Below are 144,179 nucleotides of genomic sequence, written 5' to 3'. Positions count from 1 at the left end.
GACAAGTTCATTTATATTGTTAAAATTTAAATGAGAGAGTTTCTTGTACCAATTCCAGCTTTCTTCAATTGATGCTCTGCTTAACAGACAGATTACAGAACCATCAGAACTTGTTGAAAGCTTGGCTTCATAAATGTTACCATGCCTGTATCCTTTCAGAATAACTTTGCCTGTAGATTTGCTTACAACTTCATAGTGTTCTTCAAAGAAATCCACATGATAACCTCTGTCACAGATTTGACTAACACTCAACAGATTGTGTTTAAATCCTGAGACTAGAGCTACTTTTTCAATGATGACATCCCCAAGATTGATATTGCCATATCCCTGAGTTTTTCCCATGTTGCCATCTCCATAAGAAACACCTGGGCCAGCTTTCTCCACAAAGTATGATAGCAGGGCTTTATTTCCAGTCATATGTCCTGAACATCCACTGTCCACAACTAGGATATTTTTCCTGTTGCCCTGCAATCACAAAAACCACTAATGATTAGTTTTAAGGACCCGGACTTGCTTGGATCCTTTGACCTTATTAAGTTTGTTAACATTTGCAGCGGATTTAACATCAGAGTTTAAGTTAACATTTTTCTTATCAGAATTTACAGTATCAGACTTTGCATCAGAACTTATACTAGAAGGAATAATGCTAACTTTCTTAAAGAAGGTTTTATTTGATAATAATCATAGTACAAACTATGATAGTCCTTACAAGTATAAATGGAATGCCATAAACTACAACAATGAAAACAAGGATTTTGTGGCCTATATCTAACAGACTGACTCTTAACTCCTGATTTTGAAGGTAAGGAGTTTATGTTTTTATTCTTCCCGCAAAAAGAAGCCAGATGGTTAGAATTTCCACAGTTATAACATTTCTTTCTAGGAGCATTAGGAACAGGCTTATAATCATTGTTTTTATTCACTCCTTCCTTTCCATTCCTATTTTTCCTAGGTGGCTTTACCTTGTTTACATTCTTTACATCTTTCAGCTTATGCTTAAGCTGCTTCTTTGTCATTAAGCCTATGTTAACTTCAGTTGGCTTATCCTGTTTTGGTTTGTCAGAAGTTAATTTCTCTTTAACTTCTGATTTATCAATATCAGACTTTACAGCTACAAACTTTACAGGATTTACCTTTGGCTTTTGTTTAACAACTATAGGCTCAATTTCTACAGTTCCTTTATTATTCTTATCATCTCCATAACCTAAGCCCTCTTTCCAGTTTCCACTACTTAACAAATTCTGAGTTGTTCTTCCTGAGTTAGTCCAAGTCCTGATAATCTCTCTTTCCTTTTCTAACTCAGTTTTTAGAGATTGATTCAATTTTAACACTTCATCTCTAACATAAAAAACACCATCTCTATCTTTCTGAGTTTGATGGAACATAACTAACTCTTTTTCTAAATAGTCATTCTTTTTCTTAAAAGCCAATTTTTCAGAAGTTAACCTTTCACATGTTAAAGTTTGATCTCTATAACTAATGAACATGGTTTTAAGATATCTTCTCAACTCAGTAATATCATCAGTATGAAGAGCATAAGTTTTTTGAGTTACCTTTAACTCAACAGCTTCAGAACTGCTATCAACATTTGCCATCAAAGCCTAGTTCACCTCACTTTCAGAATCTGGAGTGTCTGTCCAGCTTTTCTTCTTTGTGACAAGTGCCTTGCCTTTGTCACCTTTTCCTTTCTTGCAGTCAGGAGATATGTGACCTTTCTCACCACAATTGTAACATTTAACATTTGAGTGATCTCCTCTGTCAGACTTTCCAGCTTTGCCTTCAGATTTTCTGAATCCCTTCTTATCAGAACTTCCACTTTTCCTGGAAAACTTCATTCCCCTTCTAAATTTCCTGTAAGCTATCTTTGTGATACCCTTCACCATAAGAGCACATAATTTTATCATCTCTTCATCAACATCCATCTCAGATAGACTTTCAGTTTCTGAATCCTCATCACTATCAGAACTTGATGACTCAGTATCAGACTTTGTGATGAGAGCCTTTCCTTTGCCTTTCTTTGAGACAGCCACTTTAGGGGATTCTTCCTCAGCCTTAAGAGCAACTGTCCTTGACTTTCTCCCTTTCCTCTTATTTCTTTGTTTCATCTCAAGTTCATGAGTCTTGAGCATACCATAAATTTCATCAAGAGTAGTTTCATCAAGAGCATAGTTGTCTCTTATAGTAGTTGCCTTCAAGTCCCAACTTTCAGGAAGAGCTAAAAGGAATTTAAGATTAGTATCTTCAAGATCATATTCCTTATCCACCAGTGACAGATCATTCAAGAGTTTGAAAAATCTGTCATATAAACCAGTTAATGACTCATCAGGTTTTGAGTCAAAGTGCTCATACTCTTGAGTGAGTATAGTCTTCCTGTTCTTCTTAATTGAATCAGTTCCCTGACATCTTGTCTCCAAGGCATCCCATATCTCCTTTGCAGTCTTGCAGTTAATTACCCTGTTTGACATGACATTATCAATGGCACTATGCAGCAAATTTCTTACCTTTGCATCCTTTGCAATAGATGAGATATCTTCAGCTGTATATTCACTTTTCTCCTTTGGTACAGTCTGTGCTGGCTGATCTGTAACTACAACAGAGAGCTTGGTTGGCTTATGTGGTCCTTCATTAATTCTGTCAAGGTATTCTGGATCTGTAGCTTCCAGAAACGTAGACATCCTCACCTTCCATATGGGATACTCAGAAGGTTTCAGTATGGGAACCCTAATAGTCTCATATCAATTATGGATTTGAGTCTTTGGAGTTTCTTCAGTTTTGGTGGGCTTGGTTGGAGTTTGTGTTTCTTCAGACATGATTATTTTTGGATCTTTACTGTATGTATGTTAACAGATTGCTCTGATACCACTTGTTAGGTTACACACACACTGTAAAAGGGGGTTGAATACATTGTTTACTACAATCAAATCGAATATAAGAACTCAAGTAACAAAACACACATTTTATTCAACACAATAAATTCTGTTACAAAGAACTGTTCTCTCTCAGTGATGAACAAATTATCACGAGAGCTGCTAGGGTTACAAAGAATAATATTTTCGATTAAGATAACACATATAGTGTAAACCCTATGCTGTGTTTATATAGACACACAGTTACAAGACAATCTTCTAATTGATATCGAATATGATTCTGTATCCTAAAATATATCAATCAGTTATCTTTTCTTCCACGTATTCTATTCTTCATAGAATTCTTCTTCATGCATATTTATTTATGTTTTAGTCTCGATCTTCTTTCCTTTCAATCAGACGCCTTCCTTATCTGAAATTCTCCTTAAGTCCTGATATTATCTCCTGATAAATATCTTCTGATAACTTACGTTCTGACAACTTAAGTCCTGATATCTTAAGTCATGACTTCAGTATAAGAACTGATTTCCAGTTAAGTTCTGATTTGTCCTATTAGTTAAGATCTGAAAACTAAACACAAATCATCATTAGACATGACATTATAAATATATCTAACATTAATTGTAGTGTAAATTCTACTTTGTTGAATATTACGATTGCAGGTCTTGACCACTTTAATTATGCATTACTAATATTTTTAAATTAAGAAAGGTAATTTTAAATTAGTAATTACTTTAGTAATAAAATATCTCATTACTCCGGGTTTATTTGACATAAACTCAAAAAAATTACTCGACTCTGCAATGTACATATATGTTAATTTTTAGTTTCTTTTTATAAACATATTCACAATATTTGATGGATTAACTTCAATTTTTTCCTTTTATACGTACAATGACTACCTGCTCGTATTCATTTAGTAAATATAAATTACACGACACAAATAAGAAAATATGTATTATGAATAACGAGATCTATTAAAAACGTTATGAACGTTATTAATGTTTTATATGAAAATCATACACATTCATAGATACTCAACTTGTATCTGATATGTTGTAGACGTTATACAATTTTTATCAATAAGAAAATGATCAAGAATTTTACTAATATGATTATATAGTGTACAAAAAAATCTAGAAAATGACCCGTGTCTCGCACGGGTTATTATGCTAGTTATAATGAATGGACCGAGTTACTCGTTACTAACTTATTACTGGTACTTATGTAACTAGTTTTTGTTAGGTCACACAATACTGTAGAAGGGGGTTGAATACAGTGTTTAATACAATCAAATCGATTTAGAACACAAGTAACTGAAAACAGATGTATTCGATATAATAAACTCTGTTACAATGGAACTGTTCTCTCTCAGTGATGAACAAATATCACGAGAGCTGCTAGGTTATAATGTATGATCTTCTCGATAATGATAACACATATAGTGTAAACCTATGTCTGTGTTTATATAGTACATAGTTACAAGATAACTTCTAATTGATATGGAATATAATTCTATCTCCTAAAATATATCAATCAGATATCTTATATAATTCTTCTAGTCCTTTAACTCTTTCCTTGCATATCTTCTTCTGTATTAGTCTCGATCTTCTACTGTTAATCAGCTTCCTTCCTTAACTGTAAGTCCTCCCGTACTTAAGTTCTGATATGACCTTAAGTCCTGATATGACATTAAGTCCTGACTTCCAGTTAGTACTGATTCTAGTAAGAACTGATATTTCCTGTTTTTTAAGATCTGAAAATGAAACATTAAACACATTAGACATGACATCTCAAATATATCCAACAATCTCCCCCAACTTGTAAATTATGCAAGAATATACAATTTAATAGATTTGATGATGTCAAAAACATTTAAGTTCAAATGCAATAAGAGTTTAATAAGACTATCAATTACAACTTACAGAACATCCAGCTTTACCAACATCACTGGATCAATCTGAATCCATAATGATTCTTAACAAAATCTTTCACCAGCTTATCTTCAGCTTTCCTCAGAACTTCAACTAACTGTGCTTTGACCTGCATCAGTTTTTCTTCTTTACTATCACTAATCTGATAAATGGCTGTTCTGAGAGCTTGAATGGATGTTCTTTCAAGTCCATCACCAAGTCTGATAACTTTAGGATGTGAAGAGTTTTCATTATAACATAAGCATCTTCCTTTCAGAATAACTTCCACCTTAGCAGAATTCTTCAGCATAGGAATTTCTCTTCCATCATCTTCATTAATCATTGGACTGTAATAAGAAGTCTTTCTACCAGAGATTCTGAGTAGATCTCTTATAGCCTTCAAAATGTATTCTGACCATCTTCTTGTAACATCAAATTTTACTTCCAAAAGATAGTGAATATGTTGAAGCTCTCTGACAGACTTCTTTAGTACATCGGTATCAGCTAGTCTATAAGTCCTTCCATCATTGAGAAATAAGATCAATTTCACTTTTAGATTCTCCTTATCATGAGCATCTATCACAACTTGAGCAGACAACACTTTATCAAGGTGCTTTTGTTTGATTTGTTCATATGGTTTGTTTGTCAAAATGAAAGGATCTCTTAGAGTAAATTCTACTCCTATTTGAATCTTCTCTTCGTCAGAACCTAATCCAGCTCTATCTCTAGGTTGCTTGGCTCTCAACCCAAATGTAGCGAGTTGATTAATCATGAGATTGGATTTTGGTTCAACTGGAGTAGCTTTCTTCCATAACATCTTCTTCTTATCAGCAATTGTCATTTTATTCAAATCAACTTGAACATTGTCAGTAGTTGATGTCTTGATAGCTTGATCAGAATTTGCTGTTTCTTCTATAACTTGATGTCCTTCATTCTGAACAACTTGAGTAGTGTCAGAGGTTGTTTTAGATTCTTCAATTATCTTTCTTCTTTTCAGAATTTGAACAGTTTCATCTTCAACAAGATTATCATCAGTTACTTGAACCATTTTGCACACCGATTTCATCAGAACTTGAGGAATTTTCATCTCCAGTGACTTGGTTGGTTCATCAACTCTTTCTTTCCCTTTTTCTTTGGGATCACTCTCAGTCTGTGATCTAGTCTTGACCTTTGAAATTTCAGAATTTGACTTTTCCTTGATCACAATGCCTTTTTCCTTAGGCCTTGGAGGTTTCTTTGTATCAGAAGCTTTAGACTTAAGATTGGTCTTCTCAGTTGCAAATCTAGCTTCTTCCTCCTTGAGAGCTTCTAAATCCATTCCTGGATTGTATTTCAGAAATAATCTTTTTGCTATCTCCTCATCAAGTGTCTGGATTTTAGGATCTTTGTAATAAACAATAGTCTGCTTCCCTTTTAGCTTCAGAGTTTGCATAAACTTCTGAGAGTCTTTTGATCCTGACTGAATCAGAATATCAGAACTTGACATCAGACTTTATTTGTCAGCACTTGACTTCAGACTTTGAGCATTCACAGCATCAGAACTTGACTTGTTCTGTATAGAAGATTTTCCTTGAACTTTTCTTTGACCTCTGCTCTTTTCAGAGTTTTCCAGGTCATCACCTTTATCATCCTTCTTCTTCAGTACTTGTGTAGGTGAGCATTTGGACTTAACTACCTTCTCCCCCTTTTTAGCATCATCAGGAAGTAAGAGAGAGAGAGAGAGAGAGAGAATACGTTTAACTGAAGATTGGATTTCATCCAATTGAGCTTTCTGAGAAGCTTGATTTACCAGAACCTCAGCAATTTGGGCAGGTTGCTCCTCTTGAACCTTCTCAATGGATTCAATTTTCTCAAGAGTAGGTCTGACATACCTATTCTTGTCAAGCTTGAGCTGTAGATCTAGCTTATCAGCTTGTACCTTGAGTATATCAACCTTAGCATGAGTAATAGAATGTAGACCATGAAGACTTCTTGTACTCATAGTTGTAACCTTGAGTTGAGTCTTGAAATCAGAATTTGATAATAACTCATCAGCTTTTGATACATGCTCTGTCAGAATTTTGGTGCATAAAATAAAATCTGATTCATACCACTTCTTGGTCCACTCAACTCCCCTGTGAGTTTCTTCCCAAGGTACATGAGCATCCGGTCTAACAAATTTCTTCACCAAAGCTTCCTTTCCCACAATAGGAACTGGAGTTTCAACAAAAATACTGTCTCCTGAACTTGAGGAAGTTTCATCATTTTCTGACAGTACAAGAGTGTGTGATGCAACTGGAGATTCAAGAATAACATCATATAAATTCTGATCATCAGAATTGATCTCCAGAGCCGGTCTCTTTGATGTAGATGGTATCTCAGCATCTAAGATTGGAGATTTGACTGTAGATGGCTGAGCTTCAGTAGTTGGAGCTTCCAGATAAAGAACTTGAGGTATATTTAAATTATGAATATCTATCTCAGAGTTGTTAGTTTGTTCTTTAGCATCATCTGTAGCTTTTATTGGAGAGTCAGGAGGTGTTACCACTGTATCAGTAACAGTGTCTGTGGCTTGAGCTGGAGAAATCAGAGCTTCAATAATGATTGGTTCTTGTGAGATCAGAGATTCCTGATCCCCTTCCTCTGCTTCTTCATTATCTTCTGATGAAGATTTAGCAAAATACCTCATAGCCTTCATTTTCTTCAATATCCTTGCCAAAGAACGAGTTGTTGTTGCAACATCAGAATTTACAAATTTCCTTGTCAAAGTATCAGAACTTTGAGCTGTTGTTTCTTTATGAGAAGTAACATTCTCAGCTTCATTTGTTCTGATGCAGGAACCTGTGCTTCAATTATTTCATCCTCAAATCAACAAAATTTATTATTGACCATAATTGTAATCAAAACATTCATCACAGGATAAAGTTAAAAATAGATGAAGTAAAGATTAATAAATTGCAATTAAAACATGCACAGTCACATAATTTGAGAAACAGAGACTAAATCTTGCAATTAAAGGAAATTTCATTAATATATCAGATGAGTACATTTCATGAAATTTATCGATTACATGCAAATATTACAAGATAGTCCTATTCTAAGAATCTTAACATCAACAGCCTTAGTCCTAGTCTAAGAAGACCTAACGACTAGTTCCTTCTGCTGCTGACAAAGAGCACTGCAAGACGGATGATCCGTTCTTGCTGATGGAGAGCTTCTCTCCTTTCTTCTTCCAATCGATCAAGATGGAGATGGTAGTCCATCGAAAAGAAAAAGAGGTCTGTGTGAACCTCTTGTGGAATGGAGTTCCAGAGTTCTTCAGGAATGGCGGTGACATGCCACTCATGTTGCCAGTCATCACAACTCAACTCGATATTGAAAGTTTCATAGTTCATGAACAAGTTGAAACGAACCATTTTTGTTTATAAAAAAGAAAAATGATGAGAATTAAAAGAAAGAGTGAGTTTGTGAGAAAATGGAAGATGCTTTGGCGGGGATGAATAGTCGGTTTAAATAGCCAATAGAATACCAAGGGACGCGAGGACTGTTTAATAATTAAGAATAAAAATAATGATGTCTCGTCTCCCTAGACCGATGTGTAATAATAATAGTCAGTAAAAAGTTAAAGCATGAGTTAATGGGCACGGGAAATAATTAATAATTATTATGCACATGCAGTTTTTCAAAACCAACACGTTTACCACTAACCCATATTGATTATGACTATTTTTATTTTACCCAAATATATTCTGATTTAAATATGACTGTTGCAGATTTTACCACAAATAAGTCAAGTAAAGAAAAATGCCACATAAGCATCAAGGATTCCATCAGAATTTAATATCAGAACTTAACTCATATCAGATTTTAACAGTCATCAGAATCTGGCTTCTGTACTCAATAAGTGAATGTTTGTTCCTGTAATTCTCCGTACAAAGACTGAATTGTTTTCTTCAGAGTTTAATCATCAGAACTTCCATCAGAACTTGTCCTCATAAATTATGCAAATGACACTTGACTGTTTGTCAAAAATAACTTAATCACCACAGTAATTTTCATCATTCATATGGAGTGAAAGTGTGTGCATTTAGCAAAATATCATATAAAGAGTAAAGTCTGATAAACTTCAGTACATCTTATAAATAAGGCATAACTCGGAAAAGTGCTTAAAAACTGTCATCAATCATGAAGTCTACTATAGAACAAATTTATGCATGAGTCCACCTTAACTGTTTGTGCTCATTTTATGCATCTTTTGAAATTCCTTTTTATAATGGCTTCTCAGTGTAAGTGAGTCACGACTGCTGATCAGAATTTATGCTGTTGTCAGAGTATTTCTCCAGTAATCAGAGAATGTGAAAAGTCATCAAGAAAATTTATTTACTTTTCTAATGCATATTACTTAATACCAGCAATGCACTTGGGTCTTCCCTTCCACATATTTACTCTAGATCTCAAAGGAGTACCTGAATTCTTTTCTTTTCTTTTCTTTTCTTTTCTTTTGATAAGTGAGGCTTAACATCATGTAGTTCATCCTTAAGATTTACTGACATCAGAATTTGACAGATAAGAAACAAGATTCTAGTTTATGACTTAGTAATAAGATACACAAAGTAAACTTAACTAAGCTCAATATCAGAATTTGCTTGTGTTAATGAGTTTCCACATGAACAACTAATTCAGACATGGGATTTATAGTATGTTAAAGACTATTAGGTCAGCATCTAGCACAGTTATCCTCATTGGATTTCAGATTATATAGATCCACATCATATAACAATCATCATTTAACGAATTTACAAATTAAGCACAGATTACATAGAGATAATTCAATCTGTAAACACTGATCATAAAGTCTGATGCATGAGAAAAAAACTAAGCAGATGTAGAGAAAGAACCTGAAACCATTCCAAGTTCATTTACCAATCTTATAAAAGTAGCTTCACATAGTGGTTTTGTGAAGATATCTACTAGCTGTTGATCTGTTGGAACAAAATGCAATTCCACTGTACCTTCATCCAAATGTTCCCTTATGAAATGGTACATAATGCTGATGTGCTTTATCATTGAGTGTTGAACTGGATTACCTATCATAGCAATAGCACTTTGATTATCACAGTAAATAGGGATTTTAGAAAATTCTAACCCATAATTCAGTAACTGATTCTTCATCCAAAGAATCTGTGCACAACAGCTTCCTGCAGCAATATATTCTGCTTCTGCAGTTGATGTGGAAATTGACTTTCATTATATTTTCTTTCATTATTTATGATAACAATGATATTCAAATATATATAGTGTATTGATTATATTTTCTTTCATTATTTATGGAACGAAGTATATAAATAATATTAATAATCACAAATATGTAAATATATATGTACTTAAAGTATTATTTATATTTAAGTAAATATGAATTTATAAATATATAAGAAAATCTATTAGAATAATCAGATTATAACCGGGCTTTTTCGGGCTTTTAATCGGGCCGGGCCGGGCTTTGCCTAAAAATATAGGGCCCGTCGAGGCCCGAAGCCCGGGCCGGGACCGGGCCGGGCTTGACCGGGCTTTGACCGGATCGGGCCGGGCCAGATTTTCGGGCCCAGGCTTTTTGTGCATCTCTAAAATCAGCTGTACCCTTGAGGTACTTAAAAATTCTTTTCACGGCTTTTAAGTGAGGTTCTCTTGGATCAGCCTGAAATCTTGCACAAAGACATGTAGCATACGTGATATCAGGTCTACTTGCAGTTAAATAGAGTAAAGAGCCAATCATACCTCTGTAGTTAGTAGTATCTACTGATTTACCAGTATCCTTATATAACTTGGTTGCAGTGGCCATGGGAGTGGATGCAGTTGAACAATCTTGCATTCCAAATTTCTTCAGTAAATTTCTGGTGTACTTGGATTGACAGATAAAAGTTCCTTCTTAATTTTGCTTGACTTGAAGGCCCAGAATATAGCTGAGTTCTCCCATCATACTCATTTTATATCTTGACTGCATTAGTTTTGCAAACCTCTCACAAAGTTTGGCATTTGTAGAACCAAATATGATATCATCAACATATATTTGTACCAAAAGTAAGTCCTTTCCATGGTTGAGGTAGTATAAAGTCTTGTCAATTGTGCCTCCGTGAAATGCACTTTCCAGAAGGAATTGAGCTAAAGTCTCATACCATGCTCTTGGAGTTTTTTTAAGGCCATAAAGTGCTTTGTCAAGCCTGTAGACATGATTGGGAAATTTATTATCTACAAAGCCTGGAGGTTGTTCAACATATACCTCATCTTCCAATTTTCCATTGAGAAATGAACTTTTCACATCCATTTGAAAGACTTTGAACTTTTTGTGAGCAACATAAGCCAAAATAATCTTTATGGCTTCTAATCTAGCAACTGGTGCAAATGTTTCATCATAATCAATACCCTCCTGTTGAGAGTAGCCTTTAGCAACCATCCTTGCTTTATTCCTTGTAATTATGCCATCACTGTTAGTTTTATTTCTGAACACCCATTTTGTACCCACAACAGATCTGTTCTTTGGTCTTAGCACTAGGGTCCAGACTTTATTTCTTTCAAATTCATTTAACTCTTCCTGTATTGCTTGCACCCAATCAAAATCTTGAAGAGCTTCTTCCACTTTCTTTGGTTTAGTCTGAGATAGAAAGGAATGATAGAGACATTCATTTGAAGTTGCAGTTCTAGTTCTGACACCTGCTTCAGGATCTCCAATGATTAAATCAGGCGTGTGCTTTAGTCCACTTCCTTGCAGATGGAAGTTAATCTCTAGAACTGGATCCTCCACCATGACTGTCTCCTTCAGCATTTTCTGATGCTCCCCCTATAGTTATGCTCTCTGAGACTTCAGAATTTGAGTTTGATTTTTCAGGATTTGAAGAATTAGAGCTTCCAAAATTATCAGAACTTGGCTCATCAGAACTAGATGAATCAGAACTTGAAGAGCCAGTGACAGGTTCTAATGCTTCTCGAGAGTCTTGAGATGTGGTAGGTCTTCAGCTTGCCCCCCTGGACATGTGCATTTTCCTTTGGAGTTGTTACCACAGTTTCAATGTCATCAGAACTTAAACCGTCAGAACTTACATGATCAGGATTTAAGTCTTCATTCTCAAATCTCAGCTGATCATGATCATTGAAATCTTCAAGTCCGGTAATCTTCTTATCATCAAAAGAGACATTGATAGATTCCATGACAATCCTTGTTCTTAAATTGTAGACTCTGAAGGCTTTTGTGGAAAGTGGATATCCAACAAAAATTCCTTCATCAGCTTTTAGATCAAATTTTGACAGCTGCTCAGGATGATTCTTAAGAACAAAACACTTGCAACCAAATACATGAAAGTATTTCAGATTTGGCTTCTTTTTCTTCACCATCTCATATGGTGTTTTTCCATGCTTGTTTATGAGTGTAGCATTCTGTGTAAAACAAGCAGTCTGCACAGCTTCAGCCCGAAAATAGGTTGGCAGCTTTGCTTCATCAAGCATTGTTCGTGCAGCTTCAATGAGAGTCCTGTTCTTTCTTTCTACAACTCCATTTTGCTGTGCAGTTCCAGGTGCAGAAAATTTTTGTTTGATTCCATGCTCTTTGCAGAACTCTTCCATAATAAAATTCTTGAACTCAGTGCCATTATCACTCATTTTTATTTTAACAGAATCTTTGATCAATTTATCCAGCTGTCTGACATGATCAGTTAGAGTAAATGCAGTTTCATTCTTCTTGTGCAAGAAGTACACCCAAGTGTACCTTGTGAACTCATCCACTATAACCATAGCATATTACTTCTTTGCAATAAACATGACATTGACTAGACCAAATAGATCAACATGCAGTAGGTGATAAGGCTCAAAAATTGATGACACAGTTTTGCTCTGAAAAGAAGATTTTCTTTATTTTGCCTTTTGACATGAATCACAAAGGCCATCAGGAGCAAGAACTGACTTTGGCAGTCCTCTCACAAGATCTTTCTTTACAAGGTCATTTATATTATTGAAATTTAAATGAGAGAGTTTCTTGTGTCAATTCCAGCTTTCTTCAATTAATGCTCTACTTAATAGACAGATTGCAGAACCATCAGTACTTGTTGAAAGTCTGGCTTCATAAATGTTACCATGCCTGTTATCTTTCAGAACCACTTTGCATGTAGAATTGCTTATAACTTCACAGTATTCTTCAAAGAAATCCACATGATAACCTCTGTCACAGATTTGACTTATACTCAACAGATTGTGTTTAAGTCTTGAGAAAAGAGCTACTGTTTCAATGATGACATTCCCAAGATTGATATTTCCATATCCCGAAGTTTTTCCCATGTTGCCATCTCCATAAGATACTCCTGGGCCAGCTTTCTCCACAAAGTCTGATAGCAGAGCTTTATTTCCAGTCATATGTCCTGAACATCCACTGTCCAGAAATAGGATGTTCTTCCTGTTGCCCTGTAATCACAAAGACCACTAATGGTTAGTTTTAAGGACCCAGACTTGCTTGGATCATTTGGCCTTATTAAGTTTGTTAGCATTTGCAGCGGATTTAACATCAGAGTTAATGCTAACATTTTTCTTATCAGATTTTACAGTATCAGACTTTGCATCATACTTTATACTAGAAGGAATTAAAGTAACTTTCTTCAAAGAAGGTTTTATCTGATAATAATCATAGTACAAACTATGATATTCCTTACAAGTATAAATGGAATGCCATATACTACCACAATGAAAACAAGGATTTTGTGGCTTAAATCTTACAGACTGACTCTTAACTCCTGATTTAGGAGGTAAAAAAGTTTATATTCTTATTCTTCCTGCAAAAATAAGCAAGATGGTTAGAGTTTCCACAGTTATAATATTTCTTTCTAGGAGCATTAGGAACAGCCATATAATTATTACTTTTATTCACACCTTCCTTTCCATTCCTATTTTTCCTAGCTGCTTTTACCTTATTCACACTGCTAATCTCTTCCAGCTTATGTTTAAGCTGCTTCTTTGTCATTAAGCCTATGTTGACTTCAGCTGGTTTATCATGTTCTAATTTGTCAGAAGTTGAATTCTCCTTAACTTCTGTCACAGATTCTTTCATCTTTTCATAATCAGACTTTACAGTTTTAGCTACAAACTTAACATGATTTACCTTTGGCTTAACAGTTTGTTTAACAATAATTGGCTCAATTTGTTCAGTTCATTTTTCACTTTTGTCATCTCCATAACCTAAGCCCTCTTTCCAGTTTCCACTACTTAGCAAATTCTGAGTTGTTCTGCCAGAGTTAGTCCAAGTCCTGATAATCTCTCTTTCCTTTTCTAACTCAGTTTTTAGAGATTTATTCATTTTTAGCACTTCATCTCTAACATAAAAGGCATCATCTCTTTCTTTCTGAGTTTGATGGAACATGACTAACTCTTTTTCTAAATAATCATTCCTCTTTTTAAAAGCAAAATTTTCAGAAGTTAATCTTTCACATGTTAAAGTTTGATCTCTATAGCTAATAAACATGATTTTAAGATATAATCTCAACTCAGTAATATTATCAGTATGAAAAGCATAAGTTGTTTGAGGTACCTTTAATTCAGCAGCATCAGAATTGCTATCATCATTTTACATCAAGGCATAGTTCTCCTCATCTTCAGAATCTGAAGTGTCTGTCCAGCTTTTCTTCTTTGTGACAAGAGCCTTGCCTTTGTCACTCTTTCCTTTCTTGCATTCAGGAGATATGTGGCCTTTCTCACCACAGTTGTAGCATTTGACATTCGAGTAATCTCCTCTGTCAAACTTTCGTACTTTGCCTTCAGATTTTCTGAATCCCTTCTTATCAGAACTTCCACTTTTTCTGGAAAACTTCTTTCCCCTTCTAAATTCCGTGCAGGCTATCTTTGTGATACCCTTCACCATAAGAGCACACAATTTCATCATCTCTTCATCAGCATCTACTTCAGGTAGACTTTCAGTTTCTGAATCATCATCATCAGTACTTGATGATTCTGAATCAAACTTTATGATGAGAGCCTTTCCTTTGCCTTTCTTTAAGACAACCACTTTGGGAGATTCCTCCTTAGTCTTAAGAGCAACTGTCCTTGACTTTCTCCCATGTCTCTTGCTTCTTTGATCCATCTCAAGTTCATAAGTCTTGAGCATACCATAAATTTCATCAAGAGTAGTTTCATCAAGAGCATAGTTGTCTCTTATAGTAGTTGACTTCAAATCCCAACTTTCAGAAAGAGCTAAAAGGAATTTAAGATTTGAATCTTCAAGATCATATTCCTTATCCACCAGTGACAGATCATTCAAGAGTTTGACAAATCTGTCATATAAACCAGTTAATGACTCATCAGGTTTTGAGTCAAAGTGCTCATACTCTTGAGTGAGTATAGTCCTCCTGTTCTTTTTGATTGCATCAGTTCCCTGACATCTTGTCTCCAAGGCATCCCATATCTCCTTTGCAGTCTTGCAGTGAATTACCTTGTTTGACATGATGTAATATCCCTTAATTTTTAGAATTCGATTAATAATTGAATAATAGAATAAAAAGAATTAAAATTAGATAAGGACGAAGATTTAAAATTGAATTAGACTAATGTGCCTAAAATTTGGATCAGATACTAATATGGATAACTTGTAGGTTAAGATATAGGGTTTGGTATCGTTATAAATACACCATATTCGTCTTCGTCATTTTTAATATAAAAATTCGTAGGGCTCTTCTCAGCAAAAATCAGCAGTCTTGTAAAATTCGTAGAAAATTCATCGTAAGTCAGAATTCAGTGATTCTGGACTTTTCGGAGAGGTCTTTTCGTTATCTTCAACTTTCGTGTTTTTCAAGATAACGTCGTTTAGAGGGTCAAAAAAGCTATATTCAGATCTGGTCAGGCTTTGGGGTAAGTACTTTTTGACTTGCTTTTATTTTCGGAAAAGTTTTGATACTCTGATTTTCAAATTTCGTATAAGATATAAGAACTTTGTTTCGAACTATATTAGAATAAGATACGAGAATCTTTTGAAACCCAGTCTCTACGTTTTCGAACATGTTCGTAATTTACGCTATAGTTCCGGAACTAGCCTTAGATACCCTTGGTAGGCGCACCAGTGTGGAACTTTAGATACCTATTAAGGGTGCATAATTATTGAACTTTAGATGCCGACCACTGGCAAAGTGTGGTATAAAGAATAATAATAAGAATTAGATGCCGGCTACTGGCAAAGTGTGGCCGTAGATCAAGACTGTGGTATTTATAAGAATTATCGTTTCGTTCTGTTTTACTCTGGTCTGATCTGTTATAAAAATCTGAACTCTTCTGTTTTAAATTCTAAATTTTAAAATATAAAACTTTGGGTTGGATTTATTTTAGAAATTGTTTTTACAAAATTATTATTGTTTTGAGAAAAATTGTTTTATTAAAAACACCCATTGTTTTTCAGTTAAATAGTTAGTCAATTTGTACTTGCTGGGCTTTGTAGCTCACCCCTTTCAATTTCAGGTTTCGTCTAAGATTTCGAGTTGGATAGCATTGGTGTTCGAGGACTTAGAATGGGAGTAGATTGACCTTTGGGCTTCCGCTTTTAGCTGCGCTTTTGTAATCGTAATCTTTGTAATAGACTTTTGGATTAAAAGTGTATTTTGTATTAGTTTCAATTTAGAATTAATAGTCCGGAAGTGCGGGCTGTTACACATGACATTATCAATGGCACTATGCAGCAAATGCCTTACCTTTGCATCCTTGGCAATAGATGAGATATCTTCAGCTGTATACTCACTTTTCTCCTTTGGTACGGTCTTTGCTGGCTGATCTGCAACTGCAACAGAGAGCTTGGTTGACTTATGTGGTCCTTCATTAATTCTGTCAAGGTCAACTGTATTTGTAGCTTCCAGAAACATAGTCATCTTCACTTTCCATATGGGATACTCAGAAGGTCTCAGCATGGGAACCCTAATAGTCTTATATCGACTGTGGGTTTGAGTCTTTGGAGTTTCTTCAATTTTGGCGGGCTTGGTTGGATTTTCTGCTTCTTCAGACATGATTGTTTTGGATCATTACTGTATGTGTGTTAACAGATAGGCTCTGATAACACTTGTTAGGTCACACAACACTGTAGAAGGGGGTTGAATACAATGTTTAATACAATCAAATCGATTTAGAACACAAGTAACAAAAAACAGATGTATTCGATATAATAAACTCTGTTACAATGGAACTGTTCTCTCTCAGTGATGAACAAATATCACGAGAGGTGTTATGTTACAATGTATGATCTTCTCGATAATGATAACACATATAGTGTAAACCTATGTCTGTGTTTATATAGTACACAGTTACAAGATAACTTCTAATTGATATGAAATATAATTCTGTCTCATAAAATATATCAATCAGATATCTTATATAATTCATATTTCATGTTTGTTAAGATCTGAAAACTAAACATGAAACACATTAAACATGAAACACTAAATACTATTTGTCTTTTAATGTGATTGACTAATTAGTTATTGTTTTTTAATTTTAGCTAATATTTAAATGTAATTAAAGGTAATTATATTTATAAATTATATTAAATTTGACTATATTATTCATAATTTTGGATACCCGAAAAATAACAAATCCGATCCAGAACTCGACAAATATGAATTTGAATAACCCGAAAATATTTGGATTTGGATTTTACAATACCCAATCCGAACTCGATCCGTTGACATCCCTAATAGATAGTGAATAAATATAATAATAACCAGTTTGTTAAACTAGGAACTTTCTGTGATTCCCCCCTTACATTAATTAACAATCGTAACATCATATCATACTCAAACGGTCAATAAAATGCTATAAATAAAACATTTAGAATTATAGGTGCCAAAATTACAGAGCTCGTGTCATGTGATTCAAAGACTGATCTACAAGATACAAAGAATGCAAGGCACCAAGAAAAGAGATCCTAAATATTTATGTATAAAATTCACAAGTTTCATATGAAATGCTGATCTCATTCCAACTTCTTCTCTGACCTGGCCGCCACCCTTTTCTTTGACCCATGTGTGAGATTTCCAAGTGGACTAGTATTACTATTATTTTTATTATTTTTTATCAAATTAAAGGTTTCTCCAATTATTACTATCCAGATATTATATTATATTTATATGCATCCTCTTTGGTCATTTTTTTCTGTCCTTTTACTACTTTGCCCTTCTTGTTCTTTTCCTTTTGACTCACTTTCTATGGTCTTTTATTTCAATTCAAATCTCCTTTTCTCCGGTATTTAAGGAGCCAAGGCACCAGCCCACAAAATCAAATAAGTTCGTTACATACTTGAAAATACTTGAGCATTACTAAAACTTCATCAAACAGACCAAAATGGAGATGGATTTATCACTTTTCGAGAACCTTGATTCCGAATTCTCACCGCAATCATCTTCATTCGGATCAAATTCTTTCTCCTGGGATGACATGCGGTTCAACAATTCCCTTCCTTTCAATTTTAATGACTCCGAAGAAATGCTCCTTTTCGGTGTTCTGTCACAGGCACCACAAGAAGTATCCGAAAACAGCTCATCCGAGGAAACTAAGGATGATGAGGTGAACTCGAAAGAGCAAAAAAACAGCGAAGTTGTAGTTAAGGAACAAAAACCATACAGGGGCGTACGAAGACGCCCCTGGGGAAAATTTGCAGCAGAAATACGAGACTCGACACGAAATGGAGTAAGAGTATGGCTTGGTACATTTGATAGTGCAGAACAAGCTGCTTTAGCTTATGATCAAGCTGCGTTTTCGATGCGAGGTTCCTCTGCTATTCTAAATTTTCCAGTAGAACGAGTTCAAGAATCGTTAGTGGAGATGAAACATAGTTGTGAGGCAGGGTGTTCACCTGTGGTTGCACTAAAGAAACGACATTCTATGAGAAAAACAAGCGTGAATAAGAAAAGTAAAAGCATAAGCAAACAACACAAAGAGGTGAAAATCGAGAATGTTGTTGTGTTGGAGGACTTGGGTGCAGATTATTTGGAACAACTTTTAAGTTTAACGGACCATTCTTCTCTTTGGTGAAATTAGAAAATAAGAATTACTTTTCGGTTTCCTAATGTTTTTTAATCCACTACTTATAGTTTTGTTTTATTTGGTGTAGATATTAGATGTTTTCGGTATCAGGCATATTTGTATGTGAACAACTGAACAAGGATAAAGTTAATGAATAGATCATGAGATTATTTTATAGGTTAATCAAATAATCTCTTCATTATATTGTGATTTCTGGGTCCAATTAACTGTATAGTACATCGTCTTTTTCTTTCATGATGGTCCCACGGATCGGTGACTTTGTAGAGAGAATTCAGACAAGAACCGCAATTGTTAAGCAACATTTTTAACAATTTAAAACTCGTTAGATTTCTAAATGAATTTATTTTCAATTTCAAAAACAAAGTATAGCTCACTAAGATATAAAAGTTACAATACTTGCTCACAAACCTTGCATCATCCAACCGCTTGTCACGGATTAATCCTCACCATCTCTAAATCAATCATAGTTATTGTCACCAACTCAACTAAGACACGTGCACCTGAGTATCACAATTTATTGATATAATTATTGGAAAATGTTTGGCGTGCAAAATAGTGTACAAAATTTTGTATAATGACACATGGTCCATGGTGTGTTTTAATTGAAATGAATCTTTATATTTACATCAGCAAAAATAATTAAAATACTGTACATCAAATGTCATGTCATTATGTATAAATAATTTGTACAAAATTCTGTACACCTAGCACTACTCATAATTATCCTCAAGTTTATTTTAAAATGACAGACTCAGTCGATTTTAATTGGTTAACTAGTCTGCTGTTAAAAAACTGTTTTGTTGTTAGAAAAAGTGCCCTTAAAAATTGTTGTTGTAAAAATCAAATGAGTTTAGTATTTTTGATATATATATGTTTTGATGCAAAAAAATAAAAATAAAAATGTTTTTGGTAAAGTTTGATGATGAAATCAGCATATTCTTCCAACAAAAACTGAAAATCAGTTTTTTCTAAAAATATTGGGGGACTTACTTTCTCTAACAGCGATTTTTAGATCAAAATTATTTTTCCAAAAAGCAAATTTTGAATTTTAACAAATAGGTTTTTGTTGTTGTTGCTGTGTACCAAACACACCCTCTGTGGTGCAGAGAGCAATAATGCGAGGCGAAAGTCTGATAAGGAGAAGGAGAAATTGTTGGAAATTTTTTTAAGGTCAGCTTTAATTATCCTTCTAAAAAACTGATCTCCCATATTTTATTAAAGATTTGGTAATCGATGTTCACATGAAATAACTGTAGATTTCGCTAACAGACCTAAGGTGTTTTTCAACTTACAAATTATCAAAATTACTATTTTTAAATTTATTTACAATTTTATCATCTTTAATTTGCTATAAAAAATGCGCTCCTTTTATAACTTCTAGAAAATGATATAATTTTTTTATTACATTCGAGATACAACTGAGGTTGTATTTGATTGGAAAATGGTAATTTTATAAAAAAATTCAAAAAATATGTTTTGCGAATAAATTTTTTATAGAAACGTATTTTTGCAAAAATAACTTTAAAAATCATATTTTCAAAAAAACTCTATTTTTATCTCAAGATACATAGAGAAATGCATATGTTTTAAATTTTTATTTTCTAAACCTATTTAAATTATAGCTCAACAAATTTAGAGTAAACTGTAAATTGGTGATTGGATTTTATCTATCATAATATCCTAATGATCAGGATTTTAGGATCTATATATAATAAGAGAAATTATAAAAAATATTATTCCTTTTTTTTTGCAATTTTTTATCTTCTAAAATTATTTGCAAAAATACAGTGTAATTAAAATCATCCAAAATTAAGCAGACATACTACTAGTTGAATCAAATTTTGTTGGTTGCATGAAAATGCACAAACTCGTCGAAAATCTCTTTTAGTTGAATCAAATTGCAGAAAATCGTATTTTACAAAAAAAATAAAAAAAATAATATTTTTAGAAGTAAAAATGTCTTTTTACAATTTTTTTTAAAGTGATAGTGTTTTTGTAAAAATATTTTTGACATTGGATATTTTTCAGAAACACCCATATAATTATGGTACGTTATTTTAGTCTTTTAGTGAAGTCTTTAATTGCCGAAATTGATAGCTCATCTTAGTTTCTATTTTGTATAGTGGCTAAGAGGATCTCCGATGTAAATATAAAATGATGGATTATAATGATCGGCTTTGTTATATTTTGGCAAGGTTCACTAAAATGTCAACTACATGTAAATATATTATTCGGTTAAGGGTTTTAGCATTGGAAATGCTCTAACTAACTTTTTTAAAAAAAGACGAAAACAAAATTTGACCATCAACTTACAAATTTACAAAATTTGTTAAAAAAATTATATATACTGAACAATTTTCTGATATAACTTTCATAATTTTTTCTGGAATATATTTTGAAACTCCCTACACTCTTAAGCTAAATTTGTGACAAAGATCTATTAATATCCAATTTTTAAAGAAACTTGTAACACCTTTTACCTTTGTTCGAGAAAATGCGAGAATAATGTCAAAAATATACCATTTTTGGGTTTCAACTATTCAAAATATTGATCGATGTTATTGTCCACCAAAATATTCATGAAATTAGACCCGACAATACTTGTATACGACACGTGAACACGGTACGAAACGACACGAATAATTAGTGTTTGAGTTCGAAAATTTGGTACACGAACACGAAAATACACGAATATAATTAGTGTCAGGTTTGGGTTTCAAATATAGGTACACGACACGGAACGAAAGTACACGGAATAAATAAATAATTAAATTTTTAAAAAATATATATAATATACATATATATACTAAATACAAAATGTGAATTTTACCTATTCTAAATAACATATATATATAATTGTAAATACTAAAATATATTTTATTGTTTCTTAACTACGTGAGTGAGCACTTCACCATTTAATTATCTTTTGCATTTTTTAACAATTAATATTTTTCGTATATAATCCGTGTACTTTAGTGTACTAAAGCGGGTAAACACGAATATATTAGTTATGGGTTAGTGTTATCAAATTGGTACACAAATGCAAATCTGGGTCGGGTTCGATTTTAAGGTTTGGTACACAAAAACACGAAAGTATACGGAACGTTTGTAAACGGCACGAAACGTTGTCAGGTCTACATGAAATATGCATTACAAAAATATGTCTTTAACTTTTAATTTTTTAACAAAGTATACTCATGACTAGCATGCATATTTCCTTTATTTTTATAAGGGATGTGCATGATTAACATGTGTATACCCAAAAAATCAAAAGGAATACACATATTAGTGATGCATACTTTTTTTTAATATTTTATAACTCCTCCAAATACATATTTTATGGATATTTTGAACGAACATTCTCGTCAGTCGATATTTTGGACAGTTAGTCCCTAAAATATTTTGATTTTTTCATCCAAAATTTAACAACAAATTTTATTTCAGGAAGACAATTTACTCCTTTTTTTTCTTTTTTTTATCGTAGGTAACCCGCAGCCGCTATCCTTAGGGTGCGCATTGGGTAAAACCCTACGGGTTTACGTTATAGCCTGCAAATTTCGTGAACCGAGATAAACTGTATTTAAGCGACAGACTCTGACTCGGAAGACATAATCATAAATTATCTTCCCGGGAGATCGAACATGTAATGAAAAGAATAGTTATCCTCTTTTTAACCAACTGAGCCGATTCTTAACAATTTACTCTGGTTATTTTGATCCAAAGAACTTATTTCTTCTAAGGTTATTTTTGTTTTTTTGATTCGTGTGAAGTGTTTTAGTTTATAAAAGGTCTGGGGTATTTTTTTATAAGCTAATGATTTAGGCTTTATAAAATTCTATATTCAATTAAGATTTTAAAAGTAATTATTTTAAAAATTACTTTCAAAATTATTAGTAAACCAAATCAGTGCATGCAAATGTTTACCAACACATGTAATCGAAAACCAGCCAGCTGAATCGAGTCATGACAATTAACTAAGCCAATAGACTTTTAAAATAAAATAAAAATAATTCACATACAGTAGTTATTTAGAGTACAGAAGGCACGTAGCAATTAATCACTTGCGTGGTCTACTTTAAAACAATTAGAAGCTTCCTGTTTTGAAGAAGGAAAGGGTATTGGTGGTCAAACATATTCCGGGGAGCGCTCTAATATCATTCATTAATTTAATTAAAACAATTACACAAGGGGGATATTTACTTGTATGTATTATGATATGTATATACGTACTACTATTGCATTAATATACACCAATTGATCATTGGTTAAAGTAATTTAAATATATTATCTTATTGTTAAAATAATATTATTTCTGGTCAGCGAATCAATTCAAAAATTTGCAGACTGCAGTTGAAAAAGACATATTTATTCAAGAATTGTCCATGCTCAGGGTGATGGTCGATGTAACAATATTATTATATAAGAATATTAGAGGCGCTTGCATCATTGGATAAAATAAGTAACGGGATTTAAAATAAGGATATATATCTATCTATATTAAATTATTATAAACGAAATATGGTTTCATTTGGTCCGTCGGTTAACCCCTTCTTTCTCTTCCAAAATAAAGTTTAAATAAATATAATTTTAATAAAAAAATAAATAAAGTATCCAATATAACTACAAACTCTAAAAATTATTATCCAACTTAATATCTAATTGCATTCAACTTCTTTTTTACCTCTTTTGTAGGAAACCAAACACTTTAAAATTTATTTTAGTAATTCAAATTATAATATAACAATAATATAATTAATAAATCTAGAAAAAAATAAAAGAATATTTTAAATAAATAATATCAACCTATCTATCTATTTTACACTATTATAAGAAAAATATGGGTTTGTATAGTAGATTGGTTAACACTGTCCAAAAACACAGCCTAACGCTTTTTATTTTTCATTTAAAAATAAAATGCTACAGAGTAAATTGACTCAATTTATGACTCTCTCATTCAGAAAAATACTTTTTGTTCATGCTGCGGACTAAAGATATATATAATTAATTAAAAAAATGTCATATAGACAAGATTTCATTGGTCATTTATATTAAAAACATATTTGGATCGTATAATTAATAAATAAATTATATTAAAATTTATATCATAAATCAAAACTTATTTATTTTATTTCATAATTTATCTTTATAATAAAATGTAAATATAAGTATTGTTAAATTTAAAATAATTATATGAGAATCCTTATATTAATATGAAAAATATTCTAAATCTTAATATTTTAAATATCCAAATTTGAATTCGTCAAAAGTATGATATAAAATATATATATCATTAATTTTAATAATACATAATTATTATATTATATTTTATTTAATTATCTTTTATAATTTTTTTTATTTTTATAAAAAATATTATATAAATAATAATATTATATTATAATCAGCCTGTGCATCGCACAGGTTATAGGCTATTATATATACAGACAAATGATCAAATCGAAACTAAATTTAAGATAAAAACTACTCCCTCCATCTCATTTTAATAGTGCACTTTGTAAAAAAAATTATTTTCCAAAATATTTGTCATGTTCTATATATCTCATGCAAATTTTATAATTTCAATACTGACTAAATTAAGTCACAAGACCCTCCTAATAAATATCATTGACTAGAAATTTAAAATGCACATTACTTAATGACTTTTGTGTCTGTATATCTATACTATACTATTATAAGCGAAACATAATTTCGTTTGAGCGGTTGATTAACACTTTTCGAAAATATTTTTGTTACGATTTCCAAAACAAAATTTAAACAAATATAATTTATTTAATAAAATTAAATCATATATCTAATATAACTACAAACTCTATCAAAGATCATTTAACTTAATTTATTATTGTACTCAACTTCTTTCTTACCTGTTTCGTAAGAAATCTCCATTTTCCCATGGGCTATGTATGGTTTAAATATCTAAATTTTGAATTTTTTAATAATATAATATATAAAAAATAATACGTAAATATTTTAACTTCATTAATCTCGATAATATATTATTATTATTTTTATGATTTATTTTTTAAATATTAAAATAATAAAATTACAAGATATTATAATAGTTCGTGCATCGCACGGGTTATATGCTAGTATATTTGTATACACTTACAAAAATATAATGTATGAAAACTAAGTTATATTGTTGTGTGAAAATGAGAAAAATAAACATTAAATTATCTATTTCTTAATATATGTGAGATTTACAAAGTGGACTATTAAAATGGGATGAAGGGAGTAAAAATTAATATAAGTCATCAGATTAATTTAATCTAATGGCTCCCTTAAAAATACTACACTCAATTAATATGCACCCTCCCACACATATTCTCAGTTTTTTCCCTCCATTTTTAATTTAATTTTCCTCATTAAATGATAATCTTTTTTTTTAAATCCGACTTCATTGTATTTTTCTCCATCTCTCAACGATCGATTTGCATATCATATATGTTATATTTCGAAGTAATTTAAAAAAAATATTTGGTTTCTGGTTTTTAGTTTCTATACTAAAATTGGTTTCTATTAAAGTAGCACCCTATATATAATTTACGGCTTGTATGGGTAAGTAGAGAATAATTTACTCATCTACAATATCTTAATGCTTGGTGTTGCCCATTTAGCAATTTATCCAATGGGTAAATTTTTTTACCCATAAAACCCATTTTGTATTATAATCTTAGTCATTTGGCTTGACCCATGCACTATCCATGTCATCATACATATTAACCCAACTTAACATAATTATACCACGTTATATCAGGACAATTAAATCCCATAATTATAGCATCTAACCAAGTTTTTGAAAATTTTTGAATTACTGAACCAAACTGGATTTTCTCATGCTTTTACAAATGTAAATCTTCTTCCCCAATGCTTCTTCTCAGTCCTGTTTAAAGTTTCATGAAAATATACATCTACATCTAATTAATCAGGTGGTAAAACATGGAAGAAGGCTCTGCAAATAATCGGCCAAGATCTTCATTGATATGTTAGTGAAGTGCTTTGTCGGTTTATAATCATTATCGATATACTGTTCTACTATTTGTTCGTCATGCATAGGAATTACGTGTTTCATTCGTTGGAGAAATTCGAAAAATCAGCCTCCAAATATATCAGACCAGAATGAAGGAAGCTCAATGAACACAAGTAGTATGATACTTCCAATTAATAGCTGTAGGATCTATATATGTTTATCCATTGTATGAAATCCATTATGATTTGTTTGCTAACAGGGTCGTTGAAGCGTAGAAATTTTAGGCATTATAGTAGTACTTTAAAGAAACATGTACAGATGAGCCTATAATCCGAGGTACATGTTTTAGCCTTTAAAGTATTTTCTCAAGTTGCCATTGTTATTGCTTAGGTGTTTTATTGAATCTGGAAGGCTTTGGTACAACATTTACATCCATGCCCAATAACGTTTCCTCCATTGGTATTATTTCTTGAACGATATAATTAAATCACTAAATTTTTCCCTATAATGATTTATATTTTATGTAGTAGGAACACCTGAAAACACTTAACATGTTTAAATAAATACCTCAAGTGGCTTGCAGTATCGCACTACTCTAAGCCAATTCGCGTTGATAAAAATAGAAACACAAGTTTAACTGAAAGCACTACTTGGACTTCCTTAAAACATTATTAGCTCATTAACTGAACATGTTTTTTTGTATGTTAAATTCATTATTTTCGATTATGATGTTTATGTTTTAAATTTATTCTTTTGTAAATTGTAAGCGTATGAGTCGTTCGCAGAATGTTAGTACCATTTTTGGAATGAGTAGATCGCCTGAAAGCGGTATATATTCTACTAATAATTTTATTAAAAATGATATCGTAAAAACAGACTCACATATATATCAAGCGTCCAGAACTTCTACAGGTTTGATTAGTAAGAAAATGATTATATATTTTAAAATTTTTAAAAATATGTATACCGTAAAAGTATAACTCTCTCCTTATATTTTGATATTTGATTTGAAGTCATACCAAATTCTTCATCTCCGTCATTATACCAAATAAGTGGGAGGACAATACATCTCGATGAAGATCAAGAACCACATGATAACGTTGAACTAGAGTTGGAAAAAAATCATGATGTACATCAAAATATTGAAAGTAATATTTCTCATAAACACAAATCGTTCATAGATCTAGTAGGATTTACCAAGAGTCCGAGAGATATTATAGATTTATCTTAACTCAAGATGGTGATATGATGCTTATGAATAATGATGAGCCTCTCACCTAACAAGATGCTATGAACAATCCAGACTCCGAGAGATGGCTGGAGGACATAAAATTCGGGATGGAATTATGTATCAAAATAAAGTATTGACTTTAGTTGGTCCACCCGAAAGGGTAAAATCTATAGGGTGCAAGTGGGTTTTCAAGAAGAAAACCGACATAGATGGTAAAGCACAGACTTATAAAGCACGACTAGTGGAATTTTTTTTCAAGCAAATTCATGATATAGACTATGAAGAGACCTTTTTCACCAGTTGTTATGGTCAAGTCCATCAGGATTTTGCTAGCAATAGATGCTTACTATTGCTATAAAATCTGAAAAATGGATGGCAAAATTACTTTCTTAAATGGGAGCCTAAAAGAGGATGTATAGATTATACATGCTGAGGGTTTTGTCGATCCATAGTTTGTTAAGATGTTTTGTAAGTTGCTTCTATCTATTTATAGATTGAAGGAATTCTCGAGAATATGGAATATTCGTTTTGATGAAACAGTCAATGAGTTTGGATTTATGCAAAACGAAGATGAACCACGTGTTTAAAAGAAGGATAGTGGGATTCATGTAGCATTCCTTCTATTATATGTAGATTACATATTACTAATAGGGAATTACATACCTTCTCTACAGGCTGTTAAGACTTGGTTGAGAAATAGTTTCTCGATGAAAGACTTAGGTGATGCTATCTATTAGGGATCAAGATCTATAGAGATAGATCAAGGAGATTAATCATCCTAAGTTAGAGTTCATACATTGACAAAGTGTTGCATTATTTTGGAATGCAAGAGGCAAAGAGGGGGATACATCCCAATGTCATGGGATAGTGATCTCATAAGATAACTGCCCTAAATCATTATATGATAAGGGTCATCTTAGAAAAGTTCCATATGCTTCAGCAATTGGATCTATAATATATGCAATGATATGTACTTGTCCTGATGTTTCGTATGCATTGAGCATGGCGAGAAGATACCAGTCTAATCCAGAAGAGGAAACTGATTCAATTTATGACTATCTCATTCTAGAAAAACACTTTTTGTTCATGCTGCGGACTAAAAATATATATAATTAATTAAAAAAATGCCATATAGACAAGATTTCATTGGTCATTTATATCAAAAACATATTTGGATCGCATAATTAATAAATAAATTTGAAAAAATAAGATTAAATAAATTATATTAAAATTAATATCATAAATCAAAACTTATTTATTTTATTTCATAATTTATATTTATAATAAAATGTAAATATAAGTATTGTTAAATTTAAAATAAATATATGAGAATCAGTTTATTAATATGAAAAATATTTTAAATATCCAAACTTGAATTTGTCAAAAGTATGATATAAAAAAATATATATCATTAATTTCAATAATACATAATTATTATATTTTATTTTATTTTATTATCTTTTATAATTTTTTTTATTTTTATAAAAATTATTATATAAATAATAATATTATATTATAATCAGCTTGTGCATCGCACGGGTTATAGGCTAGTATATATACAGACAAATGATCAAATTGAAACTAAATTTAAGATAAAAACTACTCCCACCATCCCATTTTAATAGTCCACTTTGTAAAACAAATATTTCCCAAAATATTTGTCATGTTTTATATATCCCATGCAAATTTTATAATTTCAATACTGACTAAATTAAGTCACAAGACTATCCTAATAAATATCATTGACTAGAAATTTAAAATGCACATTACTTAATGACTCTTGTGTGTGTATATCTATACTATACTATTATAAGCGAAACATAGTTTCGTTTGGGCGGTTGATTAACACTTTCCAAAAATATTTTTGTTAACGATTTCCAAAAAAAAAATTAAACAAATATAATTTATTTAATAAAATTAAATCATATATCTAATATAACTACAAACTCTATCAAATATCATTTAACTTAATTTATTATTGTACTCAACTTCTTTCTTAGCTATTTTGTAAGAAATCTCCATTTCCCATGGGCTTCTTATGTTTTAAATATCTAAATTTTGAATTTTTTAATAATATAATATATAAAAAATAATACGTAAATATTTTAACTTCATTAATCTCGATAATATATTATTATTATTTTTTATGATTTATTTTTAAATATTAAAATAATAAAATTACAAGATATTATAATAGTTCGTGCATCGCACGTGTTATATGCTAGTATATTTGTATACACTTACTTACCTCTTGAAGAACATGTAATTAATATAATGTATAAAAACTAAGTTATATTGTTGTGTGAAAATGAGAAAAAAAACATTAAATTATCTATTTCTTAATATATGTGAGATTTGCAAAGTGGACTATTAAAATGGGATGGAGGGAATAAAAATTAATATAAGTCATCAGATTAATTTAATCTAATAGCTCCCTTAAAAATACCACACTCAATTAATATGCACCCTCCCACACATATTCTCAATTTTTTCCCTCCATTTTTAATTTAATTTTTCTCATTAAATGATAAGTTTTTTTTAAATCCGACTTAATTGTATTTTTCTGCATCTCTGAACGATCGATTTGCATATCATATATGTTATATTTTGAAGTAATTTTAAAAAAATATTTGGTTTCTGGTTTTTAGTTTCTATACTAAAATTGGTTTCTATTAAAGTAACACCCTATATATAATTTACGGCTTGTATGGGTAAGTAGAGAATAATTTACTCATCTACAATATCTTAATGCGTGTTGTTGCCCATTTAGCAATTTATCCAATGGGTAAATTTTTTTACCCATAAAACCCATTTTGTATTATAATCTTAGTCATTTGGCTTGACCCATGGACTATCCATGTCATCATACATATAAACCCAACTCAACATAATTATACCACGTTATATCAAGATAATTAAATCCCATAATTATAGCATCTAACCAAGTTTTTGAAAATTTTTGAATTACTGAACCAAACTAGATTTTCTCATGCTTTTACAAATGTAAATCTTCTTCCCCAATGCTTCTTCTCAGTCCTGTTTAAATTTTCATGAAAATCTACATCTACATCTAATTAACCAGGTGGTAAAACATGGAAGAAGGCTCTGCAAATAATCGGCCAAGATCTTCATTGATAGGTTAGTGAAGTGCTTTGTCGGTTTATAATCATTATCGATATATTGTTCTACTATTTGTTCGTCATGCATAGGAATTAAGTGTTTCATTCGTTGGAGAAATTCGGAAAATCAGCCTCCAAATATATCAGACCAGAATGAAGGAAGCTCTATGAACACAAGTAGTATGATACTTCCAAATAATAGCTGTAGGATCTATATATGTTTATCCATTGTATGAAATCCATTATGATTTATTTGCAGCAGGGTCGTTGAAGCGTAGAAATTTCAGGCATGATAGTAGTACTTTAAAGAAACATGTACATATGAGCCTATAATCCGAGGTACATGTTTTAGCCTTTAAAGTATTTTCTCAAGTTGCCATTGTTACTGCTTAGGTGTTTTATTGAATCTGGAAGGCTCCGGTACAACATTTATATCCATGCCCAATAACGTTTCCTCCATTAATATTATGTCTTGAATGATATAATTAAATCACTAAATTTTTTCCCTATAATGATCGATATTTTATGTAGTAGGAACACCTGAAAACACTCAACATGTTTAAATAAATACCTCAAGTGGCTTGCGGTATTGTACTACTCTAAGACAATTCGCGTTGATAAAAATAGAAACAAAAGTTTAACTGAAAGCACTACTTAGACTTCCTTAAAACGTTATTAGCTCATTAACTGAACATGTTTTTTTGTATGTTAAATTCATTATTTTTGATTATAATGTTTATGTTTTAAATTTTTTCTTTTGTAAATTGTAAGCGTATGAGTCGTTCGCAGAATGTTATTACCATTTTTGGAATGAGTAGATCGCCTGATAGCGGTATATATTCTACTAATAATTTTATTAAAAATGATATCGTGAAAACAGACTCACATATATATCAAGCGTCCAGAACTTCTACAGGTTTGATTAGTAAGAAAATGATTATATATTTCAAAATTTTTAAAAATATGTATACCGTAAAAGTATAACGCTTTCCTTATATTTTGATATTTGATTTGAAGTCATACCAAATTCTTCATCTCCGTCATTAATACCAAATCAGTGGGAGGAAAATACATCTCGATGAAGATCGAGAACCACATGATAACATTGAACCAGTGTTGGAAAAAGATCAGGATGTACATCAAAATATTGAAAGTAATATTTCTCATGAACACAAGTTGTGTGTAGGTCTAGTAGGATTTACCAAGAGTCCGAGAGATATTACGGATTTCTCTTAACTCAAGATGGTGATATGATGCTTATGAATAATGATGAGCCTCTCACCTAACAAGATGCTATGAACAGTCCTGACTCCGAGAGATGGCTAGAGGACATAAAATTCGGGATGGAATTCATGTATCAAAATAAAGTATTGACTTTAGTTGGTCCACCCGAAAAGGTAAAATCAATAGGGTGCAAGTGGGTTTTCAAGAAGGAAACCGACATGGATGGTAAAGCACAGACCTATAAAGCACGACTAGTGGAAAATGTTTTCAAGAAAATTCATGATATAGACTATGAAGAGACCTTTTTCACTAGTTGCTATGGTCAAGTCCATCAGGATTTTGCTAGCAATAGCTGCTTACTATTGCTATAAGATCTGGAAAATGAATGATAAAACTACTTTCTTAAATGGGAGCCTAAAAGAGGATGTATAGATGATACACGCTGAGGGTTTTGTCGATCCATAGTTTGCTAAGATATTTTGTAAGTTGCTTCTATCTATTTATAGATTGAAGGAATTCTCGAGAAGATGGAATATTCGTTTTGATGAAATAGTCAACGAGTTTGGATTTATGCAAAACGAAGATGAACCACGTGTTTAAAAGAAGGTTAGTGGGAGCCATGTGGCATTCCTAGTATTATATGTAGATTACATATTACTAATAAGGAATGACATACCTTCTCTACAGGCTGTTAAGACTTGGTCGGGCAATAGTTTCTCGATGAAAGACTTAGGTGATACTACCTATGAGGGACCAAGATCTATAAAAATAGATCAAGGAGATTAATCATCCTAAGTTAGTGTACATACATTGACAAAATGTTGCATTATTTTGGAATGCAAGAGGCAAAGAAGGGGATACATCCCAATGTCATGGGATAGTGATCTCATAAGATAACTGCCCTAAATCATTATATGATAAGGGTCATCTTAGAAAATTTCCATATGCTTCAGTAATTAAATTTATAATGTATGCAATGATATTTACTTGTCCTGATGTTTCGTATGCACTGAGCATGACGAGAAGATACCAGTCTAATCCGGGAGAGGGTAACTGGAAAGTTGTCAAGAATATTCTTAAGTACTAAAGAGGACTAAAGATTCATTCTTGGTGTATGGAAAAGATATGGAACTGGTTGTAAAGGGTTACACTGATGCTAGTTTCTCAACCTAATTTTTGACAAACAAGGATGACTCTGTGTCTAAGTCTGGTTTTGTGTTTTGTTTAAATATAAGTGATGTTATCTGGAATAGTTCACAACAAGAATATTGATGATTCTATAATGGAAGACGAATATATTGAAGTTTTCGGAACAACCAAAGAGACTGTTTGGGCACGTAATTAAGCGATATCACCTTATTAATTAGATTAATGATCATGAAGATATATATGTAAAAGTGCATAGTATTGATAATATTGCAGACCCACTGATTAAGGCTTTGTCGCAGTAGAAGCACGATCATCAAACTAGTTCCATTAGTATTAAATACATGGGTGATTGGCTCTACTGCAAGTCTGAGATTGTTCGTATAACGACTCGTATACTTTTATATTATTTAAAAGTGTAATTATTAAATAATTAATTAAATAAAATATGTATATGGGTATTGTCAGCAATGTATTGTGTGTTATCATTTTATGTGTGACTGTGGATGCATAGGGATTATTCGTGTAATAAATATTGAGTGGTATTGTTCTGTTCCACTTTAAAAAGTGGATTTAATTGTAGATTTATTTGCATAAATATTTGGAATGTCTCTAAAATTGTTTTTGTGGTTTTATAATTACGATAATTATTTTTGGGATTTTATAAAATTTAGAAATCAATATTTTACCAATTATTTAGCCTTGTATGATTTTCTGATTACAATTATTCGTAAAATCCATATTTAATTCCATAATTCTTCAAAAATTATGAAACTCACATTTATTTAAGTTTGGAATATTCCGAGAATTTTAAAATTATTTTAGGAATTTTCGGGATTAATCTCACTCGCGCGTTGTTTCATTTAATTGTTAAAAAGCGGTTATAAATTACATTTCAAAAATTGTTTAAAATTTTTGAAATTTATGTTTTTTATAAACTTCAGGATATTTGTAACATTTTAAGACTATTTTTGTGATTTTCTGAATTTGTTTTAATTACAACTCGGTTCGTTAATTGTGAAATGCGGGTACGAGTTGCGTTTCAAAAATGTTTTAAAAATCATGAAAATTTTATTTTATTATTTTCGGGATTTCTAGAAAAAATATAAAACTAGTTTGGTAGTTTTCTGGATTTTATTTAACCTCGTATTTATTCGTTACATAGCAAATTACGGATCAAAATCGGGTGCAGGGAATTCATACTCATCCAGTTTACCACGTGTCAGGATTTGAGCCATTCAACAGAACGTGGCGGAGTGTTATTTCTTATTGTGTTACTGTTGTGTATAAAAAAAAGAAGAAAAAGAAAACATCAGCCCCCCATTTCTTTTATTCCAGTTTCTTTTCCCCTTTCACCGCCGTTGTGCCGGTTTCCGGCGATTTTTCGCCGTGCCTTGGCATTCTCAGGTGTCGCTGTTCCTTTTGATTCCTGTTGTGCCTATTTCTGGTAATTGCAAGGTTATACCGCCCTGTTCTTCCTTTCTGGCCGTTTCGAACTCCGGCCATCATTGTTACTTTGGTTGCTGTTCTTGGTTGATTAGATTAGGTGTATATCTATATGTTTGTGCATGTGATTAGGTGCCATCTAATTAGTATCAGTGTGGTGTTATTCGTGTGTTCCTGCTCCTTTTCCGTTTTGCTGTTGTCGCCTGATTCTTCCCTGTTGGGCGGCGTGTATGCACGTGGCCCTGAGTTTTGTAATTTCTGATTTTTTTCCTGATGGTTTAAAGTGATGCAATTCGAATGGTTATTTGGTGAAATATTCGATTAATTTCTAATAGATTCGAAGTAAATATTTAGGGTATTTACTCGAATTATTTGGTATTATTTTTTGAATAAATTTCCATAATTATTTGGATTATATTCGAAGGTTAGAATAATAATCGGTGAAGGTTCGCGATGGAAACCCGATTTATACGGATACCCGCGAATTTTTGCCGCTGTCGGCGATGAGTCTCGGTGAGACGACGGTGGACTATGATGAATATTCTGAGTCCTACAAATTAAAAATATAAAATATGAATAATAATTAATAATTGTAATTGAATTGAAATTTGGGAATTTATGGATTTCGATTGGTATTATTGGTATTATTGGTATGAATCGGAGATTGGGATTCATGCATTCGGATTGTGATTGGATTGTCGTTGTAGTTGTTGTGAATTGATTTGACGTCGGGATCTTCGACAGGTTAGCCGATTATCAAAGGAGGTGCTGCCCGATTTTCAGAAAATTAAATTACGAAAATGCGAGGCCGTACCCAATGACTATCGGAACGTCGATCGGTTATATATGAGTACTCTATACGGAACCTGATTATGTGTTGTGATGAAATACTTTGCTAAGACCGATAATCCTAAATTTGTAAAAGGACAGATATACATATTTTCTAGGAACGAACACCAACCCGATTTTCGAGAACGTGAACCCTAATTGATACGTGTATTATTATATGAAGTATGTTACGAGTCGGGTTTTGTTAACGTTCGGGTAGATTGTTAGCGGGGATATGTCAAGCATAATCGAAGGTCTAAGTTAGGGTGTTTCGACTTTGTAGGTTCTAGTCGGAAGGGTCAAAAGTTGGCGTTGGATAGCCTAGTGGACAGTCGACGAGCTCAGTAAGGTTCCAATCGAAGGACCTGTGTGTTGAAGTCGAATCCAGGATAATTTAGTGATTAGACGTTAAAGCCTGAGCGTCCGTGTCGGCTCAAGGTCAATCGTTAATATTTGTAAAGCTCTTCAAGGCAAGTACCCCTGACCATATCCTTATGGTTCAGAATATATGAATATACTGTTGTTTTATTCTCGTAGTGGAATAGAACGTTTTAAGTTAAGTATCCCTTATGTTTAAATTATTTTATTAACTTGTGTTTTGGGGGAAAAGTAACTTCTGAAATACCTATCTCTAAATTTTGAATAAAAAGAAAATGTTTTGGAAGTGTGCTGTGATATAATTATTTTGACAAGAGATAGGTAAGTGAATTGGAAAACTGGATAAAAATGATCAGATAATTGGATGAGTGTGCGCAGGAGGCCCGTAACGGCTTGGAAGATAGCGTAAGAGGTGAAGTGGTTGCGCACCCTATTATAACCACCAGCCCAGCGTGACAGAGACCTAGCTAGTCTCTGAGTTCCGGAACAAGTTTTTATAGGATAGCCAAGATAGAGTTATCCTATGGATATAACCTGATCAGCTGTCTCACCAGGGATCATCCAATACTTTTATATCTGAGCAAATTTTATGGGTCCTATAATGGGACAAGTTTTATTGGTCCTATGATGGGAAAAGTTTTATGGTTCCTGTGATGGGACAAGTTTTATGGTTCCCGTAACGGAACAAATGATTTTGGGTCCCCGTAACGGGACAAATGGTTTTATGGGTCCTTCGATGGGACGGAAGATTTGAAAATGAAAGTAGCATGCTAAAATTGAACTCTGGTATTTATGCACAACACACAACTGTTGATTTGGTTTTATAGAGCATGCTAGTTTTGATATCCAGTTCATACATGTTTTACTTATTTTTTAGCAAGTTATGAATTCTGTTCCTATAACTGTTTATCATAAATTGCTTTTGCTTATTATTAATATAGTGGTACTGCTGAGCAATTGATTGCTCACCCATGCAAAAATGTTTTATATATGTGTTAGGTCCCAATATGTTTGTAGAATGGGGGGTATAATACAAACTATTACCATTTAATCGAATTTAGTGCGGAATAAAAAATTGAAACAAAATTCAAGCTAAATAAAAATATTATTAAACTTGAAAGGTGTTATAACAACGGTATCGATTATAATGGATTAATCTCAAATTAATTATCACAAATCTAGAATAAATCGACATGAACTTTTTCTATTTTTGCAATAAAAAGAATCAAATGTTAAAAGCAATTTGAGATTAAGTTCTAGGGATTTTGATTTGCTAGATAGTTACACAAGAACAAGAGAATGATTTCTAGTGGTTTAGATTTAACTTTAATTGCTAAAAATATATGATCTTGAATTGCAGCAGTGAAGAGATGAAATGTCTGTTTCGGCTGCTGTGCTTTTGTTCTTGAGTTGTTTGAGAATGTATTTGCTTGTTAATGAATGATCTGCTGCTTCTGTCTTTTATAATTCAATCAACAGAATCCACTTGAACTAGCATGACTATTTGAGAATTGGCATGACTTTCGGTGAGACAATCTTTTGAACTAGCATGACAATCGGCGAGACAATCATTTGAACTTGCAAGACAATCGGCATGACAATCTGTTGAACTAGCAAGACAATCCCATAGCTGGTAGAAATTTCGGTATGACAATCTGTTGAACTAGTATGACTTTCGGTATGACTATCCAGATTGTCATACCAGTTCAATTGATTGTCATGCTGAATTAATATTAAATATAAATTCAAAATAAATTCTAAAAATTCATAATATTAATTCAGAATTAATTAATCAATTAATTCAATTAATCAATAAATTAATCTTTGCAGATATAATTTATTTTCTTAATTAAACTATATGACTTAATTAATTAATAGAGAATTAATACTACTCTTCAACAGCAACCACTCTTCTGAAAATTTTCTGAAAATCACTGAAAATTATGAATCAATTCCACCACTTCAATGTTGACACTCGATGTATTGTATGGTTCATGAGTGACTAACTTTCATGACATTTCTTCATGTCTTGACTTTGATAATCTTGATTTTCTTCAGATTAAATCCCTGTAACTATTTGATACCCTGACAAGATCTCTGTCACTTGATTAAATCCACAATCTTGATTTATATCACTGAGGCTTGATCAATTTCTTGAACTTCTTCCAGTGACGTAATTCCTCAATTCTGTAGATGAACCTTGTTTCTGAATCCTTTGCCATATGTTACTTTGTGAGATCTCTTTGACGGTAGATCCACTATTTACTTGTTACATTCTTATTTGAGTTGAGTTAAATCCTCGAATAAACAAATAGTATATGACATATGCCTTTCAATCTCCCCCTATTTGTATGTTAGACAATAACAACAAATACCTAGAGGATAACTCAACTAACAAATAAGAAAAAGATGTAAACAGAAATGCAAAGTAAATAGCAGAAAAGTTCTGGATAACATTTAACATTTTCCAGATTCCAAATAGATGTTCCTCTAGACTGAACATATCTTCAAGTAGTTTCATCTTCTTTTGTACAACCATATTTCCTGTTGAGAAGTGCATATCTCTCTTGCTTCTCCCCCTATAACAATCAACTGCTTAAAGGAGATCACCTTCGTTTACCACATCTCCCGTATAATAGGATCCGCGGATAAAAACCAATGGTACTCCCCTTTTGGAAAATAGGTTCTTCCCTTACTAAGAAATCACCTTGTGTTTACCACCTCTCCCGTACAATAGGATCCATAGTTACAAACAACAATGGTGTAGTGTAGTGTACATGTGCTTTACCTTTTTCTTCCTCCCTACTATTTCTCCCCCTTAGTTGAGGAATCCTCCAAACTATTACTTAAGCTTTTATCTCCCCCTTAGAGAAGGAATGTATGCCGTTGTCTGAAGGAGTTCTCATATTCCACTTGGTTGGAAAAAAATAACAAGTAGTTTCTCTTTCTTGCTCACTGTGAGTGTGTGATTCTGTTTTAGTGCACCTCACATGTGTTTCACTCTTCTCTCCACTCGTGTTTACACCCATTCTCACAAGTGTATCACTCCTCTCATAGCTCCAAAATTCAGCTGTACCTGCAAGGAAAATTACCTTAGCCATCCTTAAGGAGGTCACAGGTGGTGCAATGGGAGTTCGCAAATCCCCATTTTTGTTAAACTTGTCAGATGAATCTGAGTCATAATCTACAAGTTGCTAGTTTCCCTTTTAGGGTTCCAGATTTGAATTCTGGGAAGGTGAACAATGATCCAACGAATTTAGCATAAAGATCAAAGTTCCCTTCTAATTTATGTGAAGACATTTCCTTGTGACTCATCAGGTAATATCTGAAACATTGTCAACAAGTTGCCGATCTGCACCTATGTCAGATCCACTATCCGCAGATGCATCCAGGGGATTTAAGCCTGGGGAGGTAGACACTGACCACTGACATATGGCTTTTGGATCAGTATCATCTCCTAACACCTGTAAAGGCAATTGGTCCATTAAAGAACCTTGAACAATCGAATCTGACCTTAAAATGGTCGAAACACTTGTTTCCGTCAACTCCTCCTTTGTGTGTGTAACCTTTTCTTGTGCATCAAGAATTGTTTATGTTTGAGGTGGTGACACTACATCGGATACCCTGGCCGACAGGCAAATTTCAATAGACGCACCCTGTTGAGAGGATGAATCTAGTAACTGTTTTTGTGCCTTTTCAGCCATTACATCTTTTTGAGAAGATGTATGGGAGCTAGCAGTTGTCTCGGTTTAAATACTACTCATCTTTGTAGGAGCAGAGCTGCTGGGTTGACTTCAGAACCTTCCTTATGTGGTGCACTAAGGCACTATCTCCCTCACGCTCATTCATACTTCATTTTAGTGGTAAGAGAGTGTTGGCTGGTTCTGTTTCTGTGTTTGTCTTTACAGTCTGGGATGGAAGTTATGGGTTTTCAACCTTATGACTGTCAATGAAAGAAAGCCATTGGAGACTGAACCTGTATCACAGAACATATGGCAATATAGAGATAAAATGTACTTAAGATCTATAATGAATGAAAATTATACATTTAATCTTTTGAGAGAAATGATGTACAATAGTGATTTCAAAAGATTTTAATGAAATAAGAAATCACTAATGTAGAAAGAAGTTTGATTTTCTCCTAAAACTGTTCGAGTGCACAAGTCTGTTTTTATGCCTAAAAAGATAAATGATTTGATAAGACACAGACTGATGACCTAGCAGTATTAAGAAGAGAAGGAAAGATTTGTCTTTCAATATGAATGATTTTTGTTAAAGCAATGATCACTTAGGGTAAAGTCTAAGTAATTCTCATTCATGTCAAAAGCTCACAATTATCTGCAACAAAATATTAACAATATATCATTGACTGGTACTTGTCAAGTACTTTAGATACCAATAATTATGTTGCATACTCTTTTTAAAAAAAAATATATCAATGAATTAAATACCAATAATCTATCAAAAAGATATCAGCATTCAATTTCATATATCATACAATTGTTAACTCCTAACAACTGTACTACCTCAAACAATATTTACAATTACAGAAAGTACAAATAAAAACTTATATTAATATAGCAAAAATACAGAAAATATTTACAAGTTCAATGATAACATTACCAGCTTGCAAACAGCCATATCCCTCAGTTAAACCTTTGTTGTTATCTCCAAAGGTAACCACTGGGCCAGCTTTCTCAACCACATTTGATAGCAGGGCTCTATCTCTGGTCATATGTCTTGACGATCCACTGTCTAGAATCTACACTTCCGGTTCCACCTATTTAATGCCCTGCAATATAAATGGATTAAACCTTCTTCGGAACCCAAACTTGGTTGGGCCCGGCATTACTTGTAGAATTGACCTTTGTCAGGCAAAACAACATTCTTAACTTTAATGTTCTCAACTTTTTCAATGACTGGACATTTGACCTTGTAAACAGCCTTAACAAATTTCTGTTTAGGCTTAGGCACAAATGTCTCCTTTCTAGCCTTAGAAGGACTAGCAGTCTTAGACCTATCATGCTTCCTATTATTCACATGCTGACGAGGAGTAGTCTTATCACTCGAAACATGCTTACCATTAAAATAAGCATACATCAAATTAAAAGCACAAGACATACAATTACGAATACCACATACTTTATGAGAGGAATTTACAACAGGCAAATTATGCATGGTAGACATGGCATTTTTGTTATCCAACTCATGTGTGTCTGAGTTAGTCTCAGTTGCTTTCACAACTTTGACTGGAACTTTCGACATACTTGGCTTGAAAACAACCTTCTCATTAGCACGATCTTCAGCACGTATTTCTTCTTGAATAATAAAGGAGGTCTCATCAAATGGTTCAGCAATTGATCCTTTATAGAGGGGTTTATCAACACCCTTAAGCACATGTGGTACTTCCCTACCTTTAGCACATACATGAGGAGGGGAGTTTATGCCTAATTCTCCAATAGCAGCATTGTAATCAAAACCTATTCCAGATGTTTGATTAACAGCTTGCTTATTGTAGAACTCTTTAGCCTTCGAACAAGAATTAAAGTAAGCTTTAACCTTAGTCTCAAGACCGGTGATCTTGTCTTTGAGAATAGTTTCGAGTTGTCTATAACAGTTAACTCTATTCTCTAGAAAAGATACTTGTTCTTTTAATTTGTCTTGATTAATGTGCACAAGTCTTAATTCATTGACCTCTTTCTCAAGGTCTTTGATCTGCTGACTTAACAGTTCATTATCACGACGAGCACAATCTAAGGAACCTCCGAGATGATAAACTAATTCAGCATCATTAAATTTTACCTCTTTTCTTGACGATGAAGTATTTCCATCAATAGCCATAAGAGCAAGATTCCCTTCTTCTTCATCTTCACTATCAGTATCATCCCAGCTTCTTCCCTTTTCCAGATAAGCCCTTTCAGAGTTACTCTTCTGATTTGAATCATAAGAGTTCTTCCTTACTTGATTTGGCTTCCTGCATTTTGTGGTAAAGTGTCCCAACTCATTGCAGTTAAAGCATCAAATGGTGCTCCGATCAACCATCCCTGTTTTGTATCCACCACTGCTGGTGTTAGAGGATGAAGATCCACCTTTCTGGAATCTGTTGTAGTTGGACTTGTACTTGAAATTGGGATTTCTCTTGAATCTGACATTGGAGAATCTCTTGACAATCTGGGCCATTGACTCATCTTCCAATTGATCCAGCTCTTCCAAGGAGTAAAAATCATCACTGGATTGATTTGTAGTAGGAGGATCATATTCTGCTACTAATACATTTTCCTCATCCTTGGAAGACTGTACCATTCTCTCTGACTGTTGAAATTGTTGTTGTTGTTGACCTACTAGAGTAGTAGATGTGCTGACCACTCTATCTTTCTCGTAGACTTCCTTCTACTGAATCTGCTCCAACTCATAGGTTTTTAACACACCATAGAGTCTATCCAAAGAAATCTCACTCAGATCTCTAGCTTATCTTATGGCAGTGATTCTATGTTCAAGATGAGTTGGCAGTGTTAAAAGGAACTTTTTGTTGGACTTGTACTTGAACTTGGGATTCCTTCTCCTGGATTGGATTTATAATGTTCATACTCAGAGGTTAGGATCTCTAACTTGTTCTCCCTAACTTCCTTTGTACCTTCATTAATCACCTCAATAGTTTCCCAGATGTGTTTGGAATTTTTACAGTTCATCACATGTCTGTTCATCAAGGAATCAAGGGAATCAACTAAAATTAATTGAAGGCTGGCATCCAAGGAGGCTTCTTCTTTTTCAGCAGGAGAAAAATCCGCAGGCTCTTTTGCATAGGTTCTAGCTTTGGTAATTACAAAATCATAATCTATAACCTCTGGTTCAATAACCATCGGAATTTTTGGACCATTCTTTAACAAGTTCAGATATTTGGGATTTGCCACTTGTAAAAACAAGAGCATCTTCTTCTTCCACATAATATAATTTTCTTTATCAAATAGTGGAATTTTAACGGTTCCAACTTTTTGTCAAGTCATTATGAATTTTTGAATAAATAAAAATTCAAGGAGTTGAAAAATCACAAAAGTCTAGGATCTTGATTTGTTCGTTAATCAGAAGGCTCTGATACCAATTGTTAGGTCCCAATATGTTTGTAGAAGGGGGTTGAATACAAACTATATCGTTTAATCGAATTTAGTGCGGAATAAAAAATTGAAATAAAATTCAAGTTAAATAAAAATATTATTAAACTTGAAAGGTGTTACAACAACGGTATCGATTACAAGGGATTAATCTCAAATTAATTATCACAAATCTAGAATAAATTTGACATGAACTTTTTCTATTTTTGCAAGAAAAAGAATCAAATGCTAAAAGCAATTTGAGATTAAGTTCTAGGGATTTTGATCCGCTAGATAGTTACAAAAGAACAAGAGAATGATTTCTAGTGGTTTAGATTTAACTTTAATTGCTAGAAATATATGATCTTGAATTACAGCAGTGAAGATATGAAATGTTTGTTTCGGCTGCTGTGCTTTTGTTCTTGAGTTGTTTGAGAATGTATTTGCTTGTTAATGAATGATCTGCTGCTTCTTTCTTTTATAATTCAATCAACAGAATCCATTTGAACTAGCATGACTATCTGAGAATTGGCATGACTTTCGGTGAGACAATCACTTAAACTAGCAAGACAATCGGCATGACAATCTGTTGAACTAGCAAGATAATCCCATAGCTGGTAGAACTTTCGGTATGACAATCTGTTGAACAAGTATGACTTTCGGTATGACAATCCAGATTGTCATACCAGTTCAATTGATTGTCATGCTGAATTAATATTGAATATAAATTCAAAATAAATTCTAAAAATTCATAATATTAATTCAGAATTAATTAATCAATTAATTCAATTAATCAATAAATTAATATTTGCAGATATACTTAATTTTCTTAATTAAACAATATGACTTAGTTAATTAATAGAGAATTAATACTACTGTTCAACAACAACCACTCTTCTGAAAATCACTGAAAATTATGAATCAATTCCACCACTTCAATGTTGACACTCGATGTACTGTCTGGTTCATCAGTGACTAACTTTCGTGACGTTTCTTCATGTCTTGACTTTGATAATCTTGATTTTCTTCAGATTAAATCCCTGTAACTATTTGATACCCTGACAAGATCTCTGTCACTTGATTAAATCCACAATCTTGATTTATATCACTGAGGCTTGATCAATTTATTGAACTTCTTCCAGTGAAGTAATTCCTCAAGTCTGTAGATGAACCTTATTTCTGAATCCTTTGACATATGTTACTTAGTGAGATCTCTTTGACGGTAGATCCACTATTTCCTTGTTACATTCTTATTTGAGTTGAGTTAAATCCTCGAATAAACAAATAGGCTATGACATATGCCTTTCAATATGTATTGCAGATACCTAGGAGATTCTTCTGTGGTAGTCGGGGAAGAGTTCCAGTTCCTTCCGTGTCAGGCTCCTCTGAGGTAGTTGTGTAAGACCAGAAGTGGTCTACTGAGTTGTTGTACTAAGATAGTATTGTTAAGGTGGTTATAATGAATTATTTTTGTGATAAATTATGACCTAAGTCATACTTAAACCTGGAAAATATCTTGGTAAGAGGGGTCGTGATTATATTCTATAAGTGAAATGAATTTTTTTATGTTACTTGTTGTGTTGTGGATGACGTTAACTCCTGACCCCGGGGTTGAGGCCGTCACAGTTGGTACCAGAGCTACAGGTTTGAGTCCCTGATTTAGGTTAGGAATAGAGTCAAAAGAGTGCAGGAAGGTTTATATAGATGTGAGTCAGCAACTCAATCAGAGGAGCAAGTCTATGAGTTTAGTTAAGGATTTCAGAGGTGTAACCCTGATGTCTTTTGAGGATTGGCTGGAACTGCCTGAGTTGTAGTAAGTCTCCCTTGTATATAGGTATCACTGGAAATGTCTGGTAGAGGTTGTTAGTTTTCTCTCTCGAGAAAGCGAGTCTGACCGTGAAGTTCAAATGGAATGGTAATAGTCAACGGCTGCCATGACAGCCGAGTCTCATAATGAATACGGGTCAGTACCGTGGTTTATATCTTGAACCCTTATATTTCTTTCCTCGGAGGTTCTATCGATTGATTGGGTCAAACAATACATATGATTTGACTATTTGTCTGTGTGGCAAAGGGTCTGGTGGGACGCCACCGAATTATGTGTTGTAAACTGTATGGTACTAAGACTGGCCATCTTACGTACTTGTATGATTACTTCCAGTCATACCTGCATCTTCTTCACTTTTCTTTCAGGATGGATTATCTTGATTTCGAAATTTTATTTGGCATTTTATGGCAATGAATTTCCTTCGGTAACCTCTGTAGTCAGACCGTCCTAGTTATGTAAAGTAAACGAAGAGTTGACCGTTAGGAGAAGTACAAGTTCTGTATCCGGTTGTTATTTCGTAATAGCGACAGCAGTAAGGATTAGCGATCCATTGGAGAAGGTTGTCGTCCTAGAAAAGTTAATTCAATGGGACGCGAGTCGATGGAGAATGATAGGGAACCGCCCTAAGAAGAATGTTTGGTTGAAATTGGACTCGTATGTCCAGCAGGATTCAGAGTTCCTTAAGCCTGGCCTGGTTTGTGAGGCTACTTTTTGGTAATTGTGACTGAAATAGCCAACCCCGTTTTGTTATGTTGGTTAGTGATACATATGTTTATTAGTAGGTTATGTGTCATAGTATTGTGAATCATGGAGTTGAGTGGTGGCAGTTGGTTAGTATACTGATTGTTGGTTGGTTGATGGTAATGGATTAATATGGTTGTTGGTTGATTGTTGATGTCGGCCTGAGTCTGACTGGTAGTCAATAATACAGAGGAAATGCTGCCCAAATTTTTAGAAAATACCCTACTTTTAAAAATACAACGTATACTATTGTGTGTTATTAACGTTTCGGTTGATATTCCAATTGGTTAAATAAAAGCAAGAATTGGTTAATTTTACCATCTAATGGTTAGTTGGATAGAAGTTGGTTCCAATTAGGTTAAGTTAAATTCTGATGTGATTTTTAGATCCGAAAACAAAGAATGTTCAATGTTTCAAATGTGGTCATAAGGATCATTATGTGTTGGAATGTAATCCAGAAAATCCAGGAGTTATTCGTTACCATTGTAGGAAGGTTGGGCATATTGCAAGGAGTTGTGAAACGGTTACTCAAGATACTACATCCCAAGGGCCAACATCCAACACAGTTAGAGGCAGAACTTCCAGATTGACCAAAAGATCGAGTGGTTAGAATTCGGACGTAGTGCAGCTGATCTGACACCCTTAAAGCTAGAGGAGTTTGATATGATTTTAGTAACGAATTGGTTGTCCTGTCATAAGGCAAAAATTAATTCAGGAGAAGCGAATAGTAAAGTGTATGGAAGTCAGTAATGGGGTGAGTTGTTAAAGGAAGGAGCAAGATAAGAAGCTCTTCCAATCGTGTTAATAAGCTAAGGATATAAGATAAATCCACCATGTGTAAAGATACGAAGAAGAAAATGCTTAAGCTGAAGGAAGTTGAGTAATATATGAATGCCCTGGAGTTTCTTTAAAGGTTAGTAGGATGAAATAATTTGGTCGATAATTGTAAAAGATATTAGTAAGGAAAGTGAGCATACCAGATATAGTCCCTTGGGTTGTACCAGAAATGTTGCTGAAAAGAAGGATGAAATGATGAGAATGTGTAATGATTATCGGGAGTTTAATAAAATGGCGAACACGAATAAGTAACCCTATTAAGAATTGATTATTTGTGTAACCTAATTCAAGGAATGTGTTGTTTCTCGGGGATTGACTTAAGATCCAGCCTGAGGACGTATCGAAGACTGCAGTTAAAACAAAATATGGGCATCATAATTTTTGGTAATGTTATTTGGATTAACAAGTGTATCAGTTAGTGAACATGGTGTATAAGGAGTGCTTGGATAAGCATGATTGTATTTATTGATAACATCCTCAGCTATTCAAGGACCAAGGATGTCCATGTGGAACGCCCAAGGATTTTCCTACGAAGATTAGAAGGGAAGCAACTATATATTAAGTTTCAAGTATGAATTTTGGCTGAGAGTACATAAATGATTCCGATTATTCCATTAACGACCATTTAAGCAAAGCCGGTGTAGTAACAGATGCCTTGTGCAGAAGGAGAGGATTGTATATGATTAAAATTGCTGACGAGTTAATAAAAGAATTGAAAAAAAATGGAATGTGAAGTTCAAATATCTGAAGTTGAGAAGAAGTGAAAATATGAGATTACTTTCCAGCCTTAACTAATGGAAAGGAGTAGGAGGTGTTCAAATATTTGGAAACTAAGTTAAAAATAAGCACCACCTATCATCTGTAGACGAAGGGTCAAAGTGAAAAGACGATTTAAACAATATAGGATATGTTGAGAGTATATATATTCTGGATCTAAAAGGAAACTGAGGTAATCACCTACCATTGATTGAGTTTGCTATGTTAATAGATATCATGCTAGTAAGGGAATGCTACCTTACAAAGCCCCGTGTGAGCATAAGTGTGAGTTCCCCTCTATTGAGAGAAAGTGGGAGAAGAAATGTTGTTAGATCCTGAGTCAATTCAGCGCACCAAGGACGTAGTGGTGTTGATTCGGAAAAGAGTTGAAGCAGCTTGGGATGGACAAAGAAAGAAGACGGATTTGCATCGAAAGAGTATGAATATAAAAGTAGGATCGTGGGTATTGAAAAAATTTCACCTTGAAAGAGATTGGTTAGGTTTGATTAGAAGGGGCGAGTTGAGCCCTAAATATATGTACCCGTTGGAGGTATCGAGGAAGGTAGATGAAGTTGCTCATGAGTTAGCATTGTCGTTACAGTTACGGCAATTTATAGTGTGTTCTGCATGTCATTGTTAAATCCATATGTTCTTGATTCGAACCAAGTCGTTGAGTAGGAGCCAATGGGCTCTCATCCAAATTGTTCTGCGTGGAATGCTCGACCCAGATCCTAGGTCATTATGAGCGAATCCTTTGGAATGAATTTATATCCATAGTGAGTATGCTTTGAATGAATCCTCGAGTAGAATAGTCTACTTGGGAGTTAGAGTCAGATATGCTTGACAAATATCCTGACTTGTTTGGTTAAAAATCAGATTCTGAGGACATAATCTTTTTAAGGGGGGAAGATTATAACGACTCGTATACTTTTATATTATTTAAAAGTGTAATTATTAAATAATTAATTAAATAAAATATGTATATGGGTATTATCAGCAGTGTATTGTGTGTTATCATTTTATGTGTGACTATGGATGCATGGGGATTATTGGTGTTATAAATATTAAGTGGTATTATGCTGTTCCACTTTAAAAAGTGGACTTAATTACAGATTTATTTGCATAAATATTTAGAATATCTCTAAAATTGTTTTTGTGGTTTTATAATTACGATAATTATTTTTGGGATTTTATAAAATTTAGAAATCAACATTTTACCAATTATTTAGCCCTGTATGATTTTCTGATTATAATTATTCGTAAAATATGTATTTAATTCCAGAATTCTTCAAAAATTATGAAACTCGCATTCATTTAAGTTTGCAATATTCCAAGAATTTTAAAATTATTTTAGAAATTTTCGGGATTAATCTCACTCGCGCGTCGTTTCATTTAATTGTTAAAAAGCGGGTATAAATTGCATTTAAAAAATTATTTAGAAATTTCGAAATTTATGTTTTTATAAACTTCAGGATATTTGTAACATTTTAAGACTATTTTTGTGATTTTCTGAATTTGTTTTAATTGCAACTCGGTTCGTTAATTGTGAAATGCGGGTACGAGTTGTGTTTCAAAAATGTTTTAAAAATCATAAAAATTTTATTTTATTAGTTTCGGGATTTCTAAAAAAAAATTAAAACTAGTTTGGTAGTTTTCTGGATTTTATTTAACCTCGCATTTATTCTTTAAATAGCAAATTACGGATCAGAATCGGGCTGCAGGGATTTCATACTCATTTAGTTTACCACGTGTCAGGATTTGAGCCATTCAACAGAACGTGGCGGAGTGCTATTTCTTATTGTGTTATTGTTGTGTATAAAAAAAGAAGAAAAAGAAAACATCAGCCCCCTCCCCATTTCTTTTATTCCCGTTTCTTTTCCCCTTTCACCGCCGTTGTGCCGGTTTCCGACGATTTTTCGCCGCTCCTTGGCGTTCTTAGGTGCCGCTATTCCTTTTAATTCCCGTTGTGCCTATTTCTGGTAATTGCAGGGTTGTACCGCCCTGTTCTTCCTTTCCGGCCGTTTCGAACTCCGGCCATCATCGTTACTTTGGTTGCTGTTCTTAGTTGATTAGATTAGGTGTATATCTATATGTTTGTGCATGTGATTAGGTGCCATCTAATTAGTATCAGTGTGGTGTTATTCGTGTGTTCCTGCTCTTTTTCCGTTTTGCTGTTGTCGCCTGATTCTTCCCTGTTGGGCGGCACGTATGCGCGTGGACCTGAGTTTTGTAATTTCTGATTTTTTTTCCCGATGGTTTAAAGTGATGCAATTCGAATGGTTATTTGGTGAATTATTCGATTAATTTCTAATAGATTCGAAGTAAATATTTAGGGTATTTACTCGAATTATTTGGTATTATTTTTCGAATAAATTCCCGTAATTATTTGGATTATATTTGAAGGTTATAATAATAATCGGTGAAGGTTCGCGATGAAAACCCGATTTATACGAATACCCGCGAATTTTTGCCGCCGTCAGCGATGAGTCTCGGCGAGCCGACGGTGGACTATGATGAATATTCTGAGTCCTACAAATTAAAAATATAAAATACGAATAATAATTAATAATTGTAATTGAATTGAAATTTGGAAATTTTTGGATTTCGATTGGTATTATTGGTATGAATCGGAGATTGGAATTCATGCATTTGGATTGTGATTGGATTGTCGTTGTAGTTGTTGTGAATTGATTTGACGTCGGGATGTTCGACGGGTTAGCCGATAATCAAATGAGGTGCTGCCCGATTTCCGGAAAATTAAATTACGGAAATGTGAGGCCGTACCCAATGACTATCGGAACGTCGATCGGTTATATATGAGTACTTTATACGGAACCTGATTATGTGTTGTGATGACATACTTTGCTAAGACCGATAACCCTAATTTTGTAAAAGGACAGATATACATATTTTCTGGAAACGAATATCGAACCAATTTTCGAGAACGTGAACCTTAATTGATACGTGTATTATTATATAAAGTATATTACGAGTCAAGTTTTGTTAAGGTTCGGGTAGATTATTAGTGGGGATATGTCAAGCATAATCGAAGGTCTAAGTTAGGGTGTTTCGACTTTGTAGGTGCTAGTCGGAAGGCCCAAGAGTTGGTGTTGGATAGCCTAGTGGACAGTCGACGAGCTCGGTAAGGTTCCAATCGAAGGACCTGAGTGTTGAAGTCGAATCCAGGATAATCTAGTGGTTAGACGTTAAAGCCTGAGCGCTCGTGTCGGCTCAAGGTCAATCGTTAATATTTGTAAAGCTCTGTAAGGCAAGTACCCCTGACCATATCCTTATGGTTCAGCATATATGAATATACTATTGTTTTATTCTCGTAGTGGAACAGAACGTTTTAATTTACGTATCCCCTGTGTTTAAATTGTTTTATTAACTTGTGTTTTTGAGGAAAAGTAACTTCTGAAATACCTATCTCTAAATCTTGAATAAAATGAAAATATTTTGGAAGTGTGCTGTGATATAATTATTTTGACAAGAGATAGGTAAGTTATTTGGAAAACTGGATAAAAATGATCAGATAATTGGATGAGTGTGCGCAGGAGGCCCGTAACGGCCTGGAAGATAGCGTAAGAGGCGAAGTGGTTGTGCACCCTATTATAACCACCAGCCCAGCGTGACAGAGACCTAGCTAGTCTCTGAGTTCCGGAACAAGTTTTCATAGGATAGGCAAGATAGAGTTATCCTATGGAGATAGCCTGATCAGCTGTCTCACCAGGGATCAACCAATACTTTTATATCTGAGCAAATTTTATGGGTCCTGTGATGGGACAAGTTTTATGGGTCCTGTGATGGGACAAGTTTTATGGTTCCCGTAACGGAACAAATGATTTTGGGTCCCCGTAACGGGACAAATGGTTTTATGGGTCCTGCGATGGGACGGAAGATTTGAAAATGAAAGTAGCATGCTAAAATTGAATTCTGTATTTATGCACAGCACACAGCTGTTGATTTGATTTTACAGAGTATGCTAGTTTTGATATCCAGTTCATACATGTTTTACTTGTTTTTTAGCAAGTTATGAATTATGTTCCTCTAACTGTTTATCATAAATTATTTTTGCTTATTTATCATATAGTGGTACTGCTGAGTAATTGATTGCTCACCCTTGCAAAAATGTTTTATATATGTATTGCAGATACCTAGGAGATTCTTCCGTGGTAGTCGGGGCAGAGTTCCAGTTCCTTCCGTATCAGGCTCCTCTGAGGTAGTTGTGTAAGACCAGATGTGGCACCCTCCAAACCCGGGTCAGAAGTTTGGGGTCCACAACACATATACAATATATAAACCTGTATATGAAAAATTATTTGCAATGACCCTGCTTTACATAACCACGGATCGCAACAGGTTAAAGTATGAAAACAAGCCACAACCTTAACTTTTTTTACAACGTACCAAATCCCAACTAATTTAACTTACAACTGATAATGAGATTACTCCTACAATATTACTATCTCACTACTGTGATAAGCTCCTGCTAGCTCGATCCAACATAATCTGGAATCCTAGCTCGCACTTTGGACTGAAGAACTTCATTATCATCCATATCCTTTTTAACTGTAAATATATATAAAAAGATTCGCAAGAGTGAGCTAACTAGCTCAGCAAGTCATATTATCAATAACTGAGGTTAAACAATGATCAAACGAGATGATTCAAAGGAATCAAGTTTCTTGTTAAACAACTAATAGAATTGGATATTCATTTTAAGTTTTTAAAACCAAGGTTAGGCTGCTGATCAGTCACGCACTAACCCCGAGCAAAGCACACAGCACTGCTCTAACTACTGGATCCAAGGCACACATTGGCCTAACTTGACCATCGATATGGTCTGACCACGAATCTGGTCCACATAAAGAAAATTATCCAATTCTAAAGCAGTTCAATATGATAAACAATATAATTCATAAAATCGGATCATAATCAATAACAATAAAACATTTGTATAAGAGCATGGTGAAAATTTATGGGTACCAAAAGGGTATGTCAAAGTATATAAAAGAAGTGGCCTCCAGCATGTAGGATAATCGGGTATTAGATAAATAATGTTTTTACAAGGTTTTGGTACTTTGATGTCACAAGGTATGGTTGAGTATAAAAGTTTCTGTATGTGTAAACAATTCTGTTCCAGTGTTTGGGATATGATGGATATATATTTGTGGAGCGATATCGTGTTTGTGTGGTTTAGTATATGGTAAATCAACAAGAAATGGTTCACAAAGAATAAGGCTTACGGCTCAAAGATCAAATGATGCGGCTCAGGTTCAAGGCTGAAGGATTCAAAGTACTTTCAACATAAAACAAAGCTATTTTGAATACTTAACAATATGTTATGAGAAATTTTAGAAATATTTGCATTATATCTCGAAAAAGGTTTAGAAGTACTTGCCTTATCATAATCGATTTCAACTTCACTTGTACTTGTCTAATGACTCCATTCAACAATCACTCGTCTGCTTCTCCTATGCCTCGCTTTAATCTTCTAATCACTTGCTGTATTTTCTACATGCCAATTCTATTTTTTGATCACCTGCTTCTCTTTCCTATGCCTTGCTTACTCTGCTAGGCATCATAAGTATCTATTAATATTTAACTCATATGATTCTATTCGACATACACTTCTATCTACCCTTCGTTTTACCCGAATCCGATTAACGGATTGAAAGTTACGCTATAAACAAGTAATCACCGAACATATAGACCGACGGTCAACCAACAAGTCACATATAACACATAGCACGTCACATAATTAATGATATATCATTTATAAAGAAGTCTCGGGTCATAAACAGGTTTCCGGGTACTTAAAATGATTTTTAAAACATTTTTCGGAATTAAAACGGGTCGTTGGATCAGTTTCGGAGTAATAAACAAGATTCGGCTGGCCAATTCTGGCTTCAAAACAATTTTATAATAATTATCGAGCCTTGAAAACAATTTAAAATAATATTTTAAAGCTCGAAACTATTTTTCAGAATTTTTAAATCATTTATAAATAATTAAATCCAAGTAAATAATCAATTAAAATCAATTAATAAATAATCAAACTAATTAATCAATTAATATCTAAATTAATTATTCAATTAATTAATTAAAATTAATTAATTGAGTAATTTAGATTTATTTTTAAATTAAAAATAAATTTTAGAATTAAAATAAATGATTTTCGGAATTTTTTGAAAATAAAAATCAATTCTGGAAATGATTTTATAAAAGAAATCCAGTTTTTAAAAGATTTTAAAACAGAAATCCAGTTCTTGAAAGTTTCAGAAACTTCCAGGTACTAATTTGCAAATCTGCCAAAAACATTTCTGATTTCGGAACTTTTTAGATCAAAACCGGGTCAAAAATATAAACAAAACGGGTCAACAATCGGGTTGCCAAGAACAACCCAGACCCGCCGGAAATTTTGCAGAATCCGGCGAGGTCGGGAAGCTCCGACGACCCCGATTAATGCTCAAATCGATACGTTCTGGTCTGGTTTTTGCTTGGAATTCATTTACAGCCTTCCCAGAAACACTAATCAAGTAACAATCATCACAAACCATGTCTGGAAAACAACTCCGGCCAAAATCGACATAAACTCCGGCGAAAACTTTAAAAGACAACTCCGTACTTATCAAGAATCGTTTGTGATATCTAAATACATGGTTCGATTGCAAATTTGATAAGGAACACAAAGAACCCATCAAGATCGACTGAAAACCCCTAACAAAGATTTCCCCAAATCGAATTCAAAACATTCAAAGTAATATAAACCCTAATTTCTAAATTCCGAGAATCAAACCCAAAATTAAACATGTTATTGAACTCCAAATCAAGAGTATAATATACCAAAATGATCGGGAAAACAAGCTCTACAACATACAATCATCAAATCATACAAACAATCTCTCGAACAAAAATTCATAATTTAAATACCAATAAATTCGAGTATAATTAATTAAATAGGAAATCACCTTATGTTTCTGGGTTGAAATTGATGGAAGATTTGGATTCTAGATTTCAGTAGCTTCGTTTTGAGTATATGTACGCCAAAATCGGATATCAATAACGCCTTCGAATTTGTGTTTGATTACGAAGAACAAAATATAATTATAGTATTTTCTCTGTAAAAACTCTGTAAATACTGTTTGCAAATGATTTCTGGTACAAAATAAAATACGGTAGAGGCTATTTATAATTATGGGAAATTAGTATCCCATTGGATCATTCCGGATATAAAATGGTACGTTTATTTATAAAAACTGATCCAAACGGTACCGGTTTTCGAGATAATTATCCAAATCAGTACAATTTGTATTGCGGTCTTGGTTTCAGCGCCTGGTTACATGTATTACGAGGTGATAATTGTGATAATTTAATAAAAAGCTCTCGTTTATCGAAAATACGAGTTTTATTGATTTACCGAAACGAATATTGTATCGAAAATGTTGCGCCGGGACCCGCGCAGAACAAACCGTACGCCGGATCGAAAAAGTCGAAACATGGCAAATGCTCGGAATATTGCAATTAGGTTAGGAAGGAGTTCTCGGAAGAGTTTCGGGTTTTAAAAACGTAAAAACGGATGACGTTGGTTGGTTCCCGTTTTTATAAAATAGATTTTAAATACCCGGAAAAAGATTTTATAAAATCCATATGATTCCTATAAATTCATAAATCAGCATAAAAATAATTAGGAAGATATGACAATTATCTATATTTTATTTGGAACATATAAAAATTGAAATACTCAATTAATAATATTTTTAAACATCCAAACACATTTAACACTTAACAAATAATTCACAGAATAGATACTGAATACATATAATAATTATCTATTAGCAACAATAATTACACGATATATCCCGGATATTACATCCTTCCCCCTTAAAAGGATTATGTCCTCAAAATCTCCTAAGAAAACAAATGAGGGTACTTTTCTCTCATATCTTTTTCTAACTCCCAGGTTGACTCTTCAACCTTTGGGTTTTTTCCACAATACTCTTACTAACTTTATCACTTTATTTTTCAATACTTTCTCTCTTTCTTCTAGAATCTCTATCGGACTCTCTACATATGGAAAATCTGTCTGAAGCTCTATTAGCTCCTATTCTATTACATGCTTGGAGTCTGGATTATACTTTCTAATCATCGATACGTGAAAAACATTATGAATGTGCTCCATGTGCGGAGGTAACGACAACTCGTAAGCTACTTTGCCAACGTGCTTTAAAATTTTAAAAGGTCCGACATATCTTGGGCTCGGTTTTCCTTTCTTTCCAAACCTCGTTAATTCCTTCCATGGTGATACTTTTAGTAATACCAAATTCCCTTCTTCGAATTTCATATTTTTCCTTGATTAATCTGCATATTTCCTTTGACGATCTTGTGTTGCTATCAATCTTTTATGGATAACTTTAACAGCTTCCTTTGTCTGCTGCACTAATTTAGGTTCAAGTATTTTGCGTTCTCCTACTTCATCTCAATACACTGGAGATCTGCATTTGCGTCCATAAAGGGCTTTATAGGGTGGTATCCCAATACTAGCGTGATAACTGTTGTTGTAAGCAAATTCTACCAGAGGTAAATGCTTGTTCCAACTTCCTTTGAAATCAATAGCACAAACACGTAACATGTCTTCGATTGTCTGGATCGTTCTTTCACTCTGGCCGTCCGTCTGTGGATGGTAAGCCGTACTCATATTCAGTTCCGTTTCCAAATATTCTTGAAAACTCTACCAAAATCTTGAATTAAATCTTGGATCTCGATCGGATACGATGGACACAGGAATTCCATGACGAACTACGATTTCTTCTAAGTACATATGAACTGACTTGTCCAGTAAAAATCTTCCATTTATAGACAGAAAATGAGCTGACTTGGTAAGTCTATCCACTATAACCCAAATGGCATCATGATTAGCTTTTGCGGTTACCCAACTATGAAATCCATGGCGATATGCTCCCACTTCCACTCTGGAACCTCCAATGGCTGTAGTAATCCCCTTGGTCTCTGATGCTCTACTTTAACTCTTTGACATATATAACATCTGCTAATCCATTCCGCAATTTCCCTCTTCATATCTGGCCACCAATAATTTTCCTTTAAATCTCTATACGTCTTGGTACTCTCTGAATGGATTGAATACCCTGAATTATGAGCTTTCTGTAAAATTTCATTCTTCAACTCCGTCACTGGTGGAATCCAAATTCTAGAAGAAAACCTAAGAATACCTTGATCGTCCTGTTTTCGTGCACAATTCTTCACCTACTAAACGATTTATATCCTGATCCATTACCTCTTCCTAACACTTCTTTATCTTCTCTAACAATTCTAACTTCTAGAATTCCATAGATAATTCTTCTGGTACAGTCTCTATGTTCATTCTCTCTCCTTCTTACTCATCTCTTGCCACTACATTTGCTTTTCCTCGGGAGTTCATACTTCAAACTCTTATGGTCCGTATATATCTCACATCTTTCTCTATACTTATAATATTTCCCAATCTTTCAAAACGAATATTATTGTTGCTTTTAATTCCCAGTTATGAGTAGGGTACTTCTGCTCATAAGGTTTCGGTTGTCTGGATGCATATGCAATAACTTTATTGTTTTGCGTCAACACACATCCTATTTCCTTACGAGAAGTATCACTATAAACTACCAAATCTCCCTGATACTTTCAAAGTGATAAAATAGGTGTTGTAACCATTCCTTCATTTAACTCCGCAAAACTTTCTTCACCCTTCTCCATTTCATATAACCTTCTTGCTTTTCCTGGTTAGCTTCATCCAAAATATTGCAACTTTCAAGAAATCTTGCACAAATTTCCGATAGTAACTGGCCCATGATAAAACTTCTTACTTTTGTTGGTGCTTCTGGTCTTTCTTCATTCATACTATCTTTAAATTTTTCTGCTGAATCCCTTTTTGTCTCCTCCTTACTGACTGTCTATACAAAGAATTATACCTCCTGCCATTAAAGTTTTCACCTGGTAAACTTTTTATACCGCTTCTTTCTTCTTTGACTCCTCAGCTATCATTGTATAGGTTACATGGTTCTTCTTAAGTAACACAAGTACATCTTCTCCAGATTCCTCCTTCAAGATTCTACTCATCAAATTTAAATATCACCGGTATATTAGTTCATCCAACTAACATTTCTAGAATTTTATAACAATAGTACTGAGTTCTGAAAATTATCTTTGATATGTCCATAAGTTCAATCTTCACTTGGTAATATACCCAGTCTTAAATCAATCTTATAAAAATACCTTACTTCATTCATTTAATTAAACAAATCATTGGCTCGAGGTAACAGATATCTGCTCTTGAGAGTAAACTTGTTGAGCTTTCGCTAACACATAATCTCACACTTCCATCTTTCTTATTAACATATCATGCCGGTGCACTTTAGGGGGTACGCTAGGTCCAGTTGCTTTTTCTTCTAATTATCTCCTGCGTTTGCTCAGGTAACTCCTTTATTTTATCTGGTGTCATTCTGTGCGGGGCTTTGGACACTGGCTTCATTTCAGGTGCTAAATCATTCTTAAACGCATTTTCTTTATCTAAAGGAAATATTGGTAACTCGTCTGAAAACATATCTTGAGACTGTAAAATCTTCAAGTTCGGTTTGCTCCTGACTCTTATTTATAATCGCCATAGCACTTATATTTTGGTCACTGTAATCTTAAATCATTCTTAACAAGTTCTTTACTTTTCTTTGTCCTTTAAACTTCTTCATGTTCTCATTTGGCGTTTTCAGAACTATCTTCCATCACGACGGTCTACCTGGGTATCACACTTGAATAGTTAATCCACTCCTTAGAATAATGTCAAATCCTCTTATCTCAAATGATATCAATTCTTCACAACTTATTGCCAGAAATATCGATTCCGCCATTGATACTTACTTATTCAATAACTGCATGTTCTTAACTTGCTAGTCCTTTAGTCATAAACTTATTAATTCGACAGGATAATTCATCTTATCAATAAAACCTTGAGAGATATATGATCAAATTGCTCCCACATCTTTCAATACTTTAACGCATAAGGTATCCGCAATAATCTTCCACGTCATCACATCCATATTCTAAATAACATATTTCTCAGGATAATCGCAAATTCTCGTTCTCGAAGACGTATTCCTTATTGAAGTAGATTCCCTTGACTCGTAATGCATCCCTGGCTAGGGCCAGTGATTTGCAATTCTCACCATATGCCCTTGTTTCCTTTCCATGCATGAGAGGTAGATGAGACTTTGCCCGCTGGGTGTATAATACGCTGACTTTTGTTTGAAAAGCTCTCGCAAAGAGCAACGGTACAACGAAACAACTAGAAGGATTCATAATTTTAATAAACTTAGAGTTGAAAAGAAAGAAGAAGTAATGATTTGAATATGAATGAGACAACCACATTGGTACTTAAGATGGCCAGTCTTTCATACCGTATGGCATACAGCACATGATTAGGTGGCGTCCCCCCCGACTCTTCGTCATTCTGACAAAGTGTCTCATCATAACACTGTTTGTCCCAATCAGAAAGCAAAACTTGAGGGGAATAATTAAATTTGAAAGGAATGCAAAATCCTCCATTTTGATATCATCAGAAAGAATTTATTAAGAAAAGGAGTTCATACATTTTTAGGAATTAAAAAGGAATATACGCTGTAATGTTTTGGACAAGAATGATACCATTGGTCACCATCCATATTTCACTTGTATTCATCTTTCGAGTTTGATCGATCATATCCCAATTGTATCATATAACAACTTTAGAAGTATGTTAAAATGCCTTCGCAACTAAGCATTATGGTAGATTCTTACTTGTTAAGTCTCGCGTCTTTAACGTCGCACCTACACGTATAATACTTTAACAATTCGATCATAATGGCGTTCTTATCAGATAACCTTGAGTTTCCTCTTTTTAATTTGGAATAACCATGAATCATTCAACATAGCGATCTTTTTATTAATAATATTCTTCTTTTAGAAAAGTCTGAAAATCTTCCCAATCTTCTTCGGTCATGCTCAGGCTTCTGTTAAATCAATGAATTCTTCGAACTCTGATAATCCCAGTAATTGGATGAATAGTTACTCCGTACGCTGGTTCTGCTGTTAATCCTATCAGAAAATACTTGCACCTTTCTGTTAGGAATAATTAACTTCTTCATAATCGCAGGTTACCTCGTTCTCCGAATTAACAATACTGAGTCTGAAACAACATCCTTCCAGGTAATCCGGGTCTTTTAACAAACAAGAAACTCAAGTAGTAACTTGACAACCAAGGTTTAAAACTTATTTTATTCAAAAAGGCTTTTAGAAATTTTGTGAGGAAAAATCTTTTTCGAAAACTTGTTAAAAATTTTGAAAATTTTGAAAATCACACCTCCGGTTGTCCTTACTGTATGAGTTGGTTGTTGTCCTTCTTATGACCAGATACCAAGTTAAAGAAATGATCACTCAAAGGTCCATTCACTTCCATTTATCTCCTCTTCTTCATTGGGTCTATTACTTTCCTTAATCAATGAAGACTTCCGATGTCGTTGCACGTTATCTTATCCGTAGCTTCACATTAAGGCTCTCATACTGGTAGTACTCCCATTAACTACTTTGCAATCATTAAGTGGAACAGACTATCCAATAGTCAACAAGTCAGCTAATGTCACATCATCTTGTTAAAATATATATCACATCATTACAACACCATTTTCTAATTTCAAGAAATCTTCAGATCCCTAATCTCCTCTAACTCTCTCTCTTCAACACTAATCTACTCCATTCCACAAGCTAGTCATAAGTGGCCTATTTACTAATAGCTTCTTGTAACCTGATAATAGCCATCCTCCGGAACACTTGAATCTTCTTTCTAAACTCCTTCTCACCTTAATTTGTATCTCAATACTCACGATTTACTGCAGCTCTCGAATCCATCCTCATAAATATAATTGTTTCATAGAACAGATTTTAAACTGGGGTATAGAACAGGGTGTAGGGTAAATTGAAAGGACACACTCACAACCGATGTCTAGTAAAACAAGAATAAACAGATGGATGTTTCTTAAATAGGTCGTCTCATATCAAGAGGTAATTGAATAGCGTTAAATAACTTGGAGAGGCGCAACTGTCATAATAAAAGGTAATACCATTAATACTGATGGAGGAACAAGGCGCAAATCGAATCTGGGAGAAGATGACGATCCTTAAACGGAAAGCTCCAAACGATCAGTTGATGCAGGAAAATCAGGATCTGCCATTGCCATTGCCTGGATATCATGTCGCTAGTTAAATATCCTGAATCGCAACACGAACCGTGCCGGAGACCTACTATACAGTCGCACTCAACCTCACGATGACCTATCTTTCTATTTCCTATTCCTAATCCTAACCCTCCACCCAATCCCGACAATCTAGGCTTGTTTCAGTGACTTATAACCTGTAGCTCTGATACCAACCTGTGGCGCCCTCTAAACCCGGGTCAGAAGTTTGGGGTCCACAACACATATACAATATATAAACCTATATATGAAATATTATTTGCAATGACCCTGCTTTACATAACCACGGATCGCAACAGGTTAAAGTATGAAAACAAGCCACAACCTTAACTTTTATTACAACGTACCAAATCCCAACTAATTTAACTTACAACTGATAATGAGATTACTCCTACAATCTTACTATCTCACTATTGTGATAAGCTCCTGCTAGCTCGATCCAACATAATCTGGAATCCTAGCTCGCACTTTGGACTGAAGAACTTCACTATCATCCATATCCTTCTTAACTGTAAAATATATAAAAAGATTTGCAAGAGTGAGTTAACTAGCTCAGCAAGTCATATTATCAATAACTGAGGTTAAACAATGATCAAACGAGATGATTCAAAGGAATCAAGTTTCTTGTTAAATAACTAATAGAATTGGATATTCATTTTAAGTTTTTAAAACCAAGGTTAGGCTGCTGATCAGTCACGCACTAACCCCGAGCAAAGCACACAGCACTGCTCTAACTACTGGATCCAAGGCACACATTGGCCTAACTTGACCATCGATATGGTCTGTCCACGAATCTGGTCCACATAAAGAAAATTATCCAATTCTAAAGCAGTTCAATATGATAAACAATATAATTCATAAAATCGGATCATAATCAATAACAATAAAACATTTGTATAAGAGCATGGTGAAAATTCATGGGTACCAAAAGGGTATGTCAAAGTATATAAAAGAAGTGGCCTCCAGCCTGTAGGATAATCGGGTATTAGATAAATAATGTTTTTACAAGGTTTTGTTACTTTGATGTCACAAGGTATGGTTGAGTATAAAAGTTTCTGTATGTGTAAACAATTCTGTTCCAGTGTTTGGGATATGATGGATATATATTTGTGGAGCGGCATCGTGTTTGTGTGGTTTAGTATATGGTAAATCAACAAGAAATGGTTCACAAAGAATAAGGCTTACGGCTCAAAGATCAAATGATGCAGCTCAGGTTCAAGGCTGAAGGATTCAAAGTACTTTCAACATAAAACAAAGCTATTTTGAATACTTAACAATATGTTACGAGAAATTTTAGAAATATTTGCATTATATCTCGAAAAAGGTTTAGAAGTACTTGCCTTATCATAATCGATTTCAACTTCACTTGTACTTGTCTAATGACTCCATTCAACAATCACTCGTCTGCTTCTCCTATGCCTCGCTTTTATCCTCTGATCACTTGCTGTATTTTCTACATGCCAATTCTATTTTCTGATCACCTGCTTCTCTTTCCTATGCCTTGCTTACTCTGCTAGGCATCATAAGTATCTATTAATATTTAACTCATATGATTTTATTCGACATACACTTCTATCTACCCTTCGTTTTACCCAAATCCGATTAACGGATTGAAAGTTATGCTATAAACAAGTAATCACCGAACATATAGACCGACAGTCAACCAACAAGTCACATATAACACATAGCACGTCACATAATTAATGATATATCATTTATAAAGAAGTCTCGGGTCATAAACATGTTTTCGGGTATTTAAAATGATTTTTAAAACATTTTTCGGAATTAAAACGGGTCGTTGGATCAATTTCGGAGTAATAAACAAGGTTCGGCTGGCCAATTCTGGCTTCAAAACAATTTTATAATAATTATCGAGCCTTGAAAACAATTTAAAATAATATTTTAAAGCTCGAAACTATTTTTCTGAATTTTTAAATCATTTATAAATAATTAAATCTAATTAAATAATCAATTAAAATCAATTAATAAATAATCAAACTAATTAATCAATTAATATCTAAATTAATTGATCAATTAATCAATTAAATATTAATTAAAATTAATTAATTAAGTAATTTAGATTTATTTTTAAATTAAAAATAAATTTTAGAATTAAAATAAATGATTTTCGGAATTTTTTGAAAATAAAAATCAATTCTGGAAATGATTTTATAAAAGAAATCCAGTTTTTAAAAGATTTTAAAACAGAAATCCAGTTCCTAATCAAGTAACAATCATCAAAAACCATGTGTGGAACACAACCTCCGGCCAAAATCGACATAAACTCCGGCGAAAACTTTAAAAGACAACTCCGTACTTATCAGGAATCGTTTGTGATATCTAAATACATGGTTTGATTGCAAATTTGATAAGGAACACAAAGAACCCATCAAGATCAACTGAAAACCCCTAACAAAGATTTCCCCAAATCGAATTGAAAACATTCAAAGTAATATAAACCCTAATTTCTAAATTCTGAGAATCAAACCCAAAATTAAACATGTTATTGAACTCCAAATCAAGAGTATAATATACCAAAATGATCAGGAAAACAAGCTCTACAACATACAATCATCAAATCATACAAACAATCACCTGATGTTTCTGGGTTGAAATTGATGGAAGATTTGGATTCTAGATTTCAGTAGCTTCGTTTTGAGTATATGTACGCCAAAATAGGATATCGATAACGCCTTCGAATTTGTGTTTGATTACGAAGAACAAAATATAATTATAGTATTTTCTCTGTAAATACTGTTTGCAAATGATTTCTGGTACAAAATAAAATACGGTAGAGGCTATTTATAATTATGGGAAATTAGTATCCCGTTGGATCATTCCGGATATAAAATGGTACGTTTATTTATAAAAACTGATCCAAACGGTACCGGTTTTCGAGATAATTATCCAAATCAGTACAATTTGTACTGCGGTCTTGGTCTCAGCGCCTGGTTACACGTATTACGAGGTGATAATTGTGATAGTTTAATAAAAAGCTCTCGTTTATCGAAAATACGAGTTTTATTCATTTACCGAAACGAATATTGTATCGAAAATGTTGCGCCGGGACCCGTGCAGGACAAACCGTATGCCGGATCGAAAAAGTCGAAAATCGCAAATGCTCGGAATATTGCAATTAGGTTAGGAAGGAGTTCTCGGAAGAGTTTCGGGTTCTAAAAACGTAAAAACGGATGACGTTGGTTGGTTCCCGTTTTTATAAAATAGATTTTAAATACCCGGAAAATTTTTTATAAAATCCATATGATTCCTGTAAATTCATAAATTAGCATAAAAATAATTAGGAAGATATGACAATTATCTATATTTTATTTGGAACATATAAAAATTGAAATACTCAATTAATAATATTTTTAAACATCCAAACACATTTAACACTTAACAAATAATTCACAGAATAGATACTGAATACATATAATAATTATCAATTAGCAACAATAATTACACGATATATCCCGGATATTACACCAGAAGTGGTCTACTGAGTTGTTGTACTAAGATAGTATTGTTAAGGTGGTTGTAATGAATTAGTTTTGTAATAAATTATGACCTAAATCATACTTAAACCTGGAAAAGATCTTGGTAAGAGGGGTCGTGATTATGTTCTATAAGTGAAATGAATTTTTTTATGTTACTTGTTGTGTTGTGGATGACGTCAACTCCTGACCCCGGGGTTGAGGCCGTCACAGTTAGTGTTTGTGTCATAGAGACAGCACTATAATATTTTAGTTTAAGACATTTGGATTATTCATGTTTATGTTCTATCGATTATTCCCTTTATAATTAATTATGTCTTAATTTACTACGATATAAATGTTAGATTAATAAATGTCCTTGAAATATGATATGAATTCTATATCTCTAAGTACGTGACTTAGAATGAGATTATGAGAATAGTATCAATATTCCTAAAGGCCCCTAGTTGAGTATTATTACCAAGAGACAATAATAATGCATTACGACTGGTGTGTTTGTTGATTGATAATCACATCTCATTGATCATAGGTATAGTGATATAAAAGTAAAAAACACAGGCAGATGTAATGTACATGGTGTTGGACAGACCTAATGTGAGATTATACATGTCTGTTATGTCATAAGTAATTCTCACTGTGATAATGATGTAAAAATTACCTTTGACCGGGTAATGATAAAAGTGTATTTCGAGTATATTATGAATCATATGAGAAATATGAATGATCTAGAAAGGATTTAATCCTCCTAATTTTAGGAGTGATATTATTGGCATCTAATGTGAGTTAGACTGTGAAATGTGTGGCCGCACTCAAATATCGATTTGATGTGATATTCCACTTATTGATCAAGAAAACGGGGATTAAACTATGATGAGGATGACGCATTACATTCCTCTAGTTTAATCTATAATATATGGTTAAAGGGATTATATTACATTGTGCATTATTCACGAAAGGTTTAATCGATCACCGATTTAATTATTATTACTTGGGTAGCAATTATGTATTACTAGATACAGCTCATTATTTATAATTTTAAATTAGATTTGAAAGTCATTGCCAACGTAATAACAACCTATACGGTCACACACAGAAAAATCTTGAAGGATTATTTATAATATTAATTAAGTATGACTTAGTTAACTAGATAAATAATGATATCAAATTTACTAATATTAATTATGAAATTCAGTTGTTAAATAATTATATGAGACTTAATTATTATACAAATAGAAATTTTGAATTAATAATAACTCCTAATTAGTTAAAATTATAAAATATTTTTCTACTCTCTATATAATATCTCTTGTGGCTGATTTTTAACATAAGACTTTTATTAAAACTCTAACCACCAAGAGAGAAGATGGAGAAAAAGTAATAATAGACGATTTTATGCGAGTACACATCTGATCCTTGAGTTCAAACATTCGTGTGGATACCGATAGAGCGTAGATCGCAAGAGCAGGATGCGTGGTGATTGAACAAATTTTGGATCTCCATTAGTCAACCAATTCGTAAAGCTTCTTAAGGTAAACAATCTTATCTACGAATTAAATAACTTTTTTGCATGGATCATGCGCATATTTTTAATTAAAGTTTCCGTTGCGCTTGATGCCTTGAAACCCTTGAGATGATGTATGTCCCTCATGTTAAACAGAGAGGAGACCCCATATCATTGCTTAGTTTCATGCACGTTTGCAAAATCCTGCTGGGAGCGTGCTGGAACAGGTGTCTTGGAGAATGAAAATGGTAATTTCTGCTCGTGTGTTTCCCAAAAGTTGCAGCAGCTGGAGGAAAGACATCAAAGAGCTCTGGTCATGATTTGTTGGGCGTTGTGAAAAAGCTCGCAATGATATGACGTCGAATAAAAAACGTTCTTCCGTGGCCTCAATCCTCATTCTTGCTCATAATTCTGTTGAACACTGGTTAAAGGCACAAGATAAGGTACATGTTCCACCTGTTGCGTTCTCGGTTCCGGAAGATGGGAGTGATCGATGGAGAAGGCCTGCTATAAACGCCCTGAAAATAAATGTAGATGCGGCGTTTTTTGAGAGCACTGGGAAATTCAGTTATATATGTGTTGCTAGGGACCGTGCAGGTTCAGTAACAGAGGCCATGACTTGTTTTCGAAGGGATAATAAAAAGTTATAATGGAAGAAGCGTTGGGCGTCCGTGAAGCTCTGGATAAAACACAAGGGTTGGAAGGGTGTGAATGTAGAAAGTGACAGTCTTACTGTGGTTCAGTCAATCCGCAGCACTTCCCCGTGATGTCTTACTTTGGGGAATCATTGAGGAATGTAGGACTATACTAAAAGAGTTAAAATATATTTATGTAAAAGTTGGATTTTGACCCTAATCAAAAATATTCGGATTACACCCTAAAAACGAGCATGGTACTCTTAAGTGATTTTTAGAATATGGGTTTGAATACACTTAAAAATAAAATTATTTTTTTTATTTAGCAAAAAAAATAATAATAAATAATAAAAAAATTATTTCCACGAAATAATCTATTTTGAAGATTTTCGTTCTTAGTTTGCTTTTCTTCACCGCCCGACTTGGTAAATAAAAACGAGAAAGAGAAGTTAATCAATCATAGAGAAAAATCTGACTTGTAGTTTAACCAACTATGCATCTCCTCAATTTTCCATAAACTTGGAATCAAAAATCGTAGCTTCCCCTCCTGAGTACTTGTCACAGCAAACAAGATGCAAATCATATCAAACTCTTCGAGCAACACCATCATACGGATATGGGACGCGCTACCCATCATACAAATTTGGAGCTTTCAACCCAATGGGCTTCACCGAAAACCAGTCACCAACATATTTGTCCACAGGCAATCCATGTCTGGATTTCTTCTTCCATGTAGTTCCGAATACTCCACCTAGTAGTATTGTTGCGCGTCTGGAATCAGCATGGGCTCATGATCCACTCACCACTCTTAAACTTATTTGTAATCTTCGAGGCGTTAGAGGGACAGGTAAGTCTGATAAGGAAGGCTTCTACACTGCCGCGCTTTGGCTTCATGAGAAACACAGGAAGAACCTAGCGGGTAATGTCTCGGCTATGGCCTCATTTGGCTATCTTAAGGACATGCTTGAGATTCTCTTTCGGTTGGTTGAGGGCGCTGATGCACGAACGCAAATTCAAGAGGAATGGAAATTAAAAAAGAACGCAGACTCACCTCATGTGATAGGGTATGTATCCGGAGCAAAATTTCCAGGCAATCAGCAACTAAAGAAAAAGAATACACGGGGAAGGCTAAAGTATAAAGAAGGTAAAGAAGTTCAGTATTGGAGATCAGCTGTGCTCTCGAGTGAAGTGAGGGTTAAAGCAAATGACGCTAAAATGAAAGGTGAAAGCGAGAAGGCTAGCATTTTAAGAAAGGAGACACAGCTTGCAAGATCTAAAAAAATTCAGGAATTGTACGAGAGTGATACGTATTTTCAGTTCTTATACGAAAAGGTTTCGAGTCTCTTTGCAGATATGCTAAAGGTGGATATCAAGTGCTACAATTTGGGTAAGAAGAATAAGATTAGTTTAGCTGCAAAATGGTGTCCATCACTTGATTCTTTCTATGATAAACATACATTAATTTGTGCAAGTATTGCAAAGAAAGTATTTCCACTTGAATCTTACCCTGAATATGAAGGAATTGAAGATGCGCATTATGAGTATAGAGTTCGAGACAGGTTGAGAAAACAAGTACTTGTTCCGCTTGGTGAGATGCTGCAGTTGCCTGAGGTTTATATGAGTGCCCAGGAATGGAGCGCAGTAGCTTACAACAGAGTTGCATCTGTTGCCATGAAGAAGTACACAGATGTATTCCTGTGGCATGACAAAGAAAGGTTTACCAAGTATCTTGAGGATGTGGAAGAAGGGAAGGAAAAGATTGCCTCTGGGGCATTGCTTCCTCATGACATTATAAATTCTCTTTTCGAAGGTGGCACTGGTGGGACTGTTGCGGAGCTGCAGTGGAAAAGGATGGTAGATGACATGGTAGAGAAAGGTAAATTATCAAATAGTATTGCAGTTTGTGATGTTTCAGGAAGTATGTCTGGAACACCAATGGATGTTGCGGTTGCACTTGGTCTACTAGTTTCCGAGCTAAGTGAAGAGCCTTGGAAAGGTCAGGTGATCACATTTAGTTGCAACCCACAACTCCACTTTATTGAAGGAAATAGCCTCGGAGAGAAGTGTAACTTTATTAGGCGTATGGACTGGGGAATGAATACAGATTTCCAGAAGGTTTTCGATCAGATATTGATGGTTGCAGTTGCTGCAAATTTGAGCGAAGAGCAAATGATAAAGAGAGTGTTTATTTTTAGTGATATGGAATTTGATCAAGCATCACAGAATCCATGGGAGACTGATTACCAAGCAATTCAAAGGAAATTTAAGGAAAATGGGTATGAAAAAGTGCCCGAAATCGTGTTTTGGAATCTCAGGGATTCAATGGCCACGCCAGTAACAGCCAAACAAGATGGAGTAGCCATGCTTAGTGGATTTTCAAAGAACTTGCTGAAAATCTTTTTGAATAGAGATGGGGAAATTAATCCTGAGCTTGTGATGGAGCTTGCCATTTCGGGTAAAGAGTATCAAAAGCTAGTTTTGTATGATGATTGATTCAGAACAATTATGTTTTCGTTTTAGGCTTCTTGAGTTGTATTAGTGATACCCAGATTTCTTTCTCTGCTAAATTTTATTGCATAAAACTGAAATTTCAATTTGATTTTGTACTTTTTTTTAATATATTTTCAAGACTGCAAGTCTGGCAAGTCGGTCAAGATAGTAGAGGATAAATGAATTCTAAGACCACTTGATTTTCTTTCTTTTTGATAAACATAATATTTCAAAAATCCTCAAAGTGGTTGATATTAGACTCGAATTAGAAGGATGAAATGATTTGATATTATTGTCCGGATTATATCGAGCCTTTGAACAACAATAAAGAAGACTTGTGTTTGTTAAATAAGAAGGAGATCATGACAAATGGAATGTTTCAATGGCAAATAACAAAATTTACCAAAGATAATTACGAGAATTGGTGTATTCGTATGAAAATGATCCTTGGAACAAATGATGTGTGGGAACTTGTGGAGAAAGGATTAATGGTGCCCGAAGATGAAGCAAATTTGAATCAAGTTCAAAAAGATCAACTACAAGCCCAAAGAAAGAAGGACCAAAAGACGATTATGATCATCCATCAATGTTTGGATGATTCTTTGCTACAAAAGGTGGCTTCCACGACAACATCAAAGAAAATTTGGGATATTTTAAATTCTTCTTTTAGTGGAGAAGCAAAAGTGAAGAGAGTTCGGTTACAAATACTTCGTGGCGAGTTTGAACCTTTGTGAATGAAAGAATCCGAGCCAATCTCAGATTATTTTTCAAGGGTCCCGACCATTGTCAACCAAATGAAAATCAATGGAGATGAGGTAAGTGATGTTCGTGTTATTGAAAAAAATCTTCGCTCACTTGTCTCTAAATTTGATTATAAAGTCGTGGCAATTGAGGAGGATAAAGATATAGATGAAATGACTATTGATGAGCTTATGGGATCGCTACAAGCCCATGAAGAAAAAATGTTAAAAAGGAGATTGAACAAGTTTTGCAAGCAAAATTATCTTTCAAAATTAATGATGGAAGATACACAAGTCAAAGAGGTCGTGGCCAAGGACGTGGACGAGGCTTCTTACATTGACAAGGAAGAGGACGTGGCCAACAAAGAGAGGAAAATCAAAAGGATGAAAGAGTGTGTGAGACAAGAAATTCAAGAGGCCGTGGAAGAGGAAGATTTATTTCAAGGTATGACAAATCAAATGTCAAGTGTTATAATTGTCAAAATTTTGGTCATTAGTTCTGAGTACCGCACTTCAAGAAATCAAGTTGAGAAAAAAGCTAATCTTGTAGAAGACAATGGCAATGAACCCACTTTACTTTTAGCACAAAAAGGAGAAGAAAATTGTGGAGACAATCTATGGTATCTTGATAGTGGGGCAAGCTATCATATGTGTGGAAATAAAAACTTTTTCGTGAATCTCGATGAAAATGTGAATGGCAAAATCACTTTTGGAGACTCTTCGGGAGTGCCCATCAAAGCAAAAGGTAACATCTTAATTCACTTGAAAAATGGAGATCATGATTTTATTTCAAGTGTTTATTATGTGCCTAGTATGAAAAATAATATCTTAAGTTTGGCCAACTAATGGAGAAAGGCTACACCATCACCATGAAAAATGGATTTCTTAACTTGAGAGACTCTTGTGATAATTTAATTGCTAAGGTGCCTATGACTAAGAATCGTATGTTTATTCTCAAAATTGAAAATGATGGTTCAAAATTTTTAAAGGCTTATGTTGGAGATTTTTCTTGGTTTTAGCATCTTAGGTTTGGGCACTTAAATTTTGAAGGATTAAATTCACGATCTAAGAAGCACATGGTGAATGGGTTACCTTACATCAATCATCCAAATCAAATTTGTGAAGGATGTTTTTTCGGAAAGTAATCAAGAAGAATTTTTCCAATCTATAGCAAGAGCAAAGGATCCGCTTGAACTTATTTACTCGGATGTATGCAAGAAGATTTATATATATATATAAGTGATATTTCAAGAAAATACTTATTATCGATTTTCATAACCAAAATTCATTGCCTTTCTCATTGCTTACATTACCCCAAAAAAAAAGAAAATAGAAAAACCCTTTTATCGTTCTCATTTTGCATATTCTTGATTCTTACCAATCTAAACTTGTCTCAAGGTTTCCACTTTAGTAACTCGATACATTTCATAAACTTTAACCCTAAAACCCTAATGGTTCCTCCTCCAAAATGATTGACACTGCAAACAAAATGCAAGCCCATTATGGGTCGAAGAATGAAACAATAAATTGTAAGAATGTTGGGGTAGCTGGGAATCAAACCTTAGTTCTCTGATACCATGTTGAGTATCCAGCTCATCTAAAACCTTAAGGTGTTAGAGGAAGGCCCCAATAAGATCATATATTTAACAGTCTCGAATCAGCATGGGCTCATGATCCGCTCACCACTCTTAAGCTTATTTGCAATCTTCGAGGCGTTAGAGGGACAGGTAAATCTGATAAGGAAGGCTTCTACACCGCCGCGCTTTGGCTACACGAGAAACACCACAAAAACCTAGTGTGTAATATCTCGGCTATAGCCTTGTTTGGCTATCTCAAGGATATACTTGAGATTCTCTTTCGGTTACTTGAAGGAGCGGATGCACGAGAAATGATACAGAAGGATTGGATATCAAGAAAGGGTGTGAAATATTATAAACAACGTAAAGAAGCTGACGTTCGGAAGTTAAAGAAACTGAGAGCCTTGCTGCCAAGAGAAGGTAGGGTTGAAGCAAATGAGGTGAAAATGAGAGGCGAAAGCGATAAGGCTAGTATTTTAAGAAAGGAGATACAACTGGCGAGATCCAAGAAATTTCAGAAGCTTTATGACAGAGATATGTATTTTCAGTTCTTGTACGAAAAGATTTCGAGTCTTTTTGCGGATATGTTGAGGGCAGATATGGAGTGCTTTAATTCGGGTAAGATGAATGATATTAGTTTAGCAGCAAAGTGGTGTCCGTCACTTGATTCATTCTATGATAAGCATACGTTGATTTGTTGAAGTATTGCAAAGAAAGTATTCCCTCGTGAAATTTACCCTGAATATGACATAATCGAAGATGCATATTATGAGTACAGAGTTAGAGACAGGTTGAGGAAACAGGTACTGGTTCCGCTTCGTGAGATGCTGCAGTTACCTGAGGTTTATATGAGTGCCCAGAAATGGAACTCTGTTGCTTACAACCGAGTTGCATCTGTTTCCATAAAGAATTATTCTGATATCTTTACGTTACAATGCAAAGAAAGATTTAGTAAGTATCTTGAGGATGTGAAGGAAGGGAAGGAAAATATTGCCTTCGGGGCATTGCTTCCTCATGACATTATAAATTCTTGTTTCGAAGGTGGTACTAGTGGAACTGTTGCGGAGCTGCAGTGGAAAACGATGGTAGATGACATGGTAGAAAAAGGTAAATTATCAAATAGTATTGCAGTTTGTGATGTTTCAGGAAGTATGTCTGGAACACCAATGGATGTTGCGGTTGCACTTGGTCTACTAGTTTCCGAGCTAAGTGAAGAACCTTGGAAAGGTCAGGTTATCACATTTAGTTGCAACCCACAACTCCACTTTATTGCAGGAAATAGTCTCAGAGATAAGTGTAACTTTATTAGGCGTATGGACGGAAGGAATACAGATTTCCAGAAGGTTTTCGATCAGATATTGATGGTTGCAGTTGCTGCAAATTTGAGCGAAAAGCAAATGATAAAGAGAGTTTTTGTTTTTAGTGATATGGAATTTGATCGTGCATCATAGAATCCTTGGGAGACTGATTACCAAGCCATTCAAAGGAAATTTAAGGAAAATGGGTATAAAAAAGTGCCGGAAATCGTGTTTTGGAATCTCAGGGAATCCTTTGCCACACCAGTAACGTCCAAACAAAATGGAGTAGCTATGCTGAGTGGATTTTCCAAGAACTTGCTAGCTATCTTCTTGGATAAGGAGGGGGAAATTAGTCCTGAGCTTGTGATGAAGCTTGCTATTTCTGGTAAAGAGTACGAAAACCTAGCTTTGTATGATGACTAATCAAGAATGAGTATACTTTCGCGTTAATCAGGATCTTCTATCAGTATGATTAAACTGTTCTGAAAATTACAGCAATATTCAGCACATCAATTTGCCTAAAGAGTATGATTGCTCTACTTTATTTGTTATTTGTATTTTGAACCTTTAATTTTTGGTTCAAATTATATCCTAACAAACATTATTAGTAAAATAACCAATGGCTAACTGTATCTCCTTGGAATATGAGAGAACATAAAAAATCTTATCTGCTGGATAAGATCAGCTGTAGGCCTGTAAGCGCAACACAAGGATCTAAAGACTTAAAATGAAGTTTTGTTGTTACCGGGAAAATGTAATACCTGCTGAAGCGGTTATGCATAATTAACACAACTTACATTAACCACATCTCTTTGTGTAAAGAACATCAAAAAAGGTAACACTACCAAAGATACAAGACCTTTGTAAGAACTGGAAAACAACTAGTGCCCCTGTTGTTTTCATCAGGGTAGACATCAAAATCTCCATCCAAGTCTATGTAAAAAAATCTATAAACATCTAAACCTGGTGAAATTTGAGATTTAAAATGTATGTTGTCCCGATCAGTTTGTTTGTGCATTTCGGCAAAACAAAATACTGGTATCTCAATATCTAATGTTTTCCTATAGTCTGCAATATTAGTTTTGCATTGTAATAATTTACTAGTGAGAGAAAATTATAGAGATCGTTCTTAGTTAGTATTCAGTCGTAACTTCTGAAAGGAAAATGTCCTAAGTCCAATCATGTATTAGGATTTAGGAATAACTCTTTATGTAATCTGTTTTAATTTCATTGATTTTAATAAAATACTTATTTTGTTTTTATTACGGGCTCTATCTATTTAAGTGTTTAAATAAGATATACCATAGTTTAGAGTAAAGCTTTTTATGGATTATGATGAGATCATAATAGTGAGACTTAAAAGATGATAACTCTAAACTTAAATAGTTCCTGGTCATAGGATTACTAACTGTTAATTAATAATCCGTAGAGATCGGTACATACTATGTTTGCTTCATTATGAAGGATGTCTGTTCTCATAGACATTTGTGTGGTGACACTATAGCTAGTATGTAGGTGCTTATTATAGAATAAGTTCACTGAACATGACTCGCCCAGCTGAACAACTGATGGAGTTCACTCACGTGTCAACAGTTGTTCACATAGTGATAGTTGTACAAGTATCCTTAAACTTGAGGTCATCATAGTCATCTTGTGTACACTGAACTATGCTTTGGTTTAGTTCTTAGTCTCCAGGGACAATTATTAGGGCTCTACTGGGTATAGGAATTTATACACGAAGATAGTGTATGATCAATAAAGGATCTACCCCTTCCAGTGAAGGAAGCGAATGTTCAAGGCTGATCCACTTATGCTAGTTCAGGAATCTCTGGCCAGAGTGAATGAAATTAGAAAGGAGTTTCTAATTTGCAAAGAACTACGCATAGTAAATGGTAAGCAAGTGATTAAATTAGATAGGCTTGACACGAGATCCATGCCTTGTATTTAATCGGGACATTGTAGGGAAGAAGGAGTTTATTGTACGGTAACTATTCACTGAATATGTTCTTGGTATTCTAAGCAGTGAATTCATATTATCCGGATAGTCGCGATATGCTGAGAAGTATCCCTCACGATGTAGTATAAATGTGATTAATTAATTAATCATATTTAATAAATTAGAGAATTTATATAAATAATGATAAAATAGTTTTATTATTATTTATTTCTACTACCGGCTTAATATTGAACCTACAGGGTCACACCATAAAAAGAGAATGATTTAATGGTGGAGGAATTAATTAATAATGGCTAATAATTATTTATTTGTGAAATAAATAATTAATTGGCAAATTTAATAATTGATTAAATGAGATTTAATTGATTATAAATTAATTAAGAAAAATTCTTAATATTATTAATTAAAGGATTTAATTTTGGAAATTAAATCAAGAGAGAGAATTATTTCTAAAGTGTTTAGAAAAAGGATTAATAATTAAAAGGTATTTTAATTATTAATGAGAATAATAAATGGGATAATAATAATAATATTTATGAGAAAATTTCAGCTGAAAATTTTGCCTATAAATATACTATTATAGACCCTAATTTTATTCAAACCCCAAAAAAACCCAAAAAGTTTGGAAAACCCAATTCTCTCCACCTCCTTCCTCCTCCTTAACATCGTTTTCTTGGTGGATACCGGTGAAGTGCTTCACACTTGAGGAACAACTGCTAAAGATCTCTGATCGTTTTCTCCGAATTATTTTAAAGGTTAGATTCGATCCCTACATTTTTACCACGATTTATATGCTTTTATTTGGATTTTGTATGTGTAAAAGTGTTTTACCATGCCCCCGCTGCGATTAAAATCCAACATTGGTATCAGAGCATAGGTTGTATGCATATAGATCTGTGGTAAATATTTCAGAATTTTATGTGCTTGTATGAATTAATTATGATGTTTACAAGTTATATCATGGATTAATTTTGTCTGATGAGAAATCGTTTCTCAGAATAATTTTGAATGTTGATCTGGGTTCTACAAGTGTTGTAGATCGTCTGGGTATTTTTTTCATAATTTTATGATGTATAGATTATTTATTATGGATTTTTGAAGTTGTATCAATTAAATTCGTAATTAAATAATCATATATATATATATAATAAAGTATACATATATATATGTGTGTGTTGCTGCTGTTTGTCTGCTGTGTTAAAGAAAGAACAGGTACGGCTGTCAGTATCAGCACGGCAATCGAGAAGCTGTCCGGCGGCTGCTGCAAGAAAAATAAAATAAAATAAAATAAATATAAGGGTGTCGCGCATTCCGGGAATGCGTTACACCCTGTGGCGCATTCACGGAATGCGTTACACCTTTTAATTAGTTAAAAGGGTTGTAACGCATTCCGGTGATGCGTTACAACCCTTTTAACTAATTAAAAGGTGGAATGCGTTACACCTTTTAATTAGTTAAAAGGGTTGTAACGCATCACCGGAATGCGTTACAGGGCTTGTAACGCGTTCCTATAATGCGTTACAGCCCGACTGTCCATATTAAAATTGATTTTCTGGGAGTTTCGTAACTCCGTTTGAGGCGTGCAATATACCGTTGGATTCGTTTTTCCGAGACGGATCTAATGGAGTGATCAATTTTAGTTTATATAAAAGTTTTGTACTGTTTATATTTCCATGAAGTGTTTTAAAGTTGTTTTTGACTGTTTTAGTTGCTTTTAAATGCTTCATGTGATACATAGAGATGTATAATGCTTAGACTAATGTGCTAGATGATATAACATGCCTACCTTGATATTTATTCATGTTGATATATGTGATATATGCTTAGTTTATCATGCGATGATAGATTTAGGTGAACTTAAATGAACATAAGGCGTTTGTTAGACAACCTAGTATAGTGAAATTATTTCATAACCTTAAAAATTATATTATGAATACAATCATGAGATTCTTATGTTTATGAAACACGTAATTGAATATGAATTTTCGATATGAGAGAAAGGATGATTCTGTTAACAACAGATTTCTATCTGTAAGAAAGGGTTATTAAGTGACGCCTATTGACAATGCTCCACCCGATCTGGGAATCATCTGATTATTGATTATTGATTTGAAAGATTTAATTTAAAAGGAAGAATTTCTTTATAATATGATTATGATTGTAACGTAATATAATCCCTCTAAAATTAAATAATATCAAGTAGTAATTGGCCAATGATACAACGGGCTTGTGTCGGTCATAGCCTTCCAACATGATAGAAAAGTAGTTCTTATTTTTGAATCATTGTCGGTTCGTGCTACAGCCGAGGGCTTTGATTTCGAAATAAGAAATACTTGTCTATTACATAGAGATGTGTACATTGAATAAGAATCTAAAGGTCGGTACGTGCTACAGCCGTGGGCCTTTGGGGACTGATTCAACTGTACGGAATGTTGGGTTAGACTTGACTTAGAATATTGAGTTTGTCGTGCCACAGCCGAGATTCAATTATTCAAGAGGTTAAAGTTTGATTAGGGAATAACATAAGATGTAATTGACAAGAGTTGTCTGCCTATTGAACATTGTATGGCGGTTCGTGCTACAGCCGGGGTTGTGTAATGGAATGTAGGATCCCTATTCCCACTAGCATTATGAATTCTTAATTTTTCACGTAGGGGGTTGAATAAATTAGGTAAACTAGTGGGAGCCACTTATGAATAAAGACCCGATTCATGTAGTATTTTAAAATGAAATCGAATATTTTCTAAGTATTGTTATGTGTTTATCATTTACAGATTTACTTTGTACGTTATGTCTTCTGCACTATCACTCAGGAGCATACTGGATGCTCACAAATTGACTGGTCCTAATTATGCTGACTGGCTTCGAAACTTGAGAATTGTTCTCAGGATTGAGAAGCTGGAATACGTGATTGACTCACCTAAGCCTACTGAACCTGCTAGTGATGCACATAATGATGAACATGTTATGTATCGTAAGTGGATAGATGATGCAAATGTTGCTCAATGCATCATGCTAGCTTCCATGAACATTGAGCTACAGAAGCAACATGAGCATATAGATGCTCACACTATCCTCATGCATCTACAAGAGTTATATGATGTGGCAGGGAGGACAGCTCGATATGAGATATCGAAGGAGCTGTTCGGTTGTAGGATGTCTGAGGGATCATCTGTGAATGACCATGTACTTAAGATGATCAATTTGATTGAACGTCTTGGACAACTTGGTTTTGTCATGGATGGGGAGCTGAGCCAAGACTTGGTCTTGCAATCGCTTTCGAGTTCGTTCTCGCAGTTTGTTGTGAACTTTCACATGAATAAGTTGGATGTCAGCCTGCCTGAACTCCACAACATGTTGAAGACTGCGGAATCGAATTTTCCCCCTAAGAAGAGTTCTGTTCTTCTAATTGGTGAAGGTTCCAATCCTAAGAAAAGGAAGAGGAACTCTTCCAAGAAGAAGAAAGTAGGTGAGAAAACGCCGGTTCCACCAAAAGCTGAAGACCCCAAAAGCAAAGTTGTTTGCTTTCACTGTAACAAGGTGGGGCACTGGAAGAGTAACTGCAAGGTTTACCTTGCAGAATTAAAGAAGAAGAAGGGTAGTGAGACTGTCGCTTCTGATTCAGGTATGTTCATAATAGAAGTGAATATGTCATTAAGCCAAATTTCTACTTGGGTATTAGATACCGCCTATGGTTCTGACATCTGCAATTTGTTGCAGGGACCAAGGAAAAGTAGGACTCTTGAAGAAGAGGAGGTGATTCTACTTATGGGAAATGGAGCAAGAGTTGATGCTGAAGATGTAGAATCATTTCATTTACATATGCCTACGGGCAAGACTATTGTTTTTTAAATAATTGTTATTTTGTTCCCTCGATTGTGAGGAATATTATTCCCATGTTAGACTTGGCTGGATTTTTCATTTATTATTGAGAATAATGAATGTTCTATTCTTAGAGATAATATTCTTTATGGACGTGGTACTTTAAATAATGGTCTATATATATGTGACATAATTTACTTCAGATTGAACAAACTAATAAAAGAAAAGGGATGATAAAAATCTCACTTTATTGTGGCACTGCAGTCTCCATTTAGTGGACATGGAGAGAGGGTTGTAGATTTGCTAGGATTGGTACACACAAATGTATGTGGACCAATATCTACGCAAGCCATGGGTGGATTTTCATACTTCATTACTTTCATGGATAATAGATCTAGATTCGGATATGTGTTTGATGAAACACAAGTCTGAAGCCTTTGAAAAGTTCAAAGAGTATAAGTATGAAGTGGAGAAACAAACCAAACATAGTATTATAATTCTTCGATTAGATCGAGGTGGTGAATACTTGAATGGAGAGTTTCTAGATTATCTCAAAGTAAATGGTATAGTCTCCCAGTGGACTCCGCCAGATTGGTATCTGAAAGGAGAAATCGAACTTTGTTAGACATAGTTTGGTCCATGATGAGCTATGCAAATCTTCCAGTATTCCTATGGGGTTATGCATTGGAAACCTCAGCATATTTACTGAATATGGTGCCTTCCAAAATCTGTCCCTCAAACTTCGTATGAGATATGGAAAGAAAGGAAACTGAGTCTTAAACACGTTAAGATTTGGGGATGTCCAGCTTATGTCAAGAAAGTTGACCCAGATAAGCTGGAATATCGATCCGTAAAATGTAGTTTTGTGGGATATCCTAAAGAGACTTTAGGGTATTACTTTTACACCGATCATCGGGTGTTTGTCTCCAGACATGCTACCTTCTTGGAAAAGGAGTTTATCCTTGAAGGAAACAGTGGGAGCAAAATTGAACTTGATAAAGTTCAAGAAGCACAAACTACTACGGATCAAGTGGAAACACCTGTTCTGACTGAACAACCTTTTGTGGAACAGCCCATTCATAGATCAGGGAGAGTGTCTCGCCAACCTGAGAGGTATTATGGCCTTGTCATTGAGAATGACAATGAGTTGTCGATCATTGATGATGACGACCCTGTAACCTATAATGAGGCTATGAGTAGTGTTGACTCAGAGAAATGGCATAGTGCCATGAAATCCAGAATGGAATTTATGTATACGGTATACAAAAGATAGATTATAGTAGATGGCCAGGTGGAGACCTATAAGGCCAGGCTTATGACAAAAGGATTCAAACAAAGGCAATGGATTGACTTTGATGAAACCTTTTACCTGTAGCCCTGTTAAAATCAGTTCGGATTTTGCTTGCGATTGCTGCTTACTACGACTATGAGATCTGGCATATAGCCAGATGGTTTTCTTTCCAAGGGAAATGAAAGCCTAGTGTGTAAGCTACTGCGAACCATATGTGGTTTAAAGCAAGCTTCTTGAAAGATGGAACATTCATTTTGATGAGACAATCAAAGAGTTTGATTTTATCAAAAAACGTAGATGAACCATGCGTCTATAAAAGGGTTAGTGGGAGCGCGGTAACATTTCTTGTATTATATTGAATTAGAGTTGACACACATAACAACATAGCAGACCCACTCACAAAGCTACTTTATGAAAGTCACTTTGATCGTCATAAAGACAAGATGGGTATTAGATACCAGAGTGATTGGCTTTAGTACAAGTGGGAGATTGAAAGGAAAATGTCCTAAGTCCAATCATGTATTAGGATTTAGGAATAACTCTTTATGTAATCTGTTTTGATTTCATTGATTTTAATAAAAGACTTATTTTGTTTTTATTACGGGCTCTATCTATTTAAGTGTTTAAATAAGATATACCATAGTTTAGAGTAAAGCTTTTTATGGATTATGATGAGATCATAATAGTGAGACCTAAAAGATGATAACTCTAAACTTAAATAGTTCCTGGTCATAGGATTACTAACTGGTAATTAATAATCCGCAGAGATCGGTACATACTATGCTTGCTTCATTATGAAGGATGTCTGTTCTCATAGATATTTGTGTGGTGACACTATAGCTAGTATGTAGGTGCTTATTATAGAATAAGTTCACTGAACATGACTCGCCCAGCTGAACAACTGATGGAGTTCACTCACGTGTCAACAGTTGTTCACATAGTGATAGTTGTACAAGTATCCTTAGACTTGAGGTCATCATAGTCATCTTGTGTACACTGAACTATGTTTTGCTTTAGTTCTTAGTCTCCAGGGACAATTATTAGGGCTCTACTGGGTATAGGAATTTGTACACGAAGATAGTGTATGATCAATAAAGGATCTACCCCTTCCAGTGAAGGAAGCGAATGTTAAAGGCTGATCCACTTATGCTAGTTCAGGAATCTCTGGCCAGAGTTAATGAAATTAGAAAGGAGTTTCTAATTTGCATAGAACTACGCATAGTAAATGGTAAGCAAGTGATTAAATTAGATAGCTATATATGCTATAATGTTCAATGTTGATCCACTTATATTAGTTCAGGAATCTCTGGCCAGAGTGAATGAAATTAGAAAGGAGTTTCTAATTTACATTAAATATAACTAAGCATAGTGAATGGGAAAGCAAGTGATAAAATAAGATAGGCTTGACACAAGTTCCATGCCTTGTATTTAATCGGGACATTGTAGGGTAGAAGGAGTTTATTGTACGGTAACTATTCACTGAATAGGTTCTTGGTATTCTAAGCAGTGAATTCATATTATCCGGATAGTCGCGATATGCTGAGAAGTATCCCTCACGATGTAGTATAAATGTGATTAATTAATTAATCATATTTAATAAATTAGAGAATTTATATAAATAATGATAAAATAGTTTTATTATTATTTATTTCTACTACTGGCTTAATATTGAACCTACAGGGTCACAGCATAAAAAGAGAATGATTTAATGGTGGAGGAATTAATTAATAATGGCTAATAATTATTTATTTGTGAAATAAATAATTAATTGGCAAATTTAATAATTGATTAAATGAGATTTAATTGATTATAAATTAATTAAGAAAAATTCTTAATATTATTAATTAAAGGATTTAATTTTTGGAAATTAAATCAAGAGAGAGAATTATTTCTAAAGTGTTTAGAAAAAGGATTAATAATTAAAAGGTGTTTTAATTATTAATGAGAATAATAAATGGGATAATAATAATAATAATATTTATGGGAAAATTTCAGCTGAAAATTTTGCCTATAAATATACTATTATAGACCCTAATTTTATTCGAACCCCAAAAAAACCCAAAAAGTTTGGAAAACCCAATTCTCTCCACCTCCTTCCTCCTCCTTAACATCGTTTTCTTGGTGGATACCGGTGGGGTGCTTCACACTTGAGGAGCAACTGCTAAGGATCTCTGATCGTTGTCTCCGAATTATTTTAAAGGTTAGATTCGATCCCTACGTTTTTACCACGATTTATATGCTTTTATTTGGATTTTGTGTGTATAAAAGTGTTTTACCATGCCCCGCTGCGATTAAAATCCAACAACTTCCTAATTATTTATCTACCTAACTATATCTACACCAATGTAACAGGGGTGTCATGGAGGGAGCGAATAAGACATTTTATTTACGTAGAATGGCAAATTAGTCCCAGTTCTTTACATTACATTTTTCCAAATTTAGTAAAATATTTTACATCCCTACTACTCTTCTTCTCTGTTCATGTTGTCTTAATGAGATTAAGAAAACACCAATACTGACTATTGTTGTGTTCATAAGCTTAATTGTTCATTTGGAATAATGTAAAAATTTTGTGTGATATAATCTTGATCGTAAGCCCAATGAATCTATTAAGGACAAAATGAAAGGCAGACTAATCATCGCGCTGCTAATATTATTTATGCGTATAATTTGCTCATTTGATTACTCAAGGTGACTTGTGTGTGTATAGTGTTGGTTTATTTTTGGCATGGTCTGCTTGGTTGATTGTTGAATTAGTTAATTTTAAACGTAATAATTGTATGTTTAAGTTCACAACGTATACATAAAATATATTGCATTGATATAATTAATTGAGAAAGATTACTGATCTCTGTTGTTGTTAATCTGACGATTAACATCATCATTCTGGTGATAAAGATAGGGAAGGAACATGTGTAAGATGTTTTCCCTACATCAAACTATCAATAGGGATCCACCAGTTTATATTTATCATTCAATTTATGACCCATTATAATTTTGATGATGCCTCTGTTCTTGTAAACATACCTCTTTGCTTCATGCAATTGAGTTCCCTTGTTACTACACAATTAAGTATCATAAATATTGGACAAGAAGTAAAGCATCAGAAATAATTTACAAGAACACTTGAAGGTAGCCAGCAACTATGTTATATTTAAGACTTCCAGGAATGATAAGCCGAGTTCCTTTATTTCTTGCAAAAGCTGTAATGCCTTCTGGAGACTTTATCTAGTTTAGAATTATTATCTGATACCATGATCCACCGCTTATTGTACAGCGTTCTGTAGTTTGGAAAGACTCATATGTAAAACTTGAGAGAGAATTATAAAGGGATTTGAAACCTAAACCAAGTTAAATATTAGACGAACTGAATTATGTAACTGACCTTTTCGTTTGGTTGTGCACATTTGCCAGAGTTTCTCCTGCAACTCTTGCTTGAAGAGTTGGAGAACAGAGATTTACAAATATTCCTGCTTATTCAATTTTTGGTTGTTGGTTCTATATTCAGTATCACAGAATACTTGGAGGCAGGTTGAACTAATTTAGATTTCTGGAGAATCTTTGGAGCGTGAATCTATCTTTGTCGGAATCTAGCTTGTCTGTGAAGTGCTTTCGGAAGTTTCATGTTTCACCACTGATTCAGGTTTATAAATTTCACTTCGTCAGACTCTTCATGTTGCACTTGGCAATGCAGATACCATTAGCTTTAGCCTACCCATGACGTAAGTCATGTAACACCTCTCATAAGAATCTCACTTCGATCATTTCAGCTGCATATTCATGAAGCTTTTAAGGCAAAACGAAATTATAATAACAAAACCAATAAGTCTAGTTTGAGCATACAACAAGATGACTTTTAGAACATTGCTCCTGAGTTGAAGTGGTATTAAACCCTATTAAAACTGTAAAAAATTGAAATTTCAAATTCTTGTTTCTTTGGCTTCCTCTGTCATTTTCTTAAAGCTATGCAATCCCTCGGTAAATTTAATCTCTTGACTCCAAGTCTTTTCTATAATAATACTATACGTTTGTTAACATGTTTTGTGTCTCCTGGACCCTGCATCAACTTGGAACCTAAAACCCTAGCCTCTTATCTTAAAACCTTTTTATTTAGCAAAATAGATGCAACTCATCTCAGGCTGCAACACAAAACACATATGGCTCTTCCGCAATGGCCTTAACCGAAAACCAGTCGCCTATATATGTCTCCACGGGAAATCCATGTCTCGAATTCTTCTTCCATATAGCCCCGGCTACACTGTATTCTGATATTGTTACGCATCTGGAATCAGCATGGGCTCATGATCCACTCACCGCTCTTAAACGTATTTGTAATCTTCGAGGCGTTAGAGGGACTGGTAAGTCTGATAAGGAAGGCTTTTACACAGCTGCACTTTGGCTACGCGAGAAATACCACAAAAACCTAGCGTGTAATGTCTCGGCTATGGCCTCATTTGGCTATCTTAAAGATATGCTTAAGATTCTCTTTCGGTTGGTTGAGGGCGCTGATGCACGAATGCAAATTTAAGAGGAATGGAAATCAACCAAGGGGAGGTATCACTACAAGAAAATTCAAATCTAACAACAGAAATTCTATTAGCACGTCAGGGGAATCCGTTGGCAAAACAACCTGTCAACGGAATGACAACCGAAATGATCGGTTGGAGTTAACGTCGTTGGGAAATCAGTGCTAACATAATTATTTTTCCTTAGTAATTTCATAACGGAATAACAACAGCCTAATAACAGAATTCTCGATTTTTAATGACATCCAAATTTTCGTTGGTAAATTTTGGTAACAGAAAATTTCATTGCTATCTTTTGTAATAGAATGCCATCAAAAATTCCAGCGTAGTTAAATTTAATGACTATTTGCTAACAGATTATCCATTGTAAATTTAATAACAATTTGCTAATGGCTTATCTATTTGGTGACTTGCTAACAGAATATCTGTTGTTAAATTTAATAACAATTTAAATAACGCATTTTTACCAACGGAATCCAAACAAAATTATGATTCTAATTTTATTTCCCTAAACCTGTACATATTCAGCAAAGTACATATTCAACAAAAAATAACAAAAGATAGTTGTGTTTCATTGATGACAAACCATCATGTTGCAATACAAGATGAGCAAAAGATAGCAGATGAGCATAATGTTCTCCAAAGTCTTACCATCTGCCCAAAAACTACACCATATACCAAGATGTCAAATCCGAATGCAGAATTACCAAACCTAGTAGCTTTTAACTAGTACAAAATCATGCGTCCATATTATACGCAACATAAATAGTCTAGGTCAAAATGCATAGTGAATATACTAAATCAAATACTAATTGCCATCATCTTGACCATCTAAATCAGCAGGGGAACGAGGAAGTCGGACTGAATTAGCCTCGATAATCACGGCTAACTGATTTTCCATTGCTTTCATCCGTTCATTCATTTATGTTAGCTGGTGCTTAAGCTATAACAGTCCTATGAGAAGCGGACCCACTATTATGTGTTGAATGGCAGCCATCAACCCCGCTACGGCGATTTTTTTTCTGGATCACAGACTTTCTTTGAAATTTTGGTGTTTTCCAATATTCAACCCATTAAAAATAGACATTCTTGTCAATTCTTTTATCTCGTCTATTGTACTTTTCCCGGTTAGAACGAGCTACCGAAACAAGCTCAGAATACTTCTTCCTCGCGCAATCTTTCCAGCCATCATAAATAATTCTGGATCAAAACTTGGACCAACAGCATCCATCACCATGTTGTACATTAGGTTATCATCATCTCTTCCACAATTTTTATTGGAGTAATGTGGGGAGGATTGCTATGTCCTTTGTCTAGAAACATATGGCTCTCCATGTCGATCCCACACATAATAGTCTCTTACAAACCCTTTCTTCATTAAGTGCAATTTTACTATCTCCGCATTCCAGAATTTGTCATTCTCACACTTGAAACATGGACACTGAATATTTGTTCCATTCATAGATTCTTCTCGAGATATAACATATTCCATAAAGCTTTCCAAGCCATTTACAAAAGGCGAAGTTAAATATCCTCCACTATCAATCCTTTGATACATCCAACCTCTATTATTATCCATACTTAACTTTTATAATAACCTAAAAAAATATTCATAATTAAAATATTTATACATGTACATATTTTACTTTTTGAAAAGTGAGCCTGGAATAAAAAAAAGACAGCATGAATCGGTTTACACAACCAATGCCCAATCTCCCATCCAAAAATTTGCTAAACTAATTTATTATAAAATTAAAATAAAAATTGAATAGCACTGTACATTAACAACATAAAAAATGTGTACGGCTGTTTAGAAAACTAGGAACTTAACTACCTTTATTATCATCTATGCTTCAAGGCGATCGAGACATATATACAAACAAAAACTTTACAAAACTTAAGACATGGCAAAACACTTCTAATTAAAATTAATTACAAGCTAAACTACATACAAACAAAATACTAACTATCTGTGTTTAAGAATCTCAAAACACAAGTTAATTACCGAAATAATAAAAATAAACTTACCTTAATATTTTCCAAAGAGATATGTTGTGATAATTTGTGAGGATCAGATCTTGAAGAAGATGAGAAAAAATAGTATGGAAGTAGATTGATTTTTGAATAAAATGTTAAGAAATTAGAGATGCAGCTCAACTACTCTTTTACTAACGAGTAGGTTGTTAAATATTAAATGTGAGGCCTACATTTAATGACAGAACAATAATCGTAGTAATTTTAACCAATCTAGTTTTGTAATGGCTTAGCAACGTAATACTAACGGAACATTCTCTATTGGCACTTCCTTACTAATTCATTGCAATTTCGTTACTATTTCATTAGCAAATATCTGATAGTAATCTGTTGGCAGTTGTGTTGGTAGATTTGCGCGGGACTTTTCCCGCTTATTTTACCAACAAAATTTTTTGTTGGTAAATATTTGTTACTGTTTCGTTGGGTCTTCGTTACTATTATATTAATTTTTTAATATTTTGAATTCCGTTAGCAATTTGTTACTAATTTGAAACGGAATAATTTCGTTATAAAATTCTGTTGGCATTATTGGAAACTCTTATAGTGGTATAAAAGAGAAAAAGAATTTAGGGTCAATAAATCGGTGGTATTCGGAGCTTTCATGGCAGTATTCGGAGCTTTCACACCGAGAGAAAAAAGGGTTAAAGCAAATGTGGCGAGACTGAAAGAAGAAAGCAAACAGGCTAGCATTTTAAAAAAAGAGACACGCCTGGCAAGATCTGAGAGATTGCGAAAGTTGTACGCCAGTGATATGCATTTTCAGTTCCTATACTAAAAAATTTCAACTCTTTTTGCGAATATGTTAAAGGCAGATTTGGAGTGCTATGATTCGGGTAAGATGAATAATATAAGCTTAGCAGAAAAGTGGTGTCATTCACTTGATTCATCCTATGATAAGTATACTACTATACACTGATTTGTGGAAGTATTGCAAAAAAAGTATTTTCCCCTTGAAACTTACCCTGAATATGAATTATGAAGGGATCGGATATGCGCATTACGAGTATAGAGTCAGAGACAGGTTGAGGACAGAAGTACTCGTCCCGCTTCGTGACGCACTGGAGTTGCCTGAGGTGTACATGATTGTGTATGGATGTAGACATGTTTCTTACAACAGAGTCGCATCTGTTGCGATTACAAATTACAGTGAAACATTCATGTCGAATGACAGAGAGTGGTTTGCTCAGTATCTTAAGGATGTGAAATAAGGGAAGCAAAAGATTGCAGCAGGATAATTGCTTCCACGTGATATAATTAGGTGTTGTTTAGATGGTGATTATGAGGGACAAGAGGATGTTGCAGAGCTGCAGTGGAAGAGGATGGTGGATGATACGCTAGACAAAGGTAACCTATCAAATTGTATTGTAATTTGTGATGTTTCAGGAAGTATGTGTGGAACTCCACTGGAGGTTTCGGTTGCACTTGGTCTATTAGTCTCGGAGAGCCTTGGAAGGGTCAAGTGATCACATTTAGCTAGTGAATACCCACAGCTTCACTTGACAAAGGAAATACAAAGATAAGTGTGAATTTATTGAATTGTTGCAAAATGCAATGGAATGTAAATACCGATTTTCAAAAGGTTTTTGATCAGATATTGAAGGTTGCAGTTGCTTGCTGCAAAGTTGAGCGAAGAGCAAATGATAAAGAGGGTGTTTGTGTTTAGTGATATGGAGTTTGATCAAGCATTACTGAATCCGTGGGAGACTGATTACCAAGCCATTCAGAGGAAATTTAAGGAGAAAGGGTATAAGAAAGTGCCCGATATTGTCTTTTGGAATCTCAGGCACTCAAAAAACTTGTTAACTATCTTCTTGAATGAAGATAAAGAGAAGAAAATTGATCCATAGATTGCAATGGAGCTTGCGATTTCTGGTAAAGAGTATGAGAAGCTAGTTCTGTATGATGATTGATTGAGTTTATTTAAAATTGACATATTAGGCTTCTTCAAGTAATCCCTTCACTTTAAACAGAGACTAGCTTCTTTGGCAGTTGTAAAGTAACATATAAACATGCCCCTCATAGTTCAACTTAGCTTCTTTGAATTATGTTTTTAAGTAGTAAAGACTAAACAAGCCACTCGTAGTCCTAGTTAGGCCAGTGATTATATTAGATACTTGTCTCTCTTTTTAGACTAAAAAATAGTAGATTTTCTTAAACTTATTACCTAGAATATTAAGCAATACAAACCAGCGGCTCCACTCTAAACTTATTAAGGGTCAACAGATTTGATCTCGAAAATAAATCACCCCGCCAATGATTTTGAAGAAGTTACAACTTCAACCAGCAGCACTCTAAACTACTTCAATTTGCCAGAACACCTGCACAATAGCCTACTAGAACTGGTGTCTTGTTGATCGTCACAAATCACAATGGCTTTTTTGAAATATATCCGCTCACCACACAAGCTCACATGCACCCAGCTGAGAGGAATGAGAAGCACCTAAAGTCTGACAAGGAAAGCTTCTACACAGCCACGTTTTAGCTAACATAAACACAGCCTAGCCGGGATTATAACAAATTTTGACTCATTTGGGTACATAGAGGATTTATCAGAGATCCTTTTCAGAATATCTTAAGGGCCTGAGGCTCCATCAATCATGAAAAGGATTTTCATCTAGAAACTTGTTAATATGCAAAAGTAGGCACAATGATGAAATTTATTTGTAATTTAGAAACAACTAAAATAAAATAAGATACTGCATTTTAAACAGATGAAATTAATAGATTACAAGCTGACGTATCTGGAGAAGTATAATTTACAAATAATTTGGCCATAGTGTTAAATCTTGCCTGAATATGATGGAATTTAGGATTCCAATTATGTTTGGAGCAGACGACGGGTTGAGGAAAGAAGTACTTGGTGCCACTTTTCCAGGCACTAATAATTGCCCGCGTATGTTGCAACAAAAACCAACTGAAATATGTTCTTACACCAAGATACTCCAAGGGGCAGAAATATATTATGATTGTAAAGCTTTGGAATACAAAATTTGCAGATAATGCATTAGTTCTGAATAACATAGTTATGTCTTATAGTGACTTTGCAGTGGGAAAATGATTAGCAATGGGTAAGAATTATAATGATATGCTTAAGAAAGAAAAACAAACAGTCTGTCTTGCAGTTTCTGATGTTCCATGAAGTATGGAAGAAACTCTAATAGGTGTTGCTGGCACTTGATTATCGGTTTCGGAACTAAACAGAAGAGTCTTGAAAGAGGCAGCTGACCACTTTTCAGAGAAGAGCAAATTTTTCAGCAACATGAATTCGGGTACAAATTTTGTTTAAGGTTTTTACCTATTTGTAATGGTTGCTGTCGATGGCAATCTTAAGGAAAGAACAGTAAAGATTTTTTATTGTTTTTATTTTTTAGTAATAGGAATCTTGATGAAGCATCAGTGAGTCTGTGAAGGATATTGAGGAACAGAGTGCCTGAAATTGATCTTTGGAACCTCTGGGAACTCCTTTGTCATGCCTGTAACAAACTCACGGCCAAATGTAATAAAGTTGCTAACTTGCTATGATGAATAAATTATGAAGATTTTTGTGACTATATATATACAACTGTACCTGGCAACGTTCCGCTTGTCATGTACAAACATTCCGTGTACTTTTATATTTTCGTGTACCAAATCTTAAACTCGAACCAGACCCAGATTTGCATTCGTATACCAATTTTGGTGACACTAACCCGAACTAATATATTCGTGTTTATCCGCTTTAGTACACTAAAATATACCCGATTATATATGAAAATTATTAGTTGTTAAAAAAATGCAATAGATAATAAAATGGTGAAGTGCTCACTCACGTATTTAAGGAACAATAAAATATATATTAGTATTTACAGTTATATATATGTTATTTATAATAGGTAAAATTCACATTTGGTATTTAGTATATATATTTTTAAAAAATTTATTATTTAATTATTCCGCGTACTTTCGTTCCGTGTCGTATACCTATATTGAAAACCCAAATCCAACACTAATTATATACGTATTTTTTCGTGTTTGTATACTTTCGTGTTGTTTCGGACCGTATTCACATGTCGTATACCAGTATTGCTGGGTCTATAAAGAACCCTTAAAATATATCATCAATAAAATTTTCATAGTTATATCATCAATAAAATTTTCATCCAAATAACAAAATAAACTGCAATATAATACATTTTCTAAATTAATTAAGATTCTGGTGACAAAATTTCACCCAGATCTACCACAATGGAAAATGATATAATATATAAAAGGATAATTCTTAAACGGAGGAAGATAACTGATCACAGAGAAATTATCATTTTCTTGGTCACTAAGTATCTACAAATCATCAATATAAAGAAACTAGTCATTTCAAACCCTATTTCTCATTTTCTTCTTGGCTTCTGATTGTCATTAATCTAAACACTAGCAGCAGCTATGCAGTCACTTCGTAAATCCAATGTCTTTACTCGAAATTTTAACTTCAATAACTCCGTACGTTTTTTAACCTACTTTGCATCTCCTAAACCCTGCATAAACATACAACCTAAAACCCTAGCCTCTCCTCCTAAAACCTTTTTACTGCAAAACAGATGCAAATCATCTCAGGCTCTTCACGCAACACAAAATACATATGGCTTCCCTGCAATGAGCTTAACCGAAAACAGGTCGCCTACGTATGTGTCCACGGGCAATCCCTGTCTCGATTTCTTCTTCCATATAGTCCCGGGTACACCGTCTTCTGACATTGATACGTATCTCGAATCAGCATGGCCTCATGATCCACTCACCACTCTTAAACTTATTTGCAATCTTCGAGGGGTTAAAGGGACAGGTAAGTCTGACAAGGAAGGCTTCTACACTGCTGCGCTTTGGCTACACGAAAAGCACCACAAAAACCTGGCATGCAATGTCTCGGCTATGGCCTCATTTGGCTATCTTAAGGATATGCTTGAGATTCTCTTTCGTTTGATTGAAGGCGCGGAAGAACGAGCAAAGATTCAAGAGGAATGGAGTTCAACAAAGGGTAGGTCTAAAGAAGGTAAAGAAGTTGAGGATGCAAAACTGAAGGAATCAAGAGATGTGCCTAGAGAAAGGAGGGTTGAGGCAAATGAGGTGAAGATGAGAGGAGAGAGCGAACAAGCCAGCATTTTAAGAAAAGAGACACGTCTGGCAAGAGCTGAGAAACTGCGAAAGTTGTACGCTAGTGACATGTACTTTCAGTTCTTATACGAGAAGATTTCAAGTCTTTTTGCGGATATGTTGAAGGCAGATATAGAGTGCTTCAATTCGGGTAAGATGAATAATATTAGTTTAGCAGCAAAGTGGTGTCCTTCACTTGATAATTCTTATGATAAATATACACTGATTTGTGGGAGTATTGCAAAAAAAGTATTTCCGCGTGAGACTTACCCTGAATATGAAGGGATCGAAGATGCACATTATGAGTATAGAGTTAGAGACAGGTTGAGGAAACAAGTACTCGTCCCACTTCGTGAGGTACTGCAGTTGCCTGAGGTTTATATGAGTGCGAATAAATGGAGCTCAGTTTCTTACAACAGAGTTGCATCTGTTGCAATGAAGAATTACACAGATATATTCATGTCAAATGATAAAGATAGGTTTAGTAAGTATCTTGATGATGTGAAAGAAGGAAAGAAAAAGATTGCAGCTGGATCATTGCTTCCGCATGATATAATTAGGTCATGTTTGTCTGGTGACAGTGAGGGACAAGAGGCTGTTGCAGAGCTGCAATGGAAGAGGATGGTGGATGATCTGCTAGAGAAAGGTAAACTATCAAATTCTATTGCAATTTGTGATGTGTCAGGAAGTATGGATTTGGTGTGGTCACGAAAAAAGGAAGCAAATCCATTGGATGTTTCTGTTGCCCTTGGTTTATTAGTTTCAGAACTTAGTGAAAAGCCTTGGAAGGGACAGGTGATCACGTTTAGTAAATACCCAGAGCTTCACTTGATTAAAGGACATACTCTCAAGGAAAAGTGTAAATTTATTGAGCAGTTGCAATGGCAGATGAATACAGATTTTCAGAAGGTATTTGATCAGATATTGAAGGTTGCTGTTGGTGCGAAGTTGAGTGAAGAGCAAATGGTAAAGAGGTTGTTTGTTTTTAGTGATATGGAGTTTGATGAGGCATCTCTCCATCCGTGGGAGACTGATTACCAAGCCATTCAGAGGAAATTTAAGGAAAATGGGTACGAGAAAGTGCCTGAAATTGTGTTTTGGAATCTCAGGCCCTCTCGTTCTACACCAGTGACAGCCAAACAAAATGGAGTCGCTCTGCTTAGTGGATTTTCCAAAAACTTGTTGACTCTCTTCTTGAATGAAGAAGAAGAGAAGGAAATTAATCCAGAGATCACGATGGAGCTTGCTATTTCTGGTAAAGAGTATCAAAAGCTTACTCTGTATGATGATTGATCCAGCATAAATATGTTTATGTATTCTTTCATTAATACCTTCACATGAAATAAAGACTTGCATATTTGGTTTTGTTTAGTAACAAAAACTGAATAATACCCTCATAGTTCTGATTAGGACAATGACTATATTATTAGATATTATTTTCTCTTTGTTTTACTGAAGTGTTTAATAATCTAAGACTTCTTAACCCCATGCTATGATTTATAATGCCTCGTTAATTAAGATTTTTCTGCTAAAACTTTATATAGTTTTGTATGGAAATGCAGAAGTTCTAAACCAGTTTGTAAAACTTAATACTAACTCATTAGAGTGAAGCTTATGAATGTGAGCTTTGAGCTCCATCCAGAGCCTGGTAAATTTGTAACCCCCCTCCCTGTCACCGACCTAACGCACACTATCTTAACATCGGAAAAACCCATGCCTGGACTGTCTGATATCAGCCCAGCGTCAGGAAACATCACGCGTGATGGGGGAAAGCTTCTACACAGCTGTGGTATAACTAACATAGACACCATCCTGAAAGCGTAGGCAGCAATCTAACAAATATACCTCATTGGGAACACAGAAAATTCATAAGAGATCCTCTTTGGAATAACTTAAGGGCCTGTGCTCAATCATCCATGGAAAAGAATTTTTATTCAGAATGTTAAAAGATTTAGAAGAGAGGTAAATGAGGAAATTTTATTTCTAACAGAAAATTGATAACAAAAATATTCTGCTTTCCGGATGGAGGAAAACATTAGACTACAAGCTTATGTAGCTAGGGAAGAAAATTTTATTTGTTGCATTTGGTTGAGGAGAATGAAATGGAATAGAATGAATATAATTAATGAAAAATAATAGAAGTTGGGGGGGATAATTTGAGAAAAAACAAATTTGTTACGAGTGAAGAAAATGAATAGGGTAAGCATTCCTTTCTAAAATGGGGTGTTGAACTTTAGTTTAGGTGTAGAAAAATATCTGGAGTGTTATGTTTGGGAATACAAAATTTGCATCCGATGCATTAGTTCTAAATGATGGCCTTGCTGGCACTTGGTTTATTGGTGTCTGAGCTCACTGAAAGAGTTCTGGAGGGGGAGCTCATCACTTTTAGCTTTTGCACATAACTTCACCTGCTTAATGGAATCAATCTTTAAGCATAGAGTTATTTTGTCCGCAACATGAATTTAGGTCATCTTAAGCATTTGTAAATGTGTTTCCCTATTTTTGGAGGTTGCTCTCAATCATAGATTTAGGGAACAAAGTGTAAAGATATATAGTTTTAAGTGATATAGATCTCGATTTATCAAAGACAGGGTAGGAGTCGTCTAGAGGAAACATAAGACTTCTGGTACCTAATGCTGTGTTTCCGAGTTTTTTAAATTAAAAACGGAGGGAACCCAAAACCACTATATAAATCAGTAAACCAAGACAAAAGTCATGATGCGGTATTGAAACTGCCCTGAAATAAATAATAATTAATTTTTTTGTCATAAAGCTCTGAATCAGTATGATGTGCTCTATTGTTAATGCTTCTCATCTAAGAATCAACTCAGATAAGTTTCATCTACAACTGGAAACTTGTTGCTTTTCTTAATTGTGCTCGTACAAAAGCGATTCTGAAAATTCCTGGCATATATCAGTTCAACATAAGACTTGTGCCAAGTTCTATCGTATACAGATATTTGCAACAGAGAGTGTTTGCAACTATAATCTAATCATAATTCGTCAAACTCACAAATTTATTACTTACAAGATGGTCAACTAAATAGAGCATCATCTTCCTACACTAATAATACAAGCATACAAAGAGAACAAGTTGGCATGCACTTGAACTACAGTACTAATCACAATCGGGATGTTAAAAAGAAACATAGTTACCATCTTTCACCCTTTGTTGATGCCATTGCTATCACTGTTGCCTGGGCGATTCAGTTGGTAGTGTTTGAACTTCTTTCTTCCGGTAAGTTGAACCTTGGTCTCCGCCTCTGTTTCTTGTTCTTGTGGAAATAGGAACATCATCTTGAATTTGTGACTGATTCTTTTTTGAAAATTGGTTGGCAGCCAAACGTGCGCCCGATATAGCCGCAGCAAGAGCTGGTGATTTCTTCTCTATTTCAGATGAACTAGAGCTATCTGCACGCGCTAAAGGTGATTTTGGCTTTAATGAGAAACGATCTTGTGGATTTCGAACTGGAAACTTAATTTCTAGGGGAGCTTCAATAGGAGCAAGGCCTCTGATAGCTGAATCAAAGATCTGGAAATTTTCAAAAGAAATGAAGCCAGGTTAGTACTCACAACTCATCAATAATTGGAGATCTATCAAATATATTCATTAATGTAAACATCAACAAAAAAAGTATTTAAATATTCGCGTGTGTATCCATCTGATAGCTTTGTACAGTACCTTTCTTTCCAAATTATAAACGCCTTGATACCCCCTCATTTCAAATGGGATAATCAATTTCTGCACTCAAGAGAAAGCAATCCTCAAGTAAATATATATACGAATATAAAAACATAAAGATTATACATAGATAGATACACACCCACGCTATGAAACCTTCCTAAACATTTGTTCAATGTCAAAGAAACAAGGCTTCTCAAATAAAATTTAACCTGTGGCTTCTCGCAAAGCCAGCAAAAATTTGTTTGACCTTCAAGCCTCACCTGCAAAAACACATCTATGATATATGAAACGAAAACTGCATGTTGCTAAATTAAACTGTAAGTACCAGTCCTAAAGTTTGTCTTGAGAATGATAAAGTGCAATTATGGTATACCAACCCCTTCAGGGATATCCTCCCAACACTTTAGCTCTTCAAGTGTAACACAGCCAACCACTTCAACGCAGCCTGTTCAAAGATACTTTTTCATATATGAAATAGATCTCCGGGTAAAAAATTAATGCAAAACAACACATTTTCTTTGTTACTTGTACATGTCTAGTAACTTCATTCATTTTAGGAATAATCAGCTCAGTCCACTTGCAAACAACCAAATATATCTAGTGTTTGGTAGGTTAAGCATGAAAGCAAACATTAGACAATAACAAATTAACAATTATCTAAAACATGTGTACCATAAAATACGCTTTTTTGGAAGAAAAAGAAGAAAAAAAAATAATATATACAGAGATATGGGGAGCGGTTGAAAAATATTATTAATCAACTAAACATGTTGAACAAAAGAAGGTTGAGCTCTTCGCAATAGAACCTTAATGAAAAAAGTAATTGATAAGCACCTAGAAGTCTTGAAGTCGGGTAATTATCGGGGAACTTGATATCGGTAATCCCATTCACTGCATAAATTTCTCTGTAGAAATCTTCCATTGCTTTAATTGTCTCTTGTTCTGGGATTTTACCAGCAGCATGAATCCAAAGTCGTCCTACAAAGCCAATAAAATATGATATAAAGAGTAACAGACATTCTATAATAATGGAAAAAGACAAGCATGTAAAGACCGATTTATCCATAAAAGTAATGGAAAAAGACAAGTATGTAAAGAGCGATCGATCCACAAAAGCTATGGTCAATAAATTTGGGAGAACTATGTATTGTTGTCAGTCAAATAACAAAATGTTATCTTGTTTTTTCCTGTTCAATTTATAGAGGACAGAAATAACAATTTTCCCTCTTTGGCTAAAAAGGTAGACAATTATATTCTGTATATAATTTTCAAGGTAATTTATATTTAATTTTTTCAATATTACAAATCATCCCTGCCATTAGAACTGCATACAGTGTATAGTAATCTTCAGAAGTCCTGAGAAGGCACACATGCCAGAAATGCAAGCTAAGCGCCTGAAGTTATCTCAACTTCCTTCTTAAAAAATTTATATGTTGGATTTCACAGCATTTTAAATGGACAGGTCAAGATTCACAACTGCGGCTCATCATTACAGCTTATCTCAACAGTGAGTGCATTAGAGTAGTTGACTAGCCAAACTGGGACAAGTCTTTGTTTCAGTTACAATCTTATACCCCCGTCCCTCTCATCTCTTTACATTTTTTTTCAATACTCGACACGCATTTTAAGGTAAATATAAAACATAATTCCTCAACTTTTTTTCAAAATTTTCTTTTTCTGTATAAAAATTTGAACATTAAATTTTTATACAAACGAAAAAAAAATTAAAAAAGAATTATAAAACTATACTTTTACGGAGCCTTAAAGTGCGTGCAGACTCCCCGTCCCCCAATGTAAAGAATTGAGGGGGACGGAGGGAGTATATCTTTGAAATCCCAAGACAAGTTACTACACGTAGTGGTGGAGACAATCAATCTCCCACTAAAAAATAAGGTGTTTATTTGAATGGCTCATTGCTGCCTGGATCATACATGATTAGAACACTCACTAGTGCTTCAAAAAAATAAATTCATTGAAAGACGTATCATTGTAAATTTAATAGTATCATCGTCTGAATTATATATGAGTCTCAGTAAAGATATGAAGTCTGCTCAATCTGAAAGATACCAAATGCAATGTCTTAGATATTCATCACATAAGGTCGTTTGGCAGAGAGAACAAGAAACAAAGAATCAATTTTAAAGAAAATTGAAAACACTTGCCAGAGAAAACCAGCAACTGCCAAAAGTAGTTCTATAAAAACAACATAGAGGCTATGTCAACAAAAACAACTTTGTAATAACCTTCACCTCTAAACATGTATGTTTCTAGTAGCTACTATTAAGAGATTCAATATATAAATGTAGAAAACGGGATATGATAGCAAAAATAGTGTTGCTGAAGGCACAAACTCAAAGAAAGTCCAAGAGTTTCTAAAGAGCAACAGGTCATGGCCCATGGGTAATTAAATGGCTTACTTTATTTATAAAAAAAAAAAATTTAGAGAATTGGTGATATTGTTGTGACATACATGCTAGTTCTGCACTTTCTCTACGTCGAGGTTTTGCAACACATTTAGTTCTCAGTCTCTACAGTTCCCTAGTTCTCATTTGAGCTGATTGTATATATGAATTTGCTTATTGAAATAAACCTGTTACTAGTTCTTATAGACTTTGCCTCCAAACATTATGGAGAAGGCCACTAGACATGAATAGTTAACCAAAGTTTAAGAGCTCAACGCTTCGAAATCATTATATTGGATCTCAGGAGTCAGGACCCTCAAATTTCCTCTCTTCCTCTTCATCTCCGCAAGACTTGAAGCAATCGGTACACACATCAGCATGAAGCCTCTTTTCGAGCAACTGGTCATCGCAGTTACCAATTATATCCGAAGCAATTGGGTCATGTATGAGTTTTTATATTATTGTGTGCACTTTATTGTCAATTTTAAACTTACATAGTTACGTCATGTGATAATGTCATTACTTCTAACTAAAAACCTTGCCCTGCATGCATTTTACAACACTTAGTCACTTACTTTAAACCCAATAACCCACATGACTACCTAAGGATCTCTTAATAAAACAAAACATGTACGGGATAATCAGACTGTAAATACAATCTCATTTTCTTTACCTTCGGTAATTCAAGGACATTACTATTGAGTGTTCAAGTACAACTAACAATAACGCAGAGCCACATTAATCACATGCCATTACACAATAAAAACGCAAATAAATAGTTAATGACGCGCAGTTTTCTTTAGACATATTCTATTCACATAAACTTTCGAAGAGAAACTATTCCAATCTTCTTCCACCTTCAGAATCCTAAAGTCAGAACTTAATATCTCTGAACATTAAAAGAATCAATTTTTAAATTTCATAATTTTAGCCAAACTGACAGTGGAGTAACTTCATATACACCAATACAGAAACTGCAACAGCACCCCAAATACAGCAAAAGGGGTAAATTATAGAATACACCAAAAACCCAAAAGGCCTTGGACAAGACAGTTGAATATAATCAATTAATAAAAAAGAAATATCAAACAAATTAGTTATAAGAAAATGCCCAAAAGGGGAAAACTTGAAAAACAAAAGAAATCAAGAAAAAGATTGAATTTTTATCACAAAAATCAAGAAAAGCAAACATATTTGTGATATATATATAAGTACCTTTAATAGGAGAAGGCCAAGATCTACCCTCAATACGTTTGATACCATGAACAAGCAAAGAAGCCCATGGTTGATGCATTGTGAGACATGGGTTCCTGTAATTTCCACTATTGCCTCTGTTATTACTCCCCATATGGGTTTTGATTATCCTATCAATCAATTGATCTGTGTGTGTGTAGCTTTTTCAAAGATTGCTTGTGGGAGTGGAGCTAATTTGGTGTACGCAGCTCAGAGAGAGAGAGTCCTATTATATTTAAGCTTATGCACGCTAACCCAAATTGAGTAAAATATCAATTTTAAATTGAGAATTGGATTTTAATAAAGTTGATTCACAAAAATTTACTATTGATACCAATTTTTGTAAATAATACCGAGTGGATTAATTTATTTTTTTTGTCGGAATACCGATTGAATTATTAGTTTTGGAGTTGAGTTTCGGGACGTGCTCATTTCAGGATTTGTGGGCCAAGTTTTTGGATGTTGGGTTTAATGTTTAATTATTATTTTTTTTGACAAATACAGAAAATTTCATTAAATTAAATATAATACAGCCGGGACAAACCCCCAACTGTCGATACAACCAGGTGATTAAACAAATAACATACTAAAATCAATTAGATGATTTATTTCCTGATCGTTTAACACATAGAATTTAAAAATTCTTTAAGCTAAAAACGAAATCAAAGACATCCCAAGCGATCCAAATTGCACCAGCATCTCTAAAGATAGCAACATCGCAATTGACCATATCACGTAAAAACTATGGTTAGCTCAATGTTCAGAAACAACAATCGCATAAAATGAGATTGGAGAAGCGGCACCCCGGCTATCTACATGTCTGACACCAGGTATAGACATGCCGAAAGCACCTCAGCTATCTACATGCCGGATACCAGTTATAGACATGCCGAAAGTGTAAACCCGCAAAAGATGAACAATCTTTGGTTGTGAAAGGTGAGCTCTTGCAATAATCATCACCGTCCCAGATTCGATACAGGTTTTGCAGATCACCAAAAATATCAGCAACTTCGTCCTCAACGGATAATTTAATTGATAAAGCAGTAGTCAGATGGTAAAAAAATCTAGCATGGAAAAGTGAAAAAAAAGGCAAACTCTACCGTAGAAAAGGATGGATCATCCAAGGAAAAAAATGTGATTAATATGTAGAGAAATTTGTGTAGGGATTTAAATAGCCAAATACGCAAGATACAATACTTCTAAACAATCAACCAAATAGCTTAACTCAATTCACCACAAATATTCACCAATGACAAATTATATAACGCAGAAGATTAACCAGCATAAATTAAACGACACAAAGATTTATACGTGGAAAACCCCTTCGATGTGAAGAGTAAAAAATCTCGGGACGTGTGAGGAGTCCACCCTTTATACTTCTCCTATTATGATAAAATTGAGGATTAAAGAAACTCAAATCAGTCTTTCAAAGGTTCACAACCCCCCAACAAACTCATACATAAGAAACTAACATTACAGAGACTAAAATGAGAAAGAAATCACCAAATAATTGAGAATCTGCCAGCAGCAATCAATTAGCCAAAACTCTCAATCAGAAGCTCAAATCAACGATCCAACCGTTCAGAATATAGCACTGTGAGTCCCCAACAAGCTGTCCAAATTTCAGCCAAATCAGACCATGTTTGCTCCTCGATCAGATCACTTGAAGCAGCTGAACTCAGTTTCGTTAAACCCTTTTTTTCTCTCTGCTCTAACCAAAAGGTCAGCACTAATGTGATATATGTATCACATATATTGGGCCAAAAAACTTATTGGACCAAACCTTAATTATTTTGGGTTGGACCCATAACAATCTCCCCCTCCAGCCCATTACGGGGAAGATAGAAAAAACAATTCGTTCATCACTTGAACCTCATTCTAGCAAGCTTAATACATAACTCAAGCTTGCTTGCTGGAACTGTCTTTGTTAGCATATCAGCACCATTCTTGTCAGTATGGACTTTCTTCAGCTTTAGCATCTTTTCTTCAATCACATTTCGTAACCAGTGATATCTAACATCTAAATGTTTGGTGCGAGCGTGATACATAGAATTCTTGCTTAAATCCATAGCATTTTGACTATCACAAAGCACCACATATTCAGTTTGCTTCAAGTCCAACTCATGGAGAAACCTTTTCAACCATAGCATCTCCTTACTTGCTTCCACAGCTGCTATATATTCTGCCTCAGTGGTCGATAAAGCTACAGATTTTTGCAGTTTGGATTGCCAAGAAATGGCTCCCCCTGAAAATGTAAACAAATAACCCGAGGTAGATTTTCTACCATCAAGATCACCAGCCATGTCTGCATCCGTATATCCCTCGAGTATTAATTTTTCACCTCCGTAACACAAACTTAGTTTGGAAGTACCACGCAGGTATCTGAAAATCCATTTTACAGCGTTCCAATGAACCTTACCCGGATTAGATAAGTATCGGCTAACCAACCCAACCGCTTGTGCTATATCTGGCCTTGTACACACCATATCATACATCAAGAAACCAACAACAGAAGAGTAAGGAATGAATGACATACTTGCTTTCTCCTTCTCTGTTTTAGGACAATCCCTCTTACTCAAATTCATGTGAGAAGCTAATGGTGTACTAACAGGCTTGGTATGATTCATATTGAACCTTTCAAGCACTCATTCAATATACTTTTCTTGAGATAACCAATTTTTTCTAGATTTCCTGTTACGAGCAATTTCCATGCCTAAAATTTACTTTGCAGGACCTAAATCTTTCATATCAAATGACTTGGACAGCTCTATCTTTAAGTTGTTAATCATCTTAGCATCTTGTCCAACTATTAGCATATCATTTACATATAGAAGAAGGATTATGAAATTACCTCCGGGGAATTTTCTGAAATACACACAAGGATCAGCAAGAGTTTTTCGATAACCATTTGATGTCATAAATGAATCAAATTTTCGGTACCATTGTCTTGGTACCTGCTTGAGCCCATAAAGACTCTTCTTCAACTTACAAACAAGATTTTCTTTCCCCTTTTCTTCAAGACCTTCAAATTGCTCCATGTAGATTTCTTCATGCAAATCACCATGTAAGAATGCAGTTTTTACATCAAGCTGCTCCAACTCAAGATTAAAACTTGCAGTTAAACTCAACACAGTTCTAATAGAAGTCATCTTGACAACCGGAGAGAAGATATCATCAAAATCAAGGCCCTTCTTCTGGTTGCATCCCTTCACCACAAGTATGGCTTTACGCTTCACTATCTTCTCACCATTTGTCTTGTTCTTGAAAACCCATCTATTTTTCAAGACTTTCTTGCCTTTGGGTAGCTTCACTAGTTCGTATGTTTCATTCTTTTTCAAAGAATCCATCTCATCCCTCATTGCATCGAGCCAAAGATCTTTATCTTTATGTGTCAATACTTCTTGATAATTGTTTGGGGGACCCTCCTCGGTAACTAAAATAAATTCTGAACTTGAATATTTTGTAGAAGGTCTTCGCTCTCTTGATGACCTTCATACTTGAGCTTCCTATGTTTGAGGAACGTGTTGCTTCACCCTGTTCATGAACTCGTTCATCTTCATTTTGAACATCATGTGTGGTATCATCAAAGTTAGTCGTAACATCATCATCATGAAATTCATCATCATGACATTCTGGTATATCATCATTAATATCAAATTGTGCCTCCTCGGTGTTACCATTCATAGCCTCAGAATCATCATTTGTTGGCTGCTCAACTGAAATAGAGGTAGGGGAAGGAAATGGATCATCAAGTTCAAAAGACAAATCTGAAGTAGAGTTGTACCTTGTTACTCAACAAGTCTGCACCCTTTTCGTGCTAAAAAAATATAACATTTCTGCTTCTGATTGTCTTCTTTTTCTCTGGATCATAAAGTCTAAAACTGTATTCTTCATCTCCATAGCCAACAAACGCACAAGGAGTAGTCTTTGAATCCAATTTTGATATTTGTTCATTCGGCACATGCATGTATGTCATACATCCAAAGACTTTCAAGTGTGAATAAGTAGGATCACCGCCTCTCCAGGCTCTTTCCGGAATATCAAAATCAAGAGGGACCGAAGGAGCCCGGTTGATCAAGTACACAACACAATTTGCAGCTTCACCCCAAAATGGCATTGGTAAAGTAGACATTTTAAGCATACATCTCACTTTCTCCACAATGGTTCGATTCATCCTTTCTGCGACGCCATTATGTTGTGGAGTATGGGGCACTGTTTTCTCATGTCTAATTCCATGTTGTGAGCAATAATTTTTGAATTCAGCGAAAGTATACTCCCCACAATTATCGGTTCGAAGACATTTAAGCTTTCTTTCTGTTTCCCTTTCTACCAAGGCGTGAAACTTTTGAAAAATCTCAAACACTTCACTTTTCCTCTTTAGCATATATACCCAAGTCTCCCGAGTAGCATCATCAATAAAAGTAACAAAATATTTGCTTGCACCCAAAGACTCCACCTCAATAGGACCGCAAACATCGGAATATACTAACTCCAACTTTTATTTTCTTCTCGTAGACTTTTTAGCAAAAGAAGCTCTATGTTGTTTTCCTGCCAAACAATGATCACAATGGTCAAGAGAAACATATTTATTAACAGGAATATATGATTTACCTGCTAAAATTTTTAATCCCTTGTCACTCATGTGTCCCAATCTTCGATGCCACAAGTTAGGAGAGTTATTTTCTTCAACTGCATTCAATTCACCCGAACATACTCCCAAGTATGTTTTATACAAGGAACAACACAGCTGACCACGAGCAACAGTCATCGAACCCTTAGACAATTTCCATTTACCATCACTAAAAGTATGCTTGTATCCTTCTTTATCAAGAACATTTGCAGATAATAAATTTAGATGCATAATAAATTTAGATGCAGATCAGGGATATGGTGTACATTCTTCAAAGTAAGCATGCACCCAACACTTGTCTTCTCACGAATATCACCTAGTCCAACTATATTTGACGAACTTTGATTTCCCATCTTGACACTGCCCAAATCACCAACTTGATAGTTTAGGAAATACTCTTTTTTAGGAACACAGTGAAATGAAGCACCTGTATCCACAAGCCATTATGAATTTGAACTATCAACATGAAAACACTCACTAGCTGCACAAATTAAAGTGACATCATTATAACTTTCGGTAACAGCTGAAACAGTATTTTTGTCGTCTTCACCCTTTTGTGCATCTTGATTCTTTCCACGATCTTTCTTCCAGCGGAACGGAAACAATACTTTTTGATATGGCCAGGCTCGTTGCAGTAGTAACACGTCCTAGTCTCTTTCCCATCCTTAGACTTGGACCTCGCCTTTGATTTGCCATGTGGTTTAGGACCTCTACTCTTGCTTCTAACTCTGTTCTAAACAACAAGAGCATGTGAATTGTCGACTCCCATCTCCTTTCTTATAGTCTCTTCGTTAAACATGCGATCTTTTATCATCTATAAAGAAAGCACACCATCGGGAGCAGAATTACTAACGGTCACAACCAAAGTTTCCCAACTATCTGGCAAACAACTCAACAAGAACAAAGCCTGCGGCTCATCATCAAGGACAATCTTCATAGTTGTCAGCTTGTTAATAATATCTTGAAAATCACTAAGATGTTCAGAAACTGATTTCCCACTTTTCAACTTTGAATTTACAAGTTTCTTAATCAACGGGACGTGTAAGGAGTCTACCCTTTATACTTCTCCTATTATGATATAATTGAGGGTTAAAGAAATCCAAATCAGTTTTATAAAGGTTCACAACCCACCAACAAACTCATACATAAAAGACTAACATTACAGAGACTAAAATGAGAAAGAAATCACCAAATAATTGAGAATCTGCCAGCAGCAATCAATTAGCCAAAACTCTCAATCAGAAGCTCAAATCAACGATCCAACCGTTCAGAATATAGCACTGTGAGTCCCCAACAAGTTGTCCAAATTTCAGGCAAATCAGACCACGCTTGCTCCTCGATCAGATCACTTGAAGCGGCTGAGCTCAGTTTTGTTAAACCCTTTTTTTTTGCTCTCTCTGCTCTAACCAAAAGGTCAGCACTAATGTAATATCTGTATCACATATATTGGGCCAAAAAACTTATTGGACCAAACCTTAATTATTTTGGGCTGGACCCATAACAATTTGACACGAGACATGGTTTCTCTCTCCTCTTACCAGAGTTGAATTTCGCTCTACATAGGGGTGTACACGGTTTGGCCAACCCGACCAATCCAAACCGAACCGACCCTATTTCGGCCGAACCAAACCGATTTTTTTCAACCCGATATATAGTTGGGTTGAAAAAATGTCAACCCGATTTAATTGGGTTGGATATGGTTTTCGATAATTTTAAACCAATCCAACCCAACCCGATTAAAATATATATGTACATGCTAATAAGTTAATCCAAAATTATGTTTAGGCCATTTACATAGATCCATATATCTCTAACTCTAAATGTAACTTATAACCTCCGGTTTGGATTGGTCGGGTTGGCCAAACCGTGTACACCCCTAGTTCATAGTTCATTTCGTAACAACAATAGATGTTTGATTAGTGTTATATTTTTTGCATTTATGATTCATTCCAATATTTAAAGCGTAAGCAATATTATTAGTACTTTTGATGTCGAAAATTAGATGCTTAAGACTATTCAATATGGAGGATTGTAATATTGTTTTGAACTATTTTCAAGTGTTTTAAACTTTGAAACCTTATGTTTTATTATAATTTTTTATATTAATTTTGTATATTTAATAAACCGATCAAACCGATCCAAATCGAACCAAACCGAAGTATACAAATTGGTTTGGGTTACAAATTTAAACGGTTTGGGTTGGTTTGAAATTTTGAAAACCCGAACTAATTGGGTTGGGCTGCTAAATTCTCCCAACCCGTCCAACCCGATCCGTGTACACCCCTAGCTCTACACTTGCATTAGGAGAATTCACTTATCTAACAAATATTGAGCTACTTAATGCAGCTGACTTATCTATGGCAAGTTCATATCTTGTGAGGGAAAGCATTCATATATCCCCACAAGTTGGATACCAGAATTTTCCGTCCAAAGTTGGACGCTCAGATCGTGTTGAAGAAGCCACTTTTATTTGTAAAGAGCACACTACGTTTGGTCCTGCTGAAACTATGAACGCAATTGAAGAGGTCTACAAAATTGCAAGGGACTCTTATTGCTCTCTGCAGTACTGTCCCTGGTTACTGGTTTACTACTGTGGCATTCATTGATAAAATACGAAGATTTACGATTCAATTAATGGGCTTCTTTTTCAAGACAGTCATTCATGTTTGCTTTAGCTATTCCATACTATCACTGGACGAATAGGAAAAATTGAATTTGTTTTGTGGTTATGTACTCACTAACCTTTTTCTTCTCAAGTTTTGGTCCAAATGCAACTACATTTGTTGTTCCAGCTGAAATATTCCCTGCAAGGCTACGTTTACCATTGCGCTGGGGCAATGGTTGGCGCATTCGGGTTTCTGTATGCAGCTCAGAACCAGGACAAAACCACAACAGACAAAGGATATCCCACCAGGTATTAGAGACTTTAATTTGGAGTTAAGAACTCACAATTCTAGTTCTTGGCGTTGTCAACTTTCTAGGCATGACGTTTAAGTGCCCGAAGATATTGGAAAATCACTGGAGGAAATGTCTCTAGAAAATGTCGAAGAAAGAGGAGATGGAGTCAAGGCCATAAGATAGTAGGGCAGTCCTCGTTTAATTATGATGTTAGGTATGCAGCTAAAGGATATGGACCTTTTTTCTCCAAATCATAAGCAAGATGAACTATAAACGTCCTTTTTTTTATGATAATCTATTGTTGTCTTCTGGTGTCACTACACTAGTGCAAGTTACTTCTCAAATTTCTGATAAGAGTTGTATGGATAATGCATGTCGAGAATTATAATTCAGAATGATGTCTGTCTGAGTTTAACAAGCAACAATACAAAACCTGTCGGGGCTTTTACAATTTCTTGTAGAGATTTCTGGACAACTCAAACTGTATAGATGGTATTTTCTATCAAGTAAAACATCAAACATCCGTGCAGAAAAATTCATGTACTTAATTGGAATGACTATACTGTAGGTTTTGATCAACAATGTACGCTACCAGGATACTCTTTGCTCAGACTCACAAGTCACAAGCTTTTGTATATTACTACCTTACCTATGGGCTATGAAGCTTTGTTACTTTGCCAGTGCTGTATAAAGAACAAGTAATAAGTAGTCACAGCTAGCACATTTCTGATAAATCATACACTTCATTTCACCTTGCCCTGCATTGCATTTGTATTGAAGAAAGAATATTCTCCTCAAAGCATATACCAAAACATAGTACAATCCCACTATCATTCCTTACTCCACACATAAACAAGCATAATCGTTTAACTTCTTGAAACCCCGGATATGCTCAGACATACTTTTTCGTATAGTAAAGAAAAGAACTATATTGTGGGAGCTAATGATGCTTAATTTGAAAAAAAAGATGAGCATTCCAAGTCCAAACCACATATATGTATTTACAAAGATAAGATTCTCTGAAAAGAGAATTACACTCTTTAGCACCTAATTAGTAGGAAGTTTAGTGGATCATTTTACAAACAAGCATTCCTCTACAAGCCTATACATACTATTAGATCGATCGATAGATACAAAATTTTCACATCGGAATATTCATCTCTCAGTTGCCTTGCATCCACGGGTGTCCTGCATAATCACATTGAAAGTACACACATTAGAGACTGTACAATTAAATATGTTCATCGGAAAAAAAATGGACTACAACTTCAAGAAACAGAATAACAATAACACGAACAACATACTTGTCTCCAGTGAAATCTCTATGAATAAATTGTTTCGTTTCAAGCCTGGAGAATCGTACTTATGAATTCATCAAGATTATATCAATTACGTCAAAATTGAGATAAAATACTGATCCATAACTTCAATGTACTCACCAAGAACTTGCTCAGCAGAGAATCTTCGAGAAGCATCTTTACACAGCATTCTCCGCAACAGATCCTTAACAGCCGGTGACACCGAGTGAAAATACCTAGCTGGAAACCGCAAATTCGCCCTAAGAACTGCGTCAAAAATCTCCGTAGCTGAATTACCGTAAAACGGAGCAACACCAGTTAGCATTACATACAAAATCACACCAGCACTCCACACATCAACCTTCTCATTATAATTCCTCCCAGCCAAAACCTCTGGCGCCACGTAATACGGAGTTCCTACAATTCCACTCAGCAACTCGTTTTCCCTAACACACTCAGCTGATCCGAAATCTGCGAGTTTCAACCGATTCCACTCATCAAACAACACGTTGTCCGGCTTCAAATCGCGGTGAACAACTCCCATACGGTGACAGTGCGCAATCGCCTCCATTAACGGCACCTAATTCATGAATTTAAAATGAAATTGGTTCAATTAAACCAAAATAAACAACTAGTAAAAGTATTATAAGCGCATTCACCTCTCTCTCTCTCTCCCTCACCCTCCCAACACACACACACATGCACAAACACTATGAATAACCACAAATCTAACAGAATCGAACTGCAATATATTTTTTTTTTTAAATTGTTCAAAAGTTTTAAAAAATAATAATTTAAAAAATTTACAGTTACGAATATTCATATTAATGATAATAAAAGTGCATTTATTTCAGAAAAAATCAACGAAGATCGTAGAAAGTAGCATACCATAACAGACCTAGCTTCGGAATCATCAAAAACTCGTTCACTGACTCGGCAATAAAGATCGGGCGAGTTACACAGCTCCATCACTAAATGCAACCAGTCCTCATCTTCATACACATCATAAACCTGAATCACATTCGGATTTGGCGCTAAAACCTGCATAATCTTAGCTTCACTATACAAACATTGGCGATCAATCGAGTCATCGGAGAGAAGTCGTTTATCGACGGATTTCACGGCGAAAGAGTCACCGGAGCCGGCAGAAAAGCACCGGTAAACAACTCCGAACCGTCCCCGTCCGATCTCTTCACAAACGGTGTAGTCTCGGTTCAACGCGTCACTCATAGTCTGTGTGTATTGTTGTGTGTATACAATTCTGTTTTGGGGTGTGTGTAGTTGTTTATATAGAAGGAGGTTGGGGAATGTCTGTTGGTATATTCGGATTGGAATTTGGCCGTTGATTTGTTTTGATCGGACGGTTAAGATTTGGGTTTGGGTGAAGATTGAGTTAATTACGAAGTATGCCAATAGGGAGGCTCCGTACGACTGGTTATGACGGGTTTGACATGTGGGCCCGGAGTTTGGTTATCCTGATAAAGTATGAGGTTTATTTACGGAACTGCCACTGTAAATGTAAATATACAAGTGAGTGGTGTTTACTTTTACTTGGGGTTATTTATATTATGAACCCGTGATTATTGTCTCCTTTTGCAAGTATGTGACCTGTCGTTTGTAGACGTGGCAATTGTGCAGTACACTATTTTCGACTTTGGAATTGTTTGTATATAAAAATTCAAATTACTAGTCCTATGTGGAATGGAATAATAAGGACAAAATAAACTTTAATTGGAGTGAAAGGAGAATGCGAAAGTGGAGTACGAAAAGAATAATAATAAGTTAAAGGGCAACTTTCATGATATATGTAGTAGGTATAATTTATAAACTATAAAGTGAGCTGCGTATCGCATTAGATATCACATATATTACCATATTAATATTATCTTATTATCACATTTATTTATAGGGAAGAAATGGGTACCGCACCACACCACACCACACCACTGCCTTAATTTAACGGAATGGTGAGATGAACGAGGTCCCCGTAATAAATAAGCGCCTTTTGAATGCGGTGAAAGGTGGAACCTCGAATATGTTTTGTCCGGTAATTTCCAGACAATAGTAATTGTTTAGGTTGAGCTTGGACAAATTTAAGGTTACAATCACACCGTAAGTAGTGTTAGCTGTTTGGTTTAGACACAGTGACAAAGTTAGTTACACATAAATAAGAGGGGATCATTCATTAACTATTGCCTATTGCGCATTATACATTACCAAATGTAGTTGGGTGCAAGATTTATTAATATAATAGTGGTAAATAGTAATCACTTAACTTGTATTCATCTATTTTCTTTTTGCAACATAGACATATAAGTATCATGTGGGTTTCTAGTTTTAACCTCACTTAAATCGGAAAGAATGCTGTTAATACCATACTGGATGTTGCGTAATCAGTAATAATTTCAATATAGGAATCAAAATCAGAGATTATAAATCTCATCATGTACTTGATATTTGTTTACTGCAGGAACATCATGATTTTTTTAACTATTGTTTACCCTCTACATCCTACTTATTTGCTCTATACATCAAAATCCATGTTTTTATCAATTTACTTTATTTATATTTCAGTTTTCATATTCAGACTTAAATACTCTTAGATTTTTATAAATAAATAATAACCGATAAAAAGTAACCAGAAAATAAAATATAATTTTATTATCAGATGTCATACATTAAAATACTATGTAAGCCTTCTTTATATAGGCTACACATTTAACAAAAACACCTAACAAATAGTTAATCCTATCCCACTAACATCTCCCACTAACATCTAATCTAGAATTTCAAATAATACATCTATCTATCTATTATAATAATAGCCCCATAAGGTATTGGTGAGACATTTTATTCAATTTAAATGGTGAGACATTTTATTTAGCTTGAAATGTCTAAATTGCCCTTATAGTTACCATTTATAAAAAAAATGCTTTTGGTGGGAATTGAACTCTGGTTTTGCAAATACTCTATACAATAACATACCACTAAGGTACTAAATCATATGAGTTTTTAATTATATACATATTAGATATACCTGTGTGTCTTGAAGAAGTTAATATTTAGCATTATATCTACTGTGACTAACGAATAATTTTTAATTATCTAAGTTTTTTTATATTTGCTATGCTTAGCCCAACATACGCATTGGTAAGACATTTTAATCAATTTAAATGGTGAGATATTTTATTTAACTTAAAATGTCTAAATTGCCCTTATAGTTACCATTTATTAAAAAAATGTTTTTGGTGGGAATCGAACCCTGGTCTTGCAAATATTCTATACAACAGCATACCACTAATGTACTAAATTATATGAGTTGTTAATCATATACATATTAGATATGCTTGTGTGTATTGAAGAAATTAATATTTAGTATTATATCTACTGTGAATAACGAATAATTTTTAATTATCTATCTTTTTTTACATTTGCTATGCTTTTAGTGGGAATCGAACCCAGTCTTAAAAATAATCTACACAACATAATACCACTAAGTCACGCAACCATATATGTTGTTAATCATACACATATTAGATATGATTGTGTGTCTTGAAGAAGCTAATATTTGGAATTATATATATTGTGACTAACGAATATTTTCAGGGCTTAATGCTCCTAAATGCATGGGTATTTTTATGATTTCAGAAATTGATTAAAAAATTAGACTATTAAAAATACACTACGTGCTCATATAACTCTCTTAAGTACGTACTTTGGGATATTTTTCTCCAAATTTTAATCATATATTTCTTTTTATATTTGCTACTTTAGTCATTTAATCAAATTGACTGTAAAGTTATAAAAAGTCAACAATAATAAGATAAACCGAGTACTATTCTGTGTACTTACGGTTAAAACTATTTCAAATTTTTATTTGGACTAATATATTTGAGCTTATTCTGAACTCAGCATCAAAATGTCACTTAATTTCTAAAAAATACTCAAAATTTGACCTTTTTTACAAATGATGTCAGAGCTTTATCAAGCTAAAATGTATTTTTTTTTACTTTTGAATTTAGTCAACGGGTTAGAAAATGATTGAGAATAAGTTGTTTCCACATATATTTTTCGTACACTTTATTTTAAATTATTAGGGGCTATATACTTTATTTCTAACAAAATCGGCACAAACTAAATTTTTTAAAATTATACGCTATGTATTTTAAAACATTATTAGATAATGACCCGTGATAGCCCAACATGGGGCTATTTGTTCAAGAGACATTTTATTCCATATAAATATTAAGACAATTTATTCAGTTTAAAATGTCTAAATTTTCATTAGACTTACAATTTTTTTTTAAAAAAAAATTATTTAAATGGATTCGAATTTGAGTCTATACACTAGATTGCACATCTCCTACCACTAGACCAAACACCCACATGTGTTTTTAATCATGCAAATTATATGTGTGTATAAGTGTGATAGGGATAAATAAATTATGATAGTATAATTAAATACTACAAGGTATGGGCTGCTAGGCCCAATAAAAAGATATATGATACTCAGACCGGAAAGGTTAAGCCTGATGGACCAGATCAGGCCTGATGGAATAAAAAAGGCCCAAAAGCCCTGATTATTAATTAATTTCGTAATTAATTAATAAGGGAAAAATCAACTATTGAGAAGAGTCCCGATAAGGATATAAATCCTTATAGATTAGCCTCAAGGGGACCTAAAAGGATAAGGAATCAGTTTCCTACTATCTAGGACTCCAAAGTCCATTCTAATTATGAGACTTGCCCACCAAGTCCAAGTCCAACTCAAGGACTCCCAACATCTATATAAGGGGTCTCACCCCACAGATCAGAACTACGTTTTTTGACTTGATCCTTGGCAATCAGCAAGGTACGTATGCATCTTGTTAAGACAGATTGAGTCACGAAACACAAGAGCAGTCAAATCGAGCCTTGAAGCTCTCGTTCCTTATCATTAAACACAGCAATTATATATATTAGTTTTAATCCATAACATTTGGCGCCGTCTGTGGGAAGACACAACAACAACCATGACGAGAACACGGAGAACAATTAGAGCTCTAGAGGAAGGAACACCATCAGAGACAACCCAGGTGATTTCGTCAACCGTGGAGGTTCCTCCCCATTCAACTTATGCATCTACTCAGGGGGAAGCCCAGATAGGGGCAACTCAACCTCAGCTACAAGGGACAACTCCCCCGACTATTCAAGGTACGAATCCTCAAGTTCAACAAGTACATATACCTGTGAATTCTCGACCCGTCGGGTATGAATATTCAACTACTGTTACTACTAACCCCCCTTATGGGATGCCCCTTCACCCTGAGGTTGGAGGAAGCGGATATGCTGGGCGAAGCGAAGCACGAGGGCAGTCGCCCCCCTATATACGAGGTTTGGGTCCTATCCCTGAGGATCGGGAATTTTCTGGTCCTTACACTGAGAGAGACTCCGAATCTTCGGATGATGAAGTGGCCCCGAGAAGGAGGCGTCCTGGAAAAGAGCCAATAGCCAATGGAAGGCAACGCCCCCAAAGCACCCGAGGGGCGAATCCCCAAGAAGTGCAGGAAAGGATCAGGGCTCATGAGGCTGAAATCCAAAGGCTGAGGCGTGATTTGGAGGCTCATCAGGCCACCAGACCCCAGATACCTCCTAGGGGGAGAAATCCTCCTCCTGTCATAGACCTGGATGGTCCGGTAAGAAGAAGGGCTGCTGTCCCAAGAACTAATCCAAGCAATCTCCTTCCCCTTGGAGATCCTGATGATCCAACTCCACCCTTCACAGAAGAGATAATGAATGCCCATATCTCAAGGAAATTCAAGATGCCCACTATCAAAGCCTATGATGGCAGGGGAGACCCCGCTAATCATGTTAGGACATTCTCTAATGCACTGCTGCTGCAACCCGTGAATGATGCTATAAAGTGTCGGGCCTTCCCTCAAACCCTGTCGGGTATGGCTCAAAGATGGTACAGTCGCCTGCCCCCAAATTCTATTGGATCGTTCAGAGAATTAAGTCAGGCTTTTATTAAGCAATTCATCAGTGAAAGAGTCCATGAGAAAAGTTCAGCATCTCTTATGAGTCTTGTGCAGGGAGCTAAGGAATCCTTGAGAGATTACCTGAATCGTTTTACAAAGGAGGCTTTAAAAGTCCCAGACCTTGATGATAAGGTAGCCATGATAGCACTGCAACAAGGAACTAGGGATGAGTTTTTCAAGATGTCCTTGGCCAAACGTCCCCCTAAAAACATGTTGCAACTCCAAGAGAGGGCAGGGAAGTATATCAAGGTTGAAGAAAGCATGAGGAAGACCGTAGTAAGTAATGAGCCCACTGGAGGCAAGAAACAAAAAACTGATCTGGAGTATATCGCTAAGGACAAATATCCTAGAACCGAACAAAACCCTGATTCAACCCCCAAGAAGGGAGGACCTGGGCAAAAGTTCACTGAATACGCTAAGCTGAGTGCTCATAGAAGTCAGATTTTGATGGAGATTGAGAAAGATAGAGATATTCGCTGGCCTAAGCCCTTGAAGGCTGATCCCGCCAAGCTAGATAAGAGCAAGTATTGCAGGTTTCACAAGGATGTTGGTCATGACACCGATGAGTGTAGGCAGTTGAAAGATGAAATTGAGTTTTTGATTCGAAAAGGAAGGTTGAACAAGTATACTGGAGATGGAGGGGACAGAAACAATAATGGAAGGAAGAACTTTGAAGATCGTAGGAGGGACCAAGACGATCAGGGGCGGAATCCCCAACCTAGAGGGCCGGTTATAAATGCAATTTTTGGAGGGCCACGACGCCCTCGAGGACCTGTGATAAACACGATCTTTGGAGGTCCAACTGCTGCAGGATTGTCCAAAAATTCCAGAAAGGCATACACCAGGGAGGTTATGCATATTATTGGCGAAGCCCCGAAGAGGGCCAGGACAGAAGTAACATTGGCTTTTGATGATTCCGACCTAGAGGGTGTGAAGTTTCCCCATGACGACCCGCTGGTCATAACACCGATAATAGGAAATAGCCCGGTTAAGAGGGTCCTTGTGGATAATGGTGCTTCTGTGGATATCTTGCTCCACGACACCTTTTTAAGGATGGGGTATAACGACTCCCAGTTGACACCAACCGACATGCCGATATATGGATTTGCTGGAGTAGAATGTCTTGTAGAAGGGATAATCAAATTGCCGACCACCATAGGTACGGAGCCAAGGCAAGCAACGCAGATGCTGGATTTCGTGGTGGTAAAGGCTAGTTCAACTTATAATGTTATCATGGGGAGAACAGAGATACATGCCTTCAAGGCAGTCCCCTCTTCCTACCATTCAGTCATGAAGTTTCCCACCCGAAACGGGATTGGAGAAGAGAGAGGAGATCAAAAAATGGCTAGAAGCTGTTATGTGGCCTCTTTGAGGGCAGATGGAGTCGGGGGGCAGGTTCTTCCTATTGAAGATATGGATGTCAGAGAAAATGACGAGAAGAGAGGAAAGCCAGCAGAAGATTTGGTTTCGATTCCTTTAGACCCCAAGAATCCTGAGAGGATGACTTTCATTGGAGCCACATTAGAGGAGCCCCTTAGAGGGAAGTTGATGAAATTTTTGCAAGAAAACAGTGATGTGTTCGCATGGTCAGCAGCTGATATGCCAGGCATAGACCCGGAACTAATTACTCACAAGTTAAACGTGGATCCAAGCCGGAAAACCGTGAAACAAAAGAAAAGAAATTTTGCCCCGGAAAGACAAGAAGCTATAAGACAGGAGGTAGAAAAGCTCTTAGAGGCTGGTTTTATTGAGGAGATTCAATTTCCGGAATGGTTAGCAAACCCGGTAATGGTGAAGAAGGCCAATGGAAAGTGGAGGATGTGTGTAGACTTTACTGACCTGAATGATGCATGCCCTAAAGACTGTTTTCCGTTGCCGAGGATTGATACTTTGATTGATGCCACTGCTGGACATGAGATGCTGAGTTTCATGGATGGATTTAGCGGATACAACCAGATCAAAATGCATAAGGATGACATTCCAAAGGTATCATTCATCACTGACTTTGGTGTTTATTGTTAACTTGTTATGGCGTTTGGTCTCAAGAATGCAGGAGCCACCTATCAAAGGTTGGTAAATAAAATTTTTAAGGATCTTATTGGTAAGACTATGGAAGTCTATGTTGATGACATGTTAGTCAAGTGTCTAGTAAAGACTGATCACATAACCCATTTGAGGGAAGCTTTTGAGGTCCTGAGGTACCACAAGATGATGTTGAATCCTACGAAGTGTGCTTTCGGAGTAGGATCTGGAAAATTCTTGGGATTGATGGTCTCAAAAAGGGGAATTGAGGCTAACCCCGATAAAATCAAGGCGATCCTGGACATGGAACCACCAAAAATTATCAAGGATGTTCAGAAGCTCACAGGAAGGGTTGCTGCGCTAGGACGATTCATCTCCAAGTCAGGAGACAAGTGCTTGTCATTCTTCAAGTCACTAAAGAACATCAAAGGCTTTGTATGGAGTGAGGAAAATCAGAAGGCATTTGAAGAGTTAAAGAAGTATATGGGCCAGGCCCCGTTGTTGGCCAAGCCAGTTCTGAATGAAGTTTTATTCTTGTACTTGGCTGTTTCAGAGAGCGCCTTGAGCGCGGTGTTGGTTAAGGAGGAACTGAAAGTCCAGAAACCCGTATACTATGTCAGCCAAATTTTGCATGGTGCTGAATTGAATTATTCAACTATTGAGAAGTTTGCTCTAGCCTTGGTAATGGCTTCGAGAAAACTGCGTCCATACTTTCAGGCTCATCAGATTGAAGTGCTGACAAATCAGCCACTGAGAAATATCATTCACAGTCCCAAGGCAAGTGGGAGATTGATTAAGTGGGCAATAGAGCTGGGAGAGTTCGATCTCAAGTATAAGCCACGTACGGCAATAAAAGCCCAGGCACTAGCTGACTTCGTGGTGGAATGTACTATACCCAACCAAGAAGTCGGGGGGCAGGAAGATGCCATACCTCAAGACAAGGAAGTCGATAATGGGGGTAAAGAGAAGGATGAGAAAGAATATTGGGTTCTCTATTTTGATGGAGCATCAAAAACAAACTCCAATGGAGCAGGGTTGGTTTTGCAAAGCCCTGATGGGTTCTTGATTGAGTATGCTATGAAGCTAGACTTTCCAACCACAAATAATGAGGCAGAATATGAAGCCCTGATAGCTGGCCTTGGTCTAGCTGGGACACTTAGAGTCAAAAACTTAAAGGTCCGTGGAGACTCAAAGCTGATCATATCCCAGGTAAAGGGAGAATTTGAGGCAAGGGATGATACGATGGCTAAGTATGTACGCCTAGTAAGGGCTGTGATGACCCAATTTAATGAATTCCATGTTGAACACATTCCAAGGGAAGAAAATGTTAAGGCAGATGCGTTATCAAAGTTTGCTTCGTCTGAGATTGAAGAAAGTTCAGGAAGTGTGTACTTCCGTGTTTTGAAGACACGAAGCATAGATGTTAAGCTAGTGGCTCCCATAGGCTTGGGGACATCATGGATTGATCCCATCAAGGCTCACATTCAGACCGGTTGGTTGCCAAGCGATGCAACTGAAGCACGGAAGTTAACTATTCGAGCACTAAGGTACTCTTTGATAGATGGGATTCTGTATAAAAGATCTTTCGTGGTTCCTTACTTGAGGTATCTCAGGCCCGATGAGGCACGCTTGGCTCTTGAAGAAGTGCATGAAGGTATTTATGGATAACACTTGGGGGGCAGGGCCTTGGCTCATAAGATAACCCGTTTAGGCTTCTATTGGCCAGAAATGATGGCTGATGCCAAAGAATATGTGAAGAAGTGTGATCGCTGTCAGAAGCATGCACCAGTTGTTAGACAACCCCCCGAGATGTTGACCTCTATCAACTCGCCTATTCCCTTTGCTATGTGGGGGATGGACATTCTAGGGCCTTTCCCTATGGCCACGACACAAAGGAAGTTTCTAATTGTAGCCATTGATTATTTCACCAAGTGGATTGAAGCCAAACCCTTGGCCAAAATCACAACTAAGCAGGTTGCACAATTCCTGTGGGAAAACATTATGTGCCGATATGGAATTCCCCGTATCCTCGTCACTGACAATGGAACACAATTCAACAACGAGGAATTCAAGAAGTATTGTGAAGAAAATGAAATTGAGTTACGGTTCACCTCTGTGGCTCACCCACAAGCTAATGGGCAAGCAGAAGTAGCAAATCAAATAATCCTGGATGGATTAAAGAAAAGGATCGAGAAGTCAAGAAATAATTGGGTGGATGAGATACTTCCCATATTATGGGCCTATAGGACTACCTGTAGAGTCACGACAGGAGCAACTCCATTCATGTTGGCATATGGGGCAGAAGCAGTAGTTCCAGTAGAGATATCACATTCCTCTCCAAGGATTCAGGCTTTCAATGCAGAAGAAAATGAGGAAGGGCAGAGGTTAGCCCTGGATCTGATCGATGAAGTGCGAGATACGACACATGCAAAGATAGTAGAATATCACAAAAAGGCTTCATTCTACTACAACCTAAGGGTTAAAGAAAGGTTTTTTAAACAAGGCGATCTAGTCTTGAGGAAGATAGAAACATCTGGTATAGTACAAAAAGGGAAGCTTGCCCCGAATTGGGAAGGGCCGTACAGAGTCAAGAGTGTTCAAGGTAGAGGAACCTACAAGCTAGAGACTATGGATGGTTTTGAAGTCCCGAGAACTTGGCATGCACAAAACCTGAAGGTTTATTATGTGTAGGGCAGCCGGATACGATTCTCACTCGTCAGGATGGCGAGTAGGTTGAAAAGCACCTTGAAGCTTTGCTTGCTTAGGATTTATATGTTTTAGTTTTATTACTTGTGTAAGGGACGAATCCCAGACAGTTTTATGAAATTTATGAGTTCTTCAAAGTATGTTTGTGGCCTAACAAATAAAAACCAAATGCATGGATGCAAGCATGAAAGGTGATAAATAAAATAGATCTGATAGATATTACAAAAGTTTGATAAATAAAGTCTCGAAAATAGGATAAAACAAGCCACGCAGGGCTGAAAAAGCTCTAAGGAGCTGAAGTACCCTCGGCATCCATATCATCGTCCTCTCCGCTCTCGCTGGATATCTCTGTCGTCTCGGAGGAGGAGGAGGAGCTATCGTCATCAGCAGGTCTGGAAGAAGACTCGGGAGGAGGAAGGAGTGGATCCTGAGGAACATGACCCGGGACAACTACTCGGGTACGAAACCTCTGCAGCAAAGCCTCGTCATCAGGGCAGACATAGTCCGCCGGGTTAATATCAGGACAAGCCTCGTTCACGGTCCCAAGGGTCGTGTCCCAACCAGTCCTAAAAAACCCGGGAAAGACTGAATCATCCCTAATCCTCATGGATTGGGCAAACTCCTCTGAGTCCAGATAGTTGTCTATAGCTTTATCCTTCTCCGCCCGAAGTACCACCAGCCCGGCGTTGGACTCTCCGAGTTCTTCCTCCTTGCGCTTGAGCTTCTTCTCTAGGGTAGCATATTTCTTCTGTTGCCTCCTGAGGGCATTATCGGCCTTATCAGAAGCCCGCTTCCATGACTCGGCTTGCCTCACAGCGCCTTGAAAATAGGCGTTAGACTGAAACAAAACAATCAACAAAGTATAAGGCGAGAAAACGCTACAAGAATGAAAGATAAGTTCAAAAGAGAGAAGGCATATCGAAGCCAGAGATTGGGCTCCCATGAGCTTAATCCTCTCAAGGTCAGGGGTGGCCACCACGTCAGTAAAGTCCTTTGGAGTCACGCTATAGTAGGACCAATCCCAAGCATGTTTCGTCGAACCAACCACGGTGTCCCCTCGGCGGAATCCCCAGAGAGGCTGGAAGGCACCTGTGGCAGCAGCAGTAGGGGCAGCAGCAGTGATAGGAGCACTATGGCCCCCAATTCCTTCAGTTGAAGCCTCCCCTATAGGCTCTTTATGATTTCTCAAAAAGCTAGGCTCCGTGGCCTTTCCCCGGGTGTCTAGGCCTGCGAGCCGAGCTTTCTTCATCCTAGCTGTCTCCTCAACCAGAGGAACATTGTCCTCGTTAATCTCCTTAGCAGCTGAAACAAAGCAAAGGACAAAATAAGTGATGTTAATAATGCATGAAATGAAATAAAGTTGAGAAGGGAAGAAAAATACCCTGTTGAGAAACAGAGGATAGTCCCACATGAATAAGGGAAAATTCCTCTAAGAGAGTCCAGCTGGTGGTAGTGCCATCATCCTGAGTGAGCTCATTATAAATAATAGTTTCTTCAGGAGTTAAGTGAATGGATTTGAGGCTACCATCACTGACCTTCCCGAAGGAAGATCGAAAAAGTGTGCCCCAGTCACCATTCTCCCAACGTAACCCAATGAAACTATTCCTCCAATTTTGATTATTATCAGGAATAGAGGCGCTGTTAAAGATATGTTTGCTTTTGGGCCTTTGCTTGACATAGATTCAGCCACAGATACTGGAAGAACTATTATAGCACTGAAAGACCTTCCTAAAAACAGCTACAGAAAGAGGAAAGCCCTCCCTAAGGCAGCAGACCATAAAACATAGAATGTTCCTCCAGGCGTTTGGAGGAAGCTGACACGGGTTGATTTGTAAATCAGCCAAAAGATGTGGAATAAAAGGATGGAAAGGAAACCTAAGCCCAGCATTAAGGGCATCTGTGTAAATGAAGAGAGTGTCGGGTCTCCAGTGGCAAGTACGGTCACCACCAGAGACTGGAACTAATCTAAGAGGAGGAAGGACGTTATAACGAGCATTTAGTTTATTGAAATCTATGTTGTGCCAAGTATTACAATGATTAAAAGAGTCGAGATGTTCAGTGGAGGGATATTCATCCCCCCTAGTGTTAATCATATCAATTAAAGACATATACGAAGAACGGATCTCGATATCCTTACCTCGTTTTGAAGCCGAGGCTATCTTGGCCGCCCTCTCGGAACTCTTGTCAGCCATTTAGTAAAGCTGAAAAAGGCTTGGAAAGCTAAAGAAGGGGATTTGAGAGAGGAGAAGGTTAGAAGGTTTGAGATGAAAGGAAGAGTGAAGAGTGAAGAGTGTGAAGTGAATGCACACTCCCCCCACCTATATATAGGCACCTGAAAGCTAAATTGGGCCTCAAAAAGCCTATATGGGCCCACAAATGGAAGAATCTGGAATGTTCCAGATTATTTTAGAAAAATCTTAGAAAATTATGGAAAATCTGGAATGATATAGAAATTCCAGAATATTCTGGAAGTCAGGCTTAAGAGTTCAAGCCCAACCCAAGTTTGAATGGGCTTTGGATATTAAAACGTGATAAAAAATATATATAGAGAAGGCCCAGTCCAAGAAAGCCCAGAAAGAGGGCCCAATCAGTTGACAAACAAAGCCCAGATTTAAGAAATGGGCCCAGGATGAAGACCCATTAAGAGGGTGGCCCAAGAAATCCAGGCCCAAATCAAGGACCCAAAAGAGTCCAGCCCAGACGTATGACCCAACTTCAAGGTAAAAGGATATAAAAATAATTATTCCTGACCCATTCGACCAGAAAATGTGAGGAAATCTTGATCGAATAACTTGAGGTCGAAACCCTGTCGATCAAGGCTAAAAAATGGCCTTAATTCAACCAGAATGAAGGTCCATTCGACCAAGAATCACGAAGGAATCCTGATTGAAGCTCCTGAGGTCAAAGTTCTGTCGATCAAGGCTGAAAACTAAGCATAAATCGACCAGAATTTAAACTCATTCGACTAGAAATCAAATGAAAATCCTGGTCGAAACAATCCTGCTCGAAATTGCTTCGACTAAGGCAAGAAAGATGGTTAATTCGGTCAGAAACACAAAAATCCTGACCGAAAGGGACGAAAATCCTAGTCGAAAAATTCTTAGTCGACAAAAAAAAAGAGGAAAAAAGGGAGTGAAAATCCTGGCCGAAAATCGACCAGGATTCCTGATCGAAAGCATCCTGCCCGAAATCCTGTCGACCAGGGCAACTTGAAGGTTAATTCGACCAGGATCCTGGTCGAATGGATTCCTGGTCGAAATCTGTAAAAAAAAAAAGAAGAAGAAAGAAAAGGAAGAAAAAAGAAGAAAACGGGAAGGAAAAATTCCTGGAAAATTACAGAGAAATAAGGAAATTCCTTAAATAATTTCTGGAAAATACTAATGTTTTCAGGAATAAGGAATAAATCCAGGAAAAGTAAGGATAATTCCCAGAAATTAGGGAAAAATCCAGAAAAATAAGGATAAATCCCAGAAATTAGGGAAAAATCCAGAAAAATAAGGATAAATCCCAGAAAATTAGGGAAAAATCCAGAAATTAGGGATAAATCCCAGAAAATTAGGGAAAAATCCAGAAATTAGGGGAAAATCCCAGAAAGTTAGGGAAAAATCCAGAAATTAAGGATAAACCCCAGAAAATTAGGGAAAAATTCAGAAATTAGGGAAAAATCCCAGAAAGTTAGGGGAAAATCCAGAAATTAAGGATAAACCCCAGAAAATTAGGGAAAATCCCAGAAAATTAGGGAAAAATCCATAAAAATAAGGATAAATCCCAGAAATTAGGGAAAAATCCGGAAAAATAAGGATAAATCCCAGAAAATTAGGGAAAAATCCAGAAATTAGGGAAAAATCCCAAAAAGTTAGGGAAAAATCCAGAAATTAAGGATAAACCCCATAAAATTAGGGAAAAATCCAGAAATTAGGGGAAAATCCCAGAAAGTTAGGGGAAAATCCAGAAATTAAGGATAAACCCCAGAAAATTAGGGAAAATCCCAGAAAATTAGGGAAAAATTCCTGGAAATTAAGATAATTCCTGAATAAAAGGAAGATTCATTGTAAATGTGTTGGTCGCTCCACACTTTACGCAAAAACGAAACCCTATAAGGGAATGAATAGACTTAACTTCTGCGAAACCTAATCGATGTTTCCCAAAAGTTGGGGGGCAAATGACAGGGATAAATAAATTATGATAGTATAATTAAATACTACAAGGTATGGGCTGCTAGGCCCAATAAAAAGATATATGATACTCAGACCGGAAAGGTTAAGCCCGATGGACCAGATCAGGCCTAATGGAATAAAAAAGGCCCAAAAGCCCTGATTATTAATTAATTTCGTAATTAATTAATAAGGGAAAAATCAGCTATTGAGAAGAGTCCCGATAAGGATATAAATCCTTATAGATTAGCCTCAAGGGGGCCTAAAAGGATAAGGAATCAGTTTCCTACTATCTAGGACTCCAAAGTCCATTCTAATTATGAGACTTGCCCACCAAGTCCAAGTCCAACTCAAGGACTCCCAACATCTATATAAGGGGCCTCACCCCACAGATCAGAACTACGTTTTTTGACTTGATCATTGGCAATCAGCAAGGTACGTAGACATCTTGTTAAGGCAGATTGAGTCACGAAACACAAGAGCAGTCAAATCGAGCCTTGAAGCTCACGTTCCTTATCATTAAATACATCAATTATATATATTAGTTTTAATCCATAACAAAGTGTCATATGAATAAAAATATAATGACGAACTTATCATTGTGCATACTTTTAAAAATATAATTAATATTGCTTTCGAAATCGAGTATATACACTAATTTAGACATTTTCTTACCAATTGAAAATCACTCATTTGTGTTTTATATCATACAAATTATAAGAGTGTGCATATCGCATGAATGAAGAAATTTTTGATATTTTAATTATTGTGTTTCTATTAACATATTTTAATATTGATCAAATTTATATACTTATTGATTCAGATTGTAATATATTATGTATCATATAAGATCTCTTTATACAATTCTAAATTATTTAATTTAGTGTAAAAAGAAAATAATAATGAAAATTTATTATACATAAATAATTGCACTGAAAATTACGTTACTTGTGTTTTCAATCATACACATGGTATGTGTGTGTGTGTGCCGCGTGAATGAAATAATATTTGGTATTATTTTTATGATTTATTAACAATTTTTTATCATAGTTTTAGTTTTACATATCTTAATTCGGATTATAATATATTATTTCACATTATAGTATGAATAAATTATATATAATATATAGATGAACTATATTTCAAAGTAGTGTTAAATAATAATAATAAACTACTACATATGAAAATCAGATCACGCGCCCACCTAATCTTATATTTCCACTCATACACGTGATACGTGTGTGCGCGTGTCGCGTATTATAGAAATATTTGGTATTTTAATTATTATAACTTATCAAAAATATTTAAACACAATGTTTTTTTGTATTTATTTATTCAAATTATATTATATTACTTTATGATTTAAAATAAAACAAGCAAGTTAGATTAGACTATAAAGTAGCGCATACCTTTAATGAATTGCAAACAACTTCCCACATATGTTGAATCGATGAAGAACATCATGACACATCAACCCAATTACAGAGAAGAAAATTTGACAGATAGACCATCATGTACCAATACACATTTCAAACCAAAATCACATCATGTACCAATAAATATTTCACACAAGAACTGATATGTATGGATGAAACTACGTAAGTTGGAAAAAAACTTTACTTTTATGAATTGGGTACATAAAGAAATTTTTTGTCCACAATTTTGTTATCTATGTGACTCTTATACTTTGCAAACATGGATCAAAAACACAAGTAAGTCGGTTTATAAACATTGTGCACAATCTTGTAAACTATTAAGTATCTACACTACTCATTTCGCAAAACAAAAATATTTCAATTATGGATAATTTTCATCTATAACTAGGTAATTATATAGCTAAAGTACAACATATTCATCACCAAATAATGAATATCGCACATACCACAAAATCTCGAAAATTTAAAATTTATACTAGAACATGACTCGTGCCTCGCACGGGTTTTCATGCTAGTTATCTAATAATTATTCAAACACTATTTCTAAAAACCTCATCAAAATTAATCCAAAAAACAATTCAAATAATTTTGAATTATTATTTCCAACACTCCCTCTTAATTCAAAATTTTTCTTCTCTGTGATGTACTTGTCATCACCACCACCATTGTTGTTGATTACTTCTCTTCACAATTTCTTCAATGAGCACTTGTCTTCCTAATTTCTTCAAGGAACACTTATTTCCTATTGACCAGTGATGTACTTCTCATCACCTTTGGAGCCCTTCTCTCCACTTTTCTTCAATGAACACTTGTCTCCTATTGACTAGTGATGTACTTTCCATCACCATTGGAGCCCTTCTCTCCACTTTTTTTCAAGGAGCACTTATCTCCTATTGACCAGTGATGTACTTCCCATCACCATTAGAGCCCTTCTCTCCACTTTTCATCAATGAGCACTTGTCTCCTATTGACTAGTGATGTACTTTCCATCACCATTGGAGCCCTTCTCTCCACTTTTCTTCAATGAACACTTGTCTCCTATTGACTAGTGATGTACTTTCCATCACCATTGTAGCCCTTCTCTCCACTTTTCTTCAAGGAGCAATTCTCTCCTATTGATCGGTGATGTACTTCTTAAAAATAAGTTTAAGATTATTTTTTAACAGTTTGATGCACTTCTCATCAACGTCATTTTTGTTTCGGATACCAAGTGTAGAATTATGACTGAAGAGATGGTGGTGAGAAGTGCATCACAAAACTTCATAAATTCTGTTTAGCCAAGTTTAAGATTACGGGGGAGATTATTAAAAAATAATCTTAAACTTATTTTTATTTGTAGTAAATTAATAATGTTTTCTTATTTGATTTGTTCAGTTGATGACTTAGTCATGCTGTTAGTGGAGAAATTGTAGGACTCATAATAAGTGGCAGGGGATTAGTAAGAGTTGTTAGGTCCATTACTAGTTTTCCTGATTTATAGCTACCAGTACGTTAGTTCCTTTCTATATATATATTGTATCATTGATTAATGAAAAAGCAAGTCTTTTGGTGTACAAATATGTGTGTGTGATTTGTGTTTTACTAGTGAGAAGTAAACATATATATACTTATGTAGGCCTTTCTTCAAGAGAGAACCCTCTTAAATAGAGAACCGTAGAGAACCATTGATTCTATTATAAAATTTCAACAAATTCGTTGCTAATGTAGAATAATAATTATATTTAAATATAATAAAACGTTTAACAATTGAAATTTGAAAAAAATAATTGATTTTAATTTAATTATATTGTGAAATAATTTTGGATAAGTGTGATTAGACAATATTTCTACTACAGAACCACTTTAAACTATTTACTCAAATTTCAATAATATCTTAAATAAAAAAATTGTGCAACTTCATTTTTTATTTGGTAATTAAAATTTGTAACTGTATATGATGAAAAATGAAATAAATTATGGATTATATATTTTTTAAATAACGGTTCTCTACGGACCTCTATGTAAGCGAGTCCTTCATGGATTGCCCCCTACTTATGTATATATAATCAGTTAAAATTCTACAAATACTGTATTACTATATTTGTAAATTTTGACATGTTAACTATTTAAAGTGGATAAACAATTTAAAAATGAGATCAGAGTATGAGGAGATGAGTTAATATTATTTTCCTTTGGACAAGATCTAATAAATAGCCTTTATTTTAACGAAACGAGGATGGGAAGGTGTATGACAAGAACAAGTTGAAGGGCAACTTTCCTATCAAGTTAGTGTACAGTGAGCTGCGTATCATATTATCTACTATCACATATACACTTACATATTTCAATATTGATTTCAAGTATATGGGATTGAAAGAATATAAAACCAAGATCTTGCTTGAAAGAATATAAAACCAAGATCTTGCTTGAAAGAATATAAAACAGGGATGGAGCCTACTGCAAAGAAATGGAAGCAATAGCGTTGTACACCACTAGTTCAATTTGGACGAGTCTGGTGAAATGAACGAGGCCCCTGTAACTGCGGTGTACGCGGTTCAGATCGGATCGATAATGGGGTAAAAGTCAAATCAAACCGCGAAAAACGGTCTTAGAAAATTGTCAAAAATTGTCATCTGCAACCGCGCGGTTGCGGTTAACCACTTCAATCGCGGTTGTGAATTTGCGGTTATTGCGAATCGGTTTGCGGTTCAACCACTTATTTTAAAATAATTAATAATTTGCAAAAAAATAAATTCAGAATATTAATAAATTGAAGTTTAATTTACGTGATAAATTTACATTCAAAAATAAAACATAAACTAATGCTCAGTGTGAAGTAAGGATATTAAAAACATACAAAAATGTGGAGACGAGAGAAAAGAAAAAAAAATAGATAAAAAAAATTACAGGTTGATTACATTTTCCATTTGTTTGGTTATATATCCTATAATTGTGAATCTTATGAACAAAGTCTTAACATTAACCTAAGATTAGTTAATAAATGTTTATACTTATTAATTTATATGATATCAACTACATTTTTGGAAATATATTTTATTATAAATATATGTTGAGAGCTGCGGTTGCGGTTCCGATTTTGCGATTTTCAAGAATTTAAAACTGCATCCAAACCGCGAATGAGCGGTTTTTAAAATTTAAATCCACAACCAACCCGTGTTTCACGATTATCTGCAAAATACGGTTCGCTTGCGAACGGTTGAACGGTTCGTCTGTACACCCCTCACCGTAACAACAAACAAGTGTCTTTTGAACAAGGTGAAGAGTGCAACCTTTGAATATCTTTTGTCGACCAAAACCAAAACCAAGGACAAAACTCAGGTACATTTCAAGGACTATCACGCAAAACATAAACAAAGTGTGTTACTCGGTGTTTTGTACCTTCAACACTTTCTAGCGTGTAATTAACTTTTTTGCAAACATGAAAAGTTACATGATTTACATACTACTACTACGTGAATATGTAGAGGCGGAGAGATTGAGTTTGGGCAACTCCAAGGTGCAACAGATTCCAGGGACAACCATCCTAAATATAATATATTAATTAATTAAATGATTAAATACAGTACAATCTTGTATACAACCCAAATTCAACTTTGCAACTGATACCCAGGGCAATCCCTTTTAACATATTGCACAACGTTATATGCAACTTAGTTTATATTTTTATAAAAAAATATTGAAGACTTAGGTATTTTTTGATAAAATTTAATAATTCTGTTAAACGGTAATAAATCACGTATTACAATTTTTAAGTCTATTATCATATAGCATATAAAATAATTTTAACAGTACTAGTATATAATGCACGAATTACTCTCTCATTTGTTTGTTTGCTATATTTTTAAAATCTCTTACATATATAGGATATGATATATGATATAGATTCAATGTAATATAATAAAAAATAAAATAATATGTGCTGATAAAATTTTATCTCCATTTATATCTTAAAAAATTATATTACATATATTATTGATGAGATTCGGACATTTTCACATTAGATTCAAATCTTGAATTCATGTGAAAAACTCCGAAAAGTACTAATTTTTTATGTTTTCTAACTTTTTACTATCTTCTAAAAATATTTTAAAATAAAATCAATCAGATATGCAAATAATGCATTGAGTTTTTTTGGTCGTATTTGAGGTTGAATAGAGTTGCACAAACTTGTGGAGTTTACATCTTGTTTAATCGAGTTGCAGAAAATCATATTTTACAAAAAAATGAAAAATAATATTTTTGCAAATAAAAAAGTATTTTTACAATTTTTTTTAAAAAATAGTACTTTTATAAAAATATTTTTGGACTTGGATATTTTTCAAAAAAAGCTTAATAACTTTTCATATTATATCTAACAACTTTTATCAATTTAAATTGAACAATCTAACCGAGATATTTATCAAATTCTGAATTGTCTTTTAATTTGTTATTATAGATAGGATAGGTAGTGTGATGACTCGATACAGAGCCTGACAGGTTCATCAACAAATATGAAAATTAGGTCATAATCTCTGGGCGTCAAAAATTAGGCCCAACATATTTATCACATTTAGTGTTGTTCCCACGTCTCTCTATTCCCTATACACTTATTCTTTGAGTTCGAAAAGAATGACATCAAAAACAAAAACGTTTTTTATTGGAAACATTTTAAAAAAATAAAATTAAAATGCACATAAACAACTGCAGGCTGAATTTAAGAGTTCGTAATTACAGTACTAAACAAAATCAGGATTCGTTATAAATCGATGATATCATTGAACATTTGAGTTTGTCGCAATCGATCAACAAATGTTTAATATGCTGAGATTCCTTAGTTTAGTAATCAGACTTTGGTATTGGTTATATTAACTTTGGCTTTAAGAAAACTGCCCAATAATGCAGTAGTTTTAATATTATTTATACTAACCTATAACCCGGTGCGATGCACAGATTGCTTTTAATATTCGATAGTTTTTAATAATATGTTTTATAATATAATTTTCAATAGTTGAAAAATAAATTGAAGAATAGAATAAGTTATAATAATATATATTTTATAATAATTTGAGACTTGACTGAAAATAAATAATATAATATAATATGTTTTTCACAGGACTCGAGCCCTGAACCTATAGAAATTGTTAAAATAAAGAATATAAAAGTTTAAATATAATAAGTTTTTGACGGGGTTCGAACCCTAAATTCATAAGAGCAGTTTAAATATTAATATAATAATATTTTATTATTGTATCTAACAGTTCTCATCTTTCTGACTTTAGATCTGATGATTGTTATTTGTCGTACCAAACAATTGTACCGAGCAACTGACTACCAAATAGAGGTTGTTTTGCTTATAATAGATACATAAATAGATAGATAAGCATCTCTTATGAAACTGACTGAGTTGTACAGCTCTAATATATTAGTTTATAATAATAATAAAAATAATAATAATAGTTTTGAATGGAGTATTCTAAAAGACGTGAATCAGAATTATCGATAAAAATACTTTGACTTTATTAATCAGATAATCGGTGATAATCGGAATGATTAGTCGAAACACTAATTCGAAGTGTTCAATAAAATACAATAATACTCAATATAATAAACAAATATATTAATTTAAGAAAAAAAATGTTATCATTAATCGAATTATAAAATCGAATCGGCAAATATTTTACAACAAATAATCGGTAAAATCAGTAATTTTTAAAATATAATAAAGATTATTTAAATATTGAAGCGGCTGCCTAGGTTGTATTAGGGACAGGCGCACCTTTGTGAGCCACTAATAAATGTACTTAATAAATAATCATATGATTAAGGATTAGATTTTGTTTGGACATACTTGTTTCCACTCAAATTCCTTTCAATTAGATTTCGTGAAGCATTTTGGTCGCTAAATGGAAGTCCCTGGAAATTGAACCTAGTTAGGACGTGCAAACATCTCCCCTAAACATTGAACTATAAGAACTAGGATTTTGACCATTACGATGTTATTACATGTATGTGGTGCATGATCAAAGAAATCAATTGATTAGACTAGGTTAATTAGCACGTTGGAATTTAACCTGACCTGCCTAACTCAAATCAAGGGTTCTGCCATTTTGTAAACGGCTTCATTTCTTCAAATACAACACGAACAATACATACATTTAATTTTAAAAAGTAGGTGTACAGTTTATCTGAAAGTATATTTCTTTATTTTCCCAGAAATATTACTTATTTCCTTGACAAATATCGATTTTATACTTCTTTGGAGAAAAAAAGAATAATTTTTTAAAGAAGAATAATTTGTATAGACCAAGTGGAAGATGCATTATGCTCCTCGGCCCAAGCCCAAGTCGAAATATATTTGAGACCCATAAAATTTGGCGGTAGTTCAGAAATATATATCACATTTGCTTTTGACTTGGTACAAAAAGACCCACGATGACAGACAGTCGATAAAATTACAAATAGAATTCAAAGGAGAGTATTTTGTATGATAATCGACCCCCGAACACAACGAGATTTCACAAATAGTCAAATCTGAAACCGTGTATAATATTATATAATTTTTTAAATTTAATTTGAAATGAAAATTTTAGAAAATTTATCAAAAATGTAACTTTTTATAAAATTATTTGCGTTTTTAACAACTCCTGAAAATATTTGTAAAAATACTATTTTATTCTGAAAATATTTGCAAAAATACAATGTTGCATAATATATTGAAGTTTAGTTTAAATTGTTTAACTATTTTAGGTTACGCATTTTATATTGTATTTTAGGTTGCAATTTAATGGAACGTATTTTTGCATTTTTTTACAAATTCAAATTGCAAACGTGGTTGCAAAAATGATTGAATGTATTTTTGTAAATATTTTTTAAAATGATAGTTTTTTGTAAAATATTTGTAAAATTTGGGTATTTATTAAAATTCCCCCATTTTATGTTATAAAAGTTATATATTTATATTATTTAAATCTATGATTTAATAATGGTTATACATATACACATAGGTGTATAAGTGATTGATATTTTAGTTTTAAAAAATGAAATGATTGAAAATTATAACTTTATTGATATTTTTATGTCTGTTTACAAAAGATAATTATATTTTAATTAAAAGATAAATTTTAACTGAGATCAATATTTTAATTTATTTTAATTTAATTTGTTTAAGTCCAACATAATGGTAAACAAATTATATATTAATGATAAAAAATTTATGTTAGCTCGGGCAAATTTTAACTGGTTTAATTATTTTCTTATTTTAATTTGATTTATCATGAATCAATTGTCTAATTTTATTAGCTCGGATAAATGGCATATATTGATTTATTTTAGTTTGACGCTATTATATTTACCTACTAAGTAATCATCTCTATTTTTGTTTATTAAAGTAGTATGACTATTATTAAAATTGAAAATATGTATAATTATATAAACCCAAACATTTTACATACAAATCTATTATCAAACTTTTAATATTTTTGCTACCATTGGTTATCCGGCTATTTTAAACTTACACTTAGACATATTAACTAATTAGATAGATTTTAATTTTATTTTAACCGGATAAATAATATAAGAATTATTTTTAGTTCGAATTTAAATTTGGTTTTAGCGTAAATCAATAATATGCATTATATTATTTTAGCCACATATCTATTATATCAACCAAATCCCTAGTTACATTGTTTATTTTTAATTTTATTTTAGGATTTGGTGAATATTATTTTGTTTAAAATAAATAAATAATATTTATTTTGTTTTAGCCTCATGACACACCAACGAATTATCTTTCAATTTTTTTTTGTGTTAGTATGGTTCAATAATATATTTTTTATCAAATAAATCAATAGTTTTATTTTTTTATTTTAGCATGAGAGAACACATCTTTGTTGTAGCCTCACGCTCGTTATATCAACCAAGTCCAGCTAATTATATTTAGTTTTTTATTTAATTTAATTTTAGCCCAGGTGAATATTACTTTGTTTTAGACCGAACAAATATTATATTATATTATTTTATCATTGATGACATTATATCGGCCAAACAAATTTTCTTTCAATATTTTTATTATTTTAGCTTGATCCAATAATATTAACGTTTTTAGCGGAATCCGTAGTTTTTATTATATTGTTTTAGCATGAGAATGTAAATTCAACTAGTTATATGTAATTTTATTTTATTTTTTATTTAAGATTGGATTGATAATTTAATTTTGTTTAGCCCGACTTGGCTCAATATTATATATTATTTTGTTTAAAATAAGACCATTACACATATATTTAATTCTATTTTTATTTATACAATTCTGTTGTGAATACTAATTTATGTGAGTACTCTATTTTAAATATTACTATAATTACGGTGACCATATCGACTATTAACCAAATTTCCATTATTTCGTCTTTAATATAATAATATAGATTTATAAGACATATAAGTCTAATTATTCAAAGGATATCCAACAAATACATGCGATTTTTGTTAACCCAAACCGTGGAGTCATGTTTCGTATAGATCACTAGCCTAAGAAATTTTAGAATTATCTAAAATTCTCAAGAACAATTCTATTTATTTCTTAGTTTTGTATTTTTCAGCTAAATTTTTTATTTTGTATTGAAATTATGAGATATTTTAATAATTGAATTCACAGACTTTATACAATTTAGGGTTCTGCAGCAAAATGCTCATGACTGTTTATTTAATATTTAGGGTCTGGCAGCAAAATTTGCATTCTTTGTAGTATTAATTACAGTTCTGCATCAAAATTTGCTTTATTGTGTAGTATTAATGTGCTATTTACATAGAGTTCAGGTGTAGAACATAACATTCTATAGTTGGATTCGCTTTATTTTATAGTATTAATTTGTTATTTACGTAGAGTTCAGTTGTAGAACTTTACCGTATTTGTAGTATTATTTAGGGTTCTGTAACACAATTGGATATGCAAAATATCTTGTTTATATATTGTATTTTGAAAACATTTTTAAGCATACACGATAATGCATAAAACATGTATATTGGTTTAGATTCTTAGAGCCTGTTTAAAATTTAAGGTTCTCTAGGAGAATTTCCCTTATATTGTAATGATTCTAAGTATCTATTTTATAAATTGGTTCTAATTGGTTCAGTGCATCCGTACAATCCTTTCTTATATTTATATACATGTTACTTCTTGTTACCTTCATAATTTTTATGATCACACTTGAGCAAGGTGTTAAACGTGCACTTAGTCATTTCAGCACCCTCTCTATACGTATTTGTTACTATACAAATTTTATGTTGGAGCTTATTCATTTAGACTTTATAAACATTGGTCAGCAAGCTTGACACACATATATATATATATATATATATTAGATATTGAATGCAACACAGAGGGGAGTGCATGTGTTTCTTGGATTTTTAGCCCTTTTAAACTTATTTGGATTTTAGGTAAACAAAGCAGTTTATATTTTGCAGAGATATTGTGTTTACAGAAATAAATCAACAAGCACAGTATTTTCAAAACTCACTTAATTTGTATTAATTAAGTTTGTCTTGCTACAAATTCTGTGTTCTTAAGAATATAAGAACTCAGCTTCTATTTTAAGAGAATACAAAAAAAATTATCTATTTTTTGTTACTTCTAAACTAAGGACCAGTGCATGCTTTATAGACTAGCAACACGGGTTTACAAGACCTGCACTAAAATGTACACAACTACTTTCTAAAACAACCTTTTTCTATTTCCATTTATAGCTTAGCAAATCTGTGCAGAATCTTGCAGGACTATGACCACCCTTTATCCAGTTAATCTTGGCCCTTGATCTTGTACTCTCCCAACTACTTTGTAGACTTTTCAATCTAGTGAATAGATCGTTTGTTGACTGATAATCTTGAATTTTGAACTTGTCTGTATTCTGTATTTAAGAAGTATGTCGAGATCTCCAGTTTGTTCTATAAAGAAGTGACATCTCGATAAGTATAATGACTTATCGAGATCTCTTAGTTCTCCATAGGTATACTTGACTTGTCGAGGTCTCTAGATCCTTGCATGTGAAATGATTTGTCAATATATCTGAATTCTCTACATGTAGAAATGACTTGTCCATATCTCTGTGATCTCTATATACACATTTTGACTTGTCGATATCTCTGAGATCCCTATATGAGAAATTGACTTGTCGATATCGCCAATTCTTCACATCTTCATTTAACTTGTCGATATCTCCTAGACTTCTCTATAAGCCATTTTGAACTTCTCAATAAGTCATTCTGGACTTCTTGAATGACTTCTCTATATAGCTTGATCTGTGACTTGTCGATATCTTGACTTAGAATATTTTTCATAGAACAGTTTTATTCAACTCCAAACTTCTACACTTTTCTCTGAGGCATGATCATGACTTGATCTTCTTCAAGAGTTTATTCCTTAGCTTGAAGTTCACAAAAAATTCCTCCAGTCTAATCTTCTAATCTTTTTACAGACTCAAGAAATACAATACATAATACAAAATTGATTATCAAACAACTAAATCTTAGGGTTGTCAATGTGACCTAGTCTTCTTATTATGCAGACATGTCTTGCACAATAATATATAATAAATCATGAATCCACAAAACTGATGGCTTTTTACATACCCTAGCTACCCCTAGATTTTATACTTAATTACAGATAATGCCATCGAAAAAAATAAAAATAATATTTCTTATAACTATTGAAACACCTAGATAGTAAATTCTTACTTCTGACAAAGAGACAACCCAAACTTTAACTATTTCTTCAGATAGTTGTTGAAAGTAGTCATCATCTGTTATGCTCATGTTTAGAGGTAGAAAATCATCTTGATTGAAGTAGTTCCATATGAAACCATCATAAGCTTGCATTTTCCTAGGTTTTCTCCCAACAATTTTGAAGTCAGTTTTGGTTGGAGGCTTGAATGAAGGGTAGGTTTGTGAAGGGTAGGTTTGTGATTTTCTTTAGTGTGACTTTACTGGATGTGATTGCTATTTTGAGTAGGGTGTTTGCAGTTTGTTTGAGTAGGAATTTAGGCTTTTGAAGTTGGATTGGTTGAGAGTCTATTTGGCATGGCTTGGAGGTTTGAGTAGGTTTGATTTGTGACACTTTTGCTTACTGGAGATTCTGTTTCTTTGACTCCCCTTCACCACTTCTCCTACTTTTATTTCCATTTCTTTCCTCTCTTCTTTTCCTTTTCTCTTGTCATACACCCTGCTTCCTGTTGCTTTAGAATATTGACTTGGATTTGAGCTAGAAGATTTGTGTTCATCCTTCTTTTGCTCATCACCATCCAAATCATCTTTGATGTTGAATTGAGTTTTTGGCAACAAGTTATCAGCATTTCTTAAGTATCTTCCCAATATCTTTATCATATCTTCATCTTCTACAATCTTGATCCGTTTGTGCTTCAAATCAGTTCTATTATCATGATCAACCTAAAATTCCCCATTGTTGGGTTTCGAGCACATAAACGCAACAGAAACAATAATTAAAAATATAAAAATCAGAATTTTAGAAACCCACCGCAGGATCCATGCGAAAAACATATATTTAATTCATAGATCAGATTGTTTACCTTAAGAAATTTTACCAATTGGTTGATTAATGGAGATCCAAAGCTTGTTCAATCACCACGCATCCCGCTCTCGCGATCTACGCTCTATCAGTATCCACACGAATACTTGAACTTAAGGATTGAATGTGTTCTAGTACAAACTCGTTTCTTCTTGCTCTCTCCATCTTCTCCCTTGGTGGCTAGGGTTTTAGTAAGAGCCTTGCTTGCAAAATCAGCCACACAAGAGATATTATATACAGAGTAGAAAAATGAATTATAACTCTTAACTAATTATGAGTTATTATTAATTCGAAATTTCTATTTGTATTATAATTAAGTCTCACTTAATTATTTAACAAATAAATTTCATAATTAATATTAGTAAATTCGAATATCAATATTTATCTAATTAATTAAGTCATACTTAAATAATATTATAAATAATTCGAATTACTTTAATATAATTTAAATTAAATAATCTTTCAAGCATTCTTAGTGTGTGACCCTATAGGTTATTATTACGTTGGCAACTAATTTTAAATCTAATTTAAAATCGTAAACAATGAGCGGCATCTAGTAATACATCATTGCTACACAAGTAATAATAATTGAATCGGTGATCGATTAAACTTTTTGTGAATAATGTACAATGTAATATAATCCCTTTAACCAAATATTATAGGTTAAACTAGAGGCATGTAATGTGTCATCCTCATCATAGTTTAATCATAGTTTCCTTGATCAATGAGTAGACTATCATATCAAATCAACATTTGAGCGTGGCCATGCATTTCGTAGTCTAGCTCACACAAGAGACCAATAATATCACTCCTAAAATAGGAGGGTTAAATCCCTTCTAGATCATTCATATTTCTCATACGATTCATAATATACCCAATGTCCACTTTTATCATTACCCGGTCAAGGATAACTTTTAATGTAATCAATATATATTAATTCTCGTATAGAAATATAATGACTTCAAGTCTTAGGACCATTACATCATTATCACTGTGAGAATTACTTATGACACAATAAACATGTAGAATCTCACACCGGGTCTGTCCAGCACCATGTACATGTACATCTTCCTGTGTCTTTGACTTTAGTATCACTATATCTATGATCAATGAGATGTGATCATCAGTCAACAAACACACTAGTCTTAATACATTATTATTGTCCCTTAATAATAATACTCGACTAGGGACCTTTAGGAATATTGATACTATTCTCATAATCTCATTTCTAAGTCACGTACTTAGAGATATAGAATTGCATATCATATTCCAAGGACATTTATTAATCTAACATTTATATCGCAGTAAATTAAGAATTAATAAATTATAAAGAGAATAATCGATAGAACATAAACATTAATAATCCTAATGTCTTAAATTAAAACATCATAGTGTTGTCTCTAGGGTACAAACACTAACAATCTCCCACTTGCACTAGAGTCAATCACCCATGTATCTAATACTCATGGAACAAGTATGACCATTGTAATTCTGCTGCGACAAAGTCTTAGTCAGTGGGTCCGCAACACTATCATTACTTTGGACTTTACATTTATATCTCCTTAATCATTAATCTCATTAATAAGGCGATATTGCCAAAGGACATGCCTAAACAGTCTCCATGGCTGTTTCAAAAAAATATAAATATATTCGGCTTCCATAGAATCATCAATGTTCTTGCTGTGAACTATTCAAGCTAACATCAATTATATTTAGACAAAACACAAAACAAACATAAACTCGTAATCATCCTTGTCTGTCCAAAAATTAGGTTCATAAACTAGTATCAGTGTAACCCTTTACATTTAGTTCCCTATCTTCTCCATACACCAAAAATAAATCTTTAGTCCTCTTTAAGTACTTAAGAATATTCTTGAAAACTATCAAGTAACCCTCACCTGGATTAGACTGGTATCTGATCATCATGCTCAAAGCATACGAAATATTAGGATAAATACATATCATTATATACATTATAGATCCAATTGCTAAAGCATATGGAGCTTTCTCAAACAACCCTTATCATCTAATGATTTAAGGGGCAATTATCTTTTGAGATCACTATCCCATGACACATCGAAACATATCCTTTCTTTATCTCATGCATCCTAAAATGATGTAATATTTTATCAATGAATGTACTCCGACTAGGATGATTAATCTTTTCAATCTATCTCTATAGATCTTGATCCCTAATATATAGGTAGCATCGCCTAAGTCTTTCACCGAGAAACTATTTCTCAACCAAGTCTTAATAGCCTGTAGAGAAGATATGACATTCCTTATTTGTTATATGTCATCTACATATAATACTAGGAATGTCACATGGCTCCCACTAACCTTCTTGTAAACACATGGTTCATCTTTATTTTGAATAAAGCCAAACTTTTTGACCGTTTCATCAAAATGAATATTCATTCTCCTTGAGGATTGCTTCAATCTATAAATAGATGGAAACAACTTACAGACCATCTTAGCAAACTTTGGATCGACAAAACCCTCAGGTTGTATCATAAATACATCCTCTTCAAGGCTCCCATATAAGAAAGCAGTTTTGACATCCATTTGCCAAATCTCATAGTCAAAGTAAGCAACTATTGCTAACAAAATCATGATGGACTTGACCATAGTAACCGGTGAAAAAGTCTCATCATAGTCTATACCATGAATTTGTTTAAAACTTTTTGCCACTAGTCGCGTCTTATAGGTCTGTACTTTACCATCCATATCAGTTTTCTTCTTGAAAACCCACTTGCACCCTATAGGTTTTACCTCTTCGAGTGGATCAACTAAAGTCAATACTTTATTTTGATACATGGATTCCATCTCAGATTTCATGGCCTCTAGCCATCTCTCGGAGTTTGAACTGTTCATAGCATCTTGGTAGGTGAGAGGCTTATCATTATCCGTAAGCATCACATCACCATCTTGAGTCAAAAGAAATTCATAATTTCTCTCGGGCTCATGGTGAATCCTACTAGATCTACGAATAACCTGTGTTTTTTGGATAAGATTACTTTCAACATTTTGATGTACATCCTGATCTTATTCCAACTCTGGTTCAATATTATCATGTGGTTCTCGATCTTCATCGAGATGTATTATACACACTGATTTTCTTAGAAAGTAGTTATCCCTCAAGAAATACAACGGCCCGAGCAACAAACACTTTGTTCCCGGAAGGATTATAAAAACTATACCCTAGTCTCACTTGGGTATCCCACAAAATAGCATCTATTTAATTTTGGTCTAAACTTGTCAGAGGCTAAATATTTTTACAAATGCTTCACGTCCCCAAATTTTCATAAATGACATGCTTTGACATTTATCACTCTATATCTCATACAGAGTATTTTGAAACGCTTTAGTCGGAACTTGGTTAAGTGTATATGCAGCCGTTTCTAGAGCATAACCCTAGAAACTGAATGGAAGATCCGCTTGATTCATCATCGATCGCACTATGTCCAACAAGGTATGATTTTTCCTCTCAGAATCTCTATTCCATTGAGGTGTTCCAGAAGGAGTAAGTTATGATACACTATCACACTCCTTCAAGAAACTCTTAAAATTGAGGTTTAAGTATTCTCCTCCACGATCTGATCGTAAAACTTTTATACTTTTCTCTTATTTTCTTTTCTACTTTGGCCTTATATTCTTTGAACATTTCAAAAGAATCGGATTTGTTCTTCATAAGAACCACATATCCAGTAAATGTTATGAAGTAGTATAAGCCCCCTTTTTCCATCATACGCATTCGACCACATACATCATTATGTATAAGTCATAATCGTTTGGTGGCCCTTTCACCTGATCAGGTAAAAGAAGCTTTAGGCATTTTGCCAATGAGACAAAGTTCGCATCTTCCGTATGATTCAAAATCAAACTTATCCAAATATCCATTTATATGTAACTCAGAAATGCGTTTCTCATTAATATGGTTTAACGACAATGGTAGAGGTAATGTTTGATTTGAATCATTTTAGAACATATAAATTGTTAACTTATTGTGCAATATTATAGGCCTTATCATTAAAATAGAATAAACAACTATTGTTTATTTAATTAAAATGAAAACCTTTCTTGTTCTGACAATAAATTGATTTAATGTATCCCCTAAAGGCAGGCACGTAATAATAATTTATCAAGTTCTCAAACTCGCCTATATGGGCAAAATTTAGGTATCGAGTACCTTCAACTAGACCAACAACTTTTGCTCCAATTCTAACCCGATACCTGAAGCTTGACCATTTCTAGGCTTCTTCTTTAGATCTTCCAAACAAGCTCGACAATTTAACTTCCAATCATCCAGTTATTTCCATAGAAATGACAATCATCTCCTTTAGCAACACCACTATCAGGCTTCAAAAGCCCTTTGGGATTGGACTTTGGTTTGACACCGAATAAGATCAAATCTTCACCTTGCCTGTCCGCTTTCCTTTTCCATTTGCATTCCATGTGTACATCATCAATATGGAAGTAATTCATGCCTTTACCGTGTTATTTTCAGCAGTTCTAAACATGCTTAACAACTCAATGAGTGTTCTGTCTATCTCATTCCTTTTGTTCTTAACAAACTAATAATATAAGTTGTTCAAAGATTGTTTGATCAAATCAAGCTGAGTCTCTAGACTATTCTTGAAACCTAAAATATCAAGGTACATATACCTATCATCTTTAGAACATATGGTCCAACTGGATATTATTCTCCCAGTAATGCAAAGTATGGTGCCTTATTATTGTCAAATCTTTCTGAAGAGCCTATCCTTCAAACATCCTTTGAAGATGCTCAATCATATCATAAGCATCATTATACTCTTATTGCTTCTAAAGCTTAGCACTCATAATTACAAGCATGGGACATGAAACATCAGTTGCATAATCAATTTGCTTCTGGTAAGCATTTTGTTCAGTACATGTTTCATTCTTGAAAGGAATATGTCCTAAGTCCAATCATGTATTAGGATTTAGGAATAACTCTTTATGTAATCTGTTTTGATTTCATTGATTTTAATAAAAGACTTGTTTTGTTTTTATTACGGGCTCTATCTATTTAAGTGTTTAAATAAGATATACCATAGTTTAGAGTAAAGCTTTTATGGATTATGATGAGATCATAATAGTGAGACCTAAAAGATGATAACTCTAAATTTAAATAGTTCCTGGTCATAGGATTACTAACTGGTAATTAATAATCCGCAAAGATCGGTACATACTATGCTTGCTTCATTATGAAGGATGTCTGTTCTCATAGACATTTGTGTGGTGACACTATAGCTAGTATGTAGGTGCTTATTATAGAATAAGTTCACTGAACATGACTCGCACAACTGAACAACTGATGGAGTTCACTCACGTGTCAACAGTTGTTCACATAGTGATAGTTGTACAAGTATCCTTAGACTTGAGGTCATCATAGTCATCTTGTGTACACTGAACTATGCTTTGGTTTAGTTCTTAGTCTCCAGGGATAATTATTAGGGCTCTACTGGGTATAGGAATTTGTACACGAAGATAGTGTATGATCAATAAAGGATATACCCCTTCCAGTGAAGGAAGCGAATGTTCAAGGCTGATCCACTTATGCTAGTTCAGGAATCTCTGGCCAGAGTGAATGAAATTAGAAAGGAGTTTCTAATTTGCATAGAACTACGCATATTAAATGGTAAGCAAGTGATTGAATTAGATAGGCTTGACACGAGATCCATGCCTTGTATTTAATCGGGACATTGTAGGGTAGAAGGAGTTTATTGTACGGTAACCATTCACTGAATAGGTTCTTGGTATTCTAAGCAGTGAATTCATATTATCCGGATAGTCGCGATATGCTGAGAAGTATCCCTCACGATGTAGAATAAATATGATTAATTAGTTAATCATATTTAATAAATTAGAGAATTTATATAAATAATGATAAAATAGTTTTATTATTATTTATTTCTACTACCGGCTTAATATTGAACCTACAGGGTCACACCATAAAAAGAGAATGATTTAATGGTGGAGGAATTAGTTAATAATGGCTGATAATTATTTATTTATGAAATAAATAATTAATTGGCAAATTTAATAATTAATTAAATGAGATTTAATTGATTATAAATTAATTAAGAAAAGTTCTTAATATTATTAATTTAAGGATTTAATTTTTGGAAATTAAATCAAGAGAGAGAATTATTTCTAAAGTGTTTAGAAAAAGGATTAATAATTAAAAGGTGTTTTAATTATTAACGAGAATAATAAATGGGATAATAATAATAATATTTATGGAAAATTTCAGCTGAAAATTTTGCCTATAAATATACTATTATAAACCCTATTTTATTCGAACCCAAAAACCCAAAAGTTTTAGAAATTGAAATTCTCTCCACCTCCTCCTCCTCCTTAACGTCGTTTTCTTGGTGGATACCGGTGGAGTGCTTCACGTTTGAGGAGCAGCTGCTAAGGATCTCCGAACGTTGCTTTTGGATCGCATATTAAAGGTTAGTAATCGATCCCTACGTTTTTACCACGATTTATATGCTTTTATTTGGATTTTATGTGTGTAAAAGTGTTTTACCATGCCTCCGCTACGATTAAAATCCAACAATGGTATCAGAGCATAGGTTGTATGCATATAAATCTGTGGTAAAAATTTCAGAATTTTATGTGCTTGTATGAATTAATTATGATTTTTACAAGTTACATCATGGATTAATTTTGTCTGATGAGAAATCATTTCTCAGAATAATTTTGAATGTTGATCTGGGTTCTACAAGTGTTGTAGATCGTCTGAGTATTTTATTTCATAATTTTACGATGTTTAGATTTTTTATTATGAATTTTTGAAGTTCTTACAATTAAATTCGTAAGTAAATAATCATATATATATATAAATTGTTAGTATATATATATATGTTTGTATCATCTGCTGCTGTAAAGAAAAGCATCCGTTGAATGCTTTTTGCTGACTGCACGGATAGAAGACAGACATGGCAGAGTTGACAGGTGCGGCACGCTGATCGAGAAGAAAGCAGGCGGCGGCTGCTGCAAAAGAAAAAAAATGGGTGTCGCGCATTCCGGGAATGCGTTACACCCTGTGGCACATTCACAGAATGCGTTACACCTTTTAATTGGTTAAAAGGGCTGTAACGCATCACCGGAATGCGTTACAGGTCTTGTAACGCGTTCCTGTAATGCGTTACAGCCCGTCCGTTAATTTTAAATTGATTTTCTGGGAGTTTCGTAACTCCGTTTTGGACGTGCAATATACCGTTGGATTCGTTTTTCTGAGACGGATCTAATGGAGTGATCAATTTTAGTTTATATAAAAGTTTTGAACTGTTTATATTTCCGTAAGTGTTTTAAAGCTATTTTTTAACTGTTTTAACTGCTTTTAAATGCTTCATGTGATACATAGAGATGTATAATGCTTATACCAATATGCTAGATGATGTAACATGCCTGCCTTGATGTTTATTCATGTTTATATATGTGATATTTGCTTAGTTTATCATGCGATGATAGATTTAGGTGAACTTAAATGAACATAAGGCGTTTGTTAGACAACCTAGTATAGTGAAATTATTTCATAACCTTAATAACAATATTACGAATACAATCATGAGATTCTTGTGTTTATGAAACACGTAATTGAATATGAATTTTTGATATGAGAGAAATGATGATTCTGTCAACAACAGATTTCTATCTGTAAGAAAGGGTTATTAAGTGACGCCTCTTGACAATGCTCCACCCGATCTGGGAATCATCTGATTATTGATTATTGATTTGAAATATTTAATTTAAAAGGAAGAATCTCTTTATAATATAATTATGATTGTAACGCAATATAATCCCTCTAAAATTAAATAATATCAAGTAGTAATTGGCCAATGATACAAGGGGCTTGTGTCGGTCATAGCCTTCCAACATGATAGAAAAGTAGTTCTTATTTTTGAATCATTGTCGGTTCGTGCTACAGCCGAGGGCTTTGATTTCGAAATAAGAAATACTTGTCTATTACATAGAGATGTGTACATTGAATAAGAATCTAAAGGTCGGTACGTGCCACATCCGTGGGCCTTTTGGGACTGATTCAACTGTACGGAATGTTGGGTTAGACTTGACTTAGAATATTGAGTTTGTCATGCCACAGCCGAGACTCAATTATTCAAGAGGCTAAAGTTTGATTGGGGAATAACATAAGATGTAATTGACAAGAGTTGTCTGCCTATTGAACATTACATGGCGGTTCGTGCCACAGCCGGGGTTGTGTAATGGAATGTAGGATCCCTATTCCCACTAGCATTATGAATGCTTAATTTTTCACGTAGGGGGTTGAATAAATTAGGTAAACTAGTGGGAGCCACTTATGAATAAAGACCCGATTCATATAGTGTTTTAAAATGAAATCGAATATTTGCTAAGTGTTGTTATGTGTTTATCATTTACAGATTTATAATATATATTATGTCTTCTGCACTATCACTCAGGAGCATACTGGATGCTCATAAATTGACTGGTCCTAATTATGCTGATTGGCTTCGAAACTTGAGAATTGTTCTCAGGATTGAGAAGCTGGAATACGTGATTGACTCACCTAAGCCTACTGAACCTGCTAGTGATGCACATAATGATGAACATGTTGTATATCATAAGTGGATAGATGATGCAAATGTTGCTCAATGCATCATGCTAGCTTCCATGAACATTGAGCTACAGAAGCAACATGAGCATATGGATGCTCACACTATCCTAATGCATCTACAAGAGTTGTATGATGTGGTGGGGAGGATAGCTCGATATGAGATATCGAAGGAGTTGTTCGGTTGTAGGATGTCTGAGGGATCATCTGTGAATGACCATGTACTTAAGATGATCAATTTGATTGAACGTCTTGGATAACTTGGTTTTGCCATGGATGGGGAGCTGAGCCAAGACTTGGTCTTGCAATCGCTTCCAAGTTCGTTCTCGCAGTTTATTGTGAACTTTCACATGAATAAGTTGGATGTCAGCCTGCCTGAACTCCACAACATGTTGAAGACTGCGGAATCGAATTTCCCTCCTAAGAAGAGTTCTGTTCTTCTAATTGGTGAAGGTTCCAATCCTAAGAAAAGGAAGAGGAACTCTTCCAAGAAGAAGAAAGTAGGTGAGAAAACGCCGGTTCCACTAAAAGCTGAAGACCCCAAGAGCAAAGTTGTTTGCTTTCACTGTAATAAGGTGGGGCACTGGAAGAGGAACTGCAAGGTTTACCTTGCAGAATTGAAGAAGAAGAAGGGTAGTGAGACTACCACTTCTGATTCAGGTATGTTCATGATAGAAGTGAATATGTTATTAAATCAAATTTCTACTTGGGTATTAGATACCTCCTGTGGTTCTCAAATCTGCAATTTGTTGCAGGGACCAAAGAGAAGTAGGACTCTTGAGGAAGAGGAGGTGATTCTACTGATGGGAAATGGAGCAAGAGTTGCAGCTGAAGATGTAGAATCATTTCATTTACATATGCCTACGGGCAAGACTATTATTTTAAATAATTGTTATTTTGTTCCCTCGATTGTGAGGAATATTATTCCCATGTTAGACTTGGCTGGATTTTCATTTATTATTGAGAATAATGAATGTTCTATTCTTAGAGATAATATTCTTTATGGACGTGGTACTTTAAATAATGGTCTGTATAAATATGACATAATTTACTTCAGATTGAACAAACTAATAAAAGAAAATGGATGATGAAAATCTCACTTCATAGTGGCACTGCAGTCTCCATTTAGTAGACATGGAGATAGGACTGCAAATTTGCTAGGAATGGTACACATAGATGTATGTGGACCAATGTCTAAGCAAGCCATGGGTGGATTTTCATACTTCATTACTTTCATAGATGATAGATCTAGATTCAGATATGTGTTTGATGAAATACAAGTCTGAAGTCTTTGAAAAGTTCAAGGAGTATAAGTATGAAGTGGAGAAATAAACCAAACATAGTATTATAAT

General features: G+C 34.3%; 5 protein-coding genes and 3 pseudogenes across 6 annotated transcripts; 6 read left to right on the top strand and 2 right to left on the bottom strand.

Annotated features, from left to right (window-relative positions):
• Window positions 1-18,026: 18,026 nt before the first annotated feature.
• Window positions 18,027-18,994, top strand: LOC141682530 (ethylene-responsive transcription factor 1B-like). Its single transcript, XM_074487218.1, has one exon. It carries the CDS (start codon window positions 18,104-18,106, stop codon window positions 18,791-18,793), a length of 690 nt encoding a protein of 229 aa, XP_074343319.1. The 5' UTR covers window positions 18,027-18,103; the 3' UTR covers window positions 18,794-18,994.
• A 46,808-nt stretch (window positions 18,995-65,802) lies between these two features.
• LOC141686802 (uncharacterized) lies at window positions 65,803-67,897 on the top strand. The gene has a single exon (XM_074491884.1). The coding sequence runs from the start codon at window positions 65,977-65,979 to the stop codon at window positions 67,807-67,809; it is 1,833 nt and encodes a 610-aa protein (XP_074347985.1). The 5' UTR covers window positions 65,803-65,976; the 3' UTR covers window positions 67,810-67,897.
• A 703-nt stretch (window positions 67,898-68,600) lies between these two features.
• Window positions 68,601-71,844, top strand: LOC141685966 (uncharacterized; annotated as a pseudogene).
• A 13,869-nt stretch (window positions 71,845-85,713) lies between these two features.
• Window positions 85,714-87,050, top strand: LOC141687453 (uncharacterized; annotated as a pseudogene).
• Window positions 87,051-89,536: 2,486 nt separating this feature from the next.
• Window positions 89,537-91,639, top strand: LOC141687172 (uncharacterized). The gene has a single exon (XM_074492358.1). It carries the CDS (start codon window positions 89,678-89,680, stop codon window positions 91,463-91,465), a length of 1,788 nt encoding a protein of 595 aa, XP_074348459.1. The 5' UTR covers window positions 89,537-89,677; the 3' UTR covers window positions 91,466-91,639.
• Window positions 91,640-93,064: 1,425 nt separating this feature from the next.
• On the bottom strand, window positions 93,065-97,758 carry LOC141686658 (uncharacterized). The gene is made up of 6 exons (XM_074491700.1): window positions 97,475-97,758; window positions 94,692-94,835; window positions 94,235-94,302; window positions 94,067-94,117; window positions 93,855-93,914; window positions 93,065-93,704 (listed from the first exon to the last, which is right to left on the bottom strand). The coding sequence occupies exons 1-6, from the start codon at window positions 97,605-97,607 to the stop codon at window positions 93,360-93,362; spliced, it is 801 nt and encodes a 266-aa protein (XP_074347801.1). The 5' UTR covers window positions 97,608-97,758; the 3' UTR covers window positions 93,065-93,359.
• Window positions 97,759-104,629: 6,871 nt separating this feature from the next.
• Window positions 104,630-105,203, top strand: LOC141685965 (low affinity inorganic phosphate transporter 1-like; annotated as a pseudogene).
• Window positions 105,204-105,974: 771 nt separating this feature from the next.
• Window positions 105,975-107,581, bottom strand: LOC141687031 (phosphoenolpyruvate carboxylase kinase 1-like). Of its 2 annotated transcripts, XM_074492168.1 has the most exons (4): window positions 107,207-107,581; window positions 106,460-106,898; window positions 106,325-106,369; window positions 105,975-106,208 (listed from the first exon to the last, which is right to left on the bottom strand). In XM_074492168.1, exons 1-4 carry the CDS (start codon window positions 107,546-107,548, stop codon window positions 106,183-106,185), a joined length of 852 nt encoding a protein of 283 aa, XP_074348269.1. In that variant the 5' UTR covers window positions 107,549-107,581; the 3' UTR covers window positions 105,975-106,182. The 2 variants fall into 2 exon arrangements, with proteins under 2 accessions (XP_074348269.1, XP_074348270.1); XM_074492169.1 differs by lacking the exon at window positions 106,325-106,369 and having other exon boundaries at window positions 107,207-107,580.
• Window positions 107,582-144,179: the final 36,598 nt, after the last annotated feature.

Source organism: Apium graveolens, chromosome 9 (assembly GCF_009905375.1).
Source record: "Apium graveolens cultivar Ventura chromosome 9, ASM990537v1, whole genome shotgun sequence".
NCBI classification, from domain to species: domain Eukaryota; kingdom Viridiplantae; phylum Streptophyta; class Magnoliopsida; order Apiales; family Apiaceae; genus Apium; species Apium graveolens.
Note: the sequence above shows the minus strand (reverse complement) of the source record. Positions and strands in the feature narration are given on the sequence as shown.

Coding starts and splice junctions, on each gene's coding strand:
- LOC141682530 (XM_074487218.1), top strand. CDS start 18,104: ATGGAGATGGATTTATCACTTTTCGAGAACCTTGATTCCGAATTCTCA.
- LOC141686658 (XM_074491700.1), bottom strand. CDS start 97,607: ATGGGGAGTAATAACAGAGGCAATAGTGGAAATTACAGGAACCCATGT. Junction 94,836..97,474: donor TTGGCCTTCTCCTATTAAAG/GTACTTATATAT, acceptor TTGGCTTTGTAG/GACGACTTTGGATTCATGCT. Junction 93,915..94,066: donor GGCTTTGCGAGAAGCCACAG/GTTAAATTTTAT, acceptor TCTTGAGTGCAG/AAATTGATTATCCCATTTGA.
- LOC141687172 (XM_074492358.1), top strand. CDS start 89,678: ATGAGCTTAACCGAAAACAGGTCGCCTACGTATGTGTCCACGGGCAAT.
- LOC141687031 (XM_074492168.1), bottom strand. CDS start 107,548: ATGAGTGACGCGTTGAACCGAGACTACACCGTTTGTGAAGAGATCGGA. Junction 106,899..107,206: donor CCGAAGCTAGGTCTGTTATG/GTATGCTACTTT, acceptor TTCATGAATTAG/GTGCCGTTAATGGAGGCGAT. Junction 106,370..106,459: donor CTCTGCTGAGCAAGTTCTTG/GTGAGTACATTG, acceptor ACGATTCTCCAG/GCTTGAAACGAAACAATTTA.
- LOC141686802 (XM_074491884.1), top strand. CDS start 65,977: ATGGGCTTCACCGAAAACCAGTCACCAACATATTTGTCCACAGGCAAT.